Raw genomic sequence first — 107,440 nt, forward strand, 5'->3', positions numbered from 1 at the left:
TGGTGGCTGGGCTGGAGACCCAGCCCTGGGGCAGCACCGAGACCCCAACCACCCGCCACGCACCCCCAGCCTCTGCCCAGCCCCCTCCCCAGCCGGCTCCCGGCCCCCTCGCCATCGTCCTCCGCCTGCGGTCAGGATGAGGGGGGTCAGTGTAGCCGTATAGTTTGGGTGAGTCTATTTAAATGTTCTTATTTATATTATTTATAACTTATGCTTTTCACTATTTATTTGCCAAGACTGGCAGGGCCGTGCCAGTGCCGGCTTGCAGGAGGTGGCAGAGCTGCAGCAGAGCCACCGTGCCCAGGACACAGCCGCGGTGACAAGGATGGGGACACGACCCCGAGAGCGGACCGGGCACAGAGGCAGGAGGGGACGAGCTGGCCCAGCAGCCCAGGCTCTGCACCCTGCAAGCCTCCCCCAAAGGCAAAGCCCTTCTCCTTCGTCTTCCTCGCTGCCACAGGCTCCTGCTCTGCTCCCTGCCCCACACCAGCCCGGTGGGGACAAACCAGCCATTCTATGCAACCTCCCGGCAGAGCATCCCCGCACCGGCCCCGGCGCGAGCGCCGTGCGCACGGCATCCCGGAGCGGGGCCCGACCCACGCCTCCGCTTCCTACCTCGGGCCGCGAGCTGCCACGGCCCCATCACCCAGTGCCGGTCCCTGACACCTTCGGGGTTCAGCCCGGCACCCCACGGGGATGCATTCGCGTACCCCCACACTGTCTTCCTGCGCCGTCTTCCTCCCTGCACCGTCTTCCTCCCGCCACCTCGGTGCCTGCATTGCCACGGTCGCGGCTCACGGGCTCGACGCCTCCCAGGGACATCCTTGTCACGGTCCTCGCTGCCGTGGCATGGTGGTCACGCACCCGCACCCCGGCCACGCAGGCACTCCACCAGCGAGGACGCAGCGGTTCAGGCTCTCCCCGCGATGCCAGCGCCTTTCCGTGGCAGCACCGCGTCCCTTGGCCGGGCAGGCATGGAGCGCCGCGCCTCTGCCCCTGTCTATACTGTAAATAGCAGATACTACAGCAATAATTTTCCGTGCATGATAGATTTTTTCTGCCAGGTTTTGTACTCGCCAGCCCCCAGTAAGATAAGTCTACTGAGAACCGGCCGCCCGCAGTATTACTTGTAATGCAATTCAGGGATATAAAAGGGATTTCTGCCACTAACTGTGTGTCTCGGGGGATTTGTACAGGCGGTGGTGGGTGGTGGCACGCGAGCTGCTGGCTTGCCCATTTCTCAGTGCCCTGTGCCCACACCCAAGGGCAGCCCTGGGCAAGACTATCGTGGAGAAAACATCTGCCCCAAAACTCACCCCCTCCTGCCTCCGCTCCTGCCACCCACCCCTCTCACTGCCTCCTTTCCCCACAAATGGGTGCCAAAGGGGGAGGAGGGCAAATTATTTTTGACCTCCAGCTCATCGGCAAAGCCTTCGCTGAGCCCTGCGCTCCCGGTGACATCGGTGCTGCCCTGCAGGCGGGAGCACAATAATTCACCTGCAAAGTCATCACCGGATTTATCCTGCAAAAAGCTCTTCCTGGAGCCTTATGAGCCCATCCCCGACCATCACTGTCACCAACCCTCGCACAGGGCAGTGAGTCACCCGGCATATTTCTGAGTCAGCGCTGGGGGTGGGGACCCTCCGTACCCCCCGGGAGCCAGGGCAAGGGGGCTGGGAGCAGCCGTCTCCCAGTGCCACGGCCCTGCTATGGATCCAGGCTTTCCTGGTTCCAGCAGCCGGTGAGGTGGGAGACCCAGTTCTCCCTGGAAGCCTCTCCACCGTTTGGGACACTGGTGTGGAGAAATGACCTAGAAAGATTCAGGGCTGGAGCACTGCAGTGTCTGCCCGGCTGCAGAGCATCCCTGCTCAGCTCTGGGGCTGTTTCATGCCACCTCTTCCTCGCCAAGGACCTGGCACAGCCGGGCAAGCGGGGGACACATCCCAGCTCCCAGCTGAAATGCCACAGGCTGATCCTTAGTGCCCTGGCATGGCCAGGCGGGAGCAGAGACCTCCCTGCAGCCCCAGGATGGGGACCCCCAGCACACCGAGCAGCCTTGGTGGGGAGCTCAGCCCCTGCGTGCCAAGGGGTGCCCCACTCGGACAGGGAGCCAAAGGCAGCCCTGACCGCAGCCTCGCCAGAGCGAGGAGGAGCAGGCAACAGGCCAGCCGGCGTTGGCATCAGTCCCAGCGGCAAGGCCCTGCCTGTCCTGCCCCTTCACTGTGACTCTGCAAAACAGCGGGGCGGTGGCGGTGACGATGGCGATGGCCAGGACAGGAGGAAGCAGAGGGGCTCGGCTGGGCGCTGTGCTGCTCGGGGCGGAGCGGCAGGCTCAGCCGACCGGGCAGGAGGAAGGACGAGGCCAGCTCCTGGTAGCAGCAATGGCGGAGGACGGAGACCGGAGCATCCACACGCAGCACATCTCGGCTGTGCACAACGTGCCCATGAGTGTCCTCATCCGGCCCATCCCTGCGGAGCTGGAGCCGGGCAAGGTGCAGAGCCTGATGGAGACCCTGCAGGTGAGCGCAGCCCCGATCCCCCCAGGGTGTTGGGGACACTGACCCCTGCCACCCCGGGGGGCACTGCCAGGGAATCTCGCAGCACTGGGGCATGCCGGGGGTGCCGGGGTGTGCGTTGCTCTCAGGGGTGTCTCCCTTTTCCAGAAGGATCCCGAGCGGGTGCCCCCCATTGATGTGCTCTGGATCAAGGGCAGCCAGGGCGGGGATTACTTCTATTCCTTCGGGGGCTGCCACCGCTTCGCCGCCCACCGGGCGCTCAACCGGGAGACCATCCCTGCCAAGATCATCCCGTCCACCCTCAGCGACCTCCGCACATACCTGGGCTCCTCCACGCCCCACCTGCGCTAGCCCGGTGCCCCGTGGGCTGAGCCGGGCCTGATCCTGGCTCCCCGTGACCCTCCGGTGGGGTCATGGTCCCCCTGGTCCTGGGTGGGGTCCCTGCTGGGATGGGGTCCCCCCCGCGCCCCTCCAGCCGGGATGGGATCAAGATCTCGCCGGCGCCGGGAGGCTCCTGGGGCGGTGCTGCGCGGCGGGGCCGGCAGGTGGCGCCATTGTGCCGCGCTGCGCCGCCCCGAGCGGCCGCGGGGACCGGGACGGGACGGAGCGGAGCGGAGCGGGTCAACCGGGGCGGGACGGGACGAACCGGGATGGGACGAAGCGGGACGGGATGGGACAAACGGGACGGGATAGACCGGGACGGGATGAACCAGGGCGGGACAGGACGAACCGGGACAGGATGGACCGGGACGGAGCAGGGTGAACCGGGGCGGGATGGGACGAACCAGAACACGATGGACCGGGATGGGAAGAACCTGGACTGCATGGGATGGGAGGGGACGCAACAGGACGAACCGGGACAGGATGAACTGGGACGGAATGAGAGGGGACGGGACGAACCTGGACAGAACGAACCGGAATGGGCTGGGATGGGATGAACCGGGACATGGTTCAACCGGGACGGGATGGGCTCAACCAGGTCACAGCTCAGCCGGAACAGGCTGAACCGGGACTTGAGGGGCTGAACTGGGACACGACTCAATCGGAACAGACTGAATCGGGACGGGATGGGCTGAACCGGGGCATGGCTCAACCGGGACTGGCTGAATTGGAACGGGCTGGAGCGGGGCACGCCGGAACTGGGCCAGGTCACAGCCCATGCAGGGCACAGCCGAACCAGGAAGGGATACAGGCAAACCGGGACACAGTGGAATCGGGACACAGCCATACCAGGAGGAGGCACAGCCGAACAAGGCACAGCCAGTTCCCAGACCCCACCAGTGACTCTGGGCTCCCCCTGTGCCTGGGCTGGGAGGACCCTGAGCTCTGCCTGCACTGAATCCGCCTGGCCCCATCCCTAGACACATCCTGTGGTCCCCTTGTCCATGTGGGAGGTCTCTGGAATGGGGTGGGGGGGCATTGATTACTGCAGCTGGAATAAAGGCAATGAGACCCCCGCGGCTATGGGGCCTGGTACCGGGGGAGGATGGGGTCAGGAGCAGAATGCAGTGGCACAGCCTGGCACGGTGTGGAGGCCTGGCACCTGCGAGAACGGGTGGCTGTGGGCACAAGGGACAGGGATGGATGCTATGTTGGGGACCATGCTCTGCAAGGGGACAGCTGCTTTGCTGGGGGATGGAGGGTCTCTGGTGGGATGGAAGATCTCTGAGGGCATGGATGCTGTATTCGGGATGGATGCTGTGCTGGGGCACGGATGCTGTGCTGGGGACGGATGGTCTACCAGACCACACTGGCATGCAGCTGAAGCCAGAGTCAGCTCTGGCCTGGCTGTGGGAGCACATGCATGCTGGGATGCTCTCTTTTCTGCAAACGCCACGTCTTCACCCCATGTGCGGGCTGCAAAAACCACCCGGAGCATCCCATGGGCGTCTCGGCATCCCTTCTGAGCCGGGAAGCTCAGTCCAGGGAGGGGAAAGGCCACTGACTCACCCCACCGTGCTGTGAGTCAGCAGCAGGACTGGGACAGGAACCGTGGCTGGACACTTCTGTCCTCGCTCTGCCCCCTTGGCCACGCTCCTCCCCAGATGGATCCTGTCCTCCCAGGGCAGAAACGGGCTGGGGAGAGGGGTTGGGAGGAGGCCATGCAGCTCTGCGGGGCAGCGTGCACGGTGGGAGCTGGCAACACCGCCCGCTGGACGGGGCACGCTTTGCCACCGCCTGCCAGCACGGCGTTTCCGCAGGAACCACTTGGGGAGGAAAAGCAGGGTGGGCTGGGGGCTGCTGCTGTGCCAGAGCCTCCCTCCGGCCCCTTCCCTCACCTCCACGAAGGAAGGGGCCGGAGGGAGACTCCGGCGCGGCAGAGCTGCATGTGCCGCATCAAAGCCGCTCTCCGCCAGGAGGAAGCCCTGCAAGCGTTCACCGAGAGAGCAGCCCTGGCACGCGGCTCCCTGATGGGCCATAAATTTCTCGGAAGAATTGTGGCGTGCTAAAAAGCTTCCTCTTGTTAGAGAGCTGGGGCGGCGGGGGAGGGAGGAGGTGGCAGCTCCTGTGGCAGAACGGGACATCCCCTTCAAATGGGTGGCCCATGGCAGGGACTTGTTTTTGCCCAGGCCCCAGGCTGTGCCCCAAGTGCTGGGCATCTCCTGTGGGCTCTGCTCACCCCCTTCTCCCGGGGTTTGTGCCCCTTACAAAGGGAGCTGGGTGTGAGGCAGCTCAGCAGAGCTGGGACCACACGAGGGGGGATGAACCGAGGCTGCCTGAATCCTACAACCCCCTCTCCCACGTGCCTGCACCTCACGGGGGCCTCTTCCAGCTGGGAGACTCGCTGCAGGGTCCACTCTTCCAGCTTCCATCCCCTGCGAAAATGTGCCAGGCCATCCCTGCCAGCCCAGCCCCGCGGGTGCCCCGTGACACTGCTCCTGGGGCTTGGTGGCACCGGCACATCCCCGGGGCTGGCACGGTGCAGGCAGTGTGACCTGACTCCCAGCCTGTGCTGCCGGTGCCGCAAACCCCTGGCTGGCACAGGAGTGGGTCTTGCCAGAGCTGGCGATATCTGCATCAGCTCTGTCTATCTGCATCGGCCCTGTCCGTCCGTCCCTCCATCCCTCCACCTGTCCCCCTTCCCTCTGCCTGACCCGTGGGGTCTCCGGTGTCGCCGGCTGACAGCCGATCCTGGCTGCCTCCAATCCATTCGTTCCAGGGCAGGAACAAAGGCGCTTTGTGGGCTCCCCCCCGGCCTGGGGCAGGGGTGGGGGGGGGTCCTGGCTCCGGAACTGGGACAGACTTCCCCGCGCGACAGGCGTGTAATGCCTTCCAGACCAGCAGCCCCGGCCCGCAGGTACAGCCCTGCAGGCAGAGGGGGCCTGGGGCTCCCACGCTGCCCCGGGGACACACTGGGACACCCTGACGCAGCCCCGACCCCGGGGGGGGTGGTGTCAGGCAGGGACCTCTCCCAGGTCAGGGGCTGCTCTCGTAGAGAAATGCGCCTGCTCCCCAAAAGGTTTCACGACACCCCATCCCCTTGAGCCCGTTTCGCTGCTCCTCCCCACCCAAGGGGGCTCCCAGGTTTGGCGGCTCTAGTCTCCCTGACTGGGCAAGCAGGGACAGCCACCCCTTGGATGAGACCCCGTCCCAGTGGGAAGCAGCTGGACTCAGATGCTGCATGAGCCCGGCCGGCCAGGGCAGAGCTGCCCGAGCTCGTCTGCAACAGGGCAGCACCGCGGGGCTCACCTGAACTGCCCCAAATCCGGGGAGCTGCAGGTAGAAGGGCAAGTTCTGGCCATCCCCCTGTGCTGGGGGGCTGACTGGGGGCTGTGGGTGAGCAGGGCCAGGCAGCGCCCTCAGGGGTCTTGCTGGGATGGGATGGGATGGGATGGGATGGGATGGGATGGGATATGATGGGATGGGATGGGTCAGGTCAGTCCAGCACTGCTTCACCAGGGCCCGGCAGGGTCAGGTCCGGCGTCCTGGCAGCCACATGTGCCGGCGTTGCCGTGGGTCTGGAATCCATTTGCCTCGCCGGCAGCAGTGTTTTCCCAGCAGGGCCGGAGCGGCCCCGTGGGGCTGGGGGCAGCCCTGGCCTCCTGGCCCATCTGCTCCCTGTTTATTTTCTTACACTTAAGTATCACCTCGCAGATAAACACTCCCTGGAGCGGGGGGCAGGGGACATTTCCCCAGCAGCGGAGGCAGGACCCGGCCCTCGGGGCATCCAGCACCCCAATGCCAGGGATGCCCTCCCGCAGTGGCCAGCCTGCACCTGGGGGGTGCCTGTTGGGTTGGGCTGGGGCCATGGCTGCGATCCCATGCTCAAGCCATGTCCCTTCCGTGCCACGTGTCCCATGCAGGGTCCCATCCAGCCCCTGCCCACCGCACACGCCCGACCCACGTCCTGCTCCATGCCCAGGGCTGTCAGCCCTCAGCCCGGTGGCCAGTTTGTTTGGCCGGATCATCTGGGAGAGCTGTGATGCCAAACACAACCGCATCTTGGCACCCGCTCAATCCGGCCGCGCGGCGCAGCGACTGGCGGGATGTTTGTGATGCTGCGGCCCCCGGCTGCGCCTCGTGCCGCCCGGCTGAGTCAGACCCGAGGTGCTCAGGGCCGGGGGATGGACTGGGAGGGGGGTGTCCAGGCACGGGGACGCACGTCCTGTCCCGCGCGCCTGCCGGGCAGCACAGGAAAACCCGGCTGCTGCCGCCGCGCGTCCTCCCGTCCCAGCGGCAGCAGCATCCGCAGGCAGCTGCCAGCTGGACAGGCAGCGTTTGCTGCTTCCCCTGGCTCCCGTTCCTCTCCTGGCCAGGACTGCCGGCTCCTTCTGTCCGTCTGTCCTGCCGTCTGCAGGACCCGGTGGGGCAGTGGTGACACACACACACGTGTGTGCCAGGCTGGGGAGGTCTCTGCGGCAGGAAGCGGTGGCAGTCGGGGTGTACACGGACACGCTGCACGCACCAGCGCACACATGCATGCACACGCGTGCACAGGCACATACTCACACGCGTGTGTAACTGCATCCACATGTGCACGCCCCCCCCGTACTCACATATATCCAGGCACAGACATGCATGGATACGCACGTTGGTGCCCACACGCCCACACATACATGTGTACAGCTGCACGTCCATGCCAACGCACGCAGATCCATGCACACACCTTCTTCATGCACACGCATGCACATGTATGCACTGCTCCCCCCACCCCACACCGAGCCATCTCCAAAACCTGCTGCTCCTTCCCTGCCCATGTCCCCAAGCGCCCCGTCCTCCACCACAGCAGCACAAGCCACCAGCACCCCATGTGTGGCCTTACCCCCCAGAAACACCCCAGGGCAGCTCGGCTGGGCCCTGGGCCCAGGCTCTCCCCCCCCCCAGCCTGCCCCCGTCAGCTGGTGGCCATGTGTGGGGCGGCCACAGCTGAGTACACAGCCCCTGCCATCAGTCTTGCCGCCTGTCAGGGCCAGGGGCTGCTGTGGCCCCCCAGCCACAGCCCAGCGGGACGCCGGGACGAGAACGGGGCGAGAGCAGGGGCTCCCCTCTCCGTGCAGGCACCTGCCTGCTCCCTGCCTGCTGCGCCAAGGGCTTCCCCATCCCCATCCCTGCCTCGGGCATCTCTGCAGGGGGAGAAACAGCCCCTGGGCAGGGGCTGTTGCCAGGGTCAGGAGAGGGTCGGGTTCCCTCGAAGGCATGGATGCACAGCGAGGGGTGGCAGGGGATGGAGCCAGCAAGGGCCACATCCCCATGGCAGTGCGGACACCTGGCACAGACATGCACACCCCCAGCCCCAGCAGGACCTCCGGCCCCCGGCGCGGCCCTCTGCCCCCCGCCGTGTGATTTACGGGCTCTGAGCACGCAGACAAATGGCGAAGGAAAACAGGGCAGGGGGTCCCGCAGGCAAGGGGCTGCCTGCGCCCCACGGGGGGGAGAGGGGCCGTTTGCTCACAGCTGGGCTGGCAGGCAGCGACCCAGTGGTGGTGCCAGCACCAGGGAGCATGGCTGCCCCTGCCACAGTCCCAACAGTGACAAGCTTAGGCACACGTGAGGCGAGACCCAGGGGGACCCACCGACCCAGGAACCACCTCGCAAGCTCCGGTTCCGCAGCCATGGGGGCCACGGGGCATAGTGGGACGTGAAGCCACCCTGTCCTGTTGCTCCCAGACCCCCCCCACCAGCCACCTCCCTCTGGGGGTTGCAACATGCCCACTGCATTCCACCACTGCCATCCCAGCCCCTGGCAAGCCCCCCAGCTGGCCCTTTTTGCCTCATTAGCTGGAGATTTCCCCCAGCATCCCCCTCTGGCTGTGGGACTGCCAGCCAGATGGGGACCACAGCCAGCATGGATTGTCACCTTGGCCACCACCAGGCCTTGAGGCCATGTCCCCACCAGTCCCAGGACCATCCGCTGGGAGCCGGGTCCTGCCCTCCATTTGCCTTTGCCGCTTGACCTGCCTTGCCCGGAGCATCCTCGAGCCGCCGACCTCTGCTCCTGCCTGCTCCGCTCAGCTGGCCACCCCCCTGCCTGCTCTTAGCGGTGCCGGGCTTGGGCCAGGGGGTGAAGTCAGAGTAGGACCACAAAGACCTCCCCAGTGAGGAGGAGCAGGGGGTGGCCATCGCCTGCGGTAGCGGGTGCCCAGGAAGGACCGAAAGCTGACTGCAGGCTGGGGGGCACTTCCAGCCCTCCCCAGGACACCGGTGGCTCCCGCTACTGCCAGCTCAGCTCTCCCCTCACAGGAAAAGGCTCCGTGTTTCCACTGCCAGCACACACCTTCCTCCTGAGCGGGAGGAAACGCTCCTGGCTGCCTGGCAGTGCTGCCTGCAACGCTCTCTGTGCCCCTGTCCCCTCCCGCAGCGGGCAGGCAGGGTGCCAGGCTCCGGGGACAGAGGGGCGAGGGGTGCAGAGCATCCTCACAGGGCTGCCTGCCCTCACTGCTCCCTGCCCACCCTGGGCATCCTCCTGGGCACAGGTCCCATCCCAGTGGGACACGGTGGGTGCGGGAAGCAGCGTATCCCCTGGCCAGGCACTGGCATCCCATCCGATAAATGCCCTGGGGACCACACTGGTGCCACCCGCTCCCCGGGTACCTCCCCCATCCCGGGTTCTGCACCCCTTCTTCACCCCATGCTGCCCTGCGTGGGACCCGGGGCTGGCAGGGGACAGCCGGGCAGGGGCTGGGAACACTCTGCCCACGGGCTGGCACTGCTCTGCAGGTGCTGGTGGTCGAGGGCTGCGGCACAGGGAGGTGGCCATGTGGTGGCCCTGGCACTGTCTGTGGCACCGCCAGAGTCCGGTACCACCATGGGCACGACCTGGAGCCCGGCCCTGGGTGCAAGGTGCCTGTGGCCAGGGCCAGCGTGACGGAGCAGGGCCAGGCCCGTGGCCGGAGCCAGCACTGGCTCCCGCGGGCTGGGGCGAGGACGCTGGCCTCTGGCCGGCGGCTCGGGGGGCCGGCTGGGGGTGGGCTCCGGCGCCAGCCCCTCCCCGGCCGTATAAATCCCAATTCCCCCCGCAGACAGCCATCCCAGCCCCGCTCGGCCGCTGGAGCAGAGCAGCAGCGGGAAGGCGTCCGGAGCCGGCTGTCGCAGCCGTGTCGACAGGGAAAGGCTCCCTACAGCCTGGGGGGGTCCCCCCGGCAGGGCCGGGGGCACGGGTGGGCACCCCGTCATGGCTTTCACCATGCTGCGTCCCGTGGCCGCCCGCGTGCTCTACCCCGACCTCAGCATCCTCTCGGAGGACGAGGAGAACCGGAGCGAGAGCGACACGTCGGACCAGTCGTTCGGCTGCTGCGAGGGTGCCGAGGCTCGCCGCAAGCTGCCGCGGAAGCCGGGGCCGATGGTGATGGTGAAGCAGAGGCAGGCGGCCAACGCACGGGAGCGGGACCGGACCCAAAGCGTCAATACGGCCTTCACCGCCCTGCGGACCCTCATCCCCACTGAGCCGGTGGATCGGAAGCTGTCCAAGATCGAGACCCTCCGCCTGGCTTCCAGCTACATCTCCCACCTGGCCAACGTCCTGCTGCTGGGCGAGGGCTGCGAGGACGGGCAACCCTGCTTCAGTGCCATCTACGGGGCCAAGGGCGACCTGGACAGCAAGCAGCCCCGCAGCATCTGCACCTTCTGCCTCAGCAACCAGCGGAAAGGGGTGAGCGGGGTGGTGGGACGGGGGCAGGAGGGTCGGCACGTCCCTGTGGGGTGGGGGGCAGCAGCCCCTGCCCAGGCTGAGGGGGGCAGGAGGCTCGGCACTTCTCAGCGAGAACCGCAGGCTCTGCCTCCAGCCCCCGCCAGAGGTTTTGGCTGCTCCCGGACAAATCCTGCTCGTAGCCGCACGCCCACAGCTCCTGCTCGCGTCAGAGGGCCGGGCTGCTCCCCCACGTCCGTCCGGGATGGGAGGTCTCGGGGGGGTTAAACAGTCACCCCAGTGCTGGGGGCACTCGGCCGCCCCAGGAGGCAGAATTCAGAGCTGGAAGGCTGACCCTGTCCCCTTTTCCCTACCCCACCAGCCCCTCCGGCTGCCCCAGGCAGCACCCTGACATGATGGAGACAGGCAGGGCACAGCAGACGTGGGGCAGCCACACAGGGCTCCCTGACCCGTGGCCACTCAGGGTCTGTTGCTGGTGCCAGCACGAATCCCACCCAGGGCAGGGGCCTGAGCTGGGCACCCCTACCCTGTCTTGCCCTGCCCTGACAGGCTGACTCCCCCCTGTGGCTAGGGGGGCACCTAGGGGGGCTGCCGCTGCCCACGCCAGTGTCCTGGGTGCCTCTGCCCCTGGGATGGGCCATGCAGGATGCGGGATGAGGGGTTGGGCGGGCCCCTGCCCACAGCAGTACCTGGAGGTACCACGAGCACCTCCAGGTACTGCTGTGGGCAGGGGCTGCCGGACTCGTCACCATCCCCACAAGACCCCCCAGCTGTCCCATGCGTGACCCTGAGCAGTGTGGCCACGGGGCCCTGCACCAGTCCTTGGGGCTCTTTCGGTTTCTGCTGCTCCATTTTTAATTGCTCCTCCTGCTCCCTCCCCCCGTCCCTGCTCCAACTTCTCTGGCCAGACTCTGCTGCCTCCCCAGCTCTCCCCGGGGGACCCTCAGCCCCGGTCCTTGGCAGAGCTGTCCCCAGCTGGGACACTGTAGCCAGGGCTGAGCTGCGACCCTGGGCTGCTCCCCAGGGCCGGAGCTGGGGGGCTGGCACGGTGCTGGACCCCCCAGGGGACCCTGCAGAGGCACTGGGGCTGGGGACCTCCTGTGGCACCTGAGACCCTGGGGGCAATGGCAGGAGCTGGGCTGGGACCCGACTCTGCACCTCCCAGCTCTGGGGCTGAGCTGGAAACGTGCTGGGCTGGAAAGGTGCCGTACTGGGCTGGAAATGGGCTGTACTGGGCCATGCCGAGCTGTGCTAGGCTGGAAATGGGTTGGGCTGGGCTGGAAATGGGGTGGGTTGGAACTGGGCTGTGCTGGGCCATGCTGAGTGGTGCTGGTCTGGGTTGTGGGGGCAGTACTGGGCTCTGCTGAGCTGTGCTGCGTTATACTGGGCTGAAGCTGTGCTGGGAGGTGGGGCTGAGCCTCCTCTTCCCTGCAGGGCCATGGGTCTGTCCAGGGCTTTGGGTCTGTCCTGGGGATGTGGGTCTGTCTGGGGGCCATGGGTCTGTCCAGCGCTGTGGGTTTGTCCGGGGGCTGTGGGTCTGTCCAGGGCTGCAGGTCTGCCCTAGAGCAGCGTCAGCCCTGCCCATGGTGGCACTGAGCAGCCATGGAGACCGTGTCCCTGCAGGGTGACACAGCCACAGGTGGTCCCCCTGCAGCAGCCACCCCACAGCCGCCTACCCAGCCGCTCGCTGGGCACAGCCCCATCTGTCTGTCCATCCTGGGCAGCTCTGAGCAGCCTCAGGACTGGGGCACCAGCCCTTTCGGAGCAGCTCATCCGTGCGGAGCCGGCGCAGGGCAGCGGTGGGCAGGAGTGGGGCACCTCCAGCCAGGACACCCCCCCCGGCGCCTGCAGCTTTCTCCTCCTCTCCCCACAGGGCGGCCGGAGGGACCTCGGGGGCAACTGCCTGAAGGTTCGGGGGGTGACCCCCCTGCGAGTGTCACGGAGATGAGCCGGGGTCCGGCAGCACCCGCCTGACACAGCGGCAGAGCCAGCCGGAGCCCGCGCACGCCAGCCCCAGAGACCGGAGCGGGGAGGGAGGGAGCTGCTCGCCCAAGGTGGCGGCAGCCGAGCCCTGGGCCGCAGACTGGGACAGCACCGACACCGGCCCCGGAGCCGGCAGCGGGGTGGGAGGATGCTCCCGTGGCCGAGGCTGCCCGTGCGGGGCAGGGCTGGGGAGGGGGGTCCCCGCGCCCCGGGGCTGGACTAGAAGGGGGCCCGTGTGCGGCCAGCATGGAGGCGCTCCGGGGGGGGACGGTGTCGCAGCCCCGCGGGCGCTGGTTGTGCACATGCAGCCGCTTGGAAAATAAACCTTATTTTTCTGATGGGACGGTGCCTGCCTGACGCCCCGGCGTGGGGCAAGGTGGGGGACACGTGGGGTCCCCAAGATGGCCCCGACCCCCCAGGCCTGCGCCTGTGGCTGCTCTGCGTCACTGGAGCCAGTGCAACCATCCTGGCTCTTCCCATGGTTGCACATGTGGGCCCCAATGGGACCTATGTGGGGCGAGACCCCCGGGCACACGCTGTCCCCGTGTCCCTAGGCCCTGCTGACAGCTTTGGCCCTGCAAGAGCTACGGGAGCCCCAACGCGGTCTGCGCTGTGCTGTGCTGTGCCGCGGGATGGGGATGGCACTGCCAGCCCCGTGCCGCAGCCTCGAGTGCCTGGGCGGTGAGTCAGGGCTGGTGTCGCTGATTTGTGCCTTCCACTCCACCTGGTACACCATGACTGCTGCCACCGCCACCACAGCTGCCACCATCACTGTGACTGCCACTGTCACCACGACTGTCACCATCACTACAACTGCCACCGATACCATGACTGCCACCAGCACCACGGTCGTCCTCCCTGCCGTGACCGCCACCGCTGCCATGATTGCCACCACCACCATGACTGCCACCATCACCACGACGGCTGCCCAGGGCCATGCACGGCGTGGCTGCAGGCAGCAGCACCTGCGTGGGGTCAGGTGGGGACACAAGGGGTTCCCAGGCTGGGTCCCCCCTTGGGACCTTGCTCGGGGGGACTGGGCTGGGATGGGCAGCGGGGACCACTGAGCCTGGGAAAGGTGCCGTGCCGGGGCCGGCGGCTCCCAGGGGCCAGTGCATCCCACGGAGCAGAGGCAGCTGCGGATGGGGCAGCCGGGGGCTCCCGGGGCAGCCCCCCAAGGGCTGCAGGGCCGGACCTGCCCCATCTCCCCGGGGTGCTGGAGCCAGCAGGGAGCGGGGGGAACACCCCGGGGGTCCCGCAGGAGCCTCCCCCAGCCTGCCCCGGGGAGGGGGCGAAAGTGGGAGCCCATCGGCACCTTTTGGCCCCCTGCTCGGCTGAGGCGAGCCTGCCCCGGGCTCCCTCCCCCCCGGGTTTGATTTATGGAGCTGACAGCGCGGCGCAGCTGTGAGAGCTGGTCCCAGGCAGGGACCGGGGTGGGTGGGAGAGGTTTGTTCTCAGCGTGGCTAATGTGTCCCAGACCCCAATAAACAGCCGTGAGATTCTCCAAACAGCCCAGGACACAGAATCCCTGCCCCCGGGTTTATCGGGGGGCAGGGGCAGCGGGGAGGGGGGTTGCTCTCTGCAAACAGCCCAACCCGCAGATGAAAGGGGATCGGCCCTATGAAGCGGCGGCTCCGGAGCCCCCGGGGGGGGCCAGCGAGGGCTGGTGGTCCCAGTGCTGGGGGCACAGCAGGTCTCAGCACTGAGAGCACAGGTCCCAGTGCGTCCTAACCACCGGGTCGTGGGTCCCAAGTGTGTCCCAGGGCTGTGCATGAGTGTCCCAGCATGTCCCAGTGCCAGCGACTAGGGCCCCAGTGAGCTCCGATATGAAGGCCATGAGTCCCAGTAAGACCCAGTGCAGGAGCTGTGCACCCAGTACATCCCAGCGCCAGGGACTAGGGCCCTAGCAAGCCCCAGTGTAAAGACCATGGATCCCAGTACATCCCAGTGCAGGAGCTGTGGAATCCAGCACATCCCAGTGCTGGGGCCATGGGTCCCAGCACGACCCCGTGCCAGGGACTTGGGCCCCAGCAAGCTCCGACATAACGGACATGGGTCCCAGTATGTCCCAGTGCTGGGACTGTGGAATCTGGCATATCCCACTGCTGGGGCTGTGCATCCCAGCATGTCCCAGTGCTAAGCCCGCTGCTCCTAGCACATCCCAGTGACAGGGACTAGGGCCCCAGCAAGCCCCAGTGTAACAGCCATGGGTCCCAGTTAAGTCCCAGTGCTGGGGCTGTGCACCCAGTGCTGGGGATGAGGATTCCAGCATGTCCCAGTGCTGAGGCTACAGATCCCAGCATGTCCCAGCACTGGGACCATGGGTCCCAGCTCATCCCAGTGCCAACCCCATGGGTCCCAGCATGTGCCGGTGCCAAGCCCAGGGATCCCAGTACATCCCAACCCCTCCCAACACGGCGACAGGGAAACGGTGACTCAGAGGTGCCGAAGGCTGCTGGGCCGGTGGGAGCCAGGCGCCCCTTTGCCCTGTGCGGGACGATTACCGCGGCTGCCCTAGCCGATCGCCCGCGGATGCTCCCGGCTCCCCGGCAGCCGCAGCCCCACGCCGAGCCCAGCCACACCGCCTCTCTCCCGCTCCCCTCCCATCCTCTCCCCTTCCTGCGCGTGGACACCCTTGGAAAGGCTCTTGGCCGCTTTCTCTGAGACAGGAAGGTGTCCCCGAGTCTCAGGAAGGAAAAACACTCAGTGCTGAACCCACAAAGACCGTCTCCGAGGGGCCGGGGCTGGAGAGGCTCCAGGCCTGACATCACCTGGGAACTGGAACCAGAACCGCAGCTGCACTCCGCGCCTGGTATTTTTTTCTTTAACTTGTGTTTTTAAACTTTCTTTTTATAGACTTTTTTTTTTCCCCTTTCCCTTCTCCATTCCCCTCCCAAATATTTCAGCCTCTCCGCAGTTTAACCTTGCCGGGCCAGCGAGGCTGGAATGCAGCAGGGCTGCACCCACGGCCAGAGCCCGGCGGTGCCGAGAGCCACCACGCTGGTGGGACAGACGAGGTCGGGTCCGGCCAGGCAGGAGCTGCCGGAGCCACGGGCAGGGGGCTGGGCAGGGGCTCACTCCCTGGTGATGGGAGGACCAGCATCCCACAGCCCCTGGCACCGCTGTGCACCAGGGATGGTGGAAAGGGACTTGTGGCCTTGTGGGGACCCAGGAGGGTCTGGCAAGGGACAGGGGTGTGGGAGGATGGAGCTGCCACAGCGGAGGGGTCTGGCAGAGCCTGCGGTCGGTGGGCAGCACTGCTCTCCTGACCCACGGTCCCCAGGATGGGGTAGTAGGGTCAAGCCATGTTGGAACCCGAGACGGAGCCTGATCCTGATCCTGATCCTAATCCTGTTCCAGCCGAGCAAGCAGAGCCAGCCAGGGATGTGGGACACAAAGGCAGGTTTCACGCCCAGGATCCAGCCCTCCTCATGCCTTGTCCTTTGGCAACACCTTTGGGTGCTGCATGGCCCTCCCTGGGCTCCTCCCGGAGCAGAGGCTCAGGACAAACACCCCAACATGTCCTGCACCTGCATCGGCACTGGAGCAAAGCTCAGCCCCTCGCTGCTCGGGGGATCCCTCCCTGTTGCAGTGACCACAGTGATCAACTGAGCATCACAGGTCACCCCCAGTCCTGTCGGACCTGGGGTCAAAGGACTGTGAAATGACCCCCAACGTCTAGATTGTAGCTGGTGGGGACAGGGGGACAGAGGGACAGAGGGACAGGAGGATAGAGGGTATGGGTACAGGACAGGACTCTGCTGCCCAGGGAAGGGTGGGGGAAAGGACCAGAGAGGCATGGGCAGACAGGGCTGAGATTGGATGGACACACCATGAATCATGCTGTGATGGGCACAATGGGATGGGATGGGATGGGATGGGATGGGATGGGATGGGCTCAGTGTGATGGCCTCCAGGCTGGCGTGCTGGGCAGTCCCTGCCTCCCCATGCCAGCAGACAGACCATACTGACCCACCAGCACCCTGCTGGGGTCCCTGGGGAAGGAACAGGGCAAAGAGTCTGCTTGAGACCCCCAGGACACCCACCAGCTCCTCACCACTCTCGCCAACCCCTCTGTGGGCACCCGTGCTTCCAGGCACCCCCGGTGCCACCACCCTGCTGTGTGTCCCCGTGCACCAGACCCCTTGGAGCTGCTCGCCCCTCCGGGACCCCGTGCCGGCCATGGTCCCCAGGGACGTGGGCCCCGCAGGCAGGGACAGGGTGTGAAGCCGCAGCACGGGGTGAACGCCAGGTTAATCTCCCGCTGGAGCTTCCCTCTGCAAACAATAAGACAATGCCCGGCCGGGGGCCGCCTGCGTAACCAGCGGTGCGGAGGGGAAGTTGTAATATTTGGATTTAGCACTCAGTAAATTAAGGAAGAAAAAGGAAAAAGCGCTGGGGGTAATCAGAGTGGGGCTGGCCCCGTGCCCTGCCCCACGGCCAGTGGCCCCAGGGGGCTCAGCCCGACCTGAGGATGGCTGCTGAGTGGGGCCAGCGTCCTTGAGAGCCAGCGCGGCTGGGCATGGCTGGGAGGGGGAGACGTCCCCAAGGGCTGGGCAGGGGACAAGCATGTCCTCACCATGGGGACATGCAGCCCAAAGGGTCGAGGCTCGGGCACTCAGCAGGGCTGCGGGCAGCACTCACAGCAAACACAGCATCTCCTGCGACACCAGAAAAGGGATCTGGGCCAGGAGTTTATTTTAATCCAGACCTGCTCATACTCATGGGAAATAAAATCCTGTTTCTGCAGCTGGGGTGGCCAAGCAGGAGAGGGCCCAAGGGGGACAGTCACCTCCAGCTGCCAGCGGTCGGGGTGGCAGGGGGTGACAAGTGAGGGGGCTCTCCCCGGGGTGCCTCCCCTGTGTGGGGCTGTGCTGGGGCTGTGCGGTGCGAGGGACCCCACAGAGTAGGTACAGGGGGCTGTGGGCACCTCAGCTCCCAGGAGCCATTTGGGATCGGCACTGGGGAAGGGGTGTCTGGGGCGGCGTTTGTGGGGAGCCCCATCCTGCCACAGCACAGCCCCTTCCCCAGAGCAAGCCCTGTGGGGGCTCCTCAACCAAACAGGCACCATCTGCAGAGATGGGGATGTGTTAGCGGGGCTCTCGTTGGGGGCCAGGGAAGGGCCACGTTGCAGCTCGCCCCTGCGGGTGTCCAGGCAGGGACGGCTCTGCAGGGCTGGGCTTAACCCCTCCAAAACCTGGTGGGGGTCCGGGCTGCCTTCCCACCCACTGGTAACCCCGTTTCCTCCAGGACAGACCCCTGCCTGCCCTGGCCCCACTGGGGTGAGCAGGGCAGGGGGTATGTGGGGAGCCCCGGGGTGACAGTTAGGAGGTGCAAGGCTGGACCCCACACTTTGGGGTCTGAGCGAGGGGCTCAGGAGGGCTCCATCCCCTCCGTGTGCCATGGGCAGAGGCCTCTCGCCATCTGGAGACGCCAGGGTGGGGGTCTGGTGCAGAGCTGGCAAAAGGGCTGGGGCAGGTGGGGGAGAGGTGACTGTCGGGCAGCAGCGGGCAGCGGCACGGGAAGGCCCTCGGCACGCAGCCGTGCGCCGGGAGCCCATTTCCCCACAACAGGGGCTGTTATCAGCGGCGAATACTCGGAGCGGTCCCAGGGGGGACCTCCAGCCCTTCCCCTCCACCTACCCCACCGCTCTCCCGCTCCGGCCCACGTCAATGCCGCCGCGAAGGTGTCGGAACAATCGCCTGACAAAGAGCTATTTTTAGGGGCCGGGGCTCGGAGCGAGGATACGGCCCGGCCGCTGACAATGGGGGGAAGGGGGCCGGGCTTCCCCCGTGACCACTCGGCAGCAGAAGGACCTGTAAGATTTCCTCGATGACCCAGGCCCGTACAATACAAGGAAAGCGCGAGAGGGAGATACCCCCGCCAAGACGAGCTGCTCCTTTACCTAATGGGAGTGACCCGGGGTGAGGGGCTGTGAGATTCGGGCCAGCGGCACCTCCCGTGGGGGAGACTCCCACACCGGGAGGGAAGCTGGGGAAAGCGTGGCCGTGCTCAGCTTTCCATGGGGAAAAGAAAGCTTTCTCTTCGGGGGCGGTGTGTGTGCGAGCTGGCTCCTGTCTGCTTGTGCCACACACCCATGTGCTGAAGGGCACCGGGCTCCGAGCATGGGGCCTCCAAGGGGCAGAGGGGTGCAGATGTGGCTGAGCACAGACCCCTCTCCCCTCCGGGCTGGCTCTCAGCTCCGGGCAGGCTGCAGCACTTGGCCAGAGCCTGGCTGTGGCGACAGGGCTGCGACCAGCCGGGGCTCCATGTCCCCAGCCAGCCCTGCTCTGAGGGTGCCATGAGCCAGGATGCATTCCTGCCCCGCCCGGGGGGGGCTCGGTGCGGCTCCAGAGGAAGCAGCAGAGGGGCCAGGCTGCGCCCCAAAGCATTTCGTCCTCCCCGGGGTCTCCGCCGGCCCAGCCTGCGATAGAGGGATAGGAGGATGATCTGCTTTGGCCAACCCTTGTGGGTACAGCTGATCTCCCTGGCTGCACCACAGGAAATCGGGGCTAAAAACGTGGAAGGCAGCGAGCGAAGGTCACCGGGCCGTGGAAAAGGTCAGGGCTCAGCCCAGCTTCGGGCCTGGCGTTGCCACCGCTGCGGGGGGAAGAGCCCCTCCATCAGCCCCTGCAGCCGCACGGCTCGGGGATGCCCCGCCGCCCTGCCGCGGCCCCAGGCCGCGGGGCCCAGAGGGCGGGCGGGCGAGCCGGGGGAAGGGCCGCCCCCGCCGCGGGCCCGGCTCGCCTCCGCAGGCCGCAGTTGCCACCTGGCGGTGGGCCCCGCAGGTTGCCAGCTGGCGAGGGAGGCCGAGGCGGGTGAGTCGCGCTGGGCTAAGGGCCCCACCGCCTTGACTCGCCTCAGCGTCACGGGGGCGGAGCGGGGACAGGGGATAAGGCCCAAGGCCCCCCCGGGCCTCCCCGCGCGACCGGGATCGCCACTGCCGGTGGCCGCGGCGCGGACTACAGCCCCCAGAGCCCCCTGCGGCGTCCTTCCACCTCCACTGCGCATGCGCGCCCCGCCAGCAGGTGGTGGGATTTCCGCTTCCGGCGCGCCTCGCTCTGGTCCCTGCGGCTGGCGGCCGAGCCTTGTGCCTCCGCCATATTGTCTGTGTGCGGCCGGCGGGCGGGCGGCGAGCGGGCGGCCGCGGCAGGTACCGGCGGGCCGCGGCGGCTCCGGCGCTCCTCCTGGGGCCCCGAGGCGGGGGCAGACGGAGGGGGCGATGGGGGGGAGGCGCCACCGTGTCTCCTGCACCGTCCCCCCTTCCCCTCCCCCCAGTCGCCCCGCTGCGGGCACGGTGTGGGCTGAGGGGCCGGGGACCCCCTCAGGAGAGCTGGGTCGCGGCGGGGGGCTTGGTCCGGCGCCGCTGAGGGGGAATGGGCGGTGGCGGGGGGAAACGGGCGGGCCTGGCGCGGCGGGGAGGGCAGGGCCCGCCGCCTCCTGCCTGCGGAGGGGGCCTCTGTGCCCCCGGGTGGGGGAAGCCGGGCATGGCGCGGCGGGGGGGGGCCGCCAAGGCCACCCGCAGCCTGGTCTGGCACCAGCGCTAGGGCCGCCCGCTGCCCCCGGCCACGCAGGAAGGGCAGGGCCCCATGGAAGGGTAGCCTTCCCCTCCCCCCAGCTCTCCGGGTTCGCACGTTTAGGCGGTGTAGGTGTTATTTACTTAAGAGGTTCTGTCTTGCTTTTTTCCCGCCCTGCCCAAAAAAGCAGGGGGATGCAATGTGTGCAGAGGGGCAAGGAGAGGCCTGTTTCTTCTTGCTCCCACCCCCAGCTGCGCAGGGACTCTGTTCTGGGCCTTTCTGGGTGGAAGGGAAGGTGGATTTCACAGATTTCTCCACCAGCCGCTCTCCTCTTCTGAAAGCAGTGGTGGTCAGTCTCGCCCCTGCTGTAATTTAGTTAATTGTGCCGTGGGGCAACAGGCTGTGCGGCTGCTGGTAAAATACGCTTTGTAAACGAAAGGGGAGATAAGATTATGAAACCCCACAAGTGTTATTTGTCAGATTACTTTATTCTTTCTTACTAAGGGCTTTGGGTACAACCAATAAAGTTTGGATTATAAACACTCGGTCATCGGTATATTTTCTGCTGACAGCAGTGGTTGATCTATGTAGAGACTCATGAGGGCACGTGTCTCACTTCTGCAAGCTAAATTTATGGATCCTGAGCCTGTGTTGTTCAGTGTTTTGGTCCTTCATACCCGTGCCGAGCCCCAGTACCTGTGTGAGAGGTCTGCAGTGGTGCAGGGTTTGTGCTGTTCAAACTTTCCACCGGGTTGGGGGCGTGGAGGGCTGCTCTTGGACTGACCGTTGATGCCAGGCTGCAAAACTGGGTGCTGCGCGTGTCTCTGGAGGTGGCTGTGCTGTGTGCTCCACGTGCGCTCACCTGGCTCCTGCAAGTTCTGTCCTCCGTGTGCTCTGTAAACTGCTCAGGAGGAGCAGATCCTGCTGCATCTGAGGGTCAGCACCCATTGGAGGTGACTGTGGTCAACATCATCTTTTTAGAGAGAAGCACACGGAGACAGCAGCTTTTCTGCGGGGGGCAGGTAGTGATTTAGTTTGTTCTTAGAACACTCTCTTTTCAAAAACATAATAGTTGCTCAAAATATTCAAGCTCAAACTGAGTTAGTGTTCTCGCCGTATTGCCAGTCAACCTGGGTTTTGGATGGGATTCTGCCAGCACAGATTCCAGATGTAGCATAGGTAGGTGCACAGAAATAGCTCGTCTTGTGTGTCGTTCGTGTTGGCATAATGTAGAAAAGGGAAAAGCTTGTGCTAGGAGAAGGAAGAATGAGCTTGGGAAGACTTTAGGCAGGATTTGGGGAAAGTGTGAAGCTTGTTCAGTTCCTTAATTTGTCCTAAAACTAGGATTAGGGTAATGTTCCAGTTCTTCAAACAAATGCCGTGCCTGGGTAAAACACACCAACAATGGTACGTCCTCTGTGGAGACACACTCTGTGTCCATAGCTGGAAAAAGAAAACTGGAATAGGATGTGTCTCCCACCGGCAGAAGAGTGTCCGATTCTGTGTACAGGGCAGTCTGCTTTCCACCCTCAGGAGAAGATCTGCCCATGTCTTGGGGCTGGAATTCTGGCTCTTTGGATGCCTCCTGTCAGAGAGGGTTTTAGGTAAAGGTTCAGACCTTTGCTTGAGTATGAAGTATGTAGATCATTGGTGGTAGGCAGTGAACCTTCCCTTTCATCTTGGCAATGGAGGGACATTTCCTTTTTTTCCCCTTTCTCTGTTACCTGGTCATATAATTTCTATTATTTATGCATTGCTAGTGAAACCTCACTGTCTTCTAGTTCCCAGTGTGGGCGGTAGGAGAGAGTTCAGTCCTGCAGCTCATAGCAGTGAGTTAGCCAAGTCTACTGCTACCCATGAGGAGCTGAAACAGGGTTGAGGAAGGTAACACCAACCCTGGAGTGAGGAAGGTAACACCATCTCAGCCTTGGCTGTAGCAAAGGAGAGGAAGCTAATGTAGCTGAATAGCCAGGTAACATGCGGTGGTGGGGATAAACCACAGAGTATGGAAAAATGTGGTGAGAGATGGATGCTGGAGGAGAAAGCAGAGAATTCCAAGTGGGAGATTCAGAACAGGTTCCACAGGTTTGGTGGGGCACCTGGGTTCATGGGTTGAGGAGAAATGGGTTCTGTTGGGACTATGGCTGTTTGGAAGAGGGACAGTAAAATATGCAGAAGGTTCTAGCAAATGTGGAAGAAATTGGATCATGGAATGTTTAATGAAATTAAGTGGAGTTTAGTTTTGTGCAGGGGCGGTTAATGGTACTCATTTACTTGAAAAAAAACTTTGGGATTTGGGGCATTTTCAAGTAGCGCAGGTTGGGTACATAGGCATGAAATGGGTTTGTGGTAGGAATCTTGAGAAAACAGGGTGTCAAAAGGTGGTTATGGATTTGTGGAGTTGCAGAGAAAGAAACTGCATTTCTAATGTGATAAAAGGGACAGGGATGTAACTTTTCCCAATTTTATTAAATGGCGGACGTCCTTATACCTTCCACTTGAATTCTTTTTATGCATTTTCTCCTTGCAGAACTAATTTTCTCTTTTTGTCTTTCCTCACGTCCTCTGAGGAATAAGGGAAAGGAAGACAGGAGAAGCAAATGGGTGACATTGTCGTGGTGTGATTAATTTCATGTCACATTTCTGAAGAGGCAGGGATTCATTTCTGGGTTACCAGACCTGTCACCTCCACTGTTCCTCCATTATTGAATTGCTTACATTAAGGTGTCTGTTTTATAAACTATCTGGGTGAGATTGATTCCATCTCACGTTTTATTGTCCCATAAGGGTCTTGAGAGAATAAACCTCACAGATTTTAAGATCAGGAAGGACTGTTGTGACTCAGTCTGGCTACAAACATTATCTGGCTTTGATTGCAAGAAAACTCTTGGATAATTTTTGTGAGCTTGGATATCTCCTTTCAGGGGCTTCCAAGAGATGACTTTCCTGGAATTTACAGAACCTAGTTGGAGAAAAGGAGTTCTCTTTTGGACCTAGAAGAGCTGCTTTGAAGAGGAGACTGCAGCTTTGCAAACTGGTGTTAGGGCCGCTGCTGAAAGCAGAGTATTTTTACAAGGTGGTTTTTGGACGCCGTTTGCCATCAAGGTGCCAAACCTATCTGTCAGTATGAAGGATTGATAAGAAATGGGATTGTTGATGTGGTCATAGGATCAGTGTTTCACGGATATCTTCTGTTGCTCAGGCATCAGCAGCAGAGGAGCAACAACGTGAGCCTGACACGAGTCTTACCTGCTCCTTTGTTCAGACTGTTCTGGTCTGGACAGTTTTATTCAAACAAATGATTTTATTATGCGTTTTGTGCTGCTGCTTTGGGAAGCTGAAGAGCAGAAAGGGAGACCTTGGAGTTCTTTGTGGACTCAAGACAATACCATCACAGACTCATATTTGGAAGGTTAAAATTTCAATAATTTTAATTTTCCACAGTTTATTTCTGAGAGTTAGGCTATGTCCTTCTTATGACCGATTTCTAAATTTTAGGGAATATTATGGTTTGCAGGGAGGCTCTTTATAAAGCAGGCTGTCCAGTTGCTTAATCTAATGGCTGGATTATATTATGGCAATTTACTTGAAGTGAGTGGCAAATAAAATGTGTACTAGGTGGAAGTGGAAGATGATTTTGGGTCCAGGTGGAATTTGGCTGCAGGTTGCCAATTGGATAGTCGCGTCTTCGAGTGTTAACAGCAGTCCTAGAAAAATGAAGTTATTCTGTCTGGTTTTGCAGAGAAGTAAGCCTCTGCCCTTGCACCTTCTGGAACAGCCAGAGGGTAAAGCAGTCTCTTTTGTTTCTTTTTCTTTTTTAATTAAGCTAAGTGTAGGGAGCATCCAGCATGTTCTGTGGTGTTAACACAATTGTGTGCCAGAACTTGCTTTCGCTGGGTGGCAGAGGTCTCGCCGTGTTGTGAAGAAGTGCCCCCAAAGTCCTCTTGCATGTCCAGGGAGGTGAAATGGTGCCTCTCCCATGTTCTTGCCAAAGCCCTCGGAGGAGGCAGTTTCTCAGCACATCTTTGCACACGTGTGCATGAGTTGTCAGTAAATCTTTATTTTTAGTGTTCTGAAAATGGATGAGCGTGGATGCGCACAACAGATTAATTTCCAGTATAGAAAAGCAAGAGCTCCTGCAATGTTCCTTCTCTTACAAGTTTTGTCACGGATTTCTCTGTTACCAGTGTGCTGTTAAATTCCAGCCTTGCCTTCTGCAGATGAAGCAACACTTTGATTGTACTCCAGAAGGAAAAAGAGGACTTTTCGCTCACTGAGGAAGTTGTGCAGCATCGAGATTTGTTTCAACTGAGTTTACAAACTAAAAGTTACAGGTTTGGGTATTTTGGAATGTCTGGCATCCAGGCATATGTCCGACATACACATCTTACCAGGCATGTAAATATATACTCGTCCTAAGCTGTGACTTAATGCTGTGCAGTGGCTTTAATCGGTCATTGCAAAGTGTGAAAAAAAGATGCTGTGGAGATGGACAAATGTGTCTTTATATGTGGCTGACAGTGGTGTGGGTTTGTTTGGCATGGCGAGGGTGGGTTCAGGATTCATGTCCCTGCTGGGTTACACTGAGCGATGAATGGTGTGGTCACCAGGCTTCAGTTAATCTCCAAAACACTGGTGTGAAATATTAAAATTTTAGGCAATGCGTTTGCATCACCTAGAATGTCTGGGAGAGCTGCCTGTCTCTACAGTAGCTGTATAAACCCAGAACTTAGTGTGTTGTGTTAGGGTACCTAGTGCATAATAGATAATGTTTTCTGGAGTTTAATGGCTGGAGTTTTTTTGCATTTGATTTTTGGAACAGTTGTAGCTAGGCTCATTTTGTGTTAATAATGATGAATTTTTAGAGAATTTCGTTACAACTTCTACTTTCTACTAGGGGGTTGCACCTCGTGTTTCTTGCTGAGCCTTCTGGATGCCAGCTGAACCGTGAAGATGGTTTGCAGTGCATTGCCTGCTTGATGGGATCACGGGGATTTCCTGAAGAAATAGTTACATGCCACGTACGCTGGCTTATCCTTTGGCTCTGGTAACTGTTCCTGCCTCTAGGAATTGCATGATCAGATCAATTAAAAACATATAACTTTTACAGATGGTAGGTACAGTTCAGTTGTCTGAGCTCCAGCTATATCACTCTCTGTACATGAGCCATAGGAGTCAAATCAGCTGAATGATTGGCCTGTCAGTACCCTGTGCGTACTAATTAATGAGGAAAACAACTGTGTCATGTAGCAGTAATTAGGAAGGTAGAACTTTCCAGAGGATGCTGCCAGTTGACCTGATGTCAGCTGTGAAGCGCATGTGGTGGTGCTGAAACATTCCCCTTCGTGAGCCTTCAGGAAGTTACCTGGTGTTGCCGGGATCTCAGAAGTGGTAGTTTTGGTAATTGATTTCTTGCAAAGTACTGTCCAAAGCTCCAGCAGTAGGAGCTTTGGTTTTACTAACACTCTTAGAAGAAAAAGAATCACTTCACGTTGAAGTCCTTGCAAGTGCTCTTGCTTTGGCATGGTCAGACCATGGTCATGTGCCTCCAAAAAAACCCCAGCACCTTTCCTGCACTCCCTGCTCGGCCTGACCTTTTGGGGCAGGGAGGAGATGCCAGCAGAAGAGTATTGTCGCCAGTTTCTGTTTGGTATGTGTGTGCTGACAGGTTAGTTTGGCAATTCCTGGTTATGTTTGTAGCCGGTTTCATTTGATTGTGTCGAGGGTCTTCAGTGCTGGTGGTAAGGATATCTGCTGTGATTTCTGGGAGGCTGGGAACGGTGGCAGGAGAAGTGGTGGATGTGGGAAAGCAGCAGAGCCTTCATGCGGCTGCCGGGGCTTGGGTGTCTTGCTGGTGTCACTGCCTGCTGTGGCTACACAGCCTCACCCAAGAGCAGTCTTGGCGTTTCTGTGTTAGGAAAAGCTTTCCCTTTGCTCTAGATGCTGTTGACTAGCTTAGCTCTGAAAATACAAGGGAGAGTCCATGATTTTGGGGGAGAAGTGAGAAGAGAAGAGCTTCAAAGTTGACTGTTCTATATAAAATCCCTTAGGAGATGGAGTGAGGAGCGTTCCTGTCACTGGCAGCTTCCTGCTGCTGGAGAAAATCCTGGCTGTTCTGCCCTAAGTACAGGTGCTGTTGCCAACACTGGAGTTTTGCAAAGGACAGTTGTCCAACTAGTCTGGGATGCTGGAGGCTCATAGAGGGGTCTGTGTAAGCTCCACTAAAACTTAGCTGTTACAGGTCTGAACAAAAATGAAGACTGTGACAGAACTTCTGCTCGGAGAGCATGTGGGCAGCAGTGATCCTGCCAGGGCAACCTGGAGTGTGTCAGACATGATAGACACTGCTTTCCATGTTTGGGAAGTGGGAGAGTTAAGTTTTCCCCAAGGCTGTGGAGGTTATCATAAAAATACAGAGTTACAGTAAAACCATTTTGTGGTCGGTCCTGTGACTTCCATATAGATTGTGATCCTCATTACAAGGGATGACTTCTTCATTGACAGGAATTGTGAGGAATTCAGGGGAGGAATCAGTGAAGATGATGAAGGACTAGTCTCAATTTTAAGACGTTGCTATTACAGAATTACTCCAAGATGTTTCTTCCAGTTTAACTAAACCTGTCAACTGTTTTCCATAGTGACTGGTCATGTCTTATTTTGAATTAAATCACAACTGTTCCTGTTTTTTTTTATTTGAGGTCGTTATATATTATGATTTGTTATTTTTCCACAGCTGGATACAACCAGCTATTTAAAAGAAATCTGGAAAATAATTTTGGTGGAAAAATGTAGTTAGAGCAGACTGTTCTGTTCCAAAAAATTAACAAGAGAAAAGATTTATTTCAAACCTAACCTTTTTTTAAAACTCAATGAGATTTTAAAATCTGCTTTTCTATTGATGTTGTCCCTTTAGTAGGTAAATGGTCTTCAGGAAAGGATGTAAAATGTCAGTTTTGTTAATCGAGGCTTGTTTCTATTTCAGCTATAAAATCATAGAAAAATATAGGTTGCAAGGGACTTCTGGAGGTCATGTGTTCCATATTTGTATTGCTGCAGTTCCAGCATCATGAAAAAACGCAAATCAGATTTCTTTTGTGAGATAGAACATATTTTTTATGAAGTTGGTTACTATTATTTCTTCTTTTAAAAAGGTAAGATGGGTTTTGATTAATGTTGGCTGCCAGTAGGCTGTACTGTAGTATTTAAGCATGCCTTGATCTTTTCATTTCAGTGGTTATCCCGTACTAGATGTTCTCCACACTCTAAATAAGCGAGTGCTCCTTCCCTGGGAGGCTTACAGGCAAGGGATAAATGGGCTATGTAAAGGAAATCATGATCAATTTTATCTGATAATTGTAATGCTTCTTTTAATGAATAAAGCACACTCATGATTTCAGAGGTTGGGTTTGAGCCATTTACTATGAAAGGTAATGCCTCACTTGCAGATTTGGATAAAGGAAAGGAATAACCTTTTGATTCCAGGCTACTTGCTGTAATTCTCCTCTTCTCAGCTGACAGAGAGCTTTTCTCTTTTCAAAAGGAACCGGCTGCTGTCTGTCTTAGCCTGTTTACAGTCTTAATCTGTCACAATCGCAGCTGGTAATGAGCTTACGTGGGGAAAGTAGAAGTGAGAGGAAACTCCCTAGACCTGTTCGACCAATCTGTATGTCTCGCTTTCTCCTTGAGAGGACGATGAGGTTGTCTGGGATGGTTTATCTAGAACTGATAAAGTGTCGGAAATATTTTCTTGGCTCTTTGAGTTTGGCTTGGTGCAATTTGGAGCCTGTCTTACCCCTTTGGGACTGCTCTCTACTAACTGAGTCTGAGTTGAGGTGGGTCCTGGGTAATAATCGTGTTTATGGTGTTGAACATAGTTCACTGGGTTCACTCTGCTCTGTCTGGATGAACTTGGAACTATGCGGTAATATACGGTTCACGCTGCGGGCAGCAATCCGTGGGGAGGCCGGTGTCAAGCAGTGCCTGTGTTCTTGGGTGCATTATTTATACTCAGACCTTATCCATAAAGGTCATCGCTTGGATGGCACTTGCGGGTTCCTTGGGACACCAGGCTTCTGGGAATCTCTTGGCTTCCAGCTCCTTGGTAGTCTGTATGTGCACTGTGTCGTACTGGTGCAACTTCTTAGGTTTAAAGTTCTGAGTAACTGTGCTTGAGAGAAGCTCCATGCCAAAAACATTTCCATTTAAAAGGTGGTGGGGGGGGGAAATTCCAGTATCTCAGTTATCCTTGACTTAAAAAAAAAAAAATAGGTCAGTTTTACTAAAGGCTAAGTAGGTGTGTTTCTCAAACTAATTTGCATAAATTTCTTAGCTATGTTTTGTTGCTGCTTGCTGTAAGTGGAAACATCTGGAAGGACAGAGGGCGTAGGAAATTCCTATACTAATTGGGTATAGGTGCTGTAAGTATGGATACTTCACAAGAAATCAAGTCCTCCATGGGGATGGGGGTTGCCTTTTGAGATTAGACTGCATTGTAAGGATGATAAAATCTCTTTTTAAAAAGGAGGGGGCTAGTAACAGTGGTTTAAATTAAAATGTTTTAAGAATAAAATTCAAAGTAAACATTGAGAGGCTTTTTACTATTTTATTCAACTTTAGGCACAAAAAATCTAGCTTACTGAGCTGCTCGGACAATAGGCTAGTGTTAGAATAATTCAAACTTCTAAGAACTGATCTCTTTTAGTTAATAGACCTTCCAATTAAAAAAATGCCTATATGGTGGCAGCACAGTTTTTTCTGTTTTTTGACTCAGGCTTTGGGGCACTCCTGCAGAGTAATTATCAGTAGAACATGCAGTGCTGTATTTGGCTGTGTTCTTGTGATATTTTTTTTGTACACAGGATGAACAGGGTCCTGTGGGGTGCTCTCGGTAAGGATTCTGTGTAAGAGATGAGCTAATTGGCAGTTTGCTAATAGTTAAATGGCATTTTTAAGGGCAGGCCTAGGTGGGAAAACCAAGCACTGAAACTTGTGCCTGGTGCTCATTTGGTATAGCTACCATGTGAGCACTGGTCGGTAATGTCTTCCCAAGGGCTGTCACCGCAAGTGCTAAAACAGAAGAGCTGTTTTCTGTCCTTGCTCTGGCAAGCCTTAGTGTTGAACAGCGTGTGTCAGACAGTAACTGGAAGCTTTGTCTTTGTCTCTCTGTGACCTCTGGTATATTGCCGAAAAGCTCGTGGTTATGTTTCCTAGTTAAGTACTTCTCTACCAGAGAAATTAAGATTTTCAGAGATGCGTTGTGTTTTTTGGAGGTGCCCAAGAGTACACTGGACATGGCAACCTGATTTAGTTAGATCTACTTTGACTAGATTACTTTTAGCAGTCCTAATATAAATTATTACATGATTCTGTCATTAATGCAGGAATTAATAAATCACATGTTCTGTTCGGATTCTGCAGAAAGAGAACTCATCCTTTAAAACAAGCTCAGGATGCTCATCTTGTCTAGGTGTAACCACGGCTCCTTCTGTAGATTTTCTGCCTTAAAATTGCAAGCTAAACTGCCATTTGCACGACCGTCCCTATCCCCATTATTTATCCCTATTTGTGTCAGTTCCTCTTTCAGAGCTTGGATCCACTGCAAAATTATCCCTCTCTAGGGGCAGTGAAAGCAACATAGATACAAATTCCTTAGCAGTTTTGAATAGAGACAGTGAGAAGCTTTCAGGCAGGGTAAGTTTGTGTGTGTGCAGAACTTCGCTTTAAAACCAAATTATCTGTGCAGACTCTCTCCTCTTCCTGTATAAAGAACGCTAGACAATAATACCTACCTTCATAAATAGGCATTGTGTGCCATTCTTAGAACCTACAGTCAATGATTTCCTGAAAAAGCCTTTCTCTGAGCAGCCTGTTAAAACATACAGCTCCTGCTAGTCTAGAGCTACGTGACAAAAAGTATCTACTGTGAAATTTGATCTATCTTTAGATAATGTGATTGATTTTTCTTTTTTTATTATTTTTTCCTATGCTGAAACTGAACTTGCTAAGCTGGATGAGGTGGAGCAGTCATGTATTCTTTATTCATACAGAGTTGTGCTTAAAAATTAAAATTGCTAAGTCATCTTAGACATACACAGTTTCAGTTAATTCCTACACAAGGAGTATTGGGCAGAGGAAATTAGCCAGTGCGTCTCCTGCCAGAAGCACATGGAATGAGGAGAAACAAAAACACAGTAATTAAACTTCGAAATCTAATAAATTTCACTGTACTAAAAGTGTTCTAGTAAACTTGCAAGCTCTGTTAATGCCCAAGTACGTTTTTGGAATATACATGTAATTTCTAAGTGTCTGAGTCATGCCACATAAATGGTTTGAGGTCTTAGATGATTGCTGCCTAATCGTCTGAAAGTGTATTTTGTTAGAGGACTAACATTTTGTCCAGGAATAGACTGGGTTTTTTTAGTAATGCTTCATATTCTTCCGTTAGCTGAACACCTGGCTGAAGTGCCTCATCCCTCCTTTATTGGGCTGAGGCCTCCATCACCTCTGTTGTGGACTTTGGAACAGTGCCATGTCCCTCTTTAACCTCTGGGCTGGATTACTGCAACCCCGTCTACCTGGAGCTGCCTTCAACAGTGTTTGTGTGTCAGTAGGTCAAAAAATAACCCCCACTGCCAAGGTCCATACCACCTGAGGAGGCTTGGTCCACACCAGCAAGAGGCTTTGCGTATGTTTCTGCCTCCATTTCTACAGAACCAGCCGCTGATCCAGTTGTGTGACATGGTGGAGGACAACAGACCTATGTCCCTCAGGTCCTCCACCATCGTTGTAACTGGTGGTTCTTGCTGTGGTCTTTGCAGCAGAATGAAGTACTGCAGATACCTCCAATAAATGAGAGGACACAGCTGATAGAGCAGATACCATGTAGGTGGTATCTGTGGTGAGATGATGGGATGGGATGTCTGTGCAGGAGGGCATGAGTAGCAAAGGCCTTCTTCAGAAAATATGGAAATTGGGGGAAAACATTGTATTATGAAAATTCCCAGAGTGATGTTCAGACTTCAGCAATTTTACCCTCTTTGGATAATGTTTTGGTCCTGATGCTGCTTTCAGGTGAATACATTTGAATTTTTACTTAGTGGGGAAAGCATCATGGGTGAATGAATTGAAATGTCATTAGAGCTGTTAAAGTTATGTATGGCTCTGATACAGTGTCCAGATTTCCCTGCTCTCCTCCAGAAACCTGCTCCTGAGCTGACCAGCCTTGCTTTGTGCATAAATGCTTCGGTTAGTACCTGCATTTTCCAGGGGCTGGAAAAGGCAGAATAGTGGTGGATCAGTTCAGGGTTGTTGGTTTGTTTGGTTTTTTTTCCTTTCCACGGAATGAATTAACATAGTCACATAAACCTTGGTGTGTGAGCACGTGTAAGGCTTCAATTTATTCCTAGTATAAAACACATTGAAACACTCTGCCCAATACTAAACTTCAAAATCTTTGCAATTTTGTTGCACATATTAAATAAAACGGCTTGATTATCTGAAAACAAAATAATTTGAGGATTAGGTTGAAGCTGAATGGAAGCTATTGGCTGAGTCTTAATAAACATTAAGGATAGGAACAACTGGGAATCAAAAATCAGTGGTTTTGAAGCTGTTTGTAGCGTTTGTGAGAGTGATAAAATCAATCCGCTGAGATCCTTTCAAGAATTGCAAGTAAAACCTGAAGTTCTGACGTAAATTAAAATTGGTGTTTCTAGAAGTTGAAACTTCAGAAAGTACGTAATTTAGGTTGCCCGGGTGACCTTGTTGATCTGTCAGCTCTTTCCAGAATCATCTATTAGTGCATTGCAAGAGGTGAGAGCTGTGCAGCCTCAAGTGAATGAAGTGTTTCGGTTGCATGGGATGGCACGAGATTTCTCCCAGGATGGGGGAGAGATTGCAGCCGGTAGCTGTTGCTTTCACTCTGGAGCTGAAAGGAAGGAGTCTGTCAGCAAATATTGAGGATGTTGCATTTCTTCCCTCTTGGAAAATTGTCTTTGCAACCATTAGTTGGAAACTACGTACTGTAAGTTGTGAGGCGGGGGGCGTTACTTTTGCTAGTGGGGCCAACTGGTCCCATCCTATGTGAGGGAGAGCAGGCAAATTGTTTTCAAGCTCTGACAAATGATCCCAGGCCTGTGGCTGGGTTCCAGCCTCTGTTTTTCAGCAGCTTTTACTGATTAACTTAAATATTTTTATAGTATCTTGAGATTTTAACCTCTCATTTATTTTCTCTCTGCAGTTGGAAGAATCTGAGGCCTTTATCTTCTGTCCAGCTTTGCAGTTCGGGTAGCCTCTCATTTCAGACATCTCATCATTTCCGCCTGCCAACCTGTCTGATATGTCGGGACCCGTGCCGAGCAGGGCCAGAGTTTACACGGATGTGAACACACACAGACCCCGGGAATACTGGGACTATGAGTCGCATGTTGTTGAGTGGGGGTAAGTCTCTGGGCTGCTTATGGATGTCCCTGGACCATGATCAATCCCTGTAGCATCTGGTGCATGGGGAGTTCAGGCACCTGTGCTGCGTTAGGCTTTTTCATGCTCATGTGTAGTGTGCATGGGAAGTGTTAGGGTCACAACTTTTTCTTGGAAAAGTGTTTCTTATCAAAATTTAAAATTCCCAGCAGCGCAAGAACATTTTTGGCAGCTCCCTTAAGGGTTTGGTTTGAAGAATTTTTGTCAGGTAGTCAGGAAACATCCCCTTTCAGAGGGAGGAAAATCTTTTTCTGAAACAAATCTAAACAGCCTTGGCTGCAGGGCTGAACAGAAGTGAAAAGACATTTGAAGTTGCTTCTGACTTGGATGAGTGAAGAGACTCGGCAGACTTAAATAGGTACATGCTATTTTGTGACTTGTTGCGCAGCTCTCTGCAAGTGACTGGAAAAGACATGTCTGCTGCTTTTTGAAGGAAGGAGGTGTCTAAATTGAGCTCATGACTAAACTGTCCAAGAATCAGACAGCAGTAATGTCAACTTCGTAGCTCTGCGTTCCTGCTTTTGTATAGCAGGGCCCAGACTAAGTTCTGCCCTCAGCTTTGTTGCAGTTTCTGGTTTCTGAAATATACACAGTCTTCTGAGCATAAGTGGCTAGTCTGTTTTTAAACAGGCCAGCACTTAAATTTTTGGTCTTCCTGGCTTTGTTGATTTTTAACATTATACAAGGAAAAATGTAGCTTCCAAATATAGAGAGATGGGTGGAAGGGATAGCTCAAGTTTGCTGATGCTGAAATGCATAGTTGGGCTTATGTTACCTACTGCAGAAGAAATAAGTTCTGGAACGAATTTAACTTGGGCACATAGAAGCTCCCTGTTTGCTCCTAATTCTTAATCATCGTGTTCAGGAGATGTAAGACACTACTTAATTCACCTTGTATGAAAGGTGAGGCAGTGATTTAATGTTAAGGAGAGGTTTGTAAATTGTGATAGAAATTTAGGAATAGATAGAAACTGAAACTTTAACTTTTTATCTCCACAGAAATCAAGATGACTACCAGCTAGTTCGAAAACTAGGCCGAGGCAAATACAGTGAAGTATTTGAAGCCATCAACATTACAAATAATGAAAAAGTAGTTGTTAAAATTCTCAAGGTGAGATGGGGATTGGGCAAAAGATAAAATCTGTCTTGATGGTCCATTTCACTGAATAACGCTCCAAAGCCAGGCTTTAAGGATTTCACTTTTAGAACATCAAACATTTTAGACCAAATGCTGCACTTTCCCACCTCAGGTAGCTCGTGGACTCATCATAGCTATACATTTACCACATGCCAGTTAAGAAGTTTTGGACTATCAGGTCATGTTCAGACAGCTTTTAAAAAAAAAAAAGTCATCTTCCTAATGTTTGTAGCTGTCAGGGTTCTATGGTTAGAAAGGAGACTGGAGATATTTGAGCCCTTACTGGAATGATGCAGTCAGGTAATAACAAGATGTAGCTGTTTGAACTTAACTTGCAACGTCTCCGATGTATTTTGCTGACCTTTGTCATCTGGATGTTGAGCTGTCTATTAGCCTCACTTATCTGGACCGCTTTGTCTTACACTTTGGGTTTTTATTCTTCAGCCTGTTAAAAAGAAGAAAATCAAGCGTGAAATCAAGATCTTAGAGAACTTGCGAGGCGGTCCCAATATAATCACTCTTGCAGATATAGTAAAAGATCCTGTGGTGAGTATGGAAGGAACTTAAAGGGTACACTGGGGTTATGGGTGAAATCACTGTGTTTGACTTCAGCTCTGATCTGGCTTTTTGTTTTCCCCTGCTCTTAAATCCTGCTTTTGAACGGCTTAATCAGATCAGCTCTTAATCTGATTAACTTCCTTTAGAGGGCCCTTCCCCCACAGGTCCCTTCAGCCCCTCACTCTGTAAGGATGAGATACCAGGGAACTGAGACAAGTTAATTCATTCTACAAACAGTGCTGCCAGGGGCTGCAGGCTTTGTCTCCGCTTTCTCTGTCTGAGGGGAATCACAATTATGTCTGAGGCAGAGGGGCTTCTAGAAATTTTAGGGGTAAAAATGGTTTAATTCGTTATCCTAAATGAAAACGTATTATCTCAACTTAACATGGCTGAAGACTTTTCTCTCTGTTTTAGTCTCGGACACCCGCTTTGGTTTTTGAACACGTAAACAACACAGACTTTAAGGTACAGTGTGGGACGTGAACTTTTAATGTTTTCCATTTGAAAGCCACTTGTAATGTTTTTCTGGGGAAAGGCAAGTATGTAGGGGGCAGGCAGGTGATTTAACCATTTCCTTCCAACATAGTAACTGTCTTTAAAGGTAAATCTGCTTGGGACAGAAGTTTATAATTAGTCCTTTAGTACCAGTTTGCTACATAAATTACAAGATGAGAATACAGATTCCAAGTGGTGTTCTAACCTTCGGAGCAAATTAATCTGTTATCTTGTGGACCATCAGTGCCTGTCTTTTTGAAACATACTGCTTTTATGTTCAGTGTATAACTATTTATCGGAATCACTTTAAATGTGGACAGCTGTTTTTGTGGCTTTCCATACCATACTTCTGGGACAAGGGATTTAAATGTTTCTTTGTCCGCTTCACTACTGACCTGCTTCAGGAGAATGGCTGTGTAGTGCCATCTGGAATAGCTGCTTAATGTCGCAAGGGCACCCGCGGTCTTTTTGAGACCCCATCTGCAGGCAGAATGCATCATGCTGGTGGTGGGCGAGTGCAACCTGAGGGAGTTAGTGACAGCAACCGAAAGGTACTGTCTGAGCTGAGCTGGAAGTAAACTATGTATGTGATTTGTAAGGGGAGAGGAACGGGCTGATCAGAGTCAAGTGTGGGATCAGAGTAACTTGTGAAACTTCTACTGTCCCTTCTAATGGGTTTGGAGAACCACAGCAGCAGAGAATAGGGCTGGGTTGCTCTGGATTGGCAGGGATGTGATGTATTTCTCGGGTGTTGAACACTGATACGATGTGTTTGTGTCCCACAGCAATTATACCAGACATTAACAGATTATGATATTCGATTCTACATGTATGAGATTTTGAAGGTAAGTTGGTGTTTTGATGGTTTATCAGTTTATTTCTAGGATTTGCACTCAGCTAATCCTATAGAGATGGTTATCGTGTCACTAATGGGGGTGAAGAGAAGAGAAAGCCTATGGAAGAATTGGATTGGGAAGTAGTATATCAAGTCAGTATCAATTGTTCAGCTTTGCAACGAATTCTAGTCCCTTTTTTTTTAAGGATAGCGGAGCCTTTGGGTACACTGAGATAACTTAAGATCCTGGATCAAAAATGCATGTAGCCTCTGAAAACAGAAAATTGTAAACTGTTTCTGTCTGGTTTTGGACTCTAATGTAATCTGAGTGAAATGTATTTGTCTATTCTTATGAAACAGGAGTCTGGAGAAGGGAAGACTTGTTTGATCAGTGGTGCCTAGTAACTCTGCTCGTAGGAACTCTGAAATTCTATTTTTATCAGGAAGTATATGAGGTGTAGTCAAAACGCTTCTGTTGCTGGGACCTCCCTTTGAGAAGGGGCTTCTAGAGGTGTTTTCTGTGGTCTGCGAGTCTAGTCCAGGATATAACACTAGACAGTAAAGTCTTGCTGTCTACTTAGACTTGGTATATGTGGAAATACTTGTGAATATGGTTGAACTTGGAAGATTCTTGTGACTCCAACATCTGTTTCTTTGTATGTCACCTACAGGCTCTAGATTACTGCCATAGCATGGGAATCATGCACAGAGATGTCAAACCTCACAACGTCATGATTGACCATGAGCACAGAAAGGTAATAACGTGGGGCAGGCTGGAGGGCAGGGAGAGGTCCTACTTCTCTCTTGGCAAACAAGGATCCCTTTTGGGTACTCCTCTGTGCTGGTATTAGTAGACAACTTTAAGGGGGGCTGCACTTCCATCACGTGGAGAAATGTAAAATGAAATTCTACACGCTGCTTTTCTTAATTTTTTTATGGGTTATATGTAACCGATAAGCCGGGTTGGTAAGGAGAGTTATTTTATTTAGACTGGTTGGTGATATGGGTGTGGGGAGAACATCTAAAAAGATACTCTGGTCAACTTCAAATTAATTGAAAATAGAAGACTTGTAAATGAAGCTTCAAACTAGCGTGGTTCAGCCAGTGGAGAGCTGGAGCATCCCTTGAGCCTTTTTTCTTTGTTTTCTACCATCTCTAGCTTAGACTAATAGACTGGGGTTTGGCTGAATTCTATCACCCTGGCCAAGAGTACAATGTCAGAGTGGCTTCCAGATATTTCAAAGGACCTGAGCTCCTTGTAGATTATCAGGTAAGAATTCCGGAGGTTTATCACTGACTTTTATGTGGAAAGTCTGGGCCATTTCAAGGTATCAACTGAGAAATTGAGGTATCTAGAGACCTGAAGCTAAAGACAGTCCATTCTAAATTGTGTTCCAGAAAGCAGTGGCTGTAAAGCCACTGAATTAAAGAAACTAATGAGTAGTCTCAGGACCTGAGGAAGAGCCTCAGAACTATCATGGAATACAAATGTTGAATTTTATTAGGTTTTTTTTTTAGCAAGGCTGCTTTTGCAGTAAGGCACAGGAATGAAACAAAGCCCTTATGGGAATTGCTAGGACTGCATGACCTTGTAAATTAAGCTATAAAAACATCCACATATCTGATGGCAGTTTGCATTATGGAAAAGCTGTTGGCTGGAAGTAGTAGTGTTACTGGTGACTTTTGGATTGTGCTGGTTCTGAATGAAGGCACTTCCTCACCTGCCCGTATACCTTGTGGAGTCCACTCCTTTTGTTGCTTGTGATGCTTCCCTTCTCAACACGTGTTTCTCAATGATTCATAACACTGAAGTCTGCAGTGAAAAAGCCACTGGTCTTTAATATCCTTATGGACAAGGATGGAAATGGGATACCTGCTGTTCTGTATCCTGGTTTGAGTAACTGGAACACTGAGCTGAACAGTGATCTGGTGAGGAAGGTCCGTGAAGATATTTCAGTCTGTTCCCAGTGTAACTTGGCCACTGGTGGGAGGGGGGGACCCTGTTCGTACTGAGAGTCTGTTGTGCTTGATTCATTAGAATTGAATTGTCCTTCTGGTTTTGTACAGATGTATGATTACAGTCTGGATATGTGGAGCTTGGGTTGCATGTTGGCTAGTATGATATTCCGAAAGGAGCCATTTTTCCATGGCCATGACAACTATGATCAGGTGAGAGCTGGTCATGTACAATCTCTGTTCTCTTAGCACAGTGAAGGTTTCCTGCTCACACTTCTATCGAGGGATCTGAAGAAGAATTTAAGCATTTCTCTAATAGCTTCTTTGCTCTGTTTGAGGCCACTTTCCTCTTCTCAAGCGTGCAAGATTTTCTAACAAATTACAATAGAAATAGATTTATAGTGCTTTGTATATATGAGCTCCTCAGTAGCTATCTGGAAAAACTGTAGCAATAGTTATATTAAGGCTGGTGTGTTCTGGTACGTAGAGTGACTATTCCTGAGTTAATGTTCCGTCTAAAGACCCTGCCACTGTCCACCCTCCCTCCCCTCTGTATACGATCTGTGAATTTGGTACAGTTTTACATAGATTCTGAGGTCTTTGATGTTTTGCCTTTGGGCCAAAATTTTTATACTTTAACTTGCGCTCTGCATTTGAACTAATGTGCAGACATTCAAGAACAGTGACCTTCTGTTCTCAGACCTTCATTCTGGAGCCCTCCAGGGTGGTGCTTCACCCTTCACATGCAAGATACAGAGTTTCTGGTTTTTTGACTGGGTATTCTTGCTTTCCCACCCTGTTGGTTTTGAATAGTTTCTTGCTACAAAGGGAGTTAGTGTTGCAAGACCTCAGCTTTTAGTGATACAGGTGTATGTAGCTCCCTCCTGGCTGCCTTGGATTGCTAAATTCCGACTGTGGGCAGAGGCATGTTCACGTGTTCATGATGCCCGTGATTGTAGGTGGCCGGGGAAGTGAGAGTCATGGGATGACCCTGGGGCTGCTGGTTCAGACCGCTGAGGTTGAGTTCAAGTTCCCAAGGGAATGTGCTGCTGTATCTTCATGCTGGCTCTGGCATTATCATCCCTTCACAGTAGTGACTGACTTTTCTGTTTGTTCCCAGCTGGTGAGGATAGCCAAGGTGCTGGGAACAGAAGACCTGTATGACTACATTGACAAATACAACATTGAACTGGATCCACGTTTCAATGACATCTTGGGCAGGTGAGCCAAGATCCGGAATAGCTCATAATCTCTTGGTAGACCCAGACAGCTACTGCTTTGTCAACAGACCTTGAAGTAAACAAAAACTTATGCTTATGGGAGAAACCAGAGCCAAGATTCTTGAGAACTGTCACTTTGTGCTTTTGATCCCTTTTGACAGCGCTTCCCATGGTCCTTTCTCTGCAAATGGACTTGAGGAAAGGTTTTTAAATGTCATCTAGGCAATAAATGATCTGCTGGAGCATAAAGCATGAAGGGCAAAATCTCTCTCCAGTATTCGGGGGCGGGGGGGAACAAAACTGTGTTTCTCAGCATTACAGTGCAGAAAATCAGTTGCTGCTTAAGATGGCATTTACATATTTTTTCCCCTCATAGAATTATTTTGTGTGGCATGTACCAAAAGTACAAGGGACTATTGCTGGGGGCATAAGAGAAGAGCAGAAGCTGGGGTTTTAGGCCTGTAAATCTGTTCTGAACTTGAGTCCTTGTGCTGCCCGGGGCTGTGGTGGCTGTGCCGCCGCGTGGAGACACGGTGTACTGCTGCTTCGTGCTCTGCTACGGCTCAGCCCCATTGTTGCTGCATCAAGCAGCAGCCCCGCTCGGAGATGGACATCTGTCATAGTTCTTGCTCTTTAAAAAAGTGAGTTTTGGCATTGATGTCCTCTGCCTAGCCTGATTTGTGTATCTTTTTCTGCAGACACTCCCGTAAGCGATGGGAGCGCTTTGTTCACAGTGAGAACCAACATCTGGTGAGTCCAGAAGCTCTGGATTTCTTAGACAAGCTGTTGCGGTATGATCACCAGTCACGACTCACAGCGAGAGAAGCCATGGAACACCCCTACTTCTGTAAGTATCAGCTGCCGTCATCATCTGCTGTCCAAAGAGTTCTTCCTCTGCCTCTGGGAAATCTCCGTTCTAGTAGGTTGTGCAGATAGGAGCTAAGAACAGCAACATAATAAGCCTGGTCTTTGCAAATAATTGCGCTGCAGCCGAGGCTGCTGTCTGTGTGGTGGATAAATTAGGCCACTGCCACCTACACCAGCCGAGGAAACAAAGTGTTATATGCCTGTGTCAGGCCAGTGAATCAGCACTGTGTTAAAGGCCTGGCGCTAAACCAGTGCTAATTTCAGCAGGTGTCTGGGTACGTGAGTTCCTGTGTTTTGATAAAACCAGGTAACTGTTTTGTTGAGAAACAGGCCCTTTTAACACCTTTTGTTGCTAAATGTCTGCCTTAGCAAATGGTATATTCAGGTCTTGATTTTGCAAGCAAAAAATGTAACTTTCACTAGTAAATGTGTTTAAACCCTTGGTCATTTTCACAACTCTTGATATTTAGATTTTTGAAACAGCTGCAATAATGTGAAATATGAGTATTTGCTCAGTTGGGTGTTTTTTTCTTGCTGCTGAACAGGCTTTATAATTAACAGTGTAGATCTCTATTATATCTGTGGCAAATGTTTAAGTGAAATGTTCTGCAAGTATGAGCATTACTAAAGGTGGAAGCTTTGAATGTGAGAGTTAGACGAACAGCTAAATTAACTGGTGCTCGAGTATAGATACAGGTGGTATTAAATTCAGCCTGAGGAAAGGCAAAATTTAAAATTCCCTTCTCTGATGCAGTAGGCTTGGGAAGCAGGAAGGGATGGGAGTGTTATTTACCTGCAGCTGAAAATAAAGTGTTAGTGAGTAAATTGGGATGTATTACAGAAGACAAACTCCAATGGCACTCATGACAACTCACAGGCTGCAGTGGGATGTGTGTAGAGATGTGACATATGATTGTAATTAGCGATAATCTTTCTGCTTGGTACACCCATTTTCTGGGTTTGGCTTTATGCAATTGCTTAGCATAGAAAAGAGATCAACTTCATTTCCTTCACCTTTTGCTGTCAAGCAGTCCTGCTGACCTCCAAAATGCATCATTTAGGTGACTTTTCACTGATCACATTACCTTGGTACCTTCTTGGGTACTTCCCGCTGAAGTTGGTGGAAACTTCTGTGTTGCGGTAGATGGTGGTTGATGTTATTTGACGTAGGCAGCTCGCCAGGACTGGCTGAGCGCAGAGGTGGCAGGCAGTCAGCGTGCTTCAGCTGCCGTCTGGCAACACGGCACCTAAAGGTACTGTGCTCTTCCTAGATCCCATCGTGAAAGACCAGGCCCGGATGGGCTCGTCCAACATGCCGGGTGGCAGCACTCCTGTCAGCAGTGCGAGTATGATGTCAGGTCAGTTCTGTCTTTGACTCTTCTTGGTACATGGCCTTTGAAAGCATTTCCACACGCTGTGTGGATGTGAGGATCCAGGAGGGTGAGTCCTGCAGGTGGGGCATTAGGTCATCTCTTGGGACCAATGACAAGGGCAAGGAGGGCTACGACAAAGTGGGTGGGAGAGTGCGATAAATAAGGCCTCGCTGCAGCCTGACCTGCTTTTCTGGTCTCGTTTTAAAAAGTGCTTTGCAGTTGACTTTTTTGGCAGCAGTTTGAAGGACAGTGATCCTGCCATACATCTGCTCTTCAGTGACACTTGTATGTGCACAAATCTGTGCTCTGCAGAGAACAGTAACAGATCTTTAACCTCACTTTTATTTTGGCAGCTCTGAAAATGTAACAGAGCAGCCGCAAACTGACCTGCAAAGAGACCATTTAAGAAGCTGAGCTGTCCTGGATAGCGATACACTGGTTTCGCTCTAATTCCTGCCTTACCTGTCTCTCTTCCAGGGATTTCTTCAGTGCCAACACCTTCACCCCTTGGACCTCTAGCAGGCTCACCCGTCATTTCTGCCACCACCACTCTGGGGATGCCCGTTCCAGCTGCTGCAGGCGCTCAGCAGTAGTGATGGGCTCTGTCTCCTGCTGCCTGAGCTGAGTCAGGTGGGGAAGAGGTTTCCCCCTCCACCTCTCCTCAGGACGCAGCTCGTGCCTGGCAGGGGAAGGGAGGGGATGAACGCTTTGGAGGCACCGTGTCTGAACTGTTGCTTGTGGATTTATAGTAGTTCAGTCATTATATACAAAATTATTATAGGCTGATTTTTCTTTTTTTACTTGAACTTTTCGTAACTCAGGGGATTCCCTGAAAATACCTACAGATGGAATATTTCTCGGACAGTTCCCTCCCCAACCCCCCACCCCACCCCCCCCAAAAAAAAAAGTACTCTTCATTTAAGAACAAAGAGGAATCAACAGCATTTCCAAGCTCTTGCATCCTGCTGGAAATCTCTTCTCTTCATGTTCCCACCATTACTCCTCCACGAGCCTACACCTTGGGGGATTGTGCTGGTCTCCAGAGGCTACAAACCAAGTCTTCATGAGGGAGGGGAGGGGGATTCTTAAAGTACCACTCACTTTAACCCCACGTCCTGCATATGATTCAGCCGGGGTACACTGAGGAGACAATTCCAGTATGGAGAGGTGGTATAAGTTTAAAAGGAGTTAAGTGCGGATGATGTCTGAAACCCTAATTGGATTGCATCATGTCTCCTTAGGAGCCAACCAGAATGCCAACTCGCCCCCTTGCATGTAATTTTAGTCTTAAAAGATGAAGTTACTGATCCAATTGGAGTCCTTGCCACCGCCTGAGAAAGGTGCTCCTGTAGAGTAAGCCGTACTCTAATGGGCCCCTTCCTCATGGAGGGTTCTTCCTGCCATTGCTTGGCTTGGATCTCTGGAAATAGTTTGTTATTGGGTATATTGTTTTTAAATTGTTTATATAGGTTTCAAGCTGGTGGCTACTTAAAGCTGAAAAAATCAGACTGCGCCAAGTCGGATATCACATCTTCACCCACCATCCCCTCCCTCACGTGCCATGTGGTGAGAATACCAGTTACCTCACAGTCTTGTAAATATGCACTGAGAGGAAGGAGTGAGCAGACGTTAACTTAAACTGAAATGGTAGATCAGTAATTGTGGACAAATATTATCATTGACAACGGAAAAGCACCCTTGTTACAGCCCTGCTACCCCTTGCTGTGTATATATACTTTGTCCTTCATATGTGAAAGATCCAGTGTTGGAATTCTTTGGTGTAAATAAACATTTGGTTTTATTTATCGAGGTTAGATTGAAGTTCCCTGTGTAGAGGCCTCCCAGGGGTGGCCCACAGCCCCACCCTTGTTACAGCCCTGCTACCCCTTGCTGTGTATATATACTTTCTCCTGGGAGGCTACATCCCCCCTCACATGCAGTTTGCATGGTGAGCAGTGCAGAGAAGCTGCACGCACACATCTCAAGCCAAAGCTTCTCCTGGGAGAAGGACCTGTTGCCATAAAAACAGAAAACCCTCGTCTTCTGTCTCAGCTCTGATGGATGAAGACTTGTGATGCTGAACCAATTCTTAGGGTTTTTTTGTGTGTGGTGCTATTCATTGGATTTCAATGACTTGTTTTCAGTCATGTAACATTTGTGGGGCTCGGCTGGAGTGGCCATAAGCACAGTGGCAGCTGTCTCTCTTGGTGAGCGACGGCTAAAGCCATCGCAGCTGTTGCTGGTCCTGGGCATTGAGTGTCCTTCCCCTTACTCAGCAAGTGCCTGCTTCCTCTCTGGGGGCAAAGGCCATGTTCTTCCATGTCAGTTAATTTTGCAAGGTAGGGTGGAGCGAGTGGGCTGGGTCAAACCAACTGAAGAGAGGGGGGCAGGAGAACATGAAACAACCCCCTTTTTGTGGACTGCTGGCACAGAAGAGGAGGTTTTTCACGTGCACGTGGGGAGCTTTGTCCTCCATGACTTCATCCAGTGGGAGCACATTGTACTACATCCCAGAACGATGTGAAAGTAGGACTGTGTTGAGCTTTACCTCGATGTGCTGTGATGTAAAAGCACCCATTACGGCAAAAAACGCAGCTCTTGGTCGTTGCCGCTGGGCCGTGAGCTGTAGGGGCTGTGCCGCCCCTTTCTGTTCCCTTATTTCTGGGGAGGGAGGTTTGCGCCGGCTGCTCCCTCCCGGACCACAGACACGGATGAGCCCTAGGAATGAGGGGACGGCGGGCGGCCCCAACGCCCCTCAGCCCTCGCACAAAGAGACGCGAAAACCTGCGCGCGGAGGGACGTTTTTTAGTTAAAAAAAAAAACTTAAAACGAAGTTCCCAGGGCGGAGGGGCGGCCACGTGCCGCGCGCTGCCCTCTGCGCACGCGCAACGGCGCCCCGCCCCTTCTGCTCACGTGGCCCGCGCCCGAGGCGCTGCGCCTGCGCCTTGAGGCGCCGTGACGTGCCGCCCGCGCGCCAGCGGAGGGGCGGGGGGAGCGGGCGGGGGCGGGACGGGACCGGAGGGCGCGGGGAGCGCGGAGCCCCGGCCCGGCCCTGTCCGGTCCGGTCCGGTCTCCGGCCCGGTATGCGCCGCAGCGCTTGGGAACATGGCCCGGCGGAGCCCGCCGCGCAACGGTGTCGGCGGCCACGGTACGGGCTGGGCCGGGCCTGGAGGGCGGGGGGAACCGATTCCTGTGAGGCGGGTGGGAGCTGGAGCGCCCCCTGCGGGCGCGGCGGCGCCCCCTAGCGGCGGGGCGGGGCTCGGCGCTGCGCTCGGAGCCGCCCCGCCGGGGCCGTCCTGGGGGGTCTCGGGGGGTCCCCGGCGCCCGAGCGGAGGGTTCGGGCCCACCCCCCCGCCGTTGTGGCACCGTCCCTCGTCTGTGCCCCGCCAGGCCGCGGGCACAGACGGGGCTGCCGTTTGGCCCCTGCCTGATTCAAGACCGGGCCCTTGCGCCGTCGGGGCTTCGCTTTTCCGGGCCGCACATCACGGCAGTAACCGGGGGCGGGGAGGGGCGCTCTGCAGGAGCGCCGGGGCTGGCTCGGCCTTGCCGAGCGTTGTGTAAGTGCCGGTGCCCGGTGTCTGCGCCTTGTTTTGCCCATTGGGGTCGCAGAGCAGCTTCCCTCTGTGGGACCCCACTCCTGCCCGGGCAGTCGTCCCCCTTCAGCCCGTGGAGATCATCTGCGTTCTCCGCACATGGGTGGGTGCTGTGCTCGGGTGCTCGTCAGTGAGAACTGTTACAGGCACTGTTTTTAGCCATGGAAGTAAATAAAAATCCACTCGCGGCCAGGCAGGTGGACCTTCCATGACAGTACAGTTTGAAGTATGGTTTGGTAAGCCCCTGTGCTCTGAGCTTGTGTTTCTGCCCTTCAAAGTGTAACTGATGCTGCGAGTTAATATTTTTTCGTTTTGAAAATAGAATTTTCTTGTAATACTTGCAGCTATTGTCCACTGTACATTTGAACAGTGTAAATATTGGGGTATTTGCCAGTAAATCTTAGAAGAGAAGCCTGCAATATGTGCTGCTTCCTTCATTCTACTCCTTAAGTTCTCTGTGTGTGAACAGGAGGTTTTTTTCTTCCATAGGCTTTGTCTCCTCCTTCCCAAGGCTTCGGTATTTGACAGCCCAGTGTCTGTGTGTCGCAGGGGTTAGGGAACTGCCAGCTGAGCGGAGCTGGTTTCTGTTCATGTGCAAATAACTTTGCTTGCACAAGGGGTGGGAAAGGAAAAAAAGGAAATTGTGGTCACCGTGTGAGCATTAGAAGCTTTAACATTACCAGGAACTTGGTGTTTACAGGGGAGTCGGAGACCTGTTGTAAGCTGTTACAGCTTGTTTTCATCCAAAAAGTGTTTCAAAAGGGTACTTTGAGAAGGGACAGCACCCACCCCTTGACCTACTTACCGTCTGTGTGTGAGCAGCCTGCCATCCTGCCGTCTTCCATTCAGATGCTGCAGAAAGCGGTGCTTCCAGCCAGGCTCTCACGCGCAGCAGGGAGCGGGGAGAGGGCTGGGGCTGTGCCGAGACGCTGGAGGTGCCACGTGGGCAGAGAAACGCGCTCCCCGAGTTGCTGCCGGGAGAGCGCGGCGTTGAGAAACAGCTGTTTCTCCATCAGGATGCTTTTAATTCCTCACACCTCAAATCCTATTCGGACACGTCGCTTATCGAGTGAATCCCGTTCGGATCCCAAAAGTAGTTGGATCTGTTGGAAACGCCTTTAGGTAAAGGCAGTGTTTGTGGCCTCATCCTGCGCTCCAACCCTGTAGCTGCTCAGCAAAGCCTCCTTAGTGGAAACTTCTCCGATGTGGGATATCAGATGGCTCTCAGCCTCCTCTCTTCTTCCTCGCATGAGGCAGTGGTGACAAATACCACGATGCAGTGTGACATAGTGTCCCTTCTAGGCTCCCCAGGAAGCGCTCTCATGTCCTGTAAGTGCAATTAACCCATCTGAAACCAGAGCACAGTGCTCTTTGTGCGTTATTCCCTTCCCTACCTGTCCCCAAGTTCATGTGCTCCATAAAACAATGGTATTTATTTAATACTGGCTAACCTGTGCATATACTAATAGCTGGCAAGTTTGTGTTTGTTGGGAGAGAAGTCGATATGCTCATGATTTGTTAACTCTGGTATAATTATGTCCTTTGTTGTGACTGTTGCTGTTGGTGGTGCTCACACTTTTCCTGAGGACGGCTGCGTCCAGGAGCCGCTGCCTAGCTGGGAGTTGGTAGGAACATGAAGTCCTGGTCTTAGGAAACGCTTGACACCTGAGCTGGCAGCTGCGTCAGAGAGCAAACAGTTGCAGCATGGCTTTGCACGACCGTCACGGTCCTGAATGGAGCCGTGATCTGTTGGGGAGTATGAGAGCTGAGGACGAGGGATCTGCTCGGGCAGCGGTGGTGGCTCCAGTGTCAGGAGGAGATGCAGTTGTCTCCCAGGGTGGGAGAGATGTGTGGCAGGACATGTGCCGACTGCCCCATGTCATCTCCCTCGTTGCGTTTGTGACACCGCTTGAGTGGATTTTTCCCTTCTTGATCTGAGTTGCTGCCCCTCCGTGTGCTGGCGTTGCCTGTCATCTTGTCTCTTTGTGGTTTCTTACAGACTTTGATTCTAAGAAGAAAAGAAAAGTGGCGGAAATTTATCAGGCTCTGAACAGCGACCCCATCGACGTGGCTGCGCTCAGGCGGATGGCCATCAGTGAGGGAGGGCTCCTGACAGATGAGATTCGTTGCAAAGTGTGGCCGAAGCTGCTAAGTGTTAACACAGATGACCTACCCCCTCTTCCAGGTATGGAACAGCCTGGGCTTGGGTGCTTTGGAAGAACAGCTCAGTGATCTCTGTGCATATTAGAGGAAGGATCCCAGAGGTTGAATCACATGCTTTCTGGCCTACCTTCTCCCTGTGTACGTGGGTGTGTTTCCCACCAAGCTCATGTGCGAAGGGGACTCTCGCTGTAACATGAACGCTGTAGCTTCGTGTGCTGTATTGTACGTAAATGGCAGATTTGGAAGTACACGGCTTCCTAAAAACAACGTTTCCATTGTGCTGCAAGGGTGTTGTTATCTTTAGTGACAGTGGTGGAAAGTAGTTCTCTTTGGATGCGGTTGGTGTGGCCCGGAGCAGTGTAATGGCATGCTGGCATGTGTAAGTTCATCTGCAGCAGAAAGTATCAAAATTTTTGTTGCTGCCATGGAGAGGTGGCTGTGCTGAGCCCTGGCTTGGCCGAAATTCTTCCAAGGTGTCTCTGCCAGGTGTAGATGAAGCAGTTTGTTGCATGAAGCATATGCAGTGGTTAGTTAGAGCAGAAGCAGGGAAAATGACCTTCCTGATGAGATACCTGCATGGTTTTTCAACCTTAGCAATGCAGAAGTTCCAAGTCCTGTAGCTTTTGCAGTCACTGTCCCCCACACAGATTTTATTGTTGTTCCTGACTCTGTGGCCATTCAGAACTGTGCATCCCCCAACGTCAGTCAAGAGCTGGATTACGTGAGGTGATCGGAGCTGCTGGAAGACAACACTTAATTTCACATGATCACATAGATAGCACAGTGTGCCAGCAAATTCTTTTCTCTTCTGTTTTAACTATCTTAGCTAGCTGTGGGTGGGGTTTTCTTCTGAATTATTTCCAGTTAATAAACTACTCTTTGTGGCCTCCACAGCGTATCATGCCTTACTGCTGCTGAGTATGCTTTCAATTGCCCAGCAAAATTGTGGAGCAAAGATGCTTCCGGGAATGCTGGGAGTGGTGTCAGTTTAAGCATTTTAACGTATGTTGTTTAAAGAAATAAGTCTTGTTTCCTCACACAGAAGTGTTGTTAGTGTCAGAATGCGCAGCAGTGCAAGTGAGGGGACAGGGTTGGCATGTGACATACAAAAAGGGGACGTACGACGGAGTCGTGTGTCTCTGTGTGCAGCCTCATCCTTCTGCCTTCAGCAGGGTTTCTCCTGGCTCCCTCGCCCAGCTCTTCCCGGTACCTTTGTGCTACTCAGTGTTAATCATATTCCTCTTTTTCCCAGCAGGAAAGGAGCTGCGAGAGGATAATAAAGATTACCAGCAAGTGTTACTGGACGTGCGGCGATCCCTGCGCCGTTTCCCACCAGGTGAGAGGGGATTCTCCTCTTCCCACTCTGCAGGGGGGAAGGTCTGTGCTGTGGGGCTCCTCCTGGCTCAGACCTTACTCGGGGGGTTGCAATAGGTGACGCTCCGTTGATCTGAGAGCCTGACTTCTAGAAAGCTTTTTCCTTGTGAGCTTAACAGCTGCTTCTTCATTCAGTGGAGCCATTCTGCGGCTATCAGTTTCCTTCAGCTGCCCGTGCTACAGCTGGGTTTTGATGTGGTTCTTCCAAGGCTACTCTTCCCCCTGCGCTGCTGAGTCCCTCTGCCAGCAGGCTGGTACTGCTGGAACAGTCGAGCACAGAGAGGCCCAGATCCTGTGGGATCCTCACCTGTTGTGAACAGGGTGAGATTAGGATAGATGGAGCGCTTGAGAAATGCACCGTTTGCTTCAGTTTATTTTAGACTGTGGTCTAGCTCGGGGGCGTGGTTTGTCAGTGGTTAGAACAAATTCTGGTGTAAAACTGTTGCAAAGTCGGGTTCGTGCACCAAATCTAAGAGAACTCTGAACCTTTAGAAGCAAAATGTTTTTGCAGTTGTTGTGTTCTGATGGGTGGCTGGTGCCTTGTGCTATTTATAAAACGTTTAAGCCAGCAGCTATCTAACTCTGCAGAGCAGTCGTCATTTCTGGCCAGAATCTGTTCTGCTGCTTTTATTTTGTGTAAACAGTTGATTCACTCTGATTCTCTTTCGAGTGTGGATACTGTGTGCAAGCCTGATTCCTGAAGGGTCTGCTAGGACGGACTTTTTTGCCCTTGAATGGCAGCCTCCTGCCTATTTTTAGATGCATTAGTGAAGCAGGGGAAAAAGAGAACTTTGTCATTGCAGGATCTCTGCTGGGACTTTCTACTCGGCCTTTGGGCATTTTATCTGTTGACAAGGACTGCCAGAAACTGGCTGCAGCTGTGCATGGCAGGAACAATGTTTTTCCGGTGACATCCTGTCCCTAAACACATGTTGTTAGCAGGGGACCGATACAAAGTTTTGGCGATGGTGGCCTCGCAGTCTGATGCAGTTGGCGCAGTTTCTGTGAAAAGGGGTCCTGTTTAATTTTTTCTAGAACGCCTGGGAAATTAAAAATGATTAAAATGTCCTTAGCAATGCTGGTTGTGCAGTGCAATTCATTCTTCGCGGCACTGTACAAACCTCAGTAAACCCTGCTGCCCTCCTCCACGGTGACTTCCTCACAGGTAGGGGCACTGCAGCTCCAAAGATTAAACAACCTAACGACTGGCCGGCTTCCCCTGGGCCATCAGAGTTCTGGGGGACAGGATTAGGGTTTAGGATATTTTTTTCTGCTGGTTTTATCTCCCTCCCCTTTGCACCACATCCTTTGGGATCAGGCAGGTTGGTAAATGCACAGGTCCTCTCCTTGCATACCGTGCTCGCTCCTGCTGCAGGCACCAGTAGGTGACACAGCCCGTCCCACCGCTGCCTGGTGCTGTCCCCACAGGGATGCCGGATGACCAGAGGGAAGGCTTGCAGGAGGAGCTCATCGATATTATCCTCCACGTCCTCAAGCGCAACCCCCAGCTGCACTACTACCAGGGCTACCATGACATCGTGGTCACCTTCCTGCTGGTGGTGGGGGACAGGTTGGCCACGGCTCTGGTGGAAAAGCTTTCCACGCATCATCTCAGGTACTCAGTGGGCTCAGCTGGGAGGGAGAAGCTGCCTGCATGTCCTCAGGCTGTGGGGACACCTGTGCAGATGGGGCTGGCCTGGAAGGCAGAGCCTTGGGTTAAGGTCGGCTGCCTGTTGTGTCCATACCCAGAGGGCTGCTGTGAGAGCGGCGTGACCACACGATAGCACGTGGCTTTGCAGGGAGTTGTGCTCTGGGGAAGGGATAATTGAAGGCTGTCAGTTAATTTGTAGCATCTCTTGAAGTTGAAAAAGCCGACGCACGTGCATTATTCATGGTTCTCTGGCCGTCTCTGCTGTCAGGGCCTCTGTGGCTCCTGGGGGCTGGCTCAGCACAGTGCCTCCCACTTAGCCTCACACAGCCCTGGGCAGTGTGGTCTGTACCACCAGTGTCCTGAGCCCCAAGTCAAATGACTCTCCTGTTTGTGCACTGAAGTGAGAATAAGCCTTCAGCTGGGGAGTGGTTTGGAGATATTCCCCCTCCTCTCCCAGGCGGGGAGTTAGGTTTTGGGTGCTGGGAAGGCTTTACGGTTCATTCATGAACTGCAGCAAAATAAGAAGTGTCAGCTGACAGCAGCGTGATTGTCTGGGTCCGGGTTTTCTGTGCAGATCAGCCCTGTGTGTCCCAAATAAGTAGGAAGGGGGCTATCCCAAATAGAGAGAATTCCTTGGGGCTGGGAGCCACCCTGTCAGCAAAGCTGTTAATTGCAAGTATGTTTGTTTACCTTCTGGTTGCCTCCCTGGAGGGATTGCTCACTGACGTGACTGCTTGACAGAGCGTCTTTTAAATCTTTCCTCAGGGATTTTATGGACCCAACGATGGATAATACCAAGCACATTTTAAATTATCTGATGCCCATCATAGACCAGGTGAACCCTGAGGTGCATGACTTCATGCAGAGGTACGCAGATGTTCCCTCGGAGCCTCATAGCTCTCCGCTGCCAGTCTCATGTTACTGTTCATGGGGCCGTTTGCACCAGCATGTCCCTAGCACCACAGTGGCTTTTTCAGAGTGAGTCAACACAGCCCACAGCTAACGGTGACGGTCCAAAGCCATGCGGGACTCTGCTTCCGAGCAGACCCAAACCTATGTTGCCTGTCTTGAGGGGTTTTAAATGGTGTCATCTTCACCCCAGTGGTCTGCAGCCCATATTGGAAAGGCTGGGGGATTATAGTCGGTGTCATGCAAAGCTGCCGCAACTGCTTCACCTGCCCAGTTTTGTGGCTGCTGTTGCCTTGCTGTAATTTGTTGCCAGTTCTGGGGATAATTCCCAGGTTGTGCAATAGGGACACAGAAGTGTAGTACGGGCAGAATAAAGCAGAATCAGGAAGGTAAGTGGGAAGGTTCAGTCCAGAGCCCTTTTCTGGGAAGTGTGTCTGTTAGGTTTCATGGCCGGGGTGTCTTCGGATGCCAATCTTGATTGCAAACTTCCAGAAGTTAATAAGCCTTTAGGGTTGAAAAGGAATCTGAAAAGTTAAATGTGCTGCAGGACTTCAGGTGTCCTCAGGTCAGCGTGCCGGTGACGTGGTACATCACGCATTCAGGTTCTCCTGAAAGCAGACCACTTGGACCTCTGTTGTGGATCCTAGTGGATGGAGAGGAGTAGTATTTTGCCTTGGGGTTGTAGGAGAGGTGCGGTTCATGGATCTGGACTGAGCTCTGAATGCTCTGCCAATAGCCAGTTCTATCTCCCCTCCCAGGCGTGGCGGTGTGTCTCAGGGATCGCCCAGGAGCATTTCAGCGCTGTTTCCAAGCTGCTGGCAGCAGCTGACCTAACAGCACTTTCTCTCTGTGCAGTGCGGAGGTGGGAACCATCTTTGCTCTCAGCTGGCTGATCACCTGGTTCGGGCATGTTTTGTCTGACTTCAGGCACGTTGTGCGATTATATGACTTCTTCCTGGCTTGCCATCCACTGATGCCCATTTATTTTGCTGCTGTGGTAGGTATTGGCCAGAGTGGTAGGGGGATTAACTGAACCATTGCGAGGTGGCAGTAGTTTGGGGCTGCAGAGGGGAGCTGGCAAGCCCAGTGCTGCTGGGTTTGGCTGCACCCCACTGTACACAAGGCCAGCGATCCTGGGATCCAGGATTGCTTGGGGCAGCATAAGGGTGTCCAGATCTGCAGGTTGTTCCAGTTCAGTGCTGTGGAAGCAGTGTGACCTGGTGGGTTTGTTTTGCTTTCATGTGCTGGCCCTGCTGCTGGGCACTTGCTTGGAGCCTGGCAGGGGACATCTGCATGTCCATCTGCCCTTTCTTCTATGGGGGGGGGTCCAACAAATCTCTTCTGTTTGAGGGCAAGCTGCAGAGTCAAGCCCTGCTGAGGTTCTGCCCGCGTCTCCGACCTGCCAGTGGCAGGCTCTGCTCAGAAGACAGACGTAGCTACCCAGGAAGGGGCTTTATGTGGCCTCAGAGTCTCAGGAAGGGTTTGGCTTTTCTCTTCCCAGATAGGGAATGCTCCACTGCAGTGTGTCCCCTTGAGGAAAGGCAGGTCTTTCAGCCAGAAACGAAATGTTTTTCTCTTCTGCCTCTGAAGTGAGTGCTAGTGAGTGACAAGGAGTTGTCCCCACTTCCCCAGCTGTCCTCAGTGCTCTTGCTCCTCTCTGCAGATCGTGCTGTATCGGGAGCAGGAAGTTCTGGACTGCGAGTGTGACATGGCGTCTGTCCACCACCTCCTGTCCCAGATCCCACAGGACCTTCCTTACGAGACTCTGATCAGCAGAGCTGGGGACCTTTTTGTCCAGTTCCCGCCATCCGAACTTGCCAGGGAGGCAGCACAGCAGCAGGCTGAACGGTGAGTGCAGGGCAGCCCATGTGCGCACATGTTCTGTACATCCCCTTGCCAGGTCTTGTTTTCTCGCGAATATCTTCCTCCCTGGCAGGAGACTGGTCCCAAAGGCGAGCCAGGGACATTCCTTGACCAGTTTCTTCTCTTGCAGAACCGCGGCTTCCACTTTTAAGGACTTTGAGTTGGTGTCAGTGCAGCAGAGACCAGACACTGTGTTGAGGCAGCGCTTCAGGGAGCGGCTCCGAGGGGAGGAGCGGACAAAATCCATCTTGACGAAGCCAAGGACCAACCGCTTTGTCAAGCTGGCGGTGATGGGGCTGACGGTCGCGCTGGGAGCAGCTGCCCTGGCCGTGGTGAAGAGCGCGCTGGAGTGGGCACCCAAGTTTGAACTGCAGATTTTTCCCTGAAGCCAGAGGAGGGGCCTTCCCTGTCACCACGTCCTTCCCTGGCGGGAAGGGTGATTTTTGATGAAAGGACATGTCTGGAAACAATCTCTCTGAAGATTATTTTTTATTCTTGCTGCGTCCTGTGACGCCTTTGGCCTTTGTGACAGAGACTAATAGGAACCAGCCCAGCAGGATTGTTCCCCACACCAACGCTCACCTTGTTCTCTCCTCCCCGTGCAGGGGTGAGCAAACAGGCCGCTATCTCGTGAGGAACTGGAGGCATGGACGAGTCAGGCTCCCCAGGCTGCGCGCAGGTGACTGTACGAGTGGAGAGCCATGCATGGGCTATGCTGAAACGATCTCGTGTTCTCTGTTAGGGATAATTAGTGTGAGCGAGGGCAAATCCTCACCTGGAGGAGAGCGTCATGGCAGGTTTTGGCCTGGGTGCGTGTGTGTGTGTGTGGGCGAGGGGCTGTTACACTCCTGAGGCGCGGGGGAGCCCTCTGGCTCTGCACTGCTCCTGACTGCAGGCTGCCAGCACACCCTGCCGTCTGCTTTCAGCTTCGCCGGTGGTCCAACCCTTCCCTTTCCTATAGGCAACCTCTGGGTAGAGCCAGATCTTTCACAAACCCCCGCCAGCGCCCTGCCGTGAGGTTGTCTTCAGCGTGTAACACTCGCTGGCTCCTTTTGCTTCCTCATCCTTGCAGCCTGATCTGTTCATGGGAGAAGGGCAGGGGACAGGAGCAGACCCACGGGACTGCCAGAGGGAGCTTAGCTCTTGGTTGCTGGGTCTCCTTTGCTGTCAGTAGCACAATCGTATCTTGGGTCAGTGAGGTGAGAGACGAGTGTCGCTCGCCCTGCCCGAGGTATGTGCTGTTGTGTGCCAGATCACATCACCTCAAGAGTTAGTGGCACCAGAAACACGCGTTGCAGACTTCTACAGCTCCGGAAGCAGGCTCTAAAGCGGAGAAGGGCTTTTTCCACCTTGTGAAACAGTTTGCACAGGACAGAAGTCATTGCGGTAGGAAGTCTGTCTTAAATCTCCCCCATGAGCTGATCAGGCTTCAGTGTCATTCCTTGGAGTAATGCAAGTGAGGGATTTTTCTGGAAAGGCCACCCCCGACCCCTGCATAGCTCCCATTTCCTCATCCAGTCCCATTACCAGTCCTAATGCTCCCTGCCCTCCAAGCTAAGCAGCAAATCCTTCTAGACAACTCAGTGTCCCACTGAGACAAAGCCAATAGACACTATATGCCTCTACCTCTCCCCTGAGCTGCTAAACCTCCCGCAAGTGCCCTTACCTGTCCCTTACAGCTCCCACCCAGCTTCCCCTGCTGTTGCTGTGTTGTGCCCAAAGCCATCTGTGCCGTGCCCAGGGGCTGCACACCTGAAAATTAGGTGTTGGTTGAAGAGTTACGGATTTTGGGATAGAGAGGAAAACTTGTGCCCTGCAAAGTTCAGCCCCCTCCTGTCCCAACCCCCTGTCTGGCAGTTCCTAAGCGCCTCCTGGGTAGGTTTTAGGTTGCCCCATGGGCCCTCGATCTTGGAGGAGCCATGCCTTTCTGACCACCGGACAGGCCAGAGGGCATGTGGGCAGTCGTCATGCCTGACCCATGTTTCCATAATGCTCTGAGCAGAGGAGTTTCCTTTGCCTCTGCAGGCTGAAAGCCAGAGCGTGTGAATCTGCTCTCGCAGAGGCAGGGCAGTGAGACCTTTTCCCTCTGCAGCTCACTGGTGCCAGCGGCTGCCGTGTGCCAGGGCTGTCCATGCCGCTGGTGAGAACCGGGGGCTGCTCAGGGGTCTCCTCTCCCAGCGTGGTTAAAGGCAGAACCGGTTTCTGGGCCCTCGGCGCCTCCCCAGGGCAGCAGCAGCATGGGACGAAAGGCTGGGTGACTTAGCACTTTAGAAACTTGTGGTGCAGGAGAGTCTGTGGTGAATGTGGTCACCTGTGGCTGCTGCCGGAGGTCCTGGAACGCTCTGTACACTCCCCCACTGCCCCGAAGGAGGGGATGGCTGGAGCCCCCTGCTGGGGGAAGCCCCTGTGGCCCCCTAACTCTCTGGCCATGATGCACTTTAGTTCTTGCGTGTTCCCAGGGGGAGGAAGGGCCTGGGAGGAGACGATCGCTGCGGGTGCTTCAGTTACTCTGTACAAAGACTTATACATACCCGTGTAAATGCAGATTTGTACAAACCCTATAACTGTAAAATAAACAGTTACTTAACACACTTCCTTCCCCTGTGCCGGCAGGGGTTGTGGCGTGGGGCCGGGGATGCCAGATCTGCTCTCGTGGCACGCCATGGCCTGGCACTGGCACATCCCTGCAGCAGCCAAGCCGGCTCTGTGGTCACTGACCTGCGTGGCCTCATCCCTGGCAGCCCCGTGGGAAGAGGAGCAGGAGCGGAGCCAAACGGCGCTTGCGTGCCCCGGTTGCTGTTCTTCCATCTGCCCGCCTTTGGTTAAACGCCAGGACTTGCGTGTGCTGTCGGTTCTCCATGGCGTTCCCCCTCCCCATCAGCAGCACAGTGGGCAGAGCGGGGCTGTAAATAGCCTGACCTCCCGGCCCCTTTTGCACCCTGGGCCGGGTGCTTGGCTACGGCAGGAGATCACAGGCCCAGCCAGGGCACGGTGCCCATCGGCGGAGGCCTGGCCGTCACCGCTTCCCCCGTGCAGCCTCCAGTGGCCGGGCACGCTCCGCTGAGCCGGATTGATGCGGCCGCTTTCCCCGGCCTGGGAACGGGCTTTGCTCGGCAGCATGGGGCTGGCGGCTGTGTTTACCAGTTTGGGCCAGGGCTATTTTTAGTTTCCTGTGGCTTCCTCACTGGGAGCGATTTGCTCAAAGCCCTTTGGGAGGAACACACAGGCACAGGCCTGCAGGGTGTATGGGGCTGCTGGGGGCTCAGTGGGCGGAGGGTGGGCAGGGCTGGGGTCTTACAGTGAAAGGAAGCCCAGAGAGCTGGCACTGCGCCGTTCCTTGCAGTATGTGCTTTGTGATGACACGATGCCCAGCTCCGGCAGCTGCCGGGACGTGTGCCCTGCCCGGAGCCTGGACAGTGAGTCCAGCACCAGCCCAGGGGTTACACCACCCATCAGAGTCCCTCATCTGCTGGCACAGAGACATGGCCAGACCCGCTTGGGATTCTGCAGAGAGAACAGCCCCCAAGGAAACGTCACACGTCTTTTATTTACCCCAAAAGAGGAAAAACAGGGAAATGGTGGTGTGTGCAAATACCCAGGTCCCTCCCAGGTGCTGCAGTGTGGGTGCAGCCGGGCACGCGGTGCATGTGCAGGCTGGGCACGGCTTGGCACAGCTCAGCGCCAGGCCGTGCACGGCTCCAGCAGGACATACAGCCCGGTCCACCGTGGCCAACAGGCCGGGGTCACCGCGCACGGGGATGGCACATGGGGCTGGTGGCATGGGGGCTTCGGCCTCGCCAGCTAAGGGCTGTCCTGGGGCTCTTCCAGGCGCTTCCTCGGGGCTGGATCCAGGCAGGGAATTGAATGAGGTGCTACCGGCGGCGGGGGCTGGCGATGTAAAACCTGGCGCTCCTGGGGTTTCTGACACAGGCACAGAAACAGGCACCGAGCCACCAGCGAAGAGATCTCTCAGCATCTTTACTGAGTGGTGGAAGCGGGGCTGTGGGGGACAGTGGGACACGGTGGCCGTGCTGGGGCTGAGCTGGATGCTCCGCAGTGCTCGCCCCAAACCAGCTCCAGGTGATCCGTCTGGCTCCCAGGGTACGACATGGCTTGGCCCCTTGGCCCTGTGCCAGGCGTCACCCATCACCTCCCTGGCCTCAAGTGTCCCACCGGGGCTGGACGCCGTGAACGTGGGAGATGCCGAAGGGCACCACCATCCCCGCCGTGGTGAAGGCGGCGGGGGGCCGCAGTGGGGGGCTGCCACGCAGGATGGGCGAGAGCTGCTGCTCCTCCTCCGGGGGGTGGCGCAGGGCCAGTGCGCAGGAGAGGAGCCCGATGGCACCCAGTGCCCCGGCTGCCACGCACAGTGCCAAGCCCACCAGGCGGCACGTCCCCAGCGCATGGTTGTACCGCACCGCCTGCACGTCCAGCACCACGAATTCCTCCTCCCCGATCCCCTCCAGCTTCGGGGGCACCAGGGAGCCGGTGGCCAGTGCCGCGGCCCCCACAAGCAAGAACAGGGTGCCCGTGGAGAGGCTCACCTGGGGACAGGGGTGCAGGGCTCAAGGTCAGCACCAGCCCCTCTGTGTCCCCCAAATGCCATGGTGGGACACAGGTGGGAGGGTGCATCTCCAGGGGAAGCAGGGGTTTTGGAGTCTCTTACCTTCCAGATAAGGGGGGCCCAGGCTCCATGCGGCGAGGACCCATCCCTGTCCCCGTCAGGGCTCGCCCCAGTGCAGTCCTCATAGAAGAGGTGGAGGTAGGAGCGGACCCCGTACCACTTCCCCTGCGCCATGCTAGGCCCACGGCCACAGCTGCAATCCGGCTGACGGGCGGGCATCGGGCCTGGGGGGCACAGGGGGGCCAGGATGGGCTGTGGGGAGGGCAACAAGACCCACAGCAAGCCCCCCCCGCAGCTGCAGCGCCCATGGGGCTGAGCCAGCTCCTGCCCCTGCCCCAGGGTGCAGGGCAGGGGACGGGGCACCGGCGCTGGCTGCGCCCCTCCATGCCTGCTTTGGGGAGCACCGAGAGGGACCCCAAGAGCTTCCCCCCCTCAACCCAGCCAGGGTGACAAGGCTGAGGCCACATCCTCGGGGTGACCGAGGGTGTCGCTGCCCTCATCCTGGTGGTGCATCCAAATGGGATGGAGGAAAAGACACCCCACTCCCCCACCCGCCCCCCCCCTACCCCTGCATCGCGGGGACCTGCCCGTCCTGGGCTGGATCCAGACCCGGCACAGCCCCCGCACGGCCCCGCCGCCATGCTGGCAGGATCAGGCCCGACATCAGGCCATTCGCAGCCACCCAATCGCCGGCGATGGGGAAGGAGGGGCGGTGGCGGGGAGGGATGCGGGGCCGCTGGCTTGTGGGGACACTGGGACACGGCCACCACATTGCAGGGACCGGGCCACCGTGTCCCCTCCCAGCCGCCTGCCCAGGGATGGGGCATTGCCATGGGAACTGCCTGTTCAGCCCTGGCCAGGGCAGCCCTGCAGCCTGGCGAATGCAAGGGGGGGCGGGTGGGATGCGTGTGGAAATGTCAGCCTGGAGCAGGGCGAGGCGGGGGGGAGGGGGGGACAAGGACCCTTTCGGTGCCGGCCCTGGCACTGAACAAAGCCCTGCACCGGAGAGGCCTCACCGGGGTATGCGCTGCCCACGGGATCGGTTGGGATTGGGGACATGTTTGTCCCTCCATCCTGTCTTGCATGCTGGGGGCTGGGGGGAGGGGGGGAACAGCCTGGTGCTGCTGGGTTTGAGAGGAGGATCACAGTGGGGACCACCCCGGTGCACCCCTGGTGGCCATCACTCTGCTCCCCCTGGGCTGCCCTCATCCTGCATCCCCCCGCCGTGTCCCCCCATAGGCTCACCCCTGCCCACACCCCTGCCTCCCAGCCCTGCCTGCTCCCCACTTACCTCTGGGGGGGCAGAGGCCTTAGAACATCCTTCCCCAACTTGGCGGCGTCACCAGCAGCTGTTCCTCTGCTGTCCCCGTGTCCAGGAGGGATCCCACGGCACCGTCCACAGCTGGGCAGCCAGCCCCCCAGCTTCACCGCAGCCCCGGCACCGTCCTCCTCCCTGGGACGTGGGGTGGGGAGGGCAGGGGGGGGCCGTGCTGGGGTGGAGGGGAGCGGGCAGAGCAGGTCCCTGCTGCGAGGCCGGGAGCCGCTGCTGCCTGCGGAGCTGGCGCAACGCTGCGTGCAGCCGCCGCGTGTGACTCAGAGCCGGGCCGGTGGTGTGTGCACGTGCCTGTGTGGGCAGCGCCGGACACCGGGCACCGGGCACTTGGCTCTGTGTGGCCCTGGCCCATGGCGAGGTCAGGAGGGCAGCGGCGATGGGTGGTGAGCTGGGACCGTGGCAGACCCCCGTTCCCGGCCGAGCCAGGCGTCAGCCTTGGGCAGGAGCCTGGTCCCACAGCCGGGGGCTGCTGTGCCACCCTGCTGGGACATCGCTGTCCCCACGGCTTCCAGACTGCAGCCAGGGCCCCGGTGCTGGGTTCTGCCCCCGTTTCAGGACTTCGGTGCTGGGTGCTGCCCCAGAGCAGGTGAAGCCCTGCGCTCCCATGGGGCTGGGGGGGGTGTCACCCAGCACGGCCACCACCCCCCCGGACACCCCCACCCCCCGGGGACAGCCCGGTCCCCAGCACTGCCCGGGTCTCAGGGCAGGGGCCGGTGCAGCGGGAGGGGCCGGTGGTACCCAGGGATGCTCCAGGCTCCCCTTGTTGCCATGGCAACAGCTACGGGCGGGGGGGAGGGGGGGAGTGACGCAAGCAGTGCGTTCCCCCCGTGGTTTCCCCCCCTCCAAGCCCTCCTGCGGGGCCGGATTAGTGCCCTGGCCTCCCCCCCCACCAGGTCCTGTCGGGGCTGATTTCCCCCCACGGGTGGTGGGGACAGCGCTGTGGGGTTGCGTGTGCACGGAGGAGGCATGGCACATGCGTGCAGGGAGCACACGCGTGCGCTGCACATGCATGTGCACACACAGACCCCCCCATGCTGGGGACATCCAGCCCGCTCGGGCTGACGAAGGTGTGGGCCTCGCGGGAACCGGGGCTCAGGGTGGGATCCTGTGGACTGGTGCGGGAGCAGAGGGTCCGGGTGGGAGCCCACGGACCACGGTCAGAGCCTGTGGATCAGGGTGGGAGCAGACATGCCTGGGAGGTGGGTGCTGGCCGCTGGGAACCCCACATCCCCTTGGGAGGGAGCCCCATGTTCCCTGGGGGACCCCACATCCCACCGGGAGCCCCGCGCCCCCCTGGGAGGAGCGAGGCGGCGCAGGAGGAGCCGGAGCCGTGGGCAGCAGACCAACACACTTTATTCCATAGTCACAACAGTCAGGATAACCGTTAGCCGAGCTCCCGCAGAGCTGGAGCCGGCCACATCGCACCCCCCCGCCTCCCCCCGGGATGGGACGGGGACCAGGGCTGCCCCTCGGCTAAAAGCCTATTTCTCCAAGACAACAGATACAGGAACCCTTCACTAACACGACACTACAAAGGTGACCCCGAGCGCTGGCGCCCGTCCGCAGGCTGCGCCGGGGCCCCACCGGCTCCGGGGCCCCCCGGCCCATTCGGCCACCGCCGGGGCGGCTTCTTCCTGAGAGAGGTTTGGTTTATTTTTATTATTCATTTATTATTATTATTATTATTTATTATTATTATTATTATTCACTTTGTCTCTAGTGATGACGGGATGTCGCACGCGCACGCACACACGCTCGCACACGCATGCCAGCCAGCACCAGGCAGTGGGGAGGCGGGGGGCGCAGCGGGAGGGGGCCGCACGCTGGGGGGGTCTCTAAGCACTACAACCACACGGCACAGAAAAATCCACCACTGTCCACAACGGTTCTTCCCCCAACAAACACACCCAGCGAGTCTCGAGGAGGGGGACAGGGGACTGGGGGGTGGGGCGGGGAGAGGGACAGGGACGAAGCGGATGGTGTTGTGCTTGTGGCCGGGGCAAGGTGGGGGCGGGGGGGGGGGGCCCCGGCTCTGGCTCCGGTTCTGGCGCTGACCCAGAACCTGCTCCTGAGGAAACGTTTCGCCTGACAGTCCGTGGAGGGAGCACCTCGGCCCACGGGTGATGCACGGCACACAGGGGACCACGGGGACCCCGGGCCACCCGTGTCCCCACTGGGAACAGGAGATGCAGCCCCGCGAGCTGCAGGACTGGCAAAGCACATGTATGACGCGAGACCCTCACCATGGCCTCAGGCCAGTGCCTGGGGGCTTTGGCTTCCCCGTGGACGAGGATGGAGGGTGGGCGGCCGGCAGCCTCGGCACCTTTGCCAAGCGCTTCTGGCCACGGCACGAGGCGGCCGCGCAGCCCGAGAAGGCACCGAGGTGCTGGGTGAGATCTGTGCGCGTTGGAGAGCCCCGGGGCCGCAGGACCCCACGGGAACCCCAAACCCGGCTCACGCGTGGGAGGGGGCTTGGGGTGCTCCTGGCGTGGGAAGGCAGAGCCTCCCCAGGAGGGCGGCGAGGCGGGAGCAGGCTGCCGGCGTCGCGGCTGGCCCGGCGCTTATTTGGCTTGTTTGGGTCTGGTGGGGAACGGCCTGGGGGGAGCAGGGACGGGGACGCGCTCTATACGGGGAACACGTGTCTGATGCGTGACACCCGCCTGCCTCGGCAGGCTGGCACCCGCACCGGGGCTACTGAAACACCGCGGCTAACGCAATGCCGACACACACACGCACAGCTACCGCTACACACCGACACATCTACAATGCTGATGGCTGGCCGTCAGGGAGGCGCCTTGAGGGGACCCCGAGGCCACCCGGGATGGGGCTGGGGGACACCGAGCATCCCTGCGAAGGGGATGGGGACACACCTCTCCCTGCGCCGTGGTGCCTGTCCCCACGGCTGAGCCAGGGCCACCGGCACCTCTGGCAGTGGGACCAGGCAGGTCCCCCCCTCCAAGGCACCCTGGGGGGATGCCAGGGCCCGGGGGGGGGGAAATACCCTTCCCCTGGTGGCAACTCCGTCCAGCCCCACAGCAGTGGGCAGGCACGGGGCAGCCTGAGACCGGAGGAACCCGCAGCCCCAAAACGGGGAGGCAGAGCCCCAGGGAGCAGGTGCCCCACTGTCCCCAGCACCCCACTGCCTGGGAAGGGTCAGAGGGGCTCCCACACACCCAGAGCCCCTGGGGAATCAGGGACATGGGGGACCTCAGTGGCTGCTTCAAGCTGTAGTCCCTGCTGAGCCCAGTAGAGCTCCTCCGGGTGCCGCCAGCCCCTGCCATGGCTACATCCCCAGGGCCCGCAGCTTGGGGTGGTCGGGGTCCCCGCCACCACCCGACACAGCACAGCCGTACCTGAGCGCAGCCCCTAACCCAAAAACGCAGCCTGCGGCGGCCACCAAGCCAACACTACAGCCACGTGCTCCCCGGCAGCAGGAGACAGCTCGTTGCAGGAAGGAGGCATTAAGAAAAGCAAAGAAAAACCTGGCTGGAGGAGACGCTGCGGCAGGACCTTCCCTGCCGGGAAGCTCCTTGGCAGCGCTCCGCTGGGAAGCCCCTGCTCTTGGCGGAGCCGGCAGCGGGGCACGGCGTGGAGGAGCACCGCGCCAGAGCATCGCCCACACGCCGTGCGCCCACCGGCATCAGCTGCCGCTGCTCTCAGCTCCGTTTGGGTGGTTGCTTAAGGCAGATTTCCCTCAGCATCCCTTCCCAGCCACCCAGCACGCTCCCCACCACCCCGGCAGAATCGCCCACCGCGGCCGGGCACGGTGGGACCTGGCTCCAGCGGCCAAGATGAGCCGGATGGGACCGAGTCCCACGTGGGCACGGGGTCCAAGGCTGAAATGGGGGCTGGCTGCTCCGGGAAGGGCTCGTTCCCGCCGGATTTCGGGGTGCACAGCTGCCCGGCGAGAGGAACAACACAGCCTCCCGCGGCCACGTGCGGATCACGTGCGCGCAACTTCGCTCTTCCCAAAGTCAGCGGCGGCGAGCGCACACCACAGGGAAAGAGCCTGTCCCGTGGGACACTGAACCCCCAAAGCCGGGGATCCCCATGAAACGGAGTGTCGAGCAGGGAGGGCTCCACACGGCTCTGTCACCCCCGCACGTGGCACAGCCAGGGATCCCTCCCCAAGGGCTGCCACAAGGAAAAGGAGAAAACTGAAGACGTGCTTTAAATGCAGTCAAAAATCAAAAGGAATTGGCCATTCCCCAAGGAATGGGGAGGGCAGGATTGGCACCGGGAGCCGGGGCTGGCATGGGCGCTCCCGGAGAGCAGGAAGGAACACGGGGCAGTGGCTGGCGGGGAAGGGAGCGGCCAGGAGCAGCCATGGCCGGCAGCGCCGCGGTGGCCAGAGCCACAGGGGGAAGGGGCCGGGCGCTGACAATGAAAACCCGATTAGACACTTGCATTTCACGGGTAAATAACCGCGGCAGCCGGCCACGCGTCCTGCAGTCGCAAGACGAGGGCCCGACAGACGGACGGACGAGGAGTGGGTGTGTGCCGGGGGGATGGGGTGAGCAGGGAGCTCTGCCTTCCAGCGGCTTCAAGGCAAAATACCTGATTCCTGCATGTAAACAGCTGGTTTTGATTTTTTTTTTTTCTGGTTTTTTTCGGTTTGGTTTTTTTTCTTTTTTTTTTTTTTTTTTTATATATGACCTGATTGTGGGAAAAGAAAGAGCATTACCTGCAGAGCGTGGGACTCAGTAGGTAAAGACCAAGTCCGAGATGCTGGACATGAGCCAGTCCCCTGCTATCATCTCCGTCACCTCGGGCGTGCAATAGTCCGGGAACTCGAAGTGCGAGGAGCCTCCCCGCGGGAAGAGGTCATGGTCCTTGTCGAAGACGGACCAGTCCAGGGCACCGCAGGCAGCACCGGCGGGGGCCCGCCCGGGCAGGACCCCCAGCAGCTCTTCCTCCAGCTCCTCATCAGAGGAGCTGAAGGAAGAGGGAGGGGACCCGGCTGACATGGGAGAGGGGGACCCGCTCTCTGGGGATCTCCCCGGCTCGGGGCAGGCGGCAGCAGGGCTTGGGGGCGCGGGGGGCTCCTGGGGGCTGCTCTCCCCGGTGGGTGCCATGTGCCAGGCGGCCATGCCAGGTGCCGCGGGGCAGTCCTCGGCGGGCACCTCCGGCGCGGGCTCCTGCGGGGTGTTGGGTGGCTTGGCGGGCTGCCTGCGGCTGGAGGAGACGCGGCCCAGCACGGAGGGCTTGATCTTCACCGGGAGGCGCGGGCGGGACGTGCCGGCGCCCACCTTGCCCTTTTTTCGAGGCCGGTACTTGTAGTCGGGGTAGTCGGCCATGTGCTTGAGGCGCAGGCGCTCGGCCTCCTTGACAAAGGGGATCTTCTCGGAGTCGTGGAGGAGCTGCCAGCGCCGGCCCAGGCGCTTGGAGATCTCGGCGTTGTGCATGTCAGGCCACTGGTCCATGATCTTGCGACGCTCGTGTTGCGACCACACCATGAAGGCGTTCATGGGGCGCTTGATGTGCCCGCTCGGCGTCTTGCACCAGGCGGGTTCGGCGTCGCGGGTGGGCAGCGGGGCGCAGGGCTCCCGACGAGCCTCCGCGCCCCGGCCCCGTGCCCCACGCTGCACCATGACGGGGACCGGGACCCCCCCGGCGCCGCCGCCACCGCCGCCTCCTCCTCCTCTTCCCCCCCCCCGCCCGCCGCCTCCCCGCCCGCCGCTACGCGCCGCGCCGCGCCGCCCCCATTGTGCGGAGCGGGCGGCGGCGGCGGGGCGGGGCGCAGGGGGCCGCGCCGGGGCCCGGGGGCGCACGGCGGGGGCGGCTCCGCCGGGGCGGCGGCCGCTGAGATGCTCCGGAGGGGTCCCGGGATCGGCCCGGTCGTCTCCGAGCTCGGGGATGCTCCGCAGCGATCCGGTCCGGGGATGCTCGGAGATGCTCCGTACGGACCCGGGGATGCTCCGCACCGCCCCGAGGATGCTCCGGGATGCTCCGCGCCGCCCCGAGGATGCTCCGCGCCGCCCCGAGGATGCTCCGGACCGGCTCGGTGATGCTCCGGAATGCTCTGTACCGGCCCGGGGATGCTCCGCGCCGCCCCGGGGTTTCTTCCCCGATTGAATCGGCGGATACTCCGTTCGGGTGCGGTGCGGGGACGCTGCGGCGGGTGCGGGTCGGGGGTGCGCGGGGGCGGTGCGGGCAGCCCGGGAGCCGCACGCCCCCCGGTGCCGCTCTTATAGCCGCCGCCGCCGCCCCGCCCCCGGTAAACACCGCCGCGCCGGTTCTGTCAATGGGAGGCACCGCCCCCCCCGGCCCATTGGCCGCGGGGCGGGGGGGAATATCCCGCTCCGCCAATAGGAGCCCTCCGGTGAGGGGTTGCTGGAGAGAATGGCAGGGTGGCACGCCCCAGTACCCCCCGGTACCCCCGTCACGGCACCCCGGTGCCCCCACCTGAGCAGCACAGCACCCCCGGTACCTTCACACGAGCGCCGCGGTACCGCGGTTTGGGCACCCCGTGACCTCCGGTACCCACCCGGGGATGCTCCAACTACTGCCAGTACCCGCTGCTCCCCCGGTCTGCGCACCTCGGTGTCCCCGGTGCCCCCCCCTACCCGCACGTGGGTACCCCCGGGAGCCCCTACACCCCTCACAGACCCCTGGGAGCTGCACTCCGGACTGGACACGGCTCTCCGGTGCCCCGGGCAGAGCCCTGGCCCGGGACAGCCCCCAGGCCGTCCCGCTGGGGCTTGCAGCTCTCGCCCCACCCGCGGCGTGGGAAGGCCGGTGCCTTCGTGGACGCGTCCCCGCCCCGGCGGCGTCCCCCCGGGGCTCGGTTGCCCGACGGGGAGCGCGGGTCGCCGGGCGGGGGATGCGCTGCCCACGGTGGGGGGTACCCACGCCGCTGCCCCCGGTGACACGAGTGGGGTCTTGTCCCCCCGCCGCGGCGCGGCCCGGCCCGGCCCGGCCCAGCCAGGCCCCGCCCCTCCCAGCCCGGCCCCGCCCCCTCCGCGGGCGGCACCAATGGGGCGGCGGCGGCGGCCCCTGTTACCCCGGAGACCGCCGGCTGCCCGCCAGGGGCCGCGCCCATTGGCTGCCGCCGCGGCGCGCGGGCCCGCCGCAAGGCGCGCCCCCATTGGCTGCGCCGCCCGCCGCCAGTTGCTGTGGTAACAGGGGGCCCAAGTGGGGCCCGGGACCGGGCCGCCGCCCGCGGCCTACCCCGGGCACTGCGGCCTGCCCCGGGCCCTGCACTGAACGCCCGGGCCCTGCCCGCTGTCCCCCGGAGCCCCACTACCCGGAGAACACCACACAACCCCCCTCGCACCTGGGCCTCACACTAGGCCTGGTAGCATGGGGCCTGCCCGAGTTGTTCCCGCCCGGTGTGGCTGGAGGCCTTGCCCGGCACCGGGCACTTGCCACACAGTTCCTGTATGACCCTGGCACCAAGCACCTGCCTGGCCATTCCCCCCGACCCACAAGGCTTCGCACCCCTTCCCGCGGGCGGGACCGGGTGAGTGCCCATTAGCACAGCGGGGCCCTGAGGCGGCTCCTCCATGCCCATTGGCGTCGTGCACCGGGGCTGCCTTGCACCGGGGCTGCCTTGCTCCGGGCTCTCCCGGTCGGCCAGCCCTCACCCCGCACTACCGCCGCGGACTCTGCTCCCTCCCAGTCCACAGCGGCCCCACAGGCAGCTGAGTCCCCGTCCCACGGGGCCCGTGCCGCAGGGCTTTCCGGTCCGGCCCGCATCCCAGCCCAGTGGATCCCGTCCCGGTGGATCCCAGACCGGTGGATCCCGCCCCTCTGCCCCCGGGGCTCCTGCCGTGCGGCGCCGGGGCGGAGCCGGCAGGGGGCGCCCTCCCCCGCCCCTTCCCGTGAGCCCGTGCCCCGCCCGGCCTCCGTACCCGCCTGGCGTCGCCATGGGGACCGGCCCGGAGCCGGGAGACGGGGACGCGGGGTACGGGGGGTCCCCGGGGGGCAGGAGGGTGGCAGAGGGCCATGGAGAATCCCCGGAGGGCAGGAGGATGGCGGAAGGCCATGGGGTATGAGGAATCCTCGGGGTGCAGGGGGGCTCCCAATGGGACAAAGGAGCAGGTCGGGGGGTGTCCCCATAGGGGACAGGCAGGAGGACTCCCCATGGGGCATGGGGTGGGGAGGGGAGCTCCCCATAGGGGGTGGGCAGGGGGCTCCCCATTTGGCAGGGAGGAGGGGTAGGGTGCTCCCCGTGGGCAGGGAAGGTAGGCGATGGTGGGGTTCACTAAGGATACCGTAGTCCAGGGGGTGTCGCTGCCTCTCAGCTCTGACTTTGGACCTACAGAGGCTTGTCCGTGGGGACAGGCAGAGCTGCGGGGCTCAGCTCCTCGCTGGGGTTACGCTTTTTCCTTCCAGAGCCTGCACGGAGGTGGATGCACAGGGGCCGGTTCCAAGTATCATGGAGGGGTTCAAGAGACTGGTAAGTCTCTCGTTCCAGTGGGATTTATGGCACTTACACTACTGTGGTTATAAACGCAGCATCTCTCAAACACGCCTGAGACTTGCTGCTGGTAAAGGGCACAAAGGGAGACCTGGAAGCCCCAGAGGAGATTCAGAGGGGAGTCGGAACTGTGGGTCACATCAGAGCGGTCCTTGCTCACACACTGCCTCTGACTCCCGATCTTTTTTGTGCTACTGTCATGCTGAGTTTAGGATTACAGCAAATGGCAGAAGACAGAAGCAGAGGAGAGGAAGTCTCCACCCCGCAGGATGACTTTGCCACCGCTCACCAATGAAGACAAGAAGAAGAAAGGGGAGAAGAACAAGCCAGGTTGGGAGAGATTCCCTTATACAGTGCCCTGCTGCCCCTGCCCACTGGTGCTGCTTTTGCATTAACTCCGTGCTTTCTGCTGGGACACATTCAGCAAAAGCCACAAGAAAATTACCCAAGGGGGAATGCTGAGAATAAAAGGGGAGAACTAGAAAAGCCCAGGCAGTGCTTTGTAGGCTCAGCTCCCGGGCTGTAACTGCAAGCCACTCTCGCTGGGGCCACAGAAGATTTGAATTCAATCTCTCAGTTGTTCTTTATATTTTCCTCAGCCACATATGACAGGAGAGAGTAGATGTAAGGCGTTGAAATCGGACTGTGAAATAAGCACAGGCCTCTTTTTTGTTTCACCAGTTGCATTTATGCTGAGTAAAAAACCACCCTTGCCTTCAGAGACATCATCATCCCCAGAGAAATACAGAAGTTTTGCTCAGAGGAAATTAGCACTTAAGAAGGCTGAATTAGCTAAAACCATGGAAGAGATCAAAATTATCACGGTACGTGCCACAAATATCCAGTGCTGGGATGCAGGCAGCAAATCCATACAGTTACCCCGGCTGCCTTTATGGAGGAAATTCTAGCAGCCTGACTCACTCTTGCAAAATGGCATGTGTTTATTTATTAATACACTGGAGGTAATTATACTGCTTTGCTTAATGCTGGTGTAATCTAACCTTGATATTGTCTATCAAGAAAAATTAAGAGAAACCCAGAGAGAGTCCAGACTGTAGCAGTAGGAGGGATGCGATTTAGGAAATGTGACCTGTTAGAAAAGACTGTTGGTATCAGATTTTCTCAGTCTAGCAAAGAGAAGGTTGAGGTGAAGGACATGACCACAGCTTTTTAGTAGATGAAAGATGGTTATAGAAGAGACAGTGATCCTCCAGCTGGTAGGAAGGAATGTGGGAGCAGGGGTATGCTGTACGGGGGAAGTCAGAGAGCCTCGGAACTGAGGCTGAGGTTTGCTGTTTGATGTTGGGATGGCCAGGGTCGTGTTGGTGCTGTTACCATGGGGCAGGAATGTCCCAGAGATGGCAGAAGGTGGTAAGAAAACTTGGGGCAGATGGTACTGCTGGAGTCCCCAGCACGTTAATTCACAAATTCTCATAGGATCTGACCAATCTGAAGAAAAATGCCATCGAGGAGATGAAGCAGCACAGTGCCCACCTGGCAGAGACCAACAACCGGCTGATTAAGGACATCCAGCACACTGATGACAGCACTGCCAAGCAAGCAAGGGTGTTGCTGCAGCAGTACGAAGTATTTCAGGTGAGGCTTTAGCATTGACCAACAGGGCCATTTAAGCAGAATGCAGAACTTCCCATTACTCGTTAATACTAGAGAAGGGCCAGGTGCTGCTCAGACCCTTCAACTGCACTGAGTGTGACTGGAGCATCCCCAGTCCTGGGGGGAGCTCCTTGATGCCCAAAGATCCTGTGAGGTGCTCTTGTTTTTGTGCCTGTGTTTTAAAGCCGTGAGAGCACCCTGACTGTAACTGTCCTAAGCAACAGCAGTCACCCCTGTAACAACCCAAATACATCCCTCCATAACATCCTTGGCTCCATCTGACTCTTGAAGCACTACTCTGCTCCCCAGAGCAGCTCCTGTGCACGAGCTGGCACCAGCCACACCGACAGATTCCTCTGTGCTGCTAATGCAAGCAACAGCACATGAGAGAAACATCAGGGATGGTGTAAGGGAATGTTTCAGAGCTTTGCGGAATGAGCAGTGACTGGATTTCTCCCTGTGCAGAGGGTGAAGGCAATGGTGCAGACCTTCAATCAAAACCAGCTGGACACAGCAAGGGCAGAGCTCCAGGAAATGGAAAAAACAATGGAAAAGAATCTGGGAAGTGAGTTGCTCCCATTACTATGAAACGCAGTCTATACAACCGTGTTACCTTTGGTTTCCATCTTAGTAGGTTAAAGACACTGTGTTGATCTTATAAATGTCAAACAATTCCATTTCTGAAAATGAATCCCGTTGGCTCTGTGGGTCTGATCTTCCCGTCAGCCTGTCAGGAGGGGGAGAGCCCTGTGACACCCGGCAGCCTGTGCTCAGGCGGGTTGGAAGAATCTCCTCCTTGGCAGCTGTTTGCACCACCCTGCTGGGGCAGAGTATTGTCAAGGCGGTCTGACTGTAGGTGTCTGTTCCCACTCCCCACAGGGTGTGTAATCTCTGTAGAGAGAAGGGCTCAGGCAAACGCAGGATGGAATCCTTCGTGAAGAAACGAAGGTCTGGAACCCCTGGGTTGAGATTTTCTCTTTTGACTTTCAATCAGAGCTACAGCAGCAGCTGGAGGAAGCCACATCAAAGGTACAGGTTCTCCAGGATGAGCTCGGTGTCCTGCGGACCTACATCAACGGGCACTATCCGGAACAAGATGTCCAGATAGTTCTTCTGCAGCACAGCATCCAGAGCCTGAAGGAGCAACACCAGGTGCTGAGACCTCTCCTTTCCTGCAGCATTGCCAGGGAGGAAAGAGAGGGCAGGGGAGGAAGGAACGCAATGGTGATCTTGCCTAAGGCTCCTGTTGTTTTTGTGCACTGCTTCCTGCTGTTCTCAGGAGGAGAAAGACAAGACAGAAAAAATGGGGAAGGCCATCTTGGAGAAACTAGAAGAGAAGGCACAAGCAGAACAAGAGGCGATGTTACAGAAAGTCGTGGAGGTTTGTGGAGTTCATGTGACGTCCCAGCAAGGGGCATCAGTTTCTGGGAGATGGCAGACAAGGCAGGGGCTTCCACACGTTGCCCATTAGCAATAGCACAGTGCAGCCAGCACCCAAAGAGTAACAGCATTGCTGCTCCCTTCCTGATGCCATAGTGGAGCTGTTTGTCAGGCTGGGAGGGTACAGGAGAAGCACCTCTGCATTGCTGCTGTAGTCTGATGTGTTGAAATATTCTCACTCCTGACAGTTTGCTGTGTGGAGGTGAGTGCACTGTGACCCAGCATTCACCCTGCTTTTACGGTCCCTGTTTTATTACATTATTTAGGTAGCTGCTGTGCTAATTGGCTGTGGCACCGCTGTGGCAACGCACATATGTTTGTAATAAATTCATGAGGAAATTAAACTATATGCAGCACTAGAGAGCAGGGGCTTCTGTTGTTCTTCCCAAAATAGGAGGAACTCCTGTTGCACAGTTCCTGCTCGCGTGATGTTCTTAGCACTTTTCCTGGGTTAGCAGCTTGAGAGCACTAAGAAAATATTAATTACTGACTCCGTTTACAGCCTGCTCTGATGCAGAACTGCTGTACTCTTTTACAGGTGAATTTGTAAGCACAGGTGATAAAAGTTACCCAAGCAATATTAATAAGTTTTCCCTGGGAAATTGAACTGGATCTCTTGAGTTCCTTAGTCTTTTTCCATTATCAGCACAATGTGATCTCAACAACAGTCTCTTTCTAGAGCTGGAACCCAAATCTTGTTTGGGCAGAAATAATTTTCCTGAAGAGTGACACATCCGGACACGGCCAGCACTGGCACCCAGCAGTGGCAGGGTTTCATGCTGGTGTTCTGCAGCTGGTTTTCTTCTCTTCACCCACACAGGAGAAGTTGCTGCACCAGGATGGCCTGAAACAGATGGTGATAAACAATCACATTCTGCGATGTGGAATACTGAGGCAAAGGGAGGTGAGCGAGCTGGGGAAGAACCAGCGCAGTGCAGCAGAGCCAGCCACCCTCAGCCCTTGCCCTTCGTGAGGCTTTTGTCTGCCTTAGTGGGGTACGTTGCCTTCCATTTCCAGTGGAGTCAGGGGGCTGTTAGGACATCCTGAGGGTGAAGCAGTCCATCAGGTGTTTCAGGAAGCCTGGTAGCGGCTTACTTGCACAAGGGATATTTTCTAGCTCTGCTGTTTGCAAAATCTCTAAAACTTTAATTCCTGCTCCTATTGCAAACTAAAGAACTCTTAGAAATGTCATTCATGCAGATTGTTAAGGACCTGGAGGAAGAGATTCGTGAACTGAAGAGAAGCATCCAGACACTCCGTCAGAGTGCAAGAGACCCAAGAGAGCTGATCTTTGCCGATGTCCTTCTCCACAGACCCAAGTAAGGCTGGTCAGTGGGTGTGCACAGCCCTTTCTCTGTGCCCTTGGGCTGCAGATTCTTTGTCACTGAGTGCTAATAACCTTACCCCATCATTTCTGCAGATGTCACTGTTAAAGCTATGCCCAGCCCGGGGTATAAACCCACAGTTACATTGGGTTCTGCTGGGGAAAACAGCAGCAAGGTCTCGTGGTCTTGCCTAAGAGCAGCTAGGGACTAGCCACAGCTCTAATACTGATCTTTGGTCACATCACATCTCTCTTCTGGGCTTCCCTTTGCGCAGCCTGCACGTGGAGATTATTAGTGGCTGCAGCCAGGGACAGTCAGGACCAGCAGAGCTTTTCAAGGCCCTTGTGCCTGCACTGACTCTTACTTTATTGTTGTTTTCACTTTGTGGTTGGGAAACAAAACTGAGGGAAGGCATCAGGCTCACAAAGAGCATCCCTGTTGGGGCAGGTCTTGCCCATCTAGAGCCACCTTGCTGGTTGTGTCAAATGGCACCTGTGCTCTGTGAGAACAAAGACGGGCAGCCATTTCCCTAATATGTAAAAAATTGTGTTGGTGGCATTGGCTGGCAACAAAAAAGCAAAACTGTTATCTTTCTCACTGCTCTTTCCCTGTCCCGGTTCTCTGGTAGCTAATTACATCCTGAGTGGAGGTTGTGGGTAGTCCCCACTCCTGCTTGCCAGCATGTGCTGTGCTGATACTGGATTTAAGAATTACAAAGCGTAAGGTGAATCCTCACTTAGCATTGATGGGGAAAAGGCCCTGCCAGCTCGATCACAGGAATACTGGGCTCTCCTCTCCAGGGACAGACCCAGACGGGCCAAGTCTGTGGGCTTAAACATAACAACAGCCGGCTGTGACAAGCTATTGTCCACCATACCTACAGCAGGCTGAAGGTGTAACGCTGCCCCTTGTCCCGTGACAGCAGGGTCCTGCCCAGGGCAGAAAAAATCACAAAAATCAGCAATGATTTAGAGCTGCTGAGGTGCCTTGGCTTTCTGTGCTGTCTGCTGACCAGGGGTACAAACCTGAGAGAAAAATGGGTCAAATGTGCTTAAATCTCAAGTATGTTGTAGCCCAAAACCCGTAAGTTGTGTGCAGAACAGCGTGCGTATGCACGTTTATTTACGCAACTGCCTATACAAGTTGTTCTTGGCACAGACGTGTCTGTTATCGGCGTCATTCCTTTCCAGCGGGTCCTGGCGCTGCAGGTGCAGGCCCTTGGCTCCTCCGCACCTCGTGTACACACAGGGGTTATTTTGCATGAAAATATCATCCCTTGGGATGAGCAGATGCTCACCCAGCAAACCGATGGTGGTGCAGATGACAAGAGGGGCTAGATCTCCCGTTCCAGGGCTTGGGTTTTAGCTGGAAGCCAGGTATGGCTGCAGCACTGCAGAGGCACGAGCCGAAGCGGGAGGAAAGCCTGGAACGTGTCAGGAGACTGCGGGGGAAAGCGAGCGGCTGAGTGATGGATTAGTGCAACTTAATTTTTTTCCGATAGAAAAATGATAAAAAGAAGGAATTAATTAGCCTCGACAGCTGGTGGGGCTGGAGTTACTGAGGGTGGCTGGGAGAAGAGTTAAAAATAGCAGGAAGGCCCAAGTGGAAAGTTTCTGTAACATCACAAGTCAGGCATTTGGTGCTTACCCGCCCTGACAGGCGGGAGCCTGTGCCAGAGCCCTCTCCGCCATCCCTCAGCCCTTTCCCACTGACCTCCCTGCAACTTTTCACACGACTTCACCAGCCCGCCGGTTTTTCTGATTAACCCTTTGGTTCCAGACACTGGATTTGCTTCCTGAAAGAGCAAAATCAGACCCGAGCTGCGCTCAGCCTAGAAGTGTAAGGGTGTGTAGGAACACAAGACCCTTGCGAGCCCTCCTTGGGTCCCTGCACGCGGAGCCCGGAGGAGCTGTAACCCTCTGCGTATCCGTTCCCATCAGTTTCCCCTCTTTAAAAACCCTTTTGCTTCAAGGAACCCCAGCTGGATTTCACCAGCAGCTTCAAGCCCTGTGCTGGGGACACTCTGGATGCACAGTTTGTCCTGGACTGAGACGGAGATGGATGAGCGCAGCTCTGAGCAAGCCCAGCTCACTGTGCTTGTCCTCTCTCTGCGAGAAAGCAGATGTACCTGGCTGCTCCGGCGGGCTTTCTCCGCTTTTGTTTGTCTTTCAGGATTGACAGCGAGGAGTGGCTAATTTCATTCCTTCTCCCTCTCAGAGCCCCAGGGGCTACATCTGGCTCTGCCTCTCTGGGAAGGCCAGCGAGCATGGAGCCTGCCTCGCAGAGGGCTCAGTTGCAAGCACGGTGTAAGGCAGGGCTGCGGAGCAGGGCTCAGGCTTGGAGCTGATTTCTGTCATAGGCAGAGTGGTCAGTGGCCGGGGTGGATCGTGAAGGGTGAACTGAAAAGTGAATTAGTGCTGGGGTGAGAGGGAAGATGGGCCGGGCTCTGGTTCGTGCTGAACAGGGGCTGTGCAAAACAACGGTCATCTGTTTTTAAAGGGTTTTTCCTGCTCCTGTCTCAGCTGCTTGCTTTGTCCTGAGTCCCAGAACAAGTGTCTGGGTCCTCGCCACTAAAAACCAGTCCTGGACCCCAGGGACACAGAGAAGGTTGCACAGCAGACACAAGGCGGCTTCCCTCCACCTGTCCTGTGCCCTCTGATGGTGGAGCTTCCATGCAGGGGACAGGACACCTCCTGGCTCTGGGTGGGCTGCACAGAGCATCCAAGCAGCCGCTCACCTCCCACCCTGGCCACACGGGAGCTTCTCCTCCTCCTCTTCCTCACACCGAATCGTCCGAAGCACGGCAGCTTATTCCTGCTCTTTGGTTTGTCCATCCTAACTCTCATTTCTCTCTCAGGTGCACACCAGATACCGAGGTGGTCCTCAGCATCCCCACCAAGGAGACGCCGCTCATCTGACGCTCGGCCAGGCTCCGCTCGCAGGCCCGAGGGATCGCATGGTGCAGATGAGGTGCCAAGCTGCAAAGCCCCTCTTTTCCCCATCAGCACTTCTCCATCCCAGCCCTGCTCAGCTGCCCTGGGGACTCACTGATGTGGTTCTATGGTGCAGTAAAGGTGTTACCGTCATTCCTGGTCCGTGTGGCCTGTGCTGTTCTCACAGCCACGAGGCTGCAGTCCCTTGGAAGGAGCGCGGGGTGAGCCCCGCGACCACAGCTCCTGGGGAGCCATCGCCAGCCCTCCTGTACTTACAGGCTGACCCGTCCCCTTCATACCATCGCGGTAACGCCGGATGGATTGAAGCCAAAAGGTCACTGTGACCGTGACTGTGAGAGGTGTCCTGGGACTGGGCCTGGTGCCGTGATTCCCTACCAGCGCATCCCAGTGTGGGCTGGACTGGTGTCCCAGCGCGGGGTGCCGGTGCTGGGGCAGTTTGGTGCCACAGCACCTGCGTGGCTCAGGGCCAACCGAGGGGTTCAAATAAAACCATCTCCCGTTCTCGCCCGTGCCAAGCGAGCCTCCAGCTGCGCTTCCCATCACCGGCTCTTGGTGATGGCACTGGGGCAGGGGCCGAGCAGGGCTCCGAGGTCCCAGCACAGCACAGCCCCTCCGGGCATCGGGCAGGACCGGCCCAGGCTCGCCTCGCTCCTTACTCGGGGAAGCGGTGGAGCCGTGCCCTGCCCCGCACCGCCTGAGATGGAGCGGGGCCGATGCCGCGGGGAGCGGGGCCGGGGGATTCGGGGGACTGGGGGGACCCTGCCCCACGCGGGAGCGTAGCGGAGCCCCCGCCCGCGGCAGCGCATCCCGCAGCCTCCCGGTGCGACCACCGTCCCCCGCGCTGCTCCCCGGCACCGATCGGACGCGCCCCGGGGGAAGTCGCCGTTCACCCGGCACCGGGAGCCCCGCGGGGACCTCGGGGACCGGACGGGGCCGGGGCCGGGACCGGTGCGGGCGGGGGTGTGTCCGGCGGGGGAGGGACCGGGCGCGGCGAGGGGCTCCGCCTCCCGGGGTTTAAAGCCCGGGCCGGGCGGCGGCCAGCCTGTCCCGGGGAAAGTTGCGCCCGAGCTACCGGCGGCTCGAAGGGGCACCGGTACCGGGATTGGCGCGGTTGGGGGGGGGCTGCAGGGAGCCGGGGGCCCTCGGGGCAGCCTCTCCCAGCCCCGCTGCCCTCGGTGCCGCAGATGACCCTGAACACGCAGCGCGGGAGCAAGAGCCCGCTGCGGAGAAGGGCCAGCACCCCTCTCCCGCGGCCCGGGGTACCGGGTGCCACCTCCCGGGCCGAGCCCTGCCATCCCCAGCTCGGTCACTCCGCATCCGAGCCGGGTGGCAGGGCCGCGGCCCCCCGGGGCAGCTGGTCCTCCGAGTCCTCAGGCTCTTCCAGCTCTTGGGAGCCCCTGTACCGCGTGGTGCTGCTGGGTGACCCTGGTGTGGGCAAGACCAGCCTGGTCAACGTCTTCGCCGGCGTCCAGGAGCGGGACCTGCTGGAACAGCACGGAGGTGGGTGCCTGGTACAGAGGTGGTTGGGGCCCCTTTGCAGCAGGGTCGCCTACTGCGGGGCCCAGAGGAGGTGGCATGGAGGTAACGTGTGTCTGAGCTGCGTGCATGGCCCCGTGATGGGAAAAACCCGTGTGCGAGATGGAGGGGAGCTCAGTGCTGGGGCCAGGATCAGGTCTCAGTGCCTGGGCAGTGCCGTGCCAACCGGGCTCTCCCGGTGTCTCGTAGGGGCTGCGTACGAGCGCACACTGTCTGTGGATGGCGAGGAGACCACACTGCTGGTGATGGACACCTGGGAGCCAGAGCAGCGGGTATGGCAGTGCCAGGGCTGGGTGCTGTGGGAAGCCTGTGTTGCTGGTGGGGCCAAGTGAGCTGGCATGTGCCCCGGGGACATTGTATGGGCACAGCCACTGCTTCAAGTCCTCTGAGCTCCATGAAGCTCCCTGGGGCTTTCCCAGCCATGTCCAGGGCTCGCCGCTGCCCTCGCCGCAGAGCAGGACAGAGACACTGGGCAAGGCAGGGGCTGGGGTCACATCTCTGATGGCTCTTTGCCCACCTTTCACTGGCGTGAGAGGCTGCCTGCTGTCTTCTGGCCAGCGGGGGCTCTCGTGATGGGGCATCACAAGCACAGGAGCAGTGGTGTGGGTGCAGGGTGCCCCTCGCACGAGATGGGAGTGTGGGGGGGGGTGGGAAAGAAGGGGCTGTGGGGAAGAAGCATGGTGCCAGCCTGCTGAGAAATGCACGGGAATGGTTTGGGAATGGGGCTGATGGAGCCAACTGAGCAAATCCATGTGAGACAATGCTGCCAGCCAGGGCACGTGCTTCAACAGGCAGAGCGGTGGCCCCGAGAGCCTGTCATGGGGCATTCCTTCTGCCCAGCGCTCAGAGGCATCTCCTGGGAAGAAATGCCAGCACTGCTGTCATCACCTCCCTCAAAACACCCCTTTGCCTCCCTCGATGCCGGGACTCGGCGTTCCTATGGGTACCACCGGGCAGCAACCAGTCCCTGGGAGTGGGGATGGAGCCAGTGCCAGAGCTGTGAACGTGGGCACAGCACCCGTGTGGGCTGGGGCTGCATTTCCTGTGTGTGGCTGCACTCTAAGGAGATACCCCAGTACCGTAACACCCTGACAACGGCCTTTTATTTCCATTATTGCTTAATCCCACCCTGCCCGGCAGGGACAGCTGGTTCACGCAGGGTGCTGCACCCACAACATGGGCGTTGTGTGGCCAAGGATGATTCCAGAAGGCGCAGCCTCAGCCCCCCAAGCTGAGCTGAGCCCACAGCTCCACTTTGTTGCCAATAGAAGAGGAAACTCTCAAACACCCCCCAAAATCAGGCACTTTTAATCTGCACTTTATTAATGGGGCCCACGTGTCTGCTGCCCACGATGTGGGGGCTGGTGGGGTGCGCTGGCAGGTCCCATCAGTGTTGGGGTGCTCTGCTGTCACCCAGCAGCAGTTGGGGCTGCCAGCAGCCCCTGCAGGGCAGTGACATTTCATTCCCTGTGTGGTGGCAGGGTGAGGAGAACTGGCGCCGCAGCCAGTGCCTGCAGGTGGGGAACGCCTACGTCATCGTCTACTCCATCACTGACCGGGGCAGCTTTGAGAGCGCCTCGGAGCTGCGCATCCAGCTGCGCCGCGCGCGGCAGGCCGAGGACATCCCCATCATCCTGGTGGGGAACAAAACCGACCTGGTGCGGTGTCGCGAGGTCTCCGTCGAAGGTGAGTGGTGGTGGTGGGGTGGTCTGGCCGGCGGAGACGCCCAGGGGGGACCCTGTGCCCGGCCTCCCTGCCCAGCTGCTTCCCCCACATCTCTCCCCTTGTCCCTGGAGGTGCAGCCACTGCCCCGCTTGTGGCTGTGCCCGTCCCCTGGGGTGCCAGCGGGGCCGTGCCCCCCCTCCCTGCCCTTCCCTTGCAGAGGGCCGTGCCTGCGCCGTGGTGTTTGACTGCAAGTTCATCGAGACGTCGGCGGCTCTGCAGCACAACGTGGCGGAGCTCTTCGAGGGGGTGGTACGGCAGATCCGCCTGCGCCGTGGGGGCAAGGAGGCCCGCACACGCCCCGCGCCTGGCCAGAAGCGCAAGGAGAGCCTCACCAAGAGAGCCCGGCGCTTCCTCGACAGGCTGGTGGCCAGGAACAACAGCAAGGTGGCCCTCAAAGTCCGCTCCAAGTCCTGCCACGACCTGTCCGTGCTCTGAGAGCCGCCGCCTTCCCGTCCCTCCGCACACCCGGGCTGGGGACTCCTCTCTGCCAGCAGCGTGGCTGGCAGCTCTGTGGGTGCAAGGAGAGCCAAGACGGGGCCAGAGCGATGCTGAGGACGTGGAGCTGTTTTAACTGGTGCTGAGGGATGGCTGGGGTGCTCTGAATCCGGCCACTTCCCCTCCAGGAGAGGGGACAAGTGGGGCTGGGTCCCCTGGGCTGCACCCATGGAGCAGAGGGTGGGATGGGCATCTGTGCCTGCGGTGGTGGCCTCCTGGATTACAGATGTTCCTGGAGAGCCAGAGGTGAGGGGTGGCCATGTCCCGGTGCAGGGCTGGAGCAGCTCTGGAGGCTGCTGGGAGCGTGGCTGGTCCCACTCATGGTGCCCGTCCTTCACAAGGTGGCAGGGACCGGTGAGGGCACTATAGCAGTGTCCACCTTGAGGACAGTCCTGGCTGGGGAGTGGGGCTGGGGGAGCATGGACAGCATCGCCTGGCACCCCCAGCCTCCCCATGCCAGGGCTTTATGCCACATCTCCCTGGCACCAGCGCTTCTGGGACTGAGGTTTTCCTGTACTGGCACAATGGGGAAAACCCTCGATCTGCAGAATAAACCTCATCAGGGAGGTGCTGGTCTCCGCTGAGTCCCTGTCACGGGGAGCTGTGCACTGGGGCTGCACGGTCAGATTCAAGCTCAATTCATCGCTCACAGCTGTGGCAGGGGACATGCCTCCTGCTCCTGCTTCACCAGACAAAACAACTCAAGGCAGGAAAAGCCTCCATCCAAGCTCAACAGAAGTCTCCGTTCCTCACCCAGCGGTCACAGCATTGTCCCCTGTGTTGGCAGAAGCCCCCGACCCCGCTGCACCTCCCAGGTCCCGTCTGGCTCTGGAAAAGCCTCTGGGAAGGGCTGAGCTCTGCCAAGTTGCTGGTCTCAAATGCCCAGGCACCATGGGAGCTGCAGCCTGGGCAAGGACCTGGATGCTCGGTGGCTCCTGGTGCCCTGGGAAGGGGCAGGGAGGCAGGATCCGGGCAGCACGGCACTGCCTGCAGTGTGGCACAGCCGGGAAGGGACGTGCTTGGCTGCAGCAAGCAGCAAGTGACCCTGGGCACCCGGGGAGGTGATGCTGGAGCTGCGTGGGTTCTGCCAGTTGTTTTTAGGCTGCGCTGCCGGCGAGCAGCCGGGACACTGGGGGGTAGCCTGCTCAGTGGCCCCGGGCCCGGCGCCAGGGAGGATCAGCGGTGCCCTCCCTCCCTCTCTGGGTCAGGTCGGGAGTTTCCGCTCGCTCTGCGGCTCGAGCGTGGGGAGCCGCTGGCCGTGGCCGGCGCAGTGCAGCTGGAGAGGGGGTCACCAGCGTAAAGGGGACACTGCGATGGGGCAGCGCCCTGCCCCTGTGGGAGAACACTCTCTCCACAGGTGCAAATCCCATCGAGGGCTTCTCCCTGTGGGCTCCACCCCCAGGACAAGGGAAGCCTGCTCAGGCTTTTCTCTGTGCTGCTTTGTGCCTCCCCAAAACGGTAACTGTGGCATTGCTGCTCTCTCCTTGCTGCTGCTCCGGCTCCGGCTGCTGATCCAGGGCCCTGGATCTCCCCGCATCCTGGTTCTGGTGCAGCCGGATGCAATGCTGCGGTTCACGCAGCATCAGCCACACCAGGGACGGGGGCTGCACACCGAGGTCAGGAGCTCCTTGCTGCTGCTGGTCCCTCCCGCAGCTGCAGCCGGCATTTTCCTGCGGCAGGAGGCGGGGGGGGGGAGGCGGGGGCAGCCACGGGATGGAAAGTTGGCAGCCGGCAGAGAGGGGAGTGGAAAGAATGAGCTCAAACCCAGAAAAATGCGGCCGTGCTGGAGGGTGGGAGGAGAGGCCAAGGGGGGCCACGGCGAGACGCTGGGAAACGAAGGGAGGAAGGAAGGAGGAGAGCCCGGAGCATCGGTGCCGAGCCAGCTCCCGGCCCCAGGGCAACGCTGATGGGTGCCACGGCTGGACCCCAGGACATGCAGAGATGGATGGTGACCACTGCCCCCTCCTCCTCCAGCCCCCTCGCCCGTCTCTCATGATCTCCCATTCCTCCCAGTCTGCTGCCAGCACCGAGAGGACAATCCCTGCAGCCTGCAGCGCCGCAGCAGCCACCCTGACATGTGGGGGTTCATCTTATGGAGAGTGGCTAAGAAAAGCAGAGGGGTGGAAGGCGGCCACTGCCCTGCCATGGGTAGCTCAAGCCCTTGGTCCCCGCAGGATGACAGCAGCCGGGGGCTGGTTTTGGTTCTGGTTTAACAATGCAAGGAGCAGCTCAGCCCCTGCCAGCCTTCGCTTCGGGCTCCCCCCAGCTCGGGATGACACTCCTGCCCTGGTTAACCCGGGTTTGGTGCTGAGCAGCTGGGGGGAGGCGGGGAGGGGAACCGTCACCCTTCGTCAAGGGTTCCCAAGCCAAGCTGGGGTTTAGGGTGCAGGTGGGTACCCGAAAGGGTCCATAAGGGGCTGGATGGGGGGGTCAGTAAGGGGGTCAGTAGCTGCGCTGTGCTGTGCCGTGCCACGCCGTGGCAGGCAGCAGGGTGGGAAGCAGTGGGGTGTGTGCGGGCACGCTGCCTGTGTGGCTGCCCGCTGCTGCCCTCGGTGACTGTCCTTCTCCTTTGTGGGAGAATTGGTGGCAGTGAGAGGACAGCACCCCGAGCAGGAGGCCAGCCCTGCAGAGAGGGGCTCCCGGGGGGCCTTTCCATCTGCCCTCTGCCTGAAATGCGAAACTATGAATCACCCCCGGTCCTGAAATAGATTCCTTTTTTTTAAAAAAAAAAAAAAAAAAAAGAGGAAAACATTTGGAAAAAAAAAAAAAAAACTTGCTTTTTAATCTCTGCTGCGCTCCCTTCCCCTGCCCATGGCTCAGATCTAAACCTGGGGCAGCACCATAGAGCTTTTGCTCAATCTTTAGTCTCCGATGGTGCCTTTGCCTTTGAGCAGACTCTCACCCCAGCGAGGATGAGGGGGACACGCAGGAGGAGGAGGCAGCTCGGTGGCACAGCTGGGCTGACAGTGGCTCGGGAGGGGAGGGAATATTTGTGAGGAAAACACAGGTTTCAGCCAATTTTCCAGCAGAGCCCTGGCCCCGCTCCAGTGGCAGGGAGAGTTTACTGCCGTTGAGGAGGCATTTTTACAGAGGGGGTGTCCGCTGAGTGCGGCCACGGGTGGGCTGAGAGCGCAGGAGGGGTCCTGGGGAGACAGCAAAGGGCAGGAAAACCCAGGGCTGGATGGAGGAGAGGCCCGGGAGCCCCCAGCCCGACTCGCTCGGGCTGGTGATGGCTGAAGCCGCCACCTTCCCACTCGTGGCCGGGGGGCTGCGGGGAGCCGGGGGTCCCCCCTTGCCCGCAGGGATCCCCCCGGGGCTCTCACCCGCTCCTCGCACTGTGGGGTGTGGGCGGGGAGGACCGGGCCCGGCCCGGCCCGCTATCGGTCTCCTAGCAACGCGGCCGGGGGGGGCGTGGTTGAGCGTGGTCGAACGCGTTGACGCACTTCCGGCCAGTAAGAGGACGTGTCCCTGGCGCGCGCCGGCCGGAAGCGGACTGCGGTGGGAGCAGCCGCCATGGAGGAGGCCGCGGCGCACAACGGCAGCGCCGCCGGGGCCGGCGCCGGGGCCGGGACACCTGCGGCCGCCCGCCCCCCCGCCACCCCCGAGGGCATGGCGCTGGCCTACGGCAGCCTGGTCCTCATGGCGCTGCTGCCCATCTTCTTCGGGGCGCTGCGCTCCGTCAGCTGCGCCAAGAGCAAGGTACCCCCGCGGGCCCCGGGGCGGCCCGGCCTCCCACCGCCGGGGCAGCCACCCCCGCTGCCACCGGGGGCGACGGGGCGTTCAGGCCTCCCTCCTCCCCACCCCTCCCCGGCAGCGGGGGCTGCCCCTCGCCGCTCCCGGGAGACCCTCCGGGGCCTCCAGACCTCATCCCACCGCCAGGACCCCCCCGGGTGCCCTGTCCCGCAGCCGGCCCGGCCCCCCGCTCCGCTCCCTGTCCCTGGAAAGGCAGAGACCCGCGCCTTGGCGGAGGCAGGGGACCCTGGGGGGAGATCTGGCTTCTCCAGCCCCGTCCCCGCTGTCCCGCTAAATTCAAGCGCTGCAGAACTCGTGACCGCCCCCTGCACCCCCGCCAGAGAGACTGTGTTGGGGGGACTCGTGTGTTGCTTTGTTCCCCCCGCCCCGCAGTACTGGGGCTGGTCCCCGGGATGCTGCCGCGCTCTCCTGCCTGCACACCCTCTGCTGTCCCTGCAGCCCGTCGTGCTGCTCTCCGCATCTCACAGCTGGCCTCGGGCAGCAGCTGTGACTTAAATCCCAATGCTTCGTATCCTGCAGCTCAGGAGAAGGGACTGTTTTACACAGTCTGATTTATTACTGTTTTTCAAAGCCCCTTGTGTCTTACTTCAGGTGTTTCAGCTGATTTTAGTGGGGTTCCTGGCAGCCCAGGCAACCAAGTCTGTGAGCAGGGCCTGGCCATGGTTCTGGGGGGAAATTCTCATCACTCACGCCACGGGGAGCCAGTGGCGCTTTGGGCACTTGCTTCTGCGCCGCTGAGTGCTGTGTGGCAGCAGCTGTGCCTGGCATAAGCTGTTGTTCTTTTGCAGGCTTGCTTTGCATAAGAGCTTCTGCTAACGTGCACTCTGTCCAGCGCTGGCCGCAGGTGTTTGCCTGAGAGATTAGGTCTCCGAGCAGCAGCCAGCTGGGCAGGGGAGCAGGCAGGCAGCGCTCTGCCTCTCCTCTGAAAGCTGAAGGCCTCTCATGGGAAATGCCTTGAAAAGGGGCTGGTTTAGTTGGTGCAAAGATGTCTCAGAAGGCGAAAGGCGTTTATAAATCTGGGGCTTTTGAGCACAAGGAGCGTCCCAAGAGCAAGGTGAGGGATAAAAAGGTGATTGGAGGGAAATGTCATTCACAGGGTGATCGACATATGGTGCGCACAGATGGGGAGGCTGTCGGGGACGGTCGGGCGTGAGTGGCAAGGGAGCCCAGCTCCCCTCTGGGCATGGGGAGAAAGGAACAATGCCAGCACAGCAGGCAGAATTGTTTGGGTTTTTTTTCCCCATCTCCAAGAGGAAAAAAGCAGTAAACTGTGGCAGCCTTTGGAAAGACAAGTGCGGGGTTTGCTTTTTCCATCTCACACTCTGCCTGTGACCACAGCCCCACCTCTGGGAATGATGGGGGTGCCAGTGGGTGCTCTGCCCCTCTCGAAGCCACCATGGAGCCCTGCTCGTTGCGTCTGCTCACCTCCTGCTGAGGTAGGAAACAAGAGCAGGGGCTGATCCACTCCTGTCCTCTCCTTCTCTCTCCAGAACTCCTCGGAGATGCCAGAGACCATTACTAGCCGAGATGCTGCTCGTTTTCCCATTGTTGCCAGTTGCACCCTTCTGGGGCTCTACCTCTTCTTTAAAGTAAGTGAGCGATGCTGGTGGGCGCTGACTTGCTTTTTGGCTTACCCTAGTTGGGGGCCCTTGGTGTTGGGATGGAAAGTGTGTAGGCTACATGACTCGAGCTCTTCAGTATCACCACGCAGGAGAACATCAGTTCTTGCCTGAATTGTAACCGTTTGGGGTAATTCAGAGCTTGTTTGTGCACGGGGTGATTCTGGAGAGCTACTGTGGGGCAAGTTCACCCCTGAGCTCTGCCTGTCTCTGTGGGCTGATGTAATGATGCACGGACTGAAACCAGAGGATGCCAGGGCCTGCTGAGTTGCAAATGCTGCTGTCTTTGTGTTGTGTTCCATGCTGTGCTTCCCAAGCTGTCCCGACTGCAGGCCTGGGGGATTGCTAGCTCGTGGGTGAGCCCATGTGTGTTCAGGTGAAGTCTTTTAGATGTCTGGAGTCAACAAGCAAAGTTAGATGACCATTCCTGAGTCACAGATAGGAGATCCCAGCAGCAGGTGCTTTTGGCTGTGTGGAGAAGGTGTCTTTTCTTAAAGCACCTTTGGCTGCCTGCACGCAGCTGAGCTTCTGGAGGGGCCTGACAAGCTGTGGGGACACCAGTGTAGAGCCATCCTCTTGGCGCAGCAGCTTCCAGCTGCCTTGTCCTGGACTGCCTGCAAGGTGGCAGGGTGCTCCTGGCTGGCCAGGTGAGGTTTAAGGTGCAAAATTGGGAATATTGTAGTTTAAAGTCCCTTCTCTGCCCATTGCAGTTACCACACAGCAGCTGACTGACGCTGTGGGCTCCTGCCCTGGATTGATGGCTGCACCATGCGCGTCCTTACCCCAGCATGGGCCTGGGCGCCAGCCCGGGCTGTGGCTGCACTGGGAAGGCAAGTGTGTGCTGCAGCCTGTGTGGCCACAAAGGTCATCTCTGCAGCAGTAGACAAGATCGGGCCTCCCTAGTAATAATCCCCACTTTTCCAGCTATGAAGTTTAGCCTGTGTGCTCACCGGGGCTGCAGCTCCTCTTGTAGGTCACCAGTAGTAAAGCTGAGCATCTGCTGAGCCTTTCCTGATGGTGGGGTATGGAGCAGCCACCAGACCCTGTTGCTGGGTCCCCTCTGGCCGCTGAAAGGACCCCTTGCCCATGTCTCGGGGTGGTACTGCACCTCCTCGGGTGCATTTTGTGCCTCTTGCTCCTGACTGGGATGGAGATGCCAGGAAAAGAAGTACTGAATGTGCAGTGTGGCCCTGCTGATGTCACTACATGATCAGCGGTTCTTGCTTCTAATATCTGCAACCTGCCATGAGCTCTCATATTCCAGCATCCCCTCTCCAGGAGAGCATGGATGGCACTGGGTCCTCCCCACCCTGGTCTGTAGGGCTGTGATTTGGCAGCAAGGCAGCGTGTGTGTTGGAAGGCAGGATTTCTAATAATACCGTTTAATTAGGGCAGGACACGCTCGGCCCGCTGCAGTAGTGAAGCGGGGGTGCTGCTGTTCCCCTCTGCCAGGGCAGCCCCCAGGAGCAGCATGGTGACTTGTTCCCTGCTCCGGCTCACTCTGCAGGAGACACGCAGGGGAAGCTCTGTCCTCCTTTCTGCAGCACAGGAGTTATTTTTCGACCCAAGCATCTTGTAGATGTGCGACAACTTGCAGGCCCGTTGTACTTGTTCTGCGAGCACACGGCGATTTCCAACATATTTCACATCAGTGGTGCAAGAATTTGGGTTATTCCAGCTATTCTTCTTGTCTCCCTGGAGCACTGGCACAGCAGCTGCCGATCGCAATGTGAAGTGCTGTAGATGGGGAGGACGCTGCAGTAACCAACCCCTCTTTGTATTTGTCTTGCAGATATTCTCTCAAGAGTACATCAATCTTCTGCTTTCCATGTATTTCTTTGTGCTGGGGATCCTGGCCCTGTCCCACACCATCAGGTACAGTGGAGGGAAGGGTGCAGCTGGGGCAAGAGTGTCCAAGGGTGCCTGCTCTGCGAGGCAGTGGCCTTTCGAATTTATTGGGGGGTTTCTAGAGCACCATTGCCTTGCAGCAGAGCCAAGTCCCAGCTCGTAGGATGTTTTTGCTCAGTGGTGTGGAGGGCTCTCTGGGGAGGCAGGCCCCTCAAGGGGCAGCCAAGGGCAGAACCAGAGTCTTGGGGGTCCCAGCAGTCTGATACCCCACGCAGCATCACTGGGAGAGCTTGTGGAGGTGTGGGTGGCCACTGTTGTAGCTGCTATGGGCTGGCACAGTCCTCGCTGCCCTGGGGAAGGGAGAGCTCCTCAGCACCCGTCTTCTTCTTATTGCGACAGCTGAAAGAGGCAGCTGGAGCTCACAATAACGTCCCTGGCTTCTTGCGCTGATGCTTGGCACGAGGTGTTGAAAACTCAGGCTGTTTCAGTAACTGAAAAAGTAAAACTGGTTTCCTGTTTCCTGAGCTCTAGGGCGTTGGGGACCTAATGCTTTCCCTAGACTGGAACTGTGGCAAGGGTTTCAGCCCCCACTCCCAGCTCTGCAGGAGGGCCGTTCATTGTTGACAAAGCCAATTCTGGGTGGCCAGACCCATACAGTGCAAGGGGGCTGCTGGGGGTGGCACAGGGAACGTGCTGGGGTCTGTGATGGGTCCTAACTTCTTGCGGGTGATGCTCTGTGCCTGTTGTGCTAGAGCATTTTTGGGGACTGTCACATATGGTAGATCAGACCTCTGGGGAGGAGTAGGTCCCGTGTCTGTGGCTGGGTGACTGAAGCTGGGGCTCCTGCCAGTTCCTGATGTGGCAAAACTTGGCATTTCCCCCTCTCAGGAGGGGGTGTGGGCCAGCATCTGTGCTTTGACACCGTCACGCAGAGGAGCTGGGCAGCGCATCCTGCAGAGTTTCTGTCAAACTGCCCTTTTCTGCATCTCTCGTTTCAGCCCCATGATGAACAGATTCTTCCCTGCAAATTTCCCCAACAAACAGTACCAGCTCCTCTTCACCCAGGGCTCCGGGGAGAGCAAGGAAGGTATGTTGGCTCACTGGTCTCTCTGGAGGCCTGTATGTTATCTGCCTTCACTGTTCTGTTTCTTGCTCACTTGGTGTTTTGACATTCAGACCATTGAAACAACTTTCTCAAAGACTTACCTTTTGCTCTGTGCTGTGCTTCTGTAGCCAGTGTGAGCGCCGAGTGCCCGTGCAGAGCTGGGGCTGCCTTGTACATCTTCTTGCACTGGCTGGCGTTCTCCCTCTTTGCTGCCTCTGGCTGGCAGCAAAACCCCAGAAACGGATCCCAGAGTGCTATAGGAATGGTGCCGTGGCTGCTGTGAAATGCACTGCCTTTATTTCAGCTTCTTGGATAGCATAGTGCTGACTTTTTTGTGCTGCCTTAACTGATCTGGTTCAAACCTTTGCACTGGTAGAAGATGCTTTGGTAAGTTTCATGCCCAGTAGCGTTACTGGTAAGGGAGTACTTCTAGTAATACCACCAGGAGTTAACTGGTGCAGGAAGAGGGAGATCTGCTTCTCCCTGCTTTAGACAGTGCCTGAATCCAATTTCCTTATTGACAGAAGGATCGCAGATGCTGTCCATGTGGCAGAGTCTGGCTGAAGGGGAAGGTCCAGGCTTGCCAGGGCCGACTGCTCACTCGCATGCAGTTTGCACGTGTTTACTGTGGACCCGGCTATTTCTGTGGTTACAGTCCCCTTATCTGGGATGTGAGCACTGCAGTCTGCGTTGTTTCCCTGCTATGAAGTCACTCATCTCTGCCCTGCGCGGGAAGAGGAGCTGCCGGGGTTGCCCAGAATGTGACTTCTCTGTTTTATTGCAGAAATAGTGAATTACGAGTTTGACACCAAGGATCTTGTATGCCTGGCCCTGAGCAGTGTTGTGGGAGTCTGGTACCTGCTGAGAAAGGTAAGAGAGACGCAGTCCTGTTATGGGGATGCCAGGGACCAGGCTGGATCAGACCTGGGCCCCTTTCCACACGAGGTATCTGCAGGCTGTGGCTCAGTGGGACCCAGACCTCCTTTTCCTGTCGTTCTCAGCACTGGATTGCCAACAATCTCTTCGGGCTGGCATTCTCCCTCAATGGGGTGGAGCTGCTGCACTTGAACAACGTCAGCACTGGCTGCATCTTGCTTGGGGGCCTCTTCATCTACGACGTCTTCTGGGTAAACGGGAGCATTCCCCGGGGCGGACGCGAGTTGCAGCCATTGGTGAAAGGCATGTGCGTGGTGTTATGCCTCTTTGGAGGCAGCACGCTGGCTGGACACACGTTTGCAGTCAGGATTTCCACTTTCTTAGCCGAAAGGGGTGTGGTGGGGATGACAACAGAATCAAACAGTGGCAGAATGTGACTCAGGAAATTGTGGGTACTGGTGTGTGCAGCTTAACCAGTTCTGGTGACCTGTATTCCCCAGTAAGGTCTTCCCAATGCCTGACAGAGCTGCTGGGTGGGCTGGGGGACAAGGCTGCTCTGGAGTACACTGATCCTGCTTGTATGGGCTGTGCCTCGGCCCTGTCGTCTGCCGCCTTTGTTAGCATCCTTCTGTTCTCTTGCACAGAGGATCAAACACTGGAATGCCTCCAGTCTCTCCCCCTCAGCCAGTGCAGTGCTCCGACATCTTCATTTTGAGGGCCTGGATGTGTGTTTCTCCTTTTAATGTCTGTATTTCTCAGTCCTTCCTGCTGCCTCCACCTTCTGAATTACTGTGTTTCCAAATGTCTGAGAGCCTTGTATACCTTGAGGTCTGTCCAGCAGCTCTGCAGCTGCCTGAGTAATCCTTCCCTATTTAAGCCTGGCTACTGTGTGTTATTTGGTATTTAGCCGGTGCTGCCCCTGTTTCATAGCTCGTTAACAGTCTCGTCTCTGTGGTTCGTTAGTCTGTGTGCCACTTCCTCCTCTGCTCTCAGCTGGAGAGGGTTCAGCCTTCTGGCTTAGCACATCCAGTGCCTCATGCCCTGCTTGGGGCGTTAAGTGTCTTCATGGGGCTTCGGAGCCTGCGAGAGGACAGCCCTCGCTGATCTCCGCTTGCCAGCTGTCTTCCACCTTGGCTTCCCTGGCAGGTTGCTGTATCACTGGAGCCTCACAAAAAGGTCATCCTGAAGCAGAGGCCCTCTGACTGTGCCTGTTGCAGGGAGCAGTCACTTGGATCTTAGCGCGGATTTAATCCTGGTGAGATCCAACAAGGGTTTCAAGGTGGAAGGAGAACTGCTCACTGGATTGATGATATTGCCCCCTGCATAGTCTTGGGGTGAATTTGCATGTAACACTTTTCCCTGGACCCAGTGTGGAGTCTTGTCACTCTGTGGCGATGCCCAGACCTTGCTACACATTACGGGAGTTAATCTGATGCCCAACGCTTGCTTTAAGGTTTTTGTTTAATCCCTGGCTCTGGGATCTTGCTCACTCAGTGCTAACCAGCATCTGGTTTATGTGCCTGCTGCTGGTATAGCCAAGGCTGGAGGCTTAGAGATGAAAAGGAACAGAAATAAGGGTGGTTGACCTATGTGTTTACAGTCCCTCCCCCAACCAATGCAGTACAAATAAATGACCTCAGAGCAAAATGTAGCTGATCTGACAATTGCTCTGTCCCCCGTTGGAAGTTCATGGGCAGCAGCCTGATGCCGGCTGGGACTCTGCTGGGAGCTCCTGCTGCCGGATCACATCCTGCGCATTGGTCAGGCTTTCCACCGAGTTGACTAATCAGAGCTGAACCGACCTGCCAGGGGTAGATGCTGGGGAGAGGCCGGGTGGTGGGCAGCACCATGGCTCTGCGATATGAGCGGTCTCCCCGGCACTGCTCTGAAAGCAACAGCTGTGACATGTTCACCTCCTCGAGGGCTGTCTTGTGCCTTCTCCCCTGGGCGGTGGGCTCACTTGCAGGACTCCTCTGCCCACAGTTTGGCGGCTCTTTGGCAATTTTCTGCCACTAAGTCCACACCGGGGCCTGAGGTGAGGCTGTAGTTGAGCATACACATCTCCTCGTGCAGCTGTGGTCACCTCAGACTCCTCTGTTTGTCCCTAGGTCTTTGGCACCAATGTGATGGTGACAGTTGCCAAATCGTTCGAGGCCCCGATAAAATGTGAGTAGATCTTCCCTGTGTGCTGGAGGTGGGGCTGTCTGTTCTGCTGCGGTTGCTGTCTCACACCGCACCCTCTGCCTTCTGGAGGTGGCTCAGAAGGTGGAATGGGTGCAGGAAGGTTTCCTGCTAGTGACCCCTTAGACTGCTGCGTGTGGTGCCGCGGACCTGGAGGGAGTCAGGCCAGGTCTCTGGAGAGGGATGGTTTGCAGACGCCTGAGCTGACTGGGTTAATCTGCACTCCCAGAGCAGGCAATTTCACCTGCTCAAAAAAAAAATAAAAATCAAAACCTCAAAAAAAACCAGCAGAAGGGGTGAATTTCTGCTGCTGTGGAGTATGCAGTGTTTTGGGTCCTGGGAGCTGGGTTGGAACCTGTGCGTGGAGCTGGCCCCAAACCCCTGTTTCCACCTCAGAGCTGTCCCGGGGAGGAGAAGCGGGGGAGCTGCAGGAGAGGAGGGGACTGAGGGCAGGGACAGGGCTCTTGCCCTGCTGCGGTCCATTTTGGCAGGACACTGGGTTCTGCTCAGCACAGTCATTCCCCTCACTGTGCCTCTCTGCTCCTTGTAGTGGTTTTCCCTCAGGACCTGCTGGAGAAGGGGCTGGAGGCTGACAACTTTGCCATGCTGGGTCTGGGAGACATTGTCATTCCAGGTAAGGACAGAAGAGTGGGGGCGTGACGGGGATTGCCTGTCTGAACAGGCTGTGGGGAGCTGCGCCGGTGCCTCCCTCTGCCTTTGGCCATGCCAGAGCCCTGCCGGGTCTGGGGGCTGCGTGGGCTGCGGTTCTCCCAGCCGGTCCGGGTGCTGTCCCGGTGCTTTGTGCCGCAAGAGGGCACTGTCAGCCCAGGCACAGCACCCGGAGCTGCTGCGGGTCCTGCCCTGCCTCCTTCAGCCTTGCCAAAGACCTCCGTCCCCTCATTGTCCCTTTCTCCCCGCAGGGATCTTCATTGCCTTGCTGCTGCGGTTTGACATCAGGTGAGTGGGCGGCAGGGAAGGGGCTCTGGCAGGTTGGATCTTGCAGCATATTTGAGCTGCTTTTGTAGAGGAAAAGGGGAAGAGGGAGCTAGGAGCGTGGTCATGTGCTCCCCTCCGGGGCTTGGCGTGGGGACCCGGGAGTGCAGCAGGGATGGGGGTGCAGTGCAAGGGGAAGCTTTTGGAAGAGCAGACGTGAGCAGGGCTGGCTTTTTGGGTAAGTCCTGAGCACTGGGGGTGAGTTGTTTGGGCTCATGAGTGTTGCTGTATGCACGGCAGGGCAGGCAGCACGTAACAGCCCCACAGAGCCTCACTGGCTCCCTGGCAGTGAGGAGGAGAGGGCAGCGCTGCCATGTGATGGCAGCAAGGGGAAACAGCGACAGTGTGGGAAAGAGCCGGGGGTGCTGGCACCTGCGAAGTGCTCGCGTGGATGCAAATCAGTACCTGGCAGTGCTAGCTACCTCCGGATTGCCATTGACGTTGAGGGAAGCAGCTCCTTCCTATGCAGGGAAGCTGCACCTACCGCTGGGGTGTTGCTTTCAGCAGTTGCCCCACACCAAAAGTCTCCGGCTGGGGAGCTGCTGGGAATGGGACGCTTTGTGTGACTGTGGTGGTGTGGTCCCGCTCCCGCTGCTGTTGCATAGACCTTTCGGTCTGTGCCAGCTCTTCCAGGTGTTTCCACCCACATCCTGCCTGCACCTGCTGGGAATCCCAGTTCCTGCAGCCTGCCCTGCAATAAAACAGCACATGTTGAGAGCAGGGTGCCAGGGACTGGCCATGCCTCCCCTGAGAAGGTGGGACCCTCTTCCTGGGTCCCAGCACCAATTCCTCCCCGCAAGTAGCCATCCAGCAGCAGGATCACATTCCCCCTTCCCTTCACCAGCCCCTCACCTGGGTGTCACCCCATCCAGCCCCACACCGCTCCCACGGGTCCAGGGGCTATACTGGTGGCACTCTCTGTGCTGTCCTGAGATCATGGGCAGAGCACAGCTCCCTGTACCCCAGTGTGGTGGGAGATGGCTGAGAACACTGGGTCAGCTCTGCTTTGGCCACTGCTGTCCCAGGCCTGAGGTCACTGGACTCTGCTGCCTTTCCCTACAGCTTGAAGAAGAACACACACACGTATTTCTACACCAGCTTTGTGGCCTACATCTTCGGGCTGGGCCTGACCATATTCATCATGCACATCTTCAAGCACGCCCAGGTGAGCTCCGCCGTGCTGCCTGCCGCAGATGCACGTCCCAAGCGGGACACGCCAGCTTGGCCACAAGGTTCCTGCGTCATGCCAGGAAAAAGTAGACGTGTTCCTTCTCTTAGGTTTGCTTTTCCAGTGCTTGCCTGTACCTTTCCCTGCCCAAAGCTTGTGTGCCTGGCTGGAGCCGAGTCCTGCTTGGGGCAAGGCCGGTTCAGGCAGCTGCGTTTCCAACAACAGCACCTCAGCTGGGCTGCCCTGTGTTTTTGTGGCTCTTTACAATCAAGCTGCCCCTGAACCACCACCCTCTGTGCTGCGGAGGGGCCTTGGGAGCCCACGTGCTATGCTATGGGTGCTGTCGCTGGTCTGCACAGGGGCCCTCAGTGTGTTTGTGGCCCACTGGGACCTCATGGCGAGGGTTTTGTGCTGCTGCAGCTGTAACTTGGCTCTCAAAGCTGCTTTCTGGGTTTTTAACCCTCTGTGCAGCCCAGCCCTGTGGCAGATGCCATGGGTGCAGGAGGGACAGGGCCAGCTTGCCTTGTGCTTTTCCTGAGGGGTTATTTGTGGTTTGCTTTAACAGTTGTTTTTCTTCCTGACAGCCTGCTCTTCTGTACCTGGTCCCCGCATGCATCGGATTCCCGCTTCTTGTGGCCTTGGCAAAGGGAGAAGTAACTGAAATGTTCAGGTGAGCGTCAGCTGGGGACGGAGCTGTTTTGCCTGCGGCGCTGGAGCGCATGAAGCGTGCAGATGTTCCCACGCCTGGGCACAGCTGGAGGGACTGGTTCATCTGGGCACGCTCTGGGTGTGCGTGTGCACGTGCGTGGGTGGAGGGAGCAGGTCTGTGTTTGTACATGCCGGCCCTGGCTCCAGCCACCTCCTCGTAGCCGGGTGGGAGCTTTGGTGCGGTACCAACAGGCAGGCAGCATCTGGTATTGCTTTACGCCCCGGTGACAAACTCTTCCCGTACGCTGGCAGGGAGGGGAGGGTGGGACCGCACACCTGGTGCTGAGATACTTGGTCATTGTGTCCCAGGGCCCGTGGGTGGGGGAGAATGGAGCCGGATCCAGCTGCGAGAGCAGCCAGGGCTGGTTTGAGCACATCCCAGATGAAGTATCCTGGTTTGCAGCAGTCTCCCTGCCCCAGGGACTGTAGGTGGAAAGAAAGGGGTCTGTGCTGTTGCGCTCCAGCCCTTCTCTCAGCCTGCCACGCTCCAGGCATTTGCCTGTTTGCTGACAGTGGGCGGCTTTGGTCTCCGGCCTGGACTGTCCCCTCTGAGCCGTGCAGAGCATGGCCTGGCCCACCTGGGAGCTGTTTCTCTGCTGTGCCCGGCCAGTGGTACTCAAGGCTCCGTGGTCGCCCACTGCAGCTGCTTGTTTGAGGATGGCTGAAGCAGAGGAGGGAAGGGAATATCTGTCCCAAAGCAGGGCTGTGCACCCCCAAGCCTCCCCACTCCGGGGGTGCCCCTGCCCACGGGGGCCTGCCTGAGCCCCCAGCCTGCTCAGAGGGAAACCAGCCCCTGACTGGGGCGCAGTGGGGAGCCGACTGCCCTTGCCTCCTTCCCCTCCCCTGGAAGATGCAGGTATGCGTGTTCCCACCGGGCTGTCAGCTGGGCTGACTCCCCAGCCCTGCCGCACCTGCCCCTCCTTTGATGTTTGCTTCTGACGATCGCTGCTGCAGGCACTGAGTGTCCTGGGATCGTCCTTCCTGTGCACCTGGGTTCCTGCAGCCGCTCTCCCCAGTGCCGTGACTCACCAGCTGACAGCAGCACCACCTCCCGTGCCAGGAAACTCGGGAGAAACGAGCTGCGAGTCCGGCCCGCCTGGTAGCAAGGCACCTGGGGAGCCTGGCAGCCGGTCACCGGGCGCTAGTGTCCCCACAGAGCATTAGCACAAGCTGCTCCAGCAGCAAAGCGCTGCCTGCTGTTGTTTGCTGAGTGCTGCCAGGGCAAGTGCAGGAGGCTGGGGGCTTGGAACCTTGATGGGCTCTGGGCTTCAGCCCCCCGAAGTCGCTCCAGTTGCAGGCAGAGGAAGTGGGATGCGATGGGACCTCATGCCTGGAGGGCAGCGGCTCCCACCACAGGAATCCCACCAGGTGTAGCTCCCCCTGTGCAGCTTCAGTTGTGCCCTGATCCTCCTCACACTGATGGCAGCCTGGAGCTGTGGTCTCTGCCAGCCGGCTGCCTGCACACAGCAAGCTGCCTGTGCATGGTGCCTTCCAGCCGCCGTCAGCTGCCCTGGGAGAGAGCAGCGAGGGTCTGGTGCAGTGGCCGGTACAGGCAGTGCTGCAGGGAAGGTGGGAGCCAGCAGATCTGTGCTACAGGCCTGGGAAACGGGTGCTGAGGTGGGCGTCATCGGGATGAGTTTTGTGGCCCCAAGCCTTGCTGAGCTTCCCTAGGCAGGCAGTAACCTTCGCTCTATTTCTGTTGGCACTCAGCGGTGGGGAACCCATCCTGTCACTCTTACCTGCTGCAGACACGCTGTCCTTGAGTGGCAAGAAAGGGTCTGCCAGATCGGTCTGCTGCCTGCACAGCGCCTGGGCCACTCTGCTGCTGCCTTCCCAGTGCCCAGGCTTGCTCCAGCTGCCTGGCTCTACCCGTGCCAGTGGGAGCTGCCTTCTCCCCAGTTCTCAGCCCTCACTCTTCCATGCTGCAGCCCTACCCTGGGGTCTGCAGGCAGGAGCCTGCCAGCATGGCCTTGGGGCCACCCCAGCCCAAGCTAGTGCATGCCAGAGCCGGAGGGGACAGCAGGGCGGTGGGTTTGCAGCAGTCTCACTCCAAAACTCTTCTGCTTTTTCTCTCTCTCCCTCTGTTCTCTTTCTGTCCTCATCTTCGCCCTTTCCCTTCCTGCTTCCTTTCTCTCCTGCAGCTATGAATCCTCTGCTGAAATCTTGCCACACACACCAAGACTTACCCACTTCCCCACCGTGTCCGGCTCGCCAGCCAGCCTTGCTGATTCCATGCAGCAGAAACTGTCCTGTCCCCGCCGACGCCGGCAGCAAAGCCCTAGTGCCATGTAGCAATCGCACGCGGTGCCCTTTCTCTGTCTGTCGCTCTGGCCAGGTAGGGACTGGTCCCGGCTCTCCCCTTTCCCTGGGCAGAGGCAGTAGCTGTCGCCTCGCTGCTGCGGGGCGGCTTCACTCCCTGTCTTTGAGGAGACTGTGAAGGGGGAGAGGATTTGACATCTCTGCCCTTGCTGTGCTTCCTGCTGGACGGCAGCCCTCCCGGGTTTCCTTTGCCGGGGCCTCAGGGACGGTGCTGGGGGTGTTTGCAGCCAGAGGAGCGAGACCCTGTGCGGGGGTCGCCGCTGTTGGTCTTGCTGCAGCTCCCCCCACTAACCCTCCCTGCAGGTACCAGGGCTCAGCATGGCAGCGTGGGGAGAAGCGTGGTGTTAGCCAGGATATCCGATGGCACTCTTGGGAATGAGGACAGACCCCCAAGCACAGGGCTGGCCTGATGGCTTGGCCGGGGGAAGCCCCAGGTGTGCATCCCATCTCTGGAGGTGTCTGGGGGGGTGTCACAACACTTGTCTCCCTGCCTGAGCTCTACCCCATCGGGTTTCCTATACTGGGGGGGGTGATGGCTGGAGCCCACCCCCTCCTCAGCACAGCATGGCCACTGCAGCAGGGCAGACCCCAAGCCTGTGGCCCCAGGCTGGGCTGTCCCCTCCTGGCACAGGTCTCTGGCCCCACTCACTCCTCCCTCTTGTCCCCAGCTACGAGGAGAGCTCTACCCCCAAGGAGGTGCCAGGGGCCTCCAAAGAAGAGACGACAGAAGCCGCCAAGAAGGAGAAGTGACCTTGCCCGCGGGCTGTGCCTGGCGCCGCTGGGCTGGGGCCCTTCCAGACCCTCCGCAAGTGACAGATGAAGAAACAATTGTGCAAGAGCATCGTGTTGTGTGTGTCGGAGCAGCCACCCAGGTGGGGTATCGATGTATGCCGCATAGCCAACCCCCGCCGGCCCCCCTGGGGCCGCGCTGCCACCCCCCTGCCTGTTTATCTCCTGTGGGGGATACATGGCGGGTGGGGGGCAAACCACAGGCCGGTTTTTAAATTTTGTATTGTGCATTTGCTTTCTCTCATATTAAACCATGTCGAAGGAAGGAGTGCTGGTCTGGCACTGCTCAGCCACGCCGGCAGCCCTTGCCGTGGCCACTGCTCCAGCGTGTAGCCCCTGCTTAGCTCCCTGGCCAGCACTGGGATTGGCATCCTGGCTCTCCAGCAGCCTTGTTCTCCCTGTGGGGCCATTGTCTGGCTGTTTCCAAGTGACTGTCCCCTTCCCCCTCCCACTCCTCTGGTGCTCAGCCTTCCCCTAGCCAGCCTTAGCCTGGCCCCCCCTCCTTTGCCACATCCAGGTTTAGGGCCACAGTCACTGATCCCCCAGCCTATGCCCGAGCAGGTTTGAGCTGGGATCTGGCCATGGAGCAGGGTGGCTGAGCAGGGATAGGGGCACAGGAACCTAGCAGGATGGGGACGTGCTCTGCCTCGGCTGCTGAGGGGGCTCAATGAGCTGGTCTGAGCCCTCACAGCCTGGGGAGGTCGACATGGGAGGGAAAGAGCTGTGTGACCCCAACCCCAGAGTGGGGGGAAGGCAGTGCGGGCTGTCCCCGCTCCTTGCAGAGAGCCAGGCACCAGCCTGCACCCCCTGGGACTGGGACAGGCAGGGGGGGACGCTGCAGGCAGCGCAGCTGGAGTCGCCACAGGCAGCGGCAGCTCCAGCAGCCGCCTTGGCTCCTGCTGGGGCCGGCTGCTGCGTGTCCCGCAGCACCAGCGATGTCCTCCCTGCCGCCCCTGGGGCAGGCGTGCAGAGGATCCTGCATCTCCCTGGCCATGCCCACTGCCAGAATAAATAGAAAGTGTTTGCCGGCTTGGCAGCCCCTCCACAAAAGCCGTATTGAACCATTATTCCCTGCGTCGGCTGCAAGCACTAAAAGTGGCGCCTCGTGTTCTGCCATCTAATGACCCTTCGCAGTCTCCTACAGATGTTTTCTATGACTTACAGCTCCTTTTCCAACAGCCCTGTCCGCAAAAACAAGAGGGGCCACTTTAATTCCAATTAAATACCTCCAGCTAAACAAACAGTGTGCAGCAGGGCCTGGGCATGGTGCAGCCGCCAGGCCCGGCCCACGGAGTCGCTGAGTCTAGACTCCAGATGTGATTTCACCAGCCTCCAGTATCCCGTGGAAAATGATTCTGGCTCTGCCGCGGGGTGCAGCACCCTGCCCCGAGCCGGGGCTCACTGGGATGGTGTGTACCCCCCAGTACGGGTCTGCCACCGCATCCTGCGAGGCTCTGCATCCTTCCCACCTTCGGGTGGTGGGAGCCTGATACCGTGGTGGCCTTACACCCGTCCCTATTCAGCCTTTGGAGCCCCCAAGCATGCAGGAATAGGCTGGGGGTAGCACATGGTACCTCCAGCCCCAGCGTCTCCCTCCTGCTGCCCTGCAGAGCTCGGGGATGCTTGTGCCAGCTGTATGTGCGGTGGGAGTGTGGCAGGGAGCCAGGAGCATTCCCAGGGCAGCGGAAGGCCTGGGGAGGGGAGAGCGGGGTCACCCCTCACCCTGCCCGGCCGATAAGCTGGGACCGGGCTGGAGGAAGGAAGCATGCCGGGCCCTGCAAGGAGCCGCCAGCGGAGCCGGCGCCTCAGTGGCCCCGGGCTCACTCGCCTGCTGCACCTGGGCCCTGCAGCACCTCCGCTCCCAGCACTGATGTGACCACATGGCTCCACTCTGTCTGGCCGCCACTGGGCCACCTTCCCCTCGCCGCAGGGTCCCTCTGTCTCGGGGCGGGGCGGGGGGGGGCTATGGAAACATGAATGCACTGGCTCCGGCAGGAAACCTCCATCCATGGAGCTCAGTCTGGCAGGGGCTGGGGACGGAGACAGCCTGCCCTGCTGCCGGCAGCTGTGGAATTTGGGGTGATCTTCCCCCACCCATGGTCCCCTGGGGCAGCAATGTAGGTGTCCGCTGGTGGGGGGAGCGCCTGGGCACCCTCCCCTCATGCCAAGCTCCTGCCAGGGATTGCAGGAGGACTGAGCTGGGGGTGCATGTGGGGCGTCCCTGTGTGCAAATGCCAGGCAGTGGGGTGCTGTTTTCATGGCTGGGGGGTGCTGGTGCCTGGGGCAGAGGGAGGAACGCTGGGGCTGCTCACTCCCAGAGCCCTACAGAGCCTCCCCACCGCAGCCAGGAGTGCAGCTGGTGGGATGGGTGCCGGGTGCTGGGTGCTGCAGTCCCCGGTGCAGCACCTCGTCCCCCACCGTGCAGGGCCAGGGATGCCCGGTTGCGGTGGGGGTACCGGCGGTGAGAGCTGGGGTCCTGTGGGGTGGCGGGTGCCGGTGGTGGCGCCCGGCCGGCGGCCACAAGCAGGGAGAGGAAGCAGCCGAGAGCGGCCCCGGCCCTGGCCGGCCGGCGAGGAGGGGCAGGAAGCTGGAATAAATCCCAGGAAGGGCCGCCTGGCTCCAGCTGGTCTGGGCTGCAACGGATGGAGCCGGGGACGGGAAGGGAGAAGGCGGGAGGGGAACGCGCAGGGGCTTTCTCAGGCTTCGGCCCTGCTCCAGCTGTGCAGCTGGCCCCGGTTCACATCTGCAGCCCTGGCTCAGCACCATCCTGCAGGCACAGGGGGCTGGAGGCTCTGCACAGCCCCAGGGCGGAGGTGCGTGTGTCCCCAGAGCCGATCCATGGATGGCATGGGGTAAGGAGACGTGGATGGAGCCAGGGCAGGAGCAGCCTGGGTTTGGGGGTCCCGTTCACTAGGGGGGCCCCCAGCCTGACCCGTGGTGTCCGTGCTGCAGGACTGGCTGCTGCTGGGGCTGGGGAGCTGGCTGGCCCCCATCCCCGTTGTCACCAGGGCACATGCAGCCCCTGGTGGCCCCTCGCCAGCCCAGCATGGCCATGCCCTGTGTGGTCCCGGCGGGGCAGGGGGCGGCTGGGGGCTTTGATGTGCTCGGCTGCCGGGCAACCCCTGCTCTGCGCAAAGCAGCCACCCCCCCCCACAGCCGGGCTGAGCCCAGTCAGCGCCATATGGCCGAGGCCGCTGTTACCGCGCCGTGCGCCCCGTTCCCAGAATTGACATGGAAATGAAGCTATCTGTCTTGCCAGACAACCCCAGCCATGCTGTCCGGCACGCTGTGCCGGGACCCTGCGCCCAGCTGTGGCCAGGGCAGCGTCCTGGAGCCGCGCTGGCAGCCCCGACCCCAGCGCCCCATCCCTGACCCCAGCGCTCCAGCACGCAGAGGGCCGGGGTGAGGTGTCCCGCAGCCAGGGACATCCCGTGGGTGAGGGCCACCGGCAGCCAGGGTCACCATGCCACGTGTGCCACGACAACCCACCACAGCAGCAAAGCCCATCCTGGTCCCCATGCCGCTGGGGGTGGCCGATGCTTGGGGCCATGGAGGGTGGCTCGTCCTGGCTGTGGCGCATTGTTGGCGGTGCAGCTGGCGGGGCCCGGCCGGCCGGCGGCACTGAAAGGCATTCCTGCGGACAATGTCCCCGGCCTCCCCGCCGCGGCCCGGCCACTGCCGCCAGATGGGGGCTAATTAGCAGCTTTGAGAGCCGCGGTGGGAACCGGGCAGCACCAGGCCCTCCACCGAGCCCTGAATGGAGGGGGCGACCCCAGCGCCGTGCCCACCCTGGGAACCGCCACCACACCAGGCTGGGGGACACAGGGAGGAGGGACAGAGGGAGGGACAGAGGGCTGAAGCTCACCCCGGCCATGCTCTCCAGGATTGCTGCCCCCACTCCCAGAGGAGGAAGAAGAGGGGAGGCCTTCAGCTCCCTGCACACCTGGGGAGGCTGAACATGGGGGGTTCTGCCCTCAGACCACCTCCCACAAAAGGGAGGGCACCATGGCCCTCTGCACCCACACCGGCGCCAGCCCGCATGACGCACTTTCTGGCCAGGAAGGACACAACGTGTCCGGGCTGTCCCCGTGGCCATGCCACCATGAAGGTGTCATCACAGTGGTGCCATCACAGCAGTGCAGCCCACCCTGGCAGCCCCATCCCCTGGCGAGCGGGGCAGGGGGGGGACTGGCAAAGCATGGGGCGAGGTTGGGGTGCGCTGGAGCTGCGCTGTTGGGGTGCCCCAGACGGTTTTGTTTGCAGCGGAGCACAGCGCAGCTGCCTGCTGCTGCCAACAATGCGGCGGCGCAGCCTGGCCCCATGGGGTACGTGGGGGGCAGCAGGGGCTGATCCGGCACACGGGCACGCGGATCGGTGTGCGTGTGCATGAGAGCGCACAGGTGTGTATGGATGTGTGTGTGTGTCTGTGTGCACATGTGTGTCTGTGTGCGTGCGTGTACTTGCGGACGTGTTTGTGCGCGTGTGCATCCACGGGTCCGTGTACCTGGGTGAATATTCCCGTGTGTGCGTCTGTGTGTGTCCCTGCATCTGTGTGTACATGCACCTATATGCGCACGGCCTCCATGCGTGCCCGCAGGCGCTCACATCCATGCGTGCGCACACCCGCACGCACACCATCAGCGTGTGCGGTGACAGAACACCCCGCAGCTCTGCCTGCGCCCTCTCCGCTCGCTGCTGCACCGTTTCGTGCTGTCGAGGGTGGGCCGGGCGAGGGGGGGCATTGTCAGCGCCGCCCCGCGAAGCTGCGGGTCCTGCGGGCCGGGGTCCCTCTCGGGTGTCCCTCTCGGGGTGTCCCCCCCCCCCTCCAGGGCTCCCGGCCCCACTGCTGGCAGGGCGCTGGCTGCGCCTCCCTGCAGGTGCGAGGGTAACGAACAGTAACGCTAATTACCGCCCAGATCGGAAGCCCTTCAGGGCAGGGACCGGCCGCGGCTCGGGACGCAGCCGCACCGGCGGGACCCCCCCCCTCCCGTCCCCTTCCCCCTCGCGTCGCCCCCCCGCGCTCGCAGCCCATGGCCCCGCGGCGCCCCCTGCGACCTGCACCCTGCGCCCCCCGCCCCTGCCCCGTAGGGTCCCGGTGTCGCCGTGGAGGTGCCGGTGCCCCGGGGCTCGGGCCGGGCTGCAGGTGTCGTCCCCCCCCTCCGCCGCGCCGCCCCGCCCCGCCCCTGTCGCCATGGGCACCGCCCGCGAGGCGCCGCGCTGACAGCGCGCGGGGTTTTATGAATGGGTGACGTCACGGCCCTGGCGTCTAACGGTCTGAGCCGGCGGGGAGGAGGGGGGGGCCGGGAAGCGCAGGGGGGCTGGGAGCCTGGAGGGGCACCGGGAAGGGGCGAGGGGGGCTGCGGGGAGCCCGGGGGGATGGAGGGGAAGCGGGGACTGCGGGGAGCCCGGCACCGGGAGCCGGCGGGGCAATTACCCGCGTTAACGGCGGGGAAGGTGGCGGGGCGGGCGGCCCTCCCCGGAGCTCCGCAGCCCCGGCAGCACCCCCCCCACCGCCCTCTTCCCCGCCACTGTCGCTTTAAGACGCTGCCCTTCGAGGGCGCATGAATGGAGCGGGCGGGGCTGTCCCCGCCCCCGCGGCGCTGCCATTGGCCGCGGCTCCCCCCCGAAGCCCCGCCCTCCCCGGTGGGCGCTCTATAATTGGCGCGGCGGGGCGCGCGCTGGGTTGTCCGCCCGCAGGGTCCCATCGTCGCCCGTCGCTTCCCAGCGCTCCTCGCCATGAAGGTCGCCACCGTAGCTCCATCGCCGTTGCCCGCGGGCGTCGGCGGCGCGCTGAAGGCGGTGCGGCCCGGGGAAGCCGCTCGCTGCGGGCCGGGCCCGGGGGTGTCGCCGGGGGCGGCGGAGCAGGCGGCCGCCGCGCTGCTGTACGATATGAAGGGCTGCTACTCGCGGCTGCGGGCGCTGGTGCCGACGCTGCCGCGGCACCGGCGGGTCTCCAAGGTGGAGCTGCTGCAGCACGTCATTGACTACATCTGGGACCTGCAGCTGGCGCTGCAGCGCGGACCTCCCCGCCCCGCCGCCGCCGGGGAACCCCCCGAGGTGAGTGTGGACCCCCCCCCCCCCCCACCCCCGGGCCCGGCGGCACCGGGACGGTCCCGCTTTCACGCCGGGCTGCAGCGCGCTGTCCCCTTCCTGGGGGTGCGCCTTCCTCCTGCCCCCCTTCCATCCCCGGGACCCCCACGGACCAGCACTGACCGGCTGCTTCGCCTCCCTCTCCCGCAGGCTCCGTGCATGCCCGCTGCCGACCGGATCCTGTGCCGCTGAGACTGCTCCGGACCCGACACGGACATCCCCGGGATCCCGGTCCCGAGCGCCGGGGCTCGCCTGCATCCCGGGACCCCCGTGGCACGGCTGGGGCCAGCAGTCTCGACCCCCTGCCCTGACGGGGCTGCCCCGGGTTGTCCCCCCGCAGCCTGGGCAGGGGGTGCTGCCCGGCGGCCGCGGGACGTATCCTTCTCAGATTGCTGAGAGCATTCCCCGTATTGTATATTACAATGATGCTGGAGAATATTGTTCTACAATAGCTGGAGTTTTGTTATTAAACAAGCCCTGATGACCAGGCATGCCTCTGCTTCCTGCTCCCTCCCACCCCCTGGGAATACAAAACCTGGGGGGAGCCCATCTGGACCAGTATGGGCTGGGTGGGTGTGCTGTGGGGTACTGGGTCTGGGTGCTTGTGGTAGTGCTGGGAAGGGGGGTCTCCCATGGGCTGCTCCCAGTTCCCCCCAGTATGCTGCTGTGGTGGGGTCTGCAGGTGGCTTGTCCCTGTCCCAGCAGTGTGCCCCCACAGAGCCTCTCCTGGGGCCCAGTGGCTCCGTGGGGTCCACATCCTGCTCCCCCTGTCTCACTCCCTGGGCTCGCGCATGGGGTGTCAAGGCAGGCACACAAGGAAAGCTGGTTTGCACCCTGTTTTCTGTGATGGGGAGACGTAGCAGTGCTGGGACATGGCTCCTCTGGGAAGGTTCCTTGGTGACACAGCGCACAGTGCTGGGAACCAGGTGTGGGACTTCTCGGCCCAGCTGGGAAGTACAGGGTTCCCCCATCTCCCTGGGCAGCAGTGAGTTTGCAGTGTGGGTCTGCCCTTGCCCCGTTTCCCAGCAGTGTCCCTGTGACTCACAGTCACCGCTGTGTCGGGGCTGGGGCGCAGGTGGCTGCGGGGTGCGAGCGTGATGCTTCTGGGGATGGTCACGCTCCGCTGCTCCGAGAGAGAGTGAGTGTGAGCCCTGCTGGTGCTGTCCCTGTGGTTCCAGCTTACTCTGGTGCAACCCCTGTGTGTGGGGCCAGGGCTGGACAAGCCTTTAGGGACAAGGAAATTGCATCAGGGGTTGTGCAACCCCTGAGGCTGGGGGTGCCCCGGACAGCAGCGCTGACCTGAGCTGCCCCGTGACTCACGAGTGCCTTGGGGGACACACTGCCTCCTGCAACAGATGTGTATGGACCTTCCTATGGGCCTGGTTTGGGCAAATTGCGGTGCCTGGGGGGGATTCTGCTTTGCCCAGCTGCCCCTGGGGCAGGAGGTCTGCTCATGGCTGCTCTGGTAGGGCCCTTCCTACCCCTCAGGGTCCTGTAGCTGTGGGTCTTCAGGGCTGGAAGGGGTTGACCAGCCCTGGCTGCATGTGTGTGCGTCTGCACAAGCATTCATGTGGGTTTGCACAGTCACAGCTCTGTATGCCCATGCGTGTGTCTGCGTCCATATCTGCCCCCTGAGGATTCCCCAGATGCCCTGGCAGTAGGGCTGAGCAGGGGCAGGTACCAGATGTGGGGAACCAGGACACCCCTTGGTCGGACCAACCTTGTTTTGGCTGTGACAGCAGCAGAGGACACGCTGGGGGGGGGGGTGCGCACCGTGGGCTCTGAGTTTTGTGGATGAACTCATCCATCAGCCCCAGTGTCCCTTCTGTCATCGGATGGGTACCCTCTATCATCCTCACGGGGGTCCCCTCCATCACACCCCCTCGGGTTCCCTCTAGCGTCCCCACCAGTGTCCCCTCCATGGCCCCCGCACCGCGGCAGGCACCAGCTCCCGCCCGCTCCCGGGACGCAGCGCTGCCGGGGGCAGTGGGTCCCTCTCCCGGTGCCCGTTCGCACTGCACGGCCCGGCCCGAGCCGCCCTCACGGAGGAGCCCGGAGCAGGGAAAACCGGGCCCTGGGGGCTCTGCTCTGTGCGGGGGATGCTGGGGCTCTTCCCCACGCCAGGCGCGACGGCCGCATCCCTGCCGCATCCCTGCCGTGCTCCCCGGGCCGTCCTTGCCCGTTCGCTGCCGGCAGATGTGGAAGCTCCGGCTGGAGCTGTGGGGAGAGGGGCTCTGTGCGTGCCGATGCGTGTCCCCACGTCTCCACCCTGAACCCCTGCCCAAGCCCTGTGTGCTCCGTGGCTGAGCCCTCGCAATGCAGCCCTACACATCATCATCCCTGCCTCGGGGCATGGGGACGTCGGGTGGTACCACTGGGCTGCCATGACTGGGGCCTGGCACCACGGGGACAGACAGAGAGCAGGGGAAGGAGCTGTGCGGAGCCAGCCCGGGCTCAGAGCAGGGCTTGGCAGGGCTGAGCCGCCTGCCACGTGCCGGGATGCTGGATGTGTCCGCACCAGGATGCACTGGAGAGCCCCAGGGAGGGCCCAGCCCCGTGGGCACCTGTGCCCCGATCAGTCCCATGTTGTTTTGATGGGACCTGATTCATCCCGGAAGGGATTAGGGACTGGGGAACCCAGTGACGTTCTAGTCCAACCAGCCTGGCTGCCCTGGGATAGACGTTGGCGTCAGAGCCAGTCCTTGCTGCTCACTGCCACATACAGCCCCGAGGACATGGTGGAGCTGGGACCTGTAGTGGGACCCATGGCCCCTGTGGCGTGGGGCACCGTGACCATCTGCCGTGGTGAGGCTTGGTACAGGGCAGGGGCACCCAGGGGTAGAGGGGTCATGGTGGGTGTGGGGCTGGGGGACAATGCTGGCCTTTGGGACACTGCTGGGGCCGTGGCCATCGCTGTGGCTGTGCCTGGTGGAGCTGGGGGTCCCGGGCAAGTGGGCACCTGCCCTCAAGGGGTCTGTAAGGTGCATTACGCTGGACTGTGGTCCCTCTGATGCGGATGGCCATAGGCACTATGTCCCCCCATGGTGCTGGGTTGGAGCCCTGCCCCCCCGGAGGGATCTTAGGGTCCCTGGTGCTGTTCCCAGGGCAGGTCCAGGCAGGCAGCCGGACACGTGGCTGGTGCCATCCGCAGCACTGGCCAGAGGGGCTCAGGACGGTCCTGCCGGCAGCGGGTTTGGGAGCACCAGCAGCTCTTCCCCTGCGGCGGGGGTTTTTTGGAGGGGATTGCACAGTTCTGCTCTCGCTCTGACTGTCCTGACCTTGCCGTCACTCTTCCCTGGGGGCTGCTGCCATGCCCCAGACAACCTGACACCCACTGAGGTTTGGGTGCTCCCAGGCAGGGTCCCCAGAAGCTTTACAAAAGTGGGAACACCACTCCCCTGTGCAAGCGAATCGAGCCCTGTCCCCCTGGTGTAGCCCCCCTGTGCCAGTAGACCGACTTGCCACATTCCCCTGGTCCTCCATCACCCCCAGGCTGGGAACAGCTGAAGCCCCCTTGAGACCCTGGCCCAGTTGTTGTCTCTGTGTGTCCCCACATGCCAGCCATGTGCCCCCATCAGGAGCCCTGGCCAGTGCCCCCAGCTCCCACACACCCCCAGGGTGGGGGGCTGGCAGTGGCATGGTGGGGGACCCTGCTTTTCTCCGCTCACACGACTGGCGTGAGTGGGGAACAACGGGGGAATTGGCTTCCCCTTTGAGTCATGCGTTAGGCAAGGCCGGGCTTTTGGTGGCTGGAGCGCTGCGGTGAGCCCTGCATGTGCGCAGGAGGCTGATGTCACCCAGTGCTCTCTGTCCCCAATATAAGTCCTGGCTGGGCTGGTGCACGGGGACGGGGTCTCCGCAGCGGCCGGGTGTCCCACAGCCATGTCCTCTGCTCCAGCCTCCAGGTCCCGGCACCATCCCCAAGGCACATCTGGGCCGGCATGGCTCTGCCTCCTGCTCCTGCTGACTGCCTGCATGCCCGCAGCTGGCACCAACCCCGGCATCAAGGCCCGGCTGACCCGGAGGGCGCTGGAATTCGGTGGGTTTCACATTCCTGACCACCCGTGGGGGAACTGGGTAGGGGGTGGAGGGGGACAATGCTCAGACCGCTTGTGATGGGGGATGGAGGGGTGTCCTGGACCCGGCTGCTCGCCCCACCAGCACCCCAGCCCCTTCCCCGGTGCCCTCCCCTAAATCCCTGCTCTGCCCCAGGCCGGCGGTTTGGGCTGGAGCAGCTCCAGTCACTGCTGCAGAAGGAGCATGAGCTGAACCTGACGGGCTCCTACCACAGCCCGTTCCTTGGGACACTCACCTACACTGTGCCCCGGTAAGAGCTGCCCGTGGGGTCCCTGTCCCCATACCCATCCCTGTCCCCATACCCATCCCCATACCGGCCGTGCCCCAGGAGCAGCTGCGAGCCCAGGCTGCCCGTGTCGTGCAGGATCCACATCCATGAGCTGCAGATAAATGACTCCACCGTGGACTTCGCCGAGGACGTGGGGGTGAGGCTGACGGTGCAGCGCGCCCGCATCCGGCTCAGTGCCGACTGGGGAGCCCAGCTGGGCGCCATGTGAGTCCTCACCCTCATGGGGCAGAGGGACGGGGACCTGGGTGGCTCAGGGTGGCTCGGGGCCACCGCCGTTCCCGTGCTCACCCGCTCTGTCCTCAGCCAGGACAGGGGCTCCGTCGAACTCCGCATGCGTGACCTGGCCGTGGCGGCGGTGATGGGAGTGAGCGTGGATGGCAGCAACCGCCCCATGGTGGTGGAGCGTCAGCTGCGACGCCCACGGCACTGACCTGCACTTGGAGTTTCACCGTGGACACAGGTGATGCCGGGACCCCCATCCCCCTCCATGGGGACTCCCCGGTGCCCCCAGCTGGGGTGTTGGGCTGGGGGAGGCTGGGGCACCCTGGGGTGACCTGAGGACCCCATTCTGCCTCACAGCTGGCTCTACAACCTGCTGGCACCGCTGCTCCAGACAGCCCTGCGTCAGGAACTGAACAAGGAGGTAGGTACTCAGCCCCTGTGCCATGGGGAACTGGTGTCCCCCCAACCTGTCCCCGCAAGTGAGCAGGGTGGGGGACACCCATCCGTGGGCTTGCTGACACCCTGATTTGCTTCCAGCTCTGCCGCGAGCTCCGCAGGAGCATCAGCAGGCTGGAGGATGCTCTGAAGCATATGAAAGGTGGGTGAGGGGACCCCAGGGACCAGGGCTGGGGCTGGAGGGGACGGGGCAGGCTGGCCCAGGTGACACTCTGTGTGGGGCTGGTGCCCAGTGGGGTCTGTGGGACTGAGGGCTGCAGGAGGGGGTGGGCGGTCTGGCTCCCCCCCAACTGCCCCTGTGTCCCTGCAGTGTCCACCCAGCTGGACTCCTTCGCCGCCATCGACTACTCCCTGCTGGGGCGGCCGGCCATCACGGCGGAGCATGGGGACATCGCCCTCAAGGTAACACCATCCGGGGTGTCCCTGGGCTGGCTCTGGTAATGGGGAGTTGGGGGAGCTGGGCTGAGCCTTGCATCTGTCTGTCTGTCTGTCTGCACAGGGGGAGTTCTTCAGGGTGGGCAAGTACCAGCAGAGACCTTCCTCGACGAAGCCCGTGCCCCTGCCCGTGGCGTTGCCTGCAGCTCTGCCCATGGCACTGGCCACGGTGCACGAGCCCATGCTGCTGCTGGCCATCACCGAGTTCGTCGCCAACTCGGCCGCCTTCACATACTTCACGGCTGGAGCTCTGGAGAGGAACATCTCCAGTGACATGGTAGGGACGGCTCCAGCCATGGCTGTGGGGCAGGGCTGTTCTCCCAGGGTCCCGCCATGGTGTCCCTGTGTCTATCTGTGCCTTGTGGCATCGGCGTCCCAATCTCTTTCTGTCTTCCAGCTCCCACGGCGGTTCCCGCTCCAGCTGAAGACCAAGAGCATGGGGCTCTTCTCCCCACAGGTGGGTATGGGTG

General features: G+C 58.5%; 12 protein-coding genes across 19 annotated transcripts in view; 10 read left to right on the top strand and 2 right to left on the bottom strand.

Annotated features, from left to right (window-relative positions):
* Window positions 1-2,189: 2,189 nt before the first annotated feature.
* On the top strand, window positions 2,190-3,975 carry SRXN1 (sulfiredoxin 1). The gene is made up of 2 exons (XM_054218557.1): window positions 2,190-2,519; window positions 2,667-3,975. The coding sequence occupies exons 1-2, from the start codon at window positions 2,259-2,261 to the stop codon at window positions 2,865-2,867; spliced, it is 462 nt and encodes a 153-aa protein (XP_054074532.1). The 5' UTR covers window positions 2,190-2,258; the 3' UTR covers window positions 2,868-3,975.
* Window positions 3,976-4,107: 132 nt separating this feature from the next.
* LOC128916621 (uncharacterized) lies at window positions 4,108-6,329 on the top strand. Its single transcript, XM_054218555.1, has 2 exons — window positions 4,108-4,762; window positions 4,810-6,329. Exon 2 carries the CDS (start codon window positions 5,051-5,053, stop codon window positions 5,999-6,001), a length of 951 nt encoding a protein of 316 aa, XP_054074530.1. The 5' UTR covers window positions 4,108-4,762; window positions 4,810-5,050; the 3' UTR covers window positions 6,002-6,329.
* A 2,626-nt stretch (window positions 6,330-8,955) lies between these two features.
* TCF15 (transcription factor 15) lies at window positions 8,956-12,923 on the top strand. The gene is made up of 2 exons (XM_054218556.1): window positions 8,956-10,605; window positions 12,476-12,923. The coding sequence occupies exons 1-2, from the start codon at window positions 10,129-10,131 to the stop codon at window positions 12,548-12,550; spliced, it is 552 nt and encodes a 183-aa protein (XP_054074531.1). The 5' UTR covers window positions 8,956-10,128; the 3' UTR covers window positions 12,551-12,923.
* Window positions 12,924-19,597: 6,674 nt separating this feature from the next.
* Window positions 19,598-42,830, top strand: CSNK2A1 (casein kinase 2 alpha 1). Its single transcript, XM_054218396.1, has 13 exons — window positions 19,598-19,738; window positions 32,341-32,540; window positions 33,579-33,690; window positions 34,162-34,263; window positions 34,690-34,740; window positions 35,556-35,615; window positions 36,277-36,360; window positions 36,765-36,875; window positions 37,673-37,774; window positions 38,682-38,782; window positions 39,480-39,628; window positions 40,920-41,006; window positions 41,499-42,830. The coding sequence occupies exons 2-13, from the start codon at window positions 32,440-32,442 to the stop codon at window positions 41,612-41,614; spliced, it is 1,176 nt and encodes a 391-aa protein (XP_054074371.1). The 5' UTR covers window positions 19,598-19,738; window positions 32,341-32,439; the 3' UTR covers window positions 41,615-42,830.
* Window positions 42,831-44,014: 1,184 nt separating this feature from the next.
* TBC1D20 (TBC1 domain family member 20) lies at window positions 44,015-55,165 on the top strand. Of its 4 annotated transcripts, none has more exons than XM_054218590.1 (8): window positions 44,015-44,169; window positions 46,614-46,799; window positions 48,030-48,113; window positions 49,580-49,766; window positions 50,568-50,669; window positions 51,567-51,708; window positions 52,375-52,559; window positions 52,705-55,165. In XM_054218590.1, exons 1-8 carry the CDS (start codon window positions 44,127-44,129, stop codon window positions 52,958-52,960), a joined length of 1,185 nt encoding a protein of 394 aa, XP_054074565.1. In that variant the 5' UTR covers window positions 44,015-44,126; the 3' UTR covers window positions 52,961-55,165. The 4 variants fall into 4 exon arrangements, with proteins under 4 accessions (XP_054074565.1, XP_054074566.1, XP_054074563.1 ...); XM_054218591.1 differs by having other exon boundaries at window positions 48,033-48,113; XM_054218588.1 differs by lacking the exon at window positions 44,015-44,169 and adding an exon at window positions 44,527-45,943.
* A 1,447-nt stretch (window positions 55,166-56,612) lies between these two features.
* NRSN2 (neurensin 2) lies at window positions 56,613-57,429 on the bottom strand. Its single transcript, XM_054218643.1, has 2 exons — window positions 57,241-57,429; window positions 56,613-57,118 (listed from the first exon to the last, which is right to left on the bottom strand). The coding sequence occupies exons 1-2, from the start codon at window positions 57,415-57,417 to the stop codon at window positions 56,735-56,737; spliced, it is 561 nt and encodes a 186-aa protein (XP_054074618.1). The 5' UTR covers window positions 57,418-57,429; the 3' UTR covers window positions 56,613-56,734.
* Window positions 57,430-62,669: 5,240 nt separating this feature from the next.
* Window positions 62,670-64,122, bottom strand: SOX12 (SRY-box transcription factor 12). Its single transcript, XM_054218568.1, has one exon. It carries the CDS (start codon window positions 64,120-64,122, stop codon window positions 63,232-63,234), a length of 891 nt encoding a protein of 296 aa, XP_054074543.1. The 3' UTR covers window positions 62,670-63,231.
* Window positions 64,123-65,854: 1,732 nt separating this feature from the next.
* C12H20orf96 (chromosome 12 C20orf96 homolog) lies at window positions 65,855-74,790 on the top strand. Of its 4 annotated transcripts, none has more exons than XM_054218429.1 (11): window positions 65,859-65,993; window positions 66,869-66,932; window positions 67,166-67,283; window positions 67,635-67,777; window positions 68,391-68,549; window positions 69,033-69,132; window positions 69,562-69,719; window positions 69,847-69,948; window positions 70,828-70,911; window positions 71,208-71,326; window positions 74,190-74,790. In XM_054218429.1, the coding sequence occupies exons 1-11, from the start codon at window positions 65,914-65,916 to the stop codon at window positions 74,248-74,250; spliced, it is 1,188 nt and encodes a 395-aa protein (XP_054074404.1). In that variant the 5' UTR covers window positions 65,859-65,913; the 3' UTR covers window positions 74,251-74,790. The 4 variants fall into 4 exon arrangements, with proteins under 4 accessions (XP_054074408.1, XP_054074404.1, XP_054074406.1 ...); XM_054218431.1 differs by lacking the exon at window positions 65,859-65,993 and adding an exon at window positions 66,386-66,437; XM_054218430.1 differs by lacking the exon at window positions 65,859-65,993 and adding an exon at window positions 66,476-66,522.
* Window positions 74,791-75,333: 543 nt separating this feature from the next.
* Window positions 75,334-79,653, top strand: REM1 (RRAD and GEM like GTPase 1). Its single transcript, XM_054218878.1, has 4 exons — window positions 75,334-75,786; window positions 76,012-76,094; window positions 77,304-77,508; window positions 77,705-79,653. The coding sequence occupies exons 1-4, from the start codon at window positions 75,471-75,473 to the stop codon at window positions 77,980-77,982; spliced, it is 882 nt and encodes a 293-aa protein (XP_054074853.1). The 5' UTR covers window positions 75,334-75,470; the 3' UTR covers window positions 77,983-79,653.
* Window positions 79,654-81,511: 1,858 nt separating this feature from the next.
* Window positions 81,512-95,666, top strand: HM13 (histocompatibility minor 13). 2 transcript variants are annotated; one of them, XM_054218452.1, is made up of 13 exons: window positions 81,512-81,741; window positions 83,286-83,384; window positions 85,207-85,289; window positions 86,261-86,349; window positions 87,152-87,237; window positions 87,369-87,494; window positions 89,352-89,409; window positions 89,975-90,058; window positions 90,345-90,381; window positions 91,480-91,582; window positions 92,170-92,255; window positions 94,435-94,628; window positions 95,281-95,666. In XM_054218452.1, the coding sequence occupies exons 1-12, from the start codon at window positions 81,556-81,558 to the stop codon at window positions 94,583-94,585; spliced, it is 1,188 nt and encodes a 395-aa protein (XP_054074427.1). In that variant the 5' UTR covers window positions 81,512-81,555; the 3' UTR covers window positions 94,586-94,628; window positions 95,281-95,666. The 2 variants fall into 2 exon arrangements, with proteins under 2 accessions (XP_054074427.1, XP_054074428.1); XM_054218453.1 differs by lacking the exon at window positions 94,435-94,628 and having other exon boundaries at window positions 81,513-81,741.
* A 5,407-nt stretch (window positions 95,667-101,073) lies between these two features.
* On the top strand, window positions 101,074-101,978 carry ID1 (inhibitor of DNA binding 1). Its single transcript, XM_054218449.1, has 2 exons — window positions 101,074-101,458; window positions 101,642-101,978. The coding sequence occupies exons 1-2, from the start codon at window positions 101,138-101,140 to the stop codon at window positions 101,681-101,683; spliced, it is 363 nt and encodes a 120-aa protein (XP_054074424.1). The 5' UTR covers window positions 101,074-101,137; the 3' UTR covers window positions 101,684-101,978.
* A 3,357-nt stretch (window positions 101,979-105,335) lies between these two features.
* The window catches only part of LOC128916617 (bactericidal permeability-increasing protein-like), a 4,166-nt gene continuing 2,061 nt past the window's right edge, over window positions 105,336-107,440 (top strand). The window contains 10 exon segments of the mRNA XM_054218549.1: window positions 105,336-105,530; window positions 105,704-105,818; window positions 105,933-106,061; window positions 106,161-106,254; window positions 106,256-106,317; window positions 106,437-106,500; window positions 106,617-106,677; window positions 106,846-106,937; window positions 107,035-107,247; window positions 107,368-107,427. Coding sequence (XP_054074524.1) covers window positions 105,374-105,530; window positions 105,704-105,818; window positions 105,933-106,061; window positions 106,161-106,254; window positions 106,256-106,317; window positions 106,437-106,500; window positions 106,617-106,677; window positions 106,846-106,937; window positions 107,035-107,247; window positions 107,368-107,427 — 1,047 coding nt within the window. The 5' untranslated portion in view covers window positions 105,336-105,373.

Source organism: Rissa tridactyla, chromosome 12, assembly GCF_028500815.1.
Source record: "Rissa tridactyla isolate bRisTri1 chromosome 12, bRisTri1.patW.cur.20221130, whole genome shotgun sequence".
Taxonomy (NCBI): Eukaryota; Metazoa; Chordata; class Aves; order Charadriiformes; family Laridae; genus Rissa; species Rissa tridactyla.

Bases quoted from the DNA above. Each gene is read 5' to 3' on its own strand.
- LOC128916621 (XM_054218555.1), top strand. From the start codon at position 5,051: ATGGGTGGCCCATGGCAGGGACTTGTTTTTGCCCAGGCCCCAGGCTGT.
- TCF15 (XM_054218556.1), top strand. From the start codon at position 10,129: ATGGCTTTCACCATGCTGCGTCCCGTGGCCGCCCGCGTGCTCTACCCC. The intron at 10,606-12,475 runs GTGAGCGGGGTG...CTCTCCCCACAG, and splicing joins TCAGCAACCAGCGGAAAGGG to GGCGGCCGGAGGGACCTCGG.
- SRXN1 (XM_054218557.1), top strand. From the start codon at position 2,259: ATGGCGATGGCCAGGACAGGAGGAAGCAGAGGGGCTCGGCTGGGCGCT. The intron at 2,520-2,666 runs GTGAGCGCAGCC...CTTTTCCAGAAG, and splicing joins GCCTGATGGAGACCCTGCAG to GATCCCGAGCGGGTGCCCCC.
- NRSN2 (XM_054218643.1), bottom strand. From the start codon at position 57,417: ATGCCCGCCCGTCAGCCGGATTGCAGCTGTGGCCGTGGGCCTAGCATG. The intron at 57,119-57,240 runs GTAAGAGACTCC...CCCTGTCCCCAG, and splicing joins GGGCCCCCCTTATCTGGAAG to GTGAGCCTCTCCACGGGCAC.
- HM13 (XM_054218452.1), top strand. From the start codon at position 81,556: ATGGAGGAGGCCGCGGCGCACAACGGCAGCGCCGCCGGGGCCGGCGCC. The intron at 81,742-83,285 runs GTACCCCCGCGG...TTCTCTCTCCAG, and splicing joins TCAGCTGCGCCAAGAGCAAG to AACTCCTCGGAGATGCCAGA. The intron at 91,583-92,169 runs GTGAGCTCCGCC...TCTTCCTGACAG, and splicing joins ACATCTTCAAGCACGCCCAG to CCTGCTCTTCTGTACCTGGT.
- TBC1D20 (XM_054218588.1), top strand. From the start codon at position 45,832: ATGGCTCTCAGCCTCCTCTCTTCTTCCTCGCATGAGGCAGTGGTGACA. The intron at 45,944-46,613 runs GTAAGTGCAATT...GGTTTCTTACAG, and splicing joins AGGAAGCGCTCTCATGTCCT to ACTTTGATTCTAAGAAGAAA. The intron at 52,560-52,704 runs GTGAGTGCAGGG...CTTCTCTTGCAG, and splicing joins GCACAGCAGCAGGCTGAACG to AACCGCGGCTTCCACTTTTA.
- ID1 (XM_054218449.1), top strand. From the start codon at position 101,138: ATGAAGGTCGCCACCGTAGCTCCATCGCCGTTGCCCGCGGGCGTCGGC. The intron at 101,459-101,641 runs GTGAGTGTGGAC...CCTCTCCCGCAG, and splicing joins CCGCCGGGGAACCCCCCGAG to GCTCCGTGCATGCCCGCTGC.
- SOX12 (XM_054218568.1), bottom strand. From the start codon at position 64,122: ATGGTGCAGCGTGGGGCACGGGGCCGGGGCGCGGAGGCTCGTCGGGAG.
- CSNK2A1 (XM_054218396.1), top strand. From the start codon at position 32,440: ATGTCGGGACCCGTGCCGAGCAGGGCCAGAGTTTACACGGATGTGAAC. The intron at 32,541-33,578 runs GTAAGTCTCTGG...TTATCTCCACAG, and splicing joins TCGCATGTTGTTGAGTGGGG to AAATCAAGATGACTACCAGC. The intron at 35,616-36,276 runs GTAAGTTGGTGT...TGTCACCTACAG, and splicing joins ACATGTATGAGATTTTGAAG to GCTCTAGATTACTGCCATAG.
- REM1 (XM_054218878.1), top strand. From the start codon at position 75,471: ATGACCCTGAACACGCAGCGCGGGAGCAAGAGCCCGCTGCGGAGAAGG. The intron at 75,787-76,011 runs GTGGGTGCCTGG...GGTGTCTCGTAG, and splicing joins CCTGCTGGAACAGCACGGAG to GGGCTGCGTACGAGCGCACA. The intron at 77,509-77,704 runs GTGAGTGGTGGT...CTTCCCTTGCAG, and splicing joins TCGCGAGGTCTCCGTCGAAG to AGGGCCGTGCCTGCGCCGTG.
- C12H20orf96 (XM_054218429.1), top strand. From the start codon at position 65,914: ATGACCCTGGCACCAAGCACCTGCCTGGCCATTCCCCCCGACCCACAA. The intron at 65,994-66,868 runs GTGAGTGCCCAT...TTTTCCTTCCAG, and splicing joins CTTCCCGCGGGCGGGACCGG to AGCCTGCACGGAGGTGGATG. The intron at 67,284-67,634 runs GTTGGGAGAGAT...TTGTTTCACCAG, and splicing joins AGGGGAGAAGAACAAGCCAG to TTGCATTTATGCTGAGTAAA.